This window comes from Thalassophryne amazonica, chromosome 14, assembly GCF_902500255.1.
Source record: "Thalassophryne amazonica chromosome 14, fThaAma1.1, whole genome shotgun sequence".
NCBI classification, from domain to species: domain Eukaryota; kingdom Metazoa; phylum Chordata; class Actinopteri; order Batrachoidiformes; family Batrachoididae; genus Thalassophryne; species Thalassophryne amazonica.
The window spans coordinates 93625263-93769441 of NC_047116.1; the positions used below are offsets into that span (position 1 = coordinate 93625263).

At 40.2% G+C, this 144179-nt stretch overlaps 2 protein-coding genes across 4 annotated transcripts in view; one reads left to right on the forward strand and one right to left on the reverse strand.

Moving 5' to 3' along the window:
• Positions 1 to 7843: 7843 nt before the first annotated feature.
• Positions 7844 to 67871, forward strand: LOC117524607 (alsin-like). Of its 3 annotated transcripts, none has more exons than XM_034186420.1 (41): positions 7844 to 8026; positions 8902 to 9080; positions 9444 to 9604; positions 11737 to 11964; positions 12551 to 12735; positions 14283 to 14315; positions 14453 to 14653; positions 16923 to 17044; positions 20414 to 20625; positions 22846 to 22900; positions 23773 to 23939; positions 25237 to 25405; positions 26865 to 26961; positions 27033 to 27110; positions 29606 to 29839; positions 30166 to 30337; positions 32152 to 32347; positions 32922 to 32987; positions 33130 to 33289; positions 33867 to 33998; positions 34300 to 34428; positions 35604 to 35627; positions 42645 to 42715; positions 43230 to 43296; positions 46579 to 46757; positions 46941 to 47006; positions 47610 to 47708; positions 49074 to 49238; positions 49414 to 49525; positions 51491 to 51568; positions 56652 to 56788; positions 57181 to 57336; positions 57447 to 57561; positions 59255 to 59412; positions 60344 to 60448; positions 60531 to 60713; positions 62071 to 62116; positions 62360 to 62421; positions 63826 to 63972; positions 64394 to 64490; positions 65532 to 67871. In XM_034186420.1, exons 2-41 carry the CDS (start codon positions 9061 to 9063, stop codon positions 65568 to 65570), a joined length of 4923 nt encoding a protein of 1640 aa, XP_034042311.1. In that variant the 5' UTR covers positions 7844 to 8026; positions 8902 to 9060; the 3' UTR covers positions 65571 to 67871. The 3 variants fall into 3 exon arrangements, with proteins under 3 accessions (XP_034042311.1, XP_034042312.1, XP_034042313.1); XM_034186421.1 differs by having other exon boundaries at positions 60534 to 60713; XM_034186422.1 differs by lacking the exon at positions 35604 to 35627.
• Positions 67872 to 77331: 9460 nt separating this feature from the next.
• tns1b (tensin 1b) overlaps positions 77332 to 144179 on the reverse strand; it is a 432602-nt gene continuing 365754 nt past the window's right edge. Inside the window, exons 20-34 of the mRNA XM_034186320.1 lie at positions 140979 to 141172; positions 140726 to 140864; positions 101466 to 101561; positions 95426 to 95609; positions 94067 to 95097; positions 93537 to 93623; positions 89619 to 89747; positions 89134 to 89226; positions 87057 to 87134; positions 85112 to 85180; positions 84658 to 84684; positions 84097 to 84265; positions 80796 to 80864; positions 79021 to 79050; positions 77332 to 78256 (exon numbers count right to left, since the gene is read on the reverse strand). Coding sequence (XP_034042211.1) covers positions 78118 to 78256; positions 79021 to 79050; positions 80796 to 80864; positions 84097 to 84265; positions 84658 to 84684; positions 85112 to 85180; positions 87057 to 87134; positions 89134 to 89226; positions 89619 to 89747; positions 93537 to 93623; positions 94067 to 95097; positions 95426 to 95609; positions 101466 to 101561; positions 140726 to 140864; positions 140979 to 141172 — 2534 coding nt within the window. The 3' untranslated portion in view covers positions 77332 to 78117. The remainder of the gene's footprint in view (positions 78257 to 79020; positions 79051 to 80795; positions 80865 to 84096; positions 84266 to 84657; positions 84685 to 85111; positions 85181 to 87056; positions 87135 to 89133; positions 89227 to 89618; positions 89748 to 93536; positions 93624 to 94066; positions 95098 to 95425; positions 95610 to 101465; positions 101562 to 140725; positions 140865 to 140978; positions 141173 to 144179) is intronic.

Genomic DNA, 144179 nt, shown 5'->3' on the forward strand with positions numbered 1-144179 from the left:
TCCCAAAATGATTCTCCAGCCTATCGAGTAAAATATGATGATCCATGGTGTCAAACGCAGCTCTAAGATCTAACAGCACCAAAACTGTGGTGGTGTCTGAGTCCATTGCTTGCAGAAGATCATTCACTACTTTAGTGAGTGCTGTCTCTGTGGAGTGACATTTTCTAAAAGCAGACTGCAGTGGCTGAAAAAAATTATTCTCAGTAAGGTGGTACACGAGCTGCCGTGAAACCACTTTTAACGGAATTTTAGAAGAAAATTATAGATTTGATATTGGCCTATAATTTTTCAATACACTAGGGTCAAGATTAGATTTCTTAAGTAATGGTTTAATCACTGCAGATTTAAAGCATTTAGGAACAGATCCGGAAGTTTGTGAGAGATTAACAATTTCCAGCACAGTCGGCGAAGAATGGGCCACAGGTCTTTAAACAATTTTGTTGGTATGGGATCAAATAAGCATGTTGTACTTTTTGTAGACATCATCAGTTTCGTCAGCACGCCTAGTGAGATACTATCAAATTCTGTAAATCTAGGTAACACCTCAGTGGTAGTACCCACCTCAATAGCAGAGTGCAATGGCTGGACCAAGGTGTGCTGAGATATGCCTGACCTAATATTTTCTATTTTCTTATCAAAATCATCCAGGAAGTCCTGTGCTGAAAAAGGAGAGGGACCAACAGGTGGCTGTCCATGAATGAGAAATGCTACTGTGTCAAGCAAAAACTTTGAATTATGCTTGTTTTATTAATCAAATCAGAATAATAGGCCCACTTTGTAGCCAATAGTGCATGCTTCTAATCTAAAATAGCATCACGCCAAGCAAGGTGGAACACCTCTAATTTGGAACTACACCATTTCCATTCCAAACCTCTAGCCTTGTGCCTAAGGTCATGCAAGTAACCACTGAACCAAAGCAACTGTGCCTTGGGAAGGCATGGCCTTAATAGAGGAGGTGCAATCTTATCAAATGTGGTTTTGAGAGCTGAATTTAAACTATCCACAAGACTGTCCACTGACTGAACATTCACCAAATTTGAAGTTAAAATTTCAGGCAGTCTAGCTTCGAGTTCAGTCATAGTTGAAGGTTTAATATGTCGCAGCAGTAATAGACGAGGTTGTTGCTCCACCAAACGCAGCAGCGTAAATGTAAAACCAATAAACAAGTGGTCAGAAACCGCCGATTCAAGAGGCAAGATGTCGGCAGCCACGTCAGCAAGAACCAAATCCAGGGTAACCTGCTCCAGAGCACTTTTGACCTCAGACTGGGGCGACGGTTCGTCTTTCAGCAGGACAATGACCCTAAGCACACAGCCAAGATATCAAAGGAGTGGCTTCAGGACAACTCTGTGAATGTCCTTGAGTGGCCCAGCCAGAGTCCAGACCTGAATCTGATTGAACATCTCTGGAGAGATCTGAAAATGTCTGTGCACCGATGCTGCCCATCCAACCTGATGGAGTTTGAGAGGTGCTGCAAAGAGGAATGGACAAAACTGTCCAAAGATAGGTGCACCAAGCTTGTGGCATCACATTCAAGAAGACTTGAGGCTGTAATTGCTGCCAAAGGTGCATCAACAAAGTACTGAGCAAAGAGTGTGAATACTTATGGACATGTGATTTATTACTTTTTAATTTTTAATACATTAGCAAAAAATTCAAAAAAACTTTTTTCATGTTGTCATTATGGGCTGTGGTGAGAAGACTTTTGAGGTGAATAAATGAATTTACTCTATTTTGGAATAAGGCTGTAACATAACAAAATGTAGGAAAAAATGAAGAGCTGTGAATACTTTCTGTATGTTGTGGTTTGGTGCTGTACAAGATAAATAAACTGACCTGTACTTGCCCAGACACAAAGCTTACAGGACTTGAACCTATACGAGGAGACCCCAGTGGACTTGTGGTCCACTGCTTTAACCATTTAACAACAACCACAGCTGGTTTAACTGCACTGTTTGTACATTTCATGTTTCAAAAGGAGTTTACTGTATTCTGTCAGAGCATATTTTTATTCTTCATGTACATTTTTTACTTTGATTTGAGTCTCATGGACTGAAAGCAAGTATGTGATACTGTCTGGAGACAGTGAGAGAGAATACTTACTGCAATTGCAGATGACACATTTCAGCAACTCCCTAACAACCAAATCAATACATTACAGTGATTTCATTCCCATGTTATGTGCACTTTGGTGAAACAGCGCCCCCACCTGTTGCTTGGCTAAAGAGCACTCATCTGCACTGAGACAAACACATCGTGGACGGTTGCAGAGGTGTGCACACTGTTAATGATGTTTATGACATCTTTGTTAGTTATAAACTTTCATCAACATATATGTAGATGACACAGTTTAATAGCAACCAAATAGCAGACTCGTCCAAATCAGTGATATTTGAGGAGACATAACAATTCTCTAAATATACCAGCTGTACAGTAGTGTTCAGAATAATAGTAGTGCTATGTGACTAAAAAAATTAATCCAGGTTTTGAGTATATTTCTTATTGTTACATGGGAAACAAGGTACCAGTAGATTCAGTAGATTCTCACAAATCCAACAAGACCAAGCATTCATGATATGCACACTCTTAAGGCTATGAAATTGGTCTATTAGTAAAAAAAGAAAAAGTAGAAGAGGGGGTGTTCACAATAATAGTAGTGTGGCATACAGTCAGTGAGTTCGTCAGTTTTGTGGAACAAACAGGTGTGAATCAGGTGTCCCCTATTTAAGAATGAAGCCAGCACCTGTTGAACATGCTTTTCTCTTTGAAAGCCTGAGGAAAATGGGACGTTCAAGACATGGTTCAGAAGAACAGCGTAGTTTGATTAAAAAGTTGATTGGAGAGGGGAAAACTTATACGCAGGTGCAAAAAATATAGGCTGTTCATCTACAATGATCTCCAATGCTTTAAAATGAACAAAAAAACCAGAGACACTTGGAAGAAAATGGAAAACCATCAAAATGGATAGAAGAATAACCAGAATGGCAAAGGCTCACCCATTGATCAGCTCCAGGATGATCAAAGACAGTCTGGAGTTAACTGTAAGTGCTGTGACAGTTAGAAGATGCCTGTGTGAAGCTAATTTATTTGTAAGAATCCCCCGCAAAGTCCCTCTGTTAAATAAAAGACATGTGCAGAAGAGGTTATGGAGGAATATTTTATGGACTGGTGAGAGTAAAATTGTTCTTTTTGGGTCCAAGGGCCACAGACAGTTTTGAGACGACCCCCAAACTCTGAATTCAAGCCACAGTTCACAGTGAAGACAGTGAAGCATGGTGGTGCAAGCATCATGATATGGGCATGTTTCTCCTACTATGGTGTTGGGCCTATATATCGCATACCAGGTATCATGGATCAGTTTGGATATGTCAAAATACTTGAAGAGGTCATGTTGCCTTATGCTGAAGAGGACATGCCCTTGAAATGGGTGTTTCAACAAGACAATGACCCCAAGCACACTAGTAAACCGAGCAAAATCTTGAGATGTGAAGAAATCATGAAAAACTGTGGTTATACAACTAAATACTAGTTTAGTGATTCACAGGATTGCTAAAAAAGCAGTTTGAACATAATAGGTTTGAGTTTGTAGCGTCAACAGCAGATGCTACTATTATTGTGAACACCCCCTTTTCTACTTTTTTTTACTAATAGCCCAATTTTGTAGCCTTAAGAGTGTGCATATCATCAGTCAGCCACATGGGGTGCGCAGCCAGTACATTCTGATGAGAATACTGTTGGAAAAGTACAGAGAAGGACAGAAAGAGTTACAGTGTGTTTGTGGACTTAGAAAAAGCTTATGATAGGGTGCCAAGAGAAGAGTTGTGGCATTGTATGAGGAAGTCTGGAGTGGCAGAGAAGTATGTTAGGGTAGTGCAGGACATGTACAAGAATAGTGTGACAGCGGTGAGATGTGCAGTCAGAATGACAGACTCAGTCAAGGTGGAAGTGGGATTACACCAAGGATCAGCTCTGAGTCCTTTCTTGTTTGCAGTGGTGATGGACAGGTTGACGGATGTTAGACAGGAGTCCCCATGGACTATGATGTTTGCAGATGACATTGTGATCTGTAGTGAGAGTAGAGAGCAAGTTGAGTCTAGTCTGGAGAAGTGGAGATATGCTGTGGAGAGAAGGGGAATGAAAGTCAGTAGAAGCAAGACTGAGTACATGTGTGTGATTGAGAGGGAGCCCAGTGGAATAGTGCAGTTACAAGGAGTAAGAAGTGGTGAAAGTAGATGAGTTTAAATATTTGGGGGAAACTGTTCAAAGTAATGGAGAGTGTGGTAGAGAGGTGAAGAAGAGAGTGCAGGCAGGGTGGAGTGGGTGGAAAAAGGTGGCAGGAGTGATTTGTGACCGAAGAATATCAGCAAGAGTGAAGGGGAAAGTCTACAAGACAGTAGTGAGACCAGCTATGTTGTATGGTTTAGAGACAGTGGCACTAACAAAAAGACAGGAGGCAGAGCTGGAGGTGGCAGAGCTGAAGATGTTGAGATTCTCTTTGGGAGTGACAAGAATGGACAAGATTAGGAATGAACATATCAGAGGGACAGCTCAGGTGGGACGGTTTGGAGACAAAGTCAAGAGAGGCGAGATTGAGATGGTTTGGACATGTGCAGAGGAGGGACCCAGGGTATATAGGGAGAAGGATGCTGAGGATGGAGCCACCAGGCAGGAGGAGAAGAGGGAGACCAAAGAGGAGGTTCATGGATGTGCTGAGGGAGGACATGCAGGTGGTTGGTGTGACAGAGGAAGATACAGAGGACAGGGTGAGATGGAAACGATTGATCTGCTGTGGCGACCCCTAACGGGAACAGCCGAAAGACAAAGAAGAAGAAGAAGAAGAGTGTGTATATCATGAATGCTTGGTTTTGTTGGATTTGTGAGAATCTACTGAATCTACTAGTACCTTGTTTCCCATGTAACAATAAGAAATATACTCAAAACCTGGATTAATCTTTTTAGTCACATAGCACTACTATTATTCTGAACACTACTGTATATCCAGACCTGAACAGTGACACACCTTACTGGAGTTGTAGTTGACCCTGTCACCTTATCTCTCAAACACGAGAGCCAGATTTTATGGTTTGAAGGGGGTGCAGGGAACTGAAGTCATGATGTCACTGAACAAACATGCATATTAAGTGATGTCGATTCCTCTGGAGGAAGGCAAAGACCCAAATCTTCATAGAGTCCTAGTGCTTTCAGTTTTGCCACGGTCAGACTTCACATGAGCATGTGATGATAACTAGCTCCTATATTAAAACTGTACCACCTCTGGATTTTTAAAGATTTAAGTCATAAAAAGAATTTTCTTTGGCACCACTATAATTTTAATTCTTGGCATTTAAACAAGGGACTCATAATATGACAATGACAATGTGATCAAAATTAGGCAGAAACCAAATTTTGTCCGTTTTGTGAAATTTGAGGGGCAGTGTGGCTTTAAGCCCAACAAATTGTGATATTTTGTTGCTATCTGTAACCATGATCACATCTAATGTAGACCTGCTGAAGATGTGGATACATCAAACATTTAAATCCACACAACTGCATCAACTTGTTCAAAGCACCAGGTGATGTTTTATCAGGCTTCAGTGTGCTTGTGTTAAAGTTACCAAGTGCACTAGTTCATGTATATATCACCATTAAATGATAAAACTCTATATGCTTTGGAGGTCAACAACATAAACTGCTGGACTGGATTTAGAGAATAAACTCTCAGTTGAGACTGTGTCACAATCAGATATTCGGACTGCATGTAGGCTGACAGCAGGGTCACTTTGGATGTAGATGCGGACACCACCGTCGGTACGCTGTCAGTCTTTATGTTGGATGGTGTACTCTAGAACGTCCAGTTCTTAATCCTCAACTGAAACGTTTAACCGTGTTTCTGTAACACTGATCACAGCTGTGTTTGCACACTGTATCAGGAGACAGAAATCAACCAGTTTGGGCCGGAGTCTTCGCGCATTGACACGCAAGAAGTGAAGGTCACGCTTCTTGAAGCACTGGAATTCATCATCCATGGGTTAACTTACTGTAGCTGTTCACTGGAGTTGAGGTCCACGTTTCGATAACAGTTTGTTTGTGTTTATTTGTTATTATATTTTTACTATATCAAGTATTTTCTGTGCTTAAATGGTTATTTTTAGTGAGTTTTTAGCCATCTGAGTATGTAGGTGGTCTGAAGTGGCTTTATCTGATCAGAAACAAAGGAGTTAAGTTCCACTAGGTACCAAGCAACTGTGGGTTCAAGACAAGGGGTGGAGCTTGTCTGGTGCTGCATATGACCTTCAAGCACATCACAATGGAATATTATGGAGGCCTTTTAACAGACAAGGGCATAGATGAATGTCACCACAAACCAGGAGACTGAATGTCAAAAGGTTACAATATTAAAACTAGAGCACTCATTTCCACAAATTTTTACCTTGGAAAAGATTTTAAAGGTCAAAGTCCTGTTAGAAGTGGCTTTTCGTAAGATAAAATATAATACAAAGTATAGACCAAAAGGGCTTTCCAATGTTAAAATCAAATATCCACTAAATCCACAATGCGGATCAAACTTAATCTATTCATTGAGAGTACCAGTTTGCACCTCATTGTGACAAAGGAGAGGGATTGAGGCACTTTTGATTGAAATATAATGCAAAATATACACCAAATGGGCTTTCCAATATTAACTTCAAATGTCCACAAAATCCACAATCCAGATCAGATTTGGATCAAACTTTGTCAGGTGATAGTGAGTGTCAATCTGCACCTCACTTTCAAATATGAGAGTGAATGAGGCACATTTCATTAAAATATAATGTAAATATATACATTAAATGGGCTTTTCAATGTTAAATTCAAATGTCTGCAAAAGCCACAATCCACATCAGATCTGGATTAAACTTTGTCAGGTGATAGTGTCAGTCTGCACCTCACTTTGAATATGAGTGTGAATGGGGCATGTTTCATTAAAATATAATGTAAAATATACATTAAATGGGCTTTTCAATATTAAATTCAAATGTCCACAAAACCAGTAATCTGGATTAGATCCAGATCAAACTTTGTCAGGTGATAGTGAGTGTCAATCTGCACCTCACTTTCAAATATGAGAGTGATTGGGGCACGTTTCATTAAAATATAATGTAAAATATACATTAAATGGGCTTTTCAATATTAAATTCAAATGTCCACAAAACCAGTAATCTGGATTAGATCCAGATCAAACTTTGTCAGGTGATAGTGAGTGTCAATCTGCACCTCACTTTCAAATATGAGAGTGATTGGGGCACGTTTCATTAAAATATAATGTAAAATATACATTAAATGGGCTTTTCAATATTAAATTCAAATGTCCACAAAAGCCACAATCCAAGTCAGATCTGGATCAAACTTTGTCAGGTGATAGTGAGTGTCAGTCTACACCTTACTTTCAAATATGAGTGTGAATAGGGCACATTTCATTAAAATATAATGTAAAATATACATTAAATGGGCTTTTCAATATTAAATTCAAATGTCCACAAAACCAGTAATCTGGATCAGATCCAGATCAAACTTTGTCAGGTGATAATGAGGGCCAGTCTGCACCTCACTTTCAAATATGAGAGTGATTGGGGCATGTTTCATTTAAAATATAATGTAAATATACATTAAATGATCTTTTCAAAATATGAAAGAAATTCCATCTTTTTTTTTTTTTTTTACAGATGTATTAATTCATTAAATTTTTTTTCTCTCTCATTCTCTTTTTAGATCACCTTGCCGGACTCTGGAGAAGGTGACTCTGTTCTCTGCAACAGGTGTGGTGGACGTATTTTGACCCTGCCCGGCTGCCGTTGAAGGCTGCCTCCGCAGCAACTCAAAACTCTCCGCTTCTGCTGTCATCAGTCTGTACTGATTTGGATTTCAAACACCAGGATTCAGTGATTTTGTGATGACAGTTACAAACGTCTTCCAGTATTCATTCAGATTATCCGTATCAAGATTCTGAGCGGCTTTCCTTTCGAGCTCGAAACAACATTCAAAGTTGGTAAGTTGGAACTCTTTTAGCATGTTAGCTTTAAGCTAACTAACTTCTGTTGTGTATTTTTGGATTTATTGTTAGTGTTGTTTCTTTTCTGTTGCGTACAGTTTTAAGTGTCGTTTTCTTTTGCTCGCCTCTCTCTTGTTTCACATCAGTGCTCTTTAAAAGTGATATGTGTAGTTGTGTGAGTTCCTCGAACTGTTCAGCGTTTGTGTGTTTGTGAATTCTGCACATAAACAGCTGTGTTTATTTAACGATTATATGACCATTGACCACACAAACATTTGCACATTTTATCGTCATTTGGGCAACCACATTAGTGGTTAGCACTGTTGCCTCATAGCAAGAAAGTCATGGGTTCAATTCCCACCTTTCTGTGTGGCGTTTGCATGTTCTGCCCGTGTTTGCGTGGGTTTCCAGCGACATGCAGGTTTGGTGGACTGGAAACTTTAAATTGTCCAGGTCTCCCTTGTAAAAGAGATCTTGATCTCAATGGGACCAACCTCGTTAAATAACGATTAAATTCATCATCGTCATTACTTTAATTATTGCATTTATGTAGTTGTTTCGATGTGTCAACACCAGCAGAAGTCATCAAATCTGAAACAAATTCCATGAGAACCAGAACAGAAATTCATTACTGATTGTTCAGATCTGTAATGAATAACACCAGAACTGTTTTTTTGCATGAGGATTTAAAGGGGTCATATTAGCGGTATACACCATTTTAGCAAATTAATATAGACCACCAGGTGTCTGAGGAACTGCCAAAGCCACTTAGAGAGTCTTTGCAGCGATAAGGACCAGGGTCATCCGTAAGTGTCAGCGTGTCAATTTATCAAACCCATCAAAGTTTCTAAAATGTTTTTATAAATATGTAGGTGTTTAACAGAACAAGCTGATGAATCAAAGTGGTGCCAAAGCAGAATTTGCCAGCTTTGCCTGCAGATTTACTCTTGTGAGTGAAAGGAAGATGGGAACTTTGGAAAAATGGTCACAATGATGCCTTCAGTGTCCTGTGGAATGGAAATTCCAGAGTAATGGCGAACAGAGAGCACAGGTAAACACACACGTACACACCTGAGCTGTCATTGTTGTGATGGCATATCTGCCACCCCATTTAAACTGCAAAAAGTACTTAATTATCAAAGCAAAATTCACACATATTTCAGTGACACTAACATTAGATTTGGGTTTGGCCAGTTATGGCTCTCATCCACTAAACTAACCATCTGTACAGAATGTTTTATACAGTGTAATGTACTACTGTCTGATGATGTGTGTGTGTGTGTGTGCGCGCTGTTATTCTGCATTATGTTGTTGTGTTTGTGATACAGCAGTTGCCTATCATTATGCTGTATTGTACAGCTGGTGTTGGGCTCAAAAGTCTGTCATCATAAAACATCTTTGTGTGTTTTTGCAGCTCCGTGGATGAGCAGGTCCCAGCTCCTCAGGAACGAGGTCTGCTCCACATCTGGCAGTCAGGGGGTCACAGTGAGCAGTTGTGTCCAGACAGAGTGCTGCTGCCCAAACCTGTGCTGCAGGTCACACTGGGAGATCATCATGGACTCCTGCTGACGCAGGGTGAGCGTGTGATTGAAAATGAATTAAGGACCGGATTTTACTCAACAGGTTGTTCAATAATAAAAATGATAGTGTCTGGTTTGATTTATGTTTATGTTGTTTTCCCCAAACAGTAATAGTTTATGCCCCAAGAGTCTATTTTACCATAATCATGCCAATAGAACTTATTGAATCATTCTCATTTTTCTGTTAAGGATTTACAGTTGTGCTCAAAAGTTTACATACCCTGGCAGAAGTTTAGTTTTTTTTTTTTTTTTTGTGGCTATTTTTCAGAGAAGATGAATGATAACACAAAAACTTTGTTTCACTGATGGTCAGTGGTTGTATGAAGCCATTTATTGTCAAACAACTGTTTACTCTTTTGAAATCATAATGACAACACAAACTACCCAAATGAACCTGATAAAAAGTTTACATACTCCTTTTCTTAATACCGTGTGTTGCCCCCTTTAACATCAACGATAGCGTGGAGTCTCTGATGGTGAAGCTGCCACTGAATGTCTTGGACTTTATTTACATTAATTACAAATAAATACAAACAGTATGGCACTTTATGGTAAATCTGCATGGAGTAGACAGTTCTCAAAAACTGAGTGACTGTGCAAGAAGGAGAAGAGTGAGGAAAGCCACCAAGACACCCAGACAACCCAGAAGAAGTTATGGACTTATGTGGCTGTGATTGTAGAAATTGTGCACAGTGCAAGCTTTGCATTTTGCATCACTACTCTTAGCTTCATAGTGGAGTAGAGCAGAGAAGGATTTTCTTTCACCAAAACGGATCAAATCCAGGCTTGCATCTCAGAGGTACCTTCTGGCAATTTGTAGCTAAACTTTCAGGTCTTCTCTTTAAGAAAATCCTCCTCTATACCACTTCATCATGAAGATGGATAACTGGTGATACAAAATGCAAAACTTGCACTGTGCATAATTTCTCCAATCACAGCCACGTAAGCCTATAACTTCTTCTGGGTTGTCTGGGTGTCTTGGTGGCTTTCCTCACTCTTCTACTTCTTGCACAGTCACTCAGTTTTTGAGAACTGTCTACTCCATGCAGATTTACCATAAAGTGCCATATTGTTTGTATTTCTTCATAATTGATGTAAATAAAGTCCAAGACACATTCAGTGGCAGCTTCACCATCAGAAAGCCTCGTCCACAAACTACCACAAAAGACTCCAAGCTGTCCCTGATGTTAAAGGGGGCAACACACGGTATTAAGAACAGGGGGATGTAAACTTTTGATCAGGTTCATATGGGTAGTTTCTGTTGTCATTATGATTTGAAAAGAGGAAACACTGTTGTTTGCCAATAAATGGCTTCACCCAACCACTAACCATGAGTGAAAAAAAGTTTTTGTGTTATTGTTCATATTCTCTGAAGAATGGCCAAAAATAAATAAATAAAATTAAATCTGCCAGAGTATGTAAACTTTTGAGCACAACTGTACGTAAACCACTAAAATTGGATGGAGGTTCCAGTTTTATGCCTTTTTTGTCTTCCAGTTATCAGTCAAATACCAAGTGCCAAAAAGCAATGACAAATTGTGCATAGCAGAGATAATAGTTCTGTGAAAATTATCTGAAAAAGAATTCAGAAACCAAAAAAGTTGAAAAAAGAAAACAAACCCTGACAACACCACATAAAAATTTTGATTCAAGTGCATGAACTAAATAGATAGTCTTGACATTTGATCACATCTAATTTAGCTTATTGAAAAGTCACTTTTAACAGGACTTCGACCTTGAAAATGTTTTGCAAGGTAAAAATTTGTGGATTGGAAATTAGTGTTGGTGGAGGTTTCGCTCTACGATCGCAGTGCTCCAGTTCCTTCTGCTGTTGTTTTATACTCATTGAATTACTTGCATTGCTGTGGCCTTTTATTTCTGCTTCTGTGACAAAAAAAATGATTCAAATTCAGCACATGGGTATTAAGATATGTTTTTTATAATATTTTTATTTACATTTTATCTTTTTAAGCCAAATAAACCCTTCTGTGTGTATGGTTGTTGACTTCAAAAATCTCATACAGTTCTCACCTGGTCAATCTGTCAGCCATAATTTTTAAAATCACCAGGAACTTTTCATTCTAGGATATTGTCACTTCCGGTGTCATATTGTATTTTATCTTCCAGGTGGTCTGGTGTACTCTTTTGGGATGCAGGCGTGGAGACGAGATCTGAGCATCCCCGTCACTGCTCCGTTATTGGAGGTCTCTCTGCTGGGACGGACTGTGGTCCGCGTTGCTGCAGGCAGCTTCCACTGTGGAGCAGTGAGCGAACAGGGCAGCGTCTTCATGTGGGGGGACAACTCTGCAGGACAGTGTGGGCTGACCGACAAGGGCACAGCCACACACATCGCAGGTTTGCTTGTGCAGGTCTTCTTGTCTTTCTCACTTCTATTGTCTTTCTAGTATTTCTGTATTGCACATAATGTTTTGTCTCTTGTTTCCTCCTCCTTGTCATATTTTGGTGCTTATGTTTCTCCTTCTTACTGAGCCCTACCTTGCTTCTTCCTTTAATCCAGACATCCATCCATCTGCACAGATCTTCATTCTCTTAAAGCATCGATCACCAGTTTGCTTTTTCTCTAACAGTACGGTTCTTCCTTGTTGAACAATTTTTTCCACCCCTCTAACTAGGTTAACAATAAATTTATTGACTGAGGCAAAGCTGGATAACTTTGAGGTGTGTTGCAGCATTACAGTGTATGTAGCAATCAGCTAGCCTTCTAAATTGGATTAATTAATTAGTCAGTCAATAGACAGCTGTCCACTGCTTTGATAAATAATGTATCATTTAAATTAGATATCCAGATGATGCCTAATATGAGTGTATTGCTGTTTTGATTTGTATTTCCACACTAAATAAGGAGACGTATTGGTGAGATTAAATCATAACATTTTACCCTGAAGAGAGGAGGCTAACAGAGGCCTTATGTTTGTTGCAGAGCCACATGTTGTCAGCGTGGTGGACAACGAAGTTGTGCCTCCAGCTGTGGTTCGAGTCCTGGATCTGGCCTGTGGATGTGAGCATAGTCTGGCTCTCTCAGCCCAGAATGAGCTGTGGGCCTGGGGCACTGGTTGCCAGCTTGGCCTGGTCACCAGCACCTTCCCAATATGGAAACCACAGAAGGTATCTTAATATAACCTCGAGTGAATTTAAGCTTTCAAATTTTAAATTGTCAGATGACGTCTGAATGACTTTGACTCCAAGTCTGCCTCATAGTACGTCAACCAAAGCTGTTATTTTCTACTGTGGCCTTTTATTTCAGCACAATTTTTATGTTAGTACATGTGCTTTGAATTTTTCTTTGACAAAATAAAAAAATTGTAATTCAACACATACTAGTTAAGATATGCATTCATTTTTCATTCTTTTCATCTGCTCATCTGAGTCATTGCAGCAGACTAACCATACTTCCCTATCCTCAGCCAAGTTACAAAGCTATGATTTTTGCGTTATTGATTATATTATTATTATGATTTTGTGTTATGATTATTTTTATATTTTTTGAGCCTTCAAATAAAACCTTGCCTCAGAATGGAGAAATGATTTTGAGAAACCAGAAATGGAAACAATTCGTGTTGTGATTCAACTCTTTCAACTGAACCTGAACAGATGTACTTTCAAATATACATTATTAATCTAAAACCACTTTTCATTTTTTCTGTTGTTGTTTTAAAATACACTGTTTCTTTTAGATGGTCTCCCACAGTTTATAAAAAATAATTGGTTTATATTTCATCGTGTGTTTACAGTGCTTTTGTTACAGAATTATCATCAACAGGTCATTTTATTGTCATTTTTTTGCTTTTATTCGAAAATGCGTTTATTTATTTTTAATCATTTAAAATTTTTGGAAATAACTGCATTATATGCATTTGAATTGAAATACAAATATTTGGACATTTCAAGTTAGATTTTCTGTTTACTTACCGATTTAAAAAAAAAAAAAAAAAAAAAAAAAAAAAAAAAAAATCAAATATTACATTATCAAAACTGTAAGTATCTTAAAGGTTTTATGTAATACTGTATATGTTGTCATGAAGTTCACCTGAAATTGATCCAAGTCACTCAGTTAATATCCTAATGTATGTATTGATCTGGTGAGAGGAAAAATAAGATTGTGCTTTTGTCATCTGGTAAGGATGCCTCCTGGGCGCCTCCCTGGGGAGGTGTTCCAGGCACATCCATCTGGGAGACCTCGGGGAAGACCCAGGACTAAGTGGAGAGATTATATCTCCACACTGGCCTGGGAATGCCTCGGGATCCCCCAGTCAGAGGTGGTCAATGTGGCATGGGAAAGGGAAGTCTGGGATCGCCTGCTGGAGCTGTTGCCCCTGCAGCCCAAACCCGGAAAAGCTGTTGAAGATGAGTGTTGAGTGCTGAGTGCTTTTGTCATATTATTGAGCTTGCTATTTGTACTGTGTGTATCTTCTTTGTTGTGAAATAATGACCGAGTCAAATGCATCTAGCCATGAAAGGGTAAAGAGATTCGGTGTCCCTTTACTGTTGGCACTTCAAAAAAAAAGGTTGAGACGATGTATAAAATGTGTTGTCATAATTGTGCCTTTAACTCGATTTTGTGTGAAAAGACTGACATTATTGCTGAAATCTAAAAATGAATTTTTTACATGTATCTTGTTGTACATGATTTTATTTTTCTGTCTTTGGTCCAGGTTGAACACTTGGCAGGTCGAAATGTGATCCAAGTAGGTTTTTATTTATTTATTTTGAAAATTGCTTTCTTCTAAAACACTATAAATGCTAATTATAAAAATAAATAATCCAGTGTTTAATCCTGTATTACATTCCTTACTGTACTTTCTGCTAATGTCCTGTACTATAGGTGGCATGTGGTGCTTATCACAGTCTGGCTCTGGTTCAGAGTTTGCATCCTCAGAATGGCAACATCCAGAATCCCTCTGAGCAGAAGGTTCCAGGCCCGGTGCCACTTTTCTCAATAACTCAGAATGGCGAGCCATTTGCAGCTGAGGATTCTCACTACTGTCCACTGGGAGTGGAGCTAACAGACGGGACATCCACGGAGGTACAGGCTTTAGTTTAGTCTTGGTTTAATTTACAGTTTATTAGGAGTCCAAGCCCAGCGGGGCTGTTGTAAAGCATCTAGTCACCTCCCCAAATTAATGCAATACTGCATCCTAGACCACAGAACCTGGAGAGGTGCCATTTTCAGAACTGGTACAAACCACTGTATGTACCTCAGATACAAAAAAAAGAGAAATAAATCCACCTGTCTCTAGTGACACAGAAAAACGAACAAAAAGCTGAATGCCAAATTTGTAGTAGTCGGTCAGAAGTTGGTGCCACAAGTGAGGAAGAAAAGATTTGAAATTGGATGCATATAAAAGCATGAAATTCAAATCTCAACAACTTATCCATCAAAGACCAGCAATAGTCAGAAGAATTTTCTATAATTTTCAGTTTAGCTTTAAATTACACAGACTAAGCACTGCAGATACAATGTTTGCTCTGAGAGTGCTGATGGAGAAGTGGAGAGAAGGCCAAAATGAGTTGCATTGTTTGTAGACTTGAAGCACCAAGAGAAGAGTTGTGGTATTGTACGGGGAAGTCTGGTGTAGCAGAGAAGTATATGAAGGAGGTACAGGATATGTGCAAGGACAGTCACCACACTAAGTCTGGTGTGGTTGAGGTTCCTTGCTATAATCAAAATTCCTGAGAAGCCTTTTTTTTCTGAACACTATTCCCAATGTACAACCCCTGGCAAAAATTATGGAATCACCGGCCTCGGAGGACGTTCATTCAGTTGTTTAATTTTGTAGAAAAAAAGCAGATCACACACATGACACAAAACTAAAGTCATTTCAAATGGCAACTTTCTGGTTTTAAGAAACACTATAAGAAATCAAGAAAAAAAAGATTGTGGCAGTCAGTAATGGTTACTTTTTTAGACCAAGCAGAGGAAAAAAATATGGACTCACTCAATTCTGAGGAAAAAATTATGGAATCACCCTGTAAATTTTCATTCCCAAAACTAACACCTGCATCATATCAGATCTGCTCATTAGTCTGCATCTAAAAAGGAGTGATCACACCTTGGAGAGCTGTTGCACCAAGTGGACTGACATGAATCATGGCTCCAACACGAGAGATGTCAGTTGAAACAAAGGAGAGGATTATCAAACTCTTAAAAGAGAGTAAATCATCACGCAATGTTGCAAAAGATGTTGGTTGTTCACAGTCAGCTGTGTCTAAACTCAGGACCAAATACAAAAAACATGGGAAGGTTGTTAAAGGCAAACATACTGGTAGACCAAGGAAGACATCAAAGCGTCAAGACAGAAAACTTAAAGCAATATGTCTCAAAAATCCAAAAATGCACAACAAAACAAATGAGGAACGAATGGGAGGAAACTGGAGTCAATGTCTATGACTGAACTGTAAGAAACCGCCTAAAGGAAATGGGATTTACATACAGAAAAGCTAAACGAAAGGCATCATTAACACCTAAACAGAATAAACAAGGTTACAATGGGCTAAGGAAAAGCAATCGTGGACTGTGGATGACTGGATGAAAGTCATATTCAGTGATGAATCTCAAATCTGCATTGGGCAAGGTGATGATGCTGGAACTTTTGTTTGGTGCTGTTCCAATGAGATTTATAAAGATGATTGCCTGAAGAGAACGTAAATTTCCACAGTCATTGATGATATGGGGCTGCATGTCAGGTAAAGGCACTGGGGAGATGGCTGTCATTACATCATCAATAAATGCACAAGTTTACGTTGCTATTTTGGACAATTGAAAGGATGTTTGGGGATGATGAAATCATTTTTCAAGATGATAATGCATTTGCCATAGAGCAAAAACTGTGAAAACGTTCCTTGCAAAAAGACACATAGGATCAATGTCATGGCACAGGGTCAATGTCAACGAGCAGATCTGATTTGATGCAGGTGTTAATTTGGGGGATGGAAATTTACAGGGTGATTCCAGGGTGAACATCATCCGAGGCCGGTGATTCCATAATTTTTGCCAGGAGTTGTAGTTGCTCAGGGGATATGTCAGGTTAAACCATATTCACAAGAAGCACCTTTAAGTGACATTGTGATTGTCATATAAAAAAAAATATTCAACTCAATCCAATGTCCAATCATCTAACCTTTGCATTCTTGCTTGCATTCATTCACATTTGGTTTAAGCAACTCATAAAAGTGTAGTTGTCACATGCCTGCAGGTGACATTTAATTACACTCCATAACTGCAGTTGTCTGTGTTCCCCGAGGAGAATCAGTTACTATATTTAGCTCCACATTTTCTTGGTTTCTACTTTCAGGCCAGTCCCAGCAGAAGAGGATCCAGACAGAGTCTTCAGGCTGGCAGAAGGTTAACCGCCAGCAGCAGCCCTGGTTCTGGAGCCGGTCTATGTTGTCAAGATAACAGAACTAGTACTAAAAGGTGCAGTATTACGACACTCTGGGAAAAATATTGTCTCACACACATTTATACTTAAAGACAGTCAAAACACAGTGGTCAAAGTGGCAAATTAAAATGTTAATATACCGTATTTGACAGTCGGCGGGCCGAGGGCCAGGCATCAGCCTGCATTATTTATTTTTTATTTTGGAAGAAAATTGGCTAAACATGCACCTTAAATTCTCTGTGTTTTATCTTTTTATTGTGCTTTTCTTGCTTTTAATTTTGATTTTAGATTAATTTGTGCTGTTGTGAATTGTGTGAAGCACCTTGGGGCGACTTTGTCGTGAGTTGGCGCTATATAAATTAATAAATTGAAATTAAATTACATGGAATATGTTTAATGAATGAGAAAAGGACATAATCAGGTAAGTTATTTGTGATATATTTTTTATTTGTGATGAAATTAGACATTTTATTGAAATTGGCATTCCGATTACATGATATTGGTCATGCTTGTGCATTGACACACCCCCAGTTTTGCGTGTAGAGCCCTGGGCCCTCTGATCGGAGAACGGGGTTCTTTCTACGCTGAAAAAAGAAACAACTTAAAAAAGTGTTACAATTGTTAAAACCTGAATGAATTAAGTAGTTTGTAAGTTACAAACTTAAAGGCCCTGACACACCTTGACGATTTAGCCAGCGTATGTCTACCTTATTTAAAAAAAAAAAAATGGCTTAAGTCTGATAGGTTAAGGGTAAGTTTTTCATACGTTGACGCATGGTGAAGCTCGTTCAAACACGCCGACGCTTGTTGATGTACGTTCTGATAAGCTGAGCTCCTCAAAAAATTTTGGGCATGCTGAAAATTTTCAACGAGTGCCAGCATGTGACTCACATGTTCCACACATGCTGGACATCAGTTGTAAGTAAGTTACATGATTATTGGCAGATGTTTCTTGTAATTTACTCATCCGTCCATTAACGCTGGCCACTGATTGGCTGAAAGCTGCAGTCCGTATGCAGAACAACTGTTTGATTCACACACGGAGTATCTGACTTGTTCATTTCAGTCCAATTCACCATCACAGATGGATATGAATCCACATAAAGCTCCTTATTTTTTTAAAATTACCTTGGAAAATCCTTTAATTCGTGGCTGGAAACTTAGCATTTTAAGGTGTTTTTTCCTGCTGCAGGTGCATTTCTCATGCTGGTGTCGTGCTCTGAACACACAGAAGCGCTGTGGTTATTTAACTTTGCTCGCTGTCATTGTGGTGTGACCATCAGACGACCTGATCGATTGATCAGGGTGATCACGCCTGATTAATGCGCTGTTTAAACATTTACATTGCCGTGGCTGTCGGTGATCACCACACTGACAGATAACACAGCACATCATTCTGATCACGGTCGAGTGGCGCTTTAAAAGTTTAATTCATCATGTTTCATTACTCAGGTCTGTGATGACCTGATCAGCGGCGCTGTGGCTGCTTTGAGCTCTGCTGATCAGGGAGCAGCCAGTGTTTAAAGAGTCACAGCTCTCCATTCATTCATGACAGAACTTTCCACAACCAGTACACTCATCAGCATTCTGTACACACTGAAAATGGTCCACCAAGATAAAAATAGACGTACGACAGCGTGCGCCAGAGTTTTTAAAACGGCCGGCATATGTAGGCTAAATTGTCAAGGTGTGTGTGACAGGGCCTTAAGTTCATTAACTTCATTCAGGTTTTACCAATTGTGATGCTTTTTTTTAAGTTGGTTCAATTATTCTCTTTTTCATTGTATCAGTAAAAGTGCTTTCAAATATTATTTATAGGACTGTATTGAGGACAACAGCAGTTAAATGTCAGCACTTCTGCTTTTTTTCTGTGGATGGTGATTGATGTCCCCTTTATAGACCATGGTATTACTTTTTTCAAATACGCACATGCGTTATGTACAATAAGATTTAACATTGTAAGACCTGTAAAAATCCACAATGACTTTTGTTAGTTTTTATTTCCTTTGTGCCACAAGTAACACTAACTCAAAGAAATCAAAAAATTGATAGGATGACATCAGGGGGATAACAACAAGGTTTAACGTTCACCTGTCAGCAACTTTACGTATCCAGGATTGTCATCGGGTTACCTGAAGGGTGGAGGATCAGTCACGATTGAGGGCATAGAGGGTGAAACCCACCAGGCATCACCACCATAATGTCTTGCATGTTTGCAATCGCTTCCAGACAGCTGAAGCAACTGGTCGTGGCGCTGTTAGCTTGAGGTGAAGACAGATTAGTGCCAAAACAGTGTGTGAGACATGTTGCAGTTGTGAACATGTTGGCAATTAGACCGTCACAGTGTGACACGTGTCACGGAGTCAACAGATGGACAAATATAATTTTCGCTAATAAATTATGTTCAGTGCCCTTTCATCCACCTTCATTCATTCAGGCATTCAGATACCAAAACAGACCTCGCGTGCAATGATCAGTGAACAAACCTCACACGTACCTGATGTAACAGGTATTAAAGGATGCAGCAGTATTCACTTGTTAATCCAGCTGGCAGTCAAGGTGAATGTTATGATGGACCGTTCGTCACAGACAGATCATTTTAGTGGAAATAGTGTTATAGCTTGCGATGGAATCTGTTCCATGTGATCTGTGACATCACAGCATCTGATGCCTTGAATTTCAACACATTGGGGGTAAAAATTCTAAATTATAGTGGTGCTAAAGAAAATTACTTTTATGACGTGAATCATAAAAAACCCCAGAGGCGGACAGCTTTAAGGAAATCTAAAGCAGCAGTGCTACACGGAGGTCATGCAGTCAGTTCTGTTGAGATGATGTGATGATAACAACAGACTGTTTCAGCATGACAGAATTTCCTTTGCAGCTACAATGTGGAGGCGTTATGGTGCATCTCTAGATCACCTGACATGAATCCTATGTCAATGTGATCATGTCCAGTCTGTGGGATGAACTTGGTCATTGAGTTTAACAGTTGCTGACTTGGCCGTGTGTCGTCAGTAAACTTTTCCTTTTGTTTTTCAGTTCTGACATCATTCCAACATCAATTTTATTTTTTCACAATATTCGAAATTTGGGGTACAACAAAAATGATTCAATGAAGTAAATGTTATCTTTATTTACTTTCATTGATCTTTTGTGGACATATGATTTACAATTGTGCATTTATGATCTAATTTCAAATGCAGCACCATGAATTAAAGTACATGCTGGATCAAATGAATATACTGACATAATGATGGGGCACAAATAAATAATACTCTAATAATTGTCCGTTCTGCTGTCACTCTGTTGATATTACCATGATATTATTAAAAGTAATGTATCTGTTATTTATTTATTTTTTGTTTCTCTGCGTTTAACTGCTCTAAAAATCGACCACTTAGCACCCACCTCGAGCTGTGTGACCGTGCCGACTCTCAAGCTCAGACTGGCCGCGTTAAATCCCACCCACGGTCAGGCTGGAGAGCTACAAACCCAACATTCACCGATGAGACAGAACTCCAGAACCTCCTCCAGAAACTCTCTGGCTACTCGCTGGAGATGCAGCAAACCACAGGAACAGCAGACACCAGCTCACTGAGCAGTCACACTTCAGGTTGGTTTCACAGCCATTTATAGTTGCTATCATTTTAATTGATCCTTTTTACAGTGGTTCCTTAATGACGTCTGCTAAGTTGATGACATTTTTGGCTTTGGTTTCTCTGTGTGTGTGTGTGTGTGTGTGTGTGTGTGTGTGTGTGTGTGTGTGTGTGTGTGTGTGTGTGTGTGTGTGTGTGTGAGAGAGAGATTGCAAGAGTGTGCAGGTTTGTGTTTCAGCAGGAATTTGCAAGAAACAAATGATTTCCACTGAAGTTTAGTTGGGAGTTATAAAGATATCCAACTGCCAATTTTTGGCACCTGATTGTTTACCATATTGGCAAAAAAAAAAACCAGTTGTGAGGCTGAGACCCATCATGAACCACAAAATGAACAGTGTGATTATAATCTATAGATAGGGGGTGATATGTATCTGTTACTTTAATTTTATAGACTGCTTTTGATTGTATTTCAATACTGCATCTTAAAAAAATTAATTTAAAAATTACAGACTAAAATATAATTCAGGTTTGTTTCAGTTTTGGCGCTTAGTGATTTCATTGACCTGAGTGGTTAGTGATCGTGTGTAGTAAGTGGGAGATTAGCACGGCTCGGCAGGATGCACGGCGGCTCGACGGTGCCTTGCTGAAGTGCATAGCTCATTGCTCTGGCAAAACACTGTGGAGGTTTGCACATGCTCTGTACAGAGTATTTGTCACATAATGGTACTGGACCGCACACTGCATGTGTCTGTATTATTTGTACAAATGGTATTGTTAGTATTTTGTCAATGCCTCTTGTCATAGATAATGAATACAGATTGAGCAGCTCAGTTATTTTGATGATGCCAAGCGACAGTGCAGCACCCCTGTCACACCTTGACGATTTAGACGGTGTATGCCAACCGTATTAAAAACGCTGGCATACGGGGTGGATGTCTAATCAATTATGTGTAAGTTTTGTATAAGTTAAGAGCACGCTGACATACAGCGAGTACGTTAAAAATTTTTGGGCATGAACAATATTTTTGACTTATGCCAGTATGTTTCATATGCCCAGCATAGGTGGACCATAAGTTGTAGGTAAGTTATGCGATTGTTGACACACGTTTCTTGTAAGTTAATCATAAGTGAAATACGTCCATTGATGATGTCCATTGATTGGGTGAAAGCTGCAGTCGTCATGCAAACAGACTTATAGATATTAAAACCATTCACACACAGAGTAAATATAAAGTCTTAATCTTACCTGTTAGTTTCAGTCGGATTCATCATCACAGCCTGATGAAAATGTATCCACATAAAACATCCTGATTTTGGAAAACAATGTCTGAAAATACTTTAGTTCCTTGGCGTGGCTGAAGAAAAAAGTTTAAAAAGTTGAAAGAGTCACAACGCGTCATTCATTCACATCAAAATAAAATAATGTTAATTTACTCTGTTTTGGCTGCATGTGGAGGGGGTGAGGCCACGTGACGGTGCACGCGCACTCAATGACGTGCTTGTCAATATTCAAGTGTTCCACTTGCAAAAAAGGGCTCTTCTGGCAGTAGAAACACAAACCAAGCCAGATTTAACTGTATCATACCGTGCCATACCGACCCGAACCACTCAGTGGAAACAGAGCTGTCAGCATACGCTGGCTAAACCGTCAAGGTGTGGCAGGGCCCTAACAAATTAAAATACATCCATAATCCCATGAAAGGCATGCTGCACTCCTTAGAAGAACACAACAGATACTTTATAGCTTTGTATCATGTTGTTATAACCACAGACATTAGCGTAATTGCACACTTTGAGCACATGGTAGTGCGCTCATTGCTGCTTGCAATTGACAGTGGTCATTCCACTTGGTTGAAATGGCCGATTACCTCGTATTTGAACTCTGGATGTCAGTCAAGGCCAAAACCAGCAATGGGAGACCAGCCTTAGTTTTAGTTTTGTTTTGTTTTTTCTCCCATATTTTTATAATCTCTTCCATTTATTTCCGTGTTATTAACTCTGCTAATGTTTCCGTAGCTGTGCTGTTTCTGTGACATACAAATTATAAGGAAATCAAATGAGTTGGCTATACATAAGATTATTAAGCCAGAGGTCTGGTGCTGTAGCTTCCTCTAGTTTTGTTTACATGAATGCTTTTTTTTTTTTTAACTGCACAAACAGAGTTAAACTAATTTCCCTCTTCCTTTCTAGTTAAAGGTATCTTCTCTGCTCTTCACTTTCTACAATTTTCTCTCCAGATGACAGTTTTGTGTCTTCAGTACCAGAATCCTCCATGGATCTGTTTGAATCCAGGTACAGAATAAATTTACAGTTTGATATCAAATGACTAGCAGTAACAAGTTGGGGAGATATCTGGTCAATAACAAATAAACTAGTGTAAGTAAGAAAAATGTTTGCTGACACAGTGACTGATGAAAACACTTTATGTGGAGGGGACTAAGTGCTTTGGGAATGCATTAAATAGATGGTTTATGGAATTTCAGTAAGTTATTGAAGCATCAGACGGGTAGTTTGCTTGAATTTTTCCTTTTATTCAGCTAATTTCACCACCATCCAGTTAATTGGTTATTAGTTCTTTAATTGGTGTGATTGTCAGTCCATGTATAGGTTCTTGTTTGTGTGGTATATCATGGTAATAGTAATAAGCTTTTGCTTCTGCCTTCACCCTTTCAGCCGCACAAAACTGTGAAATTGTTTATGCGTTTTTGTTTTACAAGATTTTTTGTTAAGTGTGTGTGTGTGTGTGTGTGCCAGATGAATTCATTCATTCATAATATTTTGTTTTCAACAGCACAGAAAGACTCATTGATTCTTTAGATGAAGTGTCTTGAAGTTATTGTTCAGTTAATTATATATTTTTAGTCTTAATGCCATTGTTATGTGGTTGCACCACGTCTTTCGTAATAACAACAAAGGGTCTCTAAAAATAACTAAAATTGCCCTCAGATGCTTTAAAGCTGGTGTCACCTGCCCTACTCCTGGAGATCACCTTCCATGCCTGTTTTCCATGTGTACCTGCTGCAACCACAGTGTATTAGTGAAGTTTGTTTTTTTTTTAACCTCTTGAATGGCTAAATTTACTTCATCACCAGATACTGTTTACTTAATGATGACTTTAAGAATTTGGCAGATCTCTAACTTCTCATTGATTTATTTCTTAATAGTGGTGCCACATCCAGCTGCTACGGCTCGCCAGCACGCGTGGACGAGGTTCGGATTTGCCTGGAGGAGAAGCAGATGGGCCAGAAGAGCTCAAGTCTAACAGATATAAACTGGAAGGAGAATAAAGCAGTTCAGAAAAGACGGTCTTTGCCTGGAACCCCCATGCATGGTAAGGATAGGAGGAGATGAAAAACTGAACTGAACTGTGACGTGGGATTATGACTGCCTGTTTTTAATGCTGATTATTTACTGTACAGCAGTTCTGTTGTCTGGGTCTGTGTGTGTATTTGTTTTTAATTGGCTCTAAAGATTACATAATCAGAAGGAGAGTATTTGATTTCTGTCTCGGCTCTGACGAGTGCTGTCTTAGGGATACTGAGAGTGGGACAGAGAGGAAAATCTAATGTGTCGGATGATTTTTATAATCCAGATTCTGTGTGTCACAGAAGAAAAGTGTTGAACAAAAAGTGATTTGTTACCACCATGTGACTTCTCTCAATTGATTGATTGCTTTTTTGTTTTGTATATTTTTCATCTCTGTAACTTCTTCCTCAGTCTGAGTCCAGTGAAAGGTGTTAATTATTTGATGTTAACCAATATAATATCAAAATGAGAGAGTTTTTCTGTCTGTTTTAGCTGAAAATAGGTGCTTAGTCTGTTTATTAAAGGGAGAGTTGACACTCACGACGTGAGACATGTCTGGGAGGCTTCACTCATGCAGGACGTGTACATACAAAGTGTAATCTGTTAACATGGCCGCCTAAAAGAATATCAACACGCAGTGGAGTTATCATTCTGATCTTGAGACCAGAAGATCCTCGGTTCAAATCCCAGCCTGATTGGAAAATCACTAAGAGCCATTGGGCAAGGTCTTTAATCCCCTGTTGCTCCCAGTGTGTAGTGAGCACCTTGTGTGGCAGCACCCTGACATCGGGGTGAATGTGAGACATTATTGTAAAGCGCTTTGAGCGTCTTACGCAGATGGAAAAGTGCTCGTACAGTCCATTTATCATGCACACACAACACAGGCAGTATGTTTCAGGCCTTAGAATGTCACACCTGCTTCTGCTCATTTTAATTCTAGCTGTTTGCACAAATGTCAGTGTGTGCATGAGTTCTCCATCATTTGGATTCTGACCCATTTACTCAGGCCTTGTTAACATCAAGTCACTTTAGGACTGGATCTCTGTGTGCAAATAGCTTTATGGCTAATCTACAGATCCTATTTGGCTTGGTCTAAACTTTTGGATGTTGTAACGTTTATACAGTCAACACATCAACCAGCTGCAATACGAACAGGTTGCTCTAATTCATTTTTTAAAACTCTCCATTTGTTCTCTTACAGTACAGGAAACGTTACCTTCCATTTCTGTCACTGATTATTTTGACACCTTTGCCCTTCAGACAGATGCTCGTGTTATTTGTACTAGTTACCCAGATTTTTCTGTTATGTGTTTCTGCTACAGGTTCTCCACAGCAGAGGCGTCTGCGTAACTGCAGGTCGTCTTCTGTTGGTCGGGCGTCGAGTGGGTCATCAGAGCAGGCTGCAGGCGGGCTGCCGTCTCTGGACACAGAGGTGTGGAGCTGGGGCCGCGGGTCCGAGGGACAGCTGGGCCACGGAGATCAGCTTGCCAGGTCTGGACTCGCAGACACCCACAACATATCCCCCATGCAGAAACATGATTAATTTGATGAGTGAATTTATATCAGGCGGCATGGTGAAATAACAGTTAGCATCACATCAGGAAGGTCTGAGGTTTGATTCTGTAGGGTTTCCATGTTCTCTCTGTGTCTATGTGTGTTTCCTCTTGGTCCTCCGCTTTCCGTCCACCATCAAAAAACATAAAATAAGATATTTAGTTATTACATATAATAATGAGAATAAGAATAGAATCAAATAATACCAAACATTCATAGATTTCAGCTTTTTGAATGTGAGGAATTGCAGGTGGGTTTTTTTAATTTTTTTTATCTACGCAATAAATGACCTTACGTGTGTGGTTGTGTGTATGTTTATGCCTCCATGTATCTGTGTCCTTTCTGTGCCACCTCACTCAATGGAAAAACAGAAGCACACACACACCTCTTGGATAATCCATTAAGCCAATTAACTGCAGAACAAAGCATGTCATTAGAACTACGTTTTTTTTTTTTGTTTTGAGAGAGGAAGATTTTTGTGTGTGTGTGTGTGTGTGTGTGTGTGTGTGTGTGTGTGTGTGTGTGTGTGTGTGTGTGTGTGTGTGTGTGTGTGTTATCCTACCCCATGCAGGGAAAAGATGTGGGAACGTCTAACCTAGTTTGTAGATTTACGAAGTAAGTAGGTAAAACTTGGCAGAATAATAACACACCACAGGAAGATGTGCTTGAATAATTGGACTTTTGTTTTTATTTGATACATCATATAATGTTGACTGCAATTTTGTTACTTCCACCTTTCATCCTCCTAAAGCCAGCAACAAATTTAAGGGTGATTCTTAGACTACGGGCATTATGTCCTTTGATCATATTGTATGAAAAACAGAAAAAAGGGGAAATTTCACACTTTTATAGTTATCTTTACAATGAAAGTGTTTTAAGAAATTTGTTCTAGTAGTCTGATGACTTTTTCACCTTTTTTCAGCATCATTATATGCAAATATTGCCATTTTGTGCTTGTCCCACACCCAGACTTTTGATCTTCAATGATAAAAATGAATGGTAAAGAAATGTTTTTTCTAATGTTTTAAAATATCTCTGAATAAAATAATCAAAACATGATTGGGGTATTCGGTGTCATACAACTGTTGTGATTTTTTTAAACAAAATGTTGTCCCACACTATTGCCGTAATTTCCATCACAACACTGTAATGTCCCTTTAAACAGTTTGTATGAAAGATTGTTTGGGTAGTTTCTATGGAGATAAACAGTGACATCAGAGCACATGTATATAGCGCCAAATCACAACAAACAGTTGCCCCAAGGCGCTTTATATTGTAAGGCAATGGTGTGGTGGAAATTACATTTACAAGGCCAATAGTGCCCGTAGTTAAAGAATCACCCACAAATGACAAATTCAGGCATGTTTTTGTCCCACGTTTCTTCTTCCCTCTCCAGACTCCAGCCTCTGTGTATTAAGTGTTTGAAAGGTGAGAAAGTGATCAAAATCACTGCAGGTTCACATCATTCTTTGGCCCTCAGTGCCAAATGTCAGGTAAGACTCTTCACTGCAAGAACACTACTACATATGTAGATGCACATACTAACTGCAGTGGTTTCTTGTAGGTGTATTCATGGGGAAGCAATGTGTGTGGACAGCTCGGCCATGTCAACAGTCCTGTTACTGTACCACAGCCCCTTCAGGTACTGAGATATCTCAGTTCACAATTTAGTAAATCAAAAGTGCACATGATTGAAAACCAATCCTATCAATTTTGTCAAAATTTCACTTTTAAAGTTAGACCAGCTTCTGGACAGTTGTAGGTTAATTGGGGAACCTTTCGCTTTATTTAAGGGCCTACCTGTGGAACCAAAATGGATTGAAAGTTGAATCAGTTCTTGCCTATCAGGATATGAATCTTCAATAAAAATTTCATAACAGTATATGAAAACGTGTGAGCTTCAGGCTGTTGACAAACAGAGAGGGGTGAAAACAACCTCCTCCAGCGAAGCCGAGGATAACTGAAGGTAGATCAGTCTGATAAGGAGTCGGACAGCCAGCATGTAGACCTAAGTTTGGTTCCTGGTCACACTACCTATTTAGGTACTGGCTGCAGAAGTAACCTGTGTTTGTCATCTACAACCCCTGGCAAAAATTATGGAATCACCGGCCTCAGAGGATGTTCATTCAGTTGTTTAATTTTGTAGAAAAAAAGCAGATCACAGACATGACACAAAACTAAAGTCATTTCAAATGGCAACTTTCTGGCTTTAAGAAACAGTATAAGAAATCAAGAAAAAAAGATTGTGGCAGTCAGTAACGGTTACTTTTTTAGACCAAGCAGAGGAAAAAAATATGGAATCACTCAATTCTGAGGAAAAAATTATGGAATCACCCTGTAAATTTTCATCCCCCAAATTAACACCTGCATCAAATCAGATCTGCTCATTGACATTGACCCTATGTGTCTTTTTGCAAGGAATGTTTTTGCAGTTTTTGCTCTATGGCAAGATGCATTATCATCTTGAAAAATTATTTCATCATCCCCAAACATCCTTTCAATTATCCAAAATATCAACATAAACTTGTGCATTTATTGATGATGTAATGACAGCCATCTCCCCAGTGCCTTTACCTGACATGCAGCCCCATATCATCAATGACTGTGGAAATTTACATGTTCTCTTCAGGCAGTCATCTTTATAAATCTCATTGGAAAGGCACCAAACAAAAGTTCCAGCATAATCACCTTGCCCAATGCAGATTCGAGATTCATCACTGAATATGACTTTCATCCAGTCATCCACAGTCCACAATTGCTTTTCCTTAGCCCATTGTAACCTTGTTTTTTTCTGTTTAGGTGTTAATGATGGCTTTTGTTTAGCTTTTCTGTATGTAAATCCCATTTCCTTTAGGCGGTTTCTTACAGTTCGGTCACAGACGTTGACTCCAGTTTCCTCCCATTCGTTCCTCATTTGTTTTGTACATTTTTCGATTTTTGAGACATGTTGCTTTAAGTTTTCTGTCTTGACGCTTTGATGTCTTCCTTGGTCTACCAGTATGTTTGCCTTTAACAATCTTCCCATGTTGTTTGTATTTGGTCCAGAGTTTAGACACAGCTGACTGTGAACAACCAACATCTTTTGCAACATTGCGTGATGATTTACTCTCTTTTAAGTTTGATAATCCTCTCCTTTGTTACAATTGACATCTCTCGTGTTGGAGCCATGATTCTTGCCAGTCCACTTGGTGCAACAGCTCTCCAAGGTGTGTTCACTCCTTTTTAGATGCAGACTAACGAGCAGATCTGATATGATGCAGGTGTTAGTTTTAGGGATGAAAATTTACAGGGTGATTCCATAATTTTTTCCTCAGAATTGAGTGATTCCATAATTTTTTCCTCTGCTTGGTCTAAAAAAGTAACCGTTACTGACTGCCACAATCTTTTTTTCTTGATTTCTTATACTGTTTCTTAAAGCCAGAAAGTTGCCATTTGAAATTACTTTAGTTTTGTGTCATGTCTGTGATCTGCTTTTTTTTCTACAAAATTAAACAACTGAATGAACATCCTCTGAGGCCGGTGATTCCATAATGTTTGCCAGGGGTTGTACTTCACACGACCGTATCTGGAGATATGCACCAGTGGACTTACTGACTTACTGAGCACGTTTGGATCTGCATGTGTCCACTTCCTCATTAGCTCCAAGTGACAGCAAGCAACAGTGACAAAGTGAAGAGCTGCAGTTGATTTTTATTGAGGACAAGGTCACAGGTCAAATTTAAAAATTGAAGTTTTAATTTTTTTAAATGCCAGGGATTTCACTGCCAGGGAGGCTGAGGGGCAGCACTGGCAGCTGCCAATATTTTCTACCATTCTGGGCATTTTGCACTGACAAGAGATGAGGGTTGCCACGCCGCCAGCTAGACAGGGCCAAAACGGTGACGTCAGCCGGATGCTCGCTCATACAAAATAATCCAAGATGGCAGAATACGCTCTGAAACAGCTGCATTTCTGGATAAACCTAATATGTTTGGCATTTTTTGTAAAAATTAGCAAGAATTAAACACTTCTAAATCTAAAAACACTGCTTTTGTAACCAGATAACACCTCTGAAGTAATTTTTCACTAAACATTGTGCACAGAAGTTAGCTTTGTCAATCTGCTGTCTGTTGATTCATGTGTCTGCCGGGTTTGTAGCTGTCTGAGGGAGTTCGGGTTTGGGACATCTCAGCTGGCCAGAGCCACTCCCTCCTCTTGGCTGATGGAGACTGTGTCCAGCCAATCCTGTTCTACTGTGGTCGGCAACAGGTGCCACGACCAGGGATGAGACAGAGTGAGAGCTCACGCCAAGGTCAAAAGTCATGTCAGAGGTCACCCAAAAGGACAGAGAGTTATACAGTCAGAGCCATGCTGCTCCCCGTTTGCATGGAGGTTAGTACGTCCTCACCACAGCTGACTGTGAGACACTGACAGAACTTTTACTTTTACCTTACATCATTTCCACAAATCCACTCCTAACTGGTAACCAGAAGGCATTGGGGGTAAACATGGCTGCCAGTGTTTGGCACGTCGTTGTGTAAACCACAGTTAAATTCCTCTGGATTAACTGTATGTTTATCATGACTTTTGTTTTTAGGATGTCCATCAGTTTTAAAAATGGTTATATAGTTATACTGAAGCGAACCCCAGAGTGTCTGAGCGCCCATTTTTTCCTGTGAAATCACTTGTTGGTGTTGGTCTTTCTTTATGTTGTGTAGATGGGATATATTAGCAGCGTGTGCAGTGGCGGTGAAACCTGTGCAGTGCTGGCAGACCAGAACGTTCAGGGTTTTATCTCGGCGATCCACGAGCTGGCTTCCAGAGAAAGACTCTTCTACTGCTGGTTGAGCAGCACCAAGAAACTCCTTCTCACTCCACTAAGCAGCAGAGGTGAGATGGTTGTTAGGTCACCTCCTGCTCTGCCACCTTACTGGTAACTGGCCTCTTCTGTGCTGCACTTGTTACTGTAAAATGTCTTATTAGAATTGTTTCAATTTCTTTTCACATTGCTCATGTTTTCAGTGTTTTTGGACCTTAATGCCCAAAGACACTGATGATTAAGGACATACTTCTGAGGGTTTGATTGAAGAATGTAAAGTCTCTGGTCTTTTAGTTTTTTCTTTTTTTTATAGAATATTCATGTACCCAGAAAAAAGAAAATATGATTTAAATATGGACATCAGTGGACATGAAAATTCAGTAAGGTATGTCTTCTATAATACGTTCCAATTCTAAGGTGGAACTCTACTAGTGTATACTAAGGTATATCTAAAAAAAGAAGAGTAGAACAGAGTAGAGTAAAGCCACTTAGGTGCCTGGTCTTGAGAACCAGGGATGGTAGGTTGAAAAGCTTTTTTTTTTTTTTTTTAATCCCATGGGAACTCTTATGGGAACATGATTAAAATGTGTCCAAATAACATAATTTTCCTATGTTTCTAGAAAATGTCTTATGTTTCTAGAATATTGTTATAGTCAATGTTCATATTTAAATCATGTAACAGAAATGAAGGTTGTAATTAGTTTACAAGCACAATGCAGTCTAATTTAAGTGTTTATTTTCATCTAAACACACTGAAGCTATTTTGAGAATGTGAAAGCCAAATTAAATATCCAGAATGTAAGTTGCTGTTTCTTTTTTAATTGTTTTTGTATTTATTTATTTATTTCCAAGTTTGAGGGCTTCTGCGACTTATACTCCAGTACAGCTTATATTTAAAAAAAAAAAAAAAATCACAAATTCATTGTTATTAATAGAGACAATAAGTACTTTTATAGAACTTTCCCAGGAACCAATGCACTTAGTAAAATAAACACCAGTCCATGTTCAGTTCAATTTATTTTATTTATATAGAGTCAAATCACAACGATGCTCCCTCAAGGTGCTTCACACGAGTAAGGTCTGACCTTACCAACCCCCCTGAGCAAACACACAGGCCACAGTGGTAAGAAAAATTCTCTCTGGTGATAATGATGAAGAAACCTCAAGCAAACCAGACTCAAAGGGGTGACCCATTGCTTAGGACATTCTAACAGTTACAAGGTTTTACAAATTTTACATGAATTTCTTAAACAGAAGAAAAGGAAAACATAAACAGAAAAAACAGAAGACCAACAAAAAAAAAAAAACAGTCCTTAATTGAACTAAAAAGCAGTCCATCTGCATCAAATAGCATCCAGTATAGTATCCCATGTACATGTATTTATCCATCCTACTTATTTTATGGAAATTAAAAGTCCTTTTGGTAAACAACACAGGCTGAGGGCTTAGTAAAAAAAAAAAAAAAAAAATCCACTGTTCATGTCTCCTTCAGTGTACAACTGACAGTTCCTTTTATTCAAATTATGTCATATAACATAAATATGTTGTCCAATTTTTTTTTGTCTATCTTGCTTATTTTTGGAATTTAAAAGTCTTTTTGTTACTGTAAGTAACAGCACATGCTATGTATGGTATGCACATGTACTACTGAGTTCCTTTCTGACTTGCCTCCAGGGAAACAGTGTGAGATTCACATACAGGAAAAAATGCAACTTACGCAACTCAGTGTGATTTATACGCCTGAAAATACAGTAAACAAAAGCATTTGTCAGCAGTGATTTTTAGTGTTCAGTGAAGTATTGGAATAACAGGATCACTGGTCTTTGTTAGGATGGTGGCAGCACTGCTGAAGGAATTAATTGCGTTTGTGGGGTTTGTTCCACAGAGAGTGTGAGTCCATCATTCGGTGAGCCGTGCTGTCATCTGTTCTCCAATCTCTGTGAGAGTTTTGGTCGCATGACTGTTCTGATTGGTCAACATTCCACATCGCTCAGCAACTTCCTGCATAATATCCAGGGCTGTGATGTCACATCCCTTCCTCTGGTGACCCACACGGAACACTTCCTGGATGTTTATAAAGAGTAAAGTTCCCACTTTCTCAGCGCGCACACACACACACACACACCCTGTATAGTACAAAAACTCACACACAGTACAGACATTCTCATGTTATCACAAATATGCATTATGTATATTTTATATTTGAATGTTATATTATGTGTTTTGGAATTAAACTAACAAACAACAAACATTTTTTTGTGAATTTCTTCCTGTTACTGTCCAAATTTGTAAAATCTGATTTGATGCTAATTTTCAAGTCTGCTTTGTTTTTTCTCTTTTTTTTTTTCTTTGAATCTACTTTCCTATAATTTAATAACTTGACATTTTAGAGAAACACGTTTTTTTTTTTTGTTTTTTTTTGAGAAATCATCTTGCACACAGCACTTCTTCAGTGCATTCTGTAGCTGTGATAATTGTGATTATGAAATAAAACATAAAAAAACCTTTAAATTTAGGCAAAGGATAAAATGTTTCTGCACTGTGGACCAGGTTCTTGCTGCCACTCGGTTGATTAAACGGTGTGACGTGTACTTTAAACAGGTGCTATAATGCAATTGCTGTGATATTATTCCTTTTTTCCTCCTGTTTCTTCAGGTATTGTTCTTCAGTGGGTAACTTTGAGGTGATGGGTGGATTTCAGTCTCTCCAAAAGGTTTCAGAGTAAGTCCCTTTGTTACCCAAACCCTTCTGACAAACTGCCTCGGAGCGTGGGGATGAAATATCGATAAATTCCAGAGAAAAGGGGCATTGATTTCGATAAAGACGCTATCATATGAGTTCATCTTTCTGCCTGTATGTCCAGTGAGGTTTTGGGTGCACAGCAGACCTGGTTAGCTCAGCTGTGTGCATCAGAGCAGCGTGGCGGCGGCGGTGATGATCTGGTTTCGTTGTTCTACTGGCCCCTGCAGCAGCTACACCAGTACAGCCGAGTCCTGCTCAAGCTGGCGGTTTGCTATGATGTGGTGAGAAGAAAACCCTGTTGTCTCTCTCATCTTAAATTTTATCACTCTTAATATAAAATGTCTGTGTTGTTCGGTTCTCAGATCAAGTAACTTGATGCCAAATGATAGATTTGTCTGTGTATTAAAAAATGCACCTTCATATGGACAATATTGGCATGCAGGGTTCTCGCCAGCGCAGCTGAGCATAGGGGCCCTGTGTTGTGATTTAACCAGCATAGGGGCTGCTTTTCCATTCCCCCCCCCCTTTTTTAAAGGGTGTGTCGCACATTCTTAACATCCCAGTTAGCAACACAAAGTGGCTCTCAAAATGCACGAAATAGTGATTCAATGAGTTATAAATTGCAAAGTTTTCCGCGGGGGGGGTTCCCCTGGACCCTCCTACAATACTCACACCTGCAATGCTCATCGCCCCGCTAAATGCCCCTGCTAAATTCCCCCCTATGCTGTGAAAAATCCTGGTGAGAACCTGGTCATGCAGTTGAAAATTAAATATTGGACAATAACACTTTGATACACAGAGTGAACGTAACCTGGCTCATTTATTCATTACGTCTCCACTTCTCTCACTGTCCTTCAGCTAACCGCAGATTACCAGTTCCTCTATCATGGGTACTGTCATTATGAGTCATTGTCTTTGTCCCTGTTGAGAAAAAAGAAGGAAGCTGAAACCACATTAATCTTCTGGAAGACCCACTCTGGAAAACATGCTGTAAGTTCTCTTGTTACATAATCCAGTGGCCCTCAAAGCTGGATCTGAGGGATCCCTGTCCAGCATGTTACCCACTGCCCCTTGTTCTACTGACGAGGGTTTGGTTAAGTGTTGGTGACAGCCATCACACCCAGTTCAAGTAACAAAATTAACTGTTGAGTAGAGTGGAGACAGATGGATAACGTGCTGAACAACCGACCCAAAGGGCCAGGACCAAAAACTGCTGTTATGGGCTCTGTTCTACTGCACTTTAAATTTTAAATTCTGCTCTTATTATTATTATTATGTATTTGTGTATCAGGAGCTCTTGCGCCTCCCAGAGCGTCGAGTGGTTTGTGAAAGCAGCAACAGATCTCTGACTCTGCAGAATGCTGGCCGGTTTTCCAACCATTGGTTCATATTGTTCAATGACTCACTGGTGCACACGCAGGTACACACACACACACACACACACACACTCTCACCACAAATCACGTGTTTGGGAGGACCGTTGCAGTGTTGTCCTCCAGGGCCACGGAAAACCTCAGAAAATAAACTCTGTTAATCAGCAGCATATAAGTGATGAATTGACTCTGCCTCACAGTGTAGGACAGTCGAGAGAAGGAGTGTGCACTTCAAGTCTGGGAGCATGCGCTGGTGCTGCACGTCAAAGCATCCATGACACCATGGAACCACCCTGCCGCTCTATCTCTACATCCCTAAAGTAGCCATCAATCCAATCTATCAACCGATCTATCCCTACATCCCTAAAGTAGCCATCAATCCGCCACAGCCAGGTGAAACATGGGCGTCCCCTTGGCCTTCTCCAGCCACTGGGGTCCTCAACACTTAGGCACCTGTATGCTGTATCATGTGTAGAGAAATGCGCCCCGTGGACAAAATGTTGAAGCTGACACTCCCTCACAATGCAGGTGATACTCCTCATCCTAGTCTGCCTAAGTAACCGCTCATTTAGACAACGCCATTCCAGCAGTATCCAACGATCCTCCAAAGAGACCTGATACCAAAGACATCCAGTCATCAACTTTAGTCACCGGTTGGCGTCCAAGCCTCACGACCATACAGCAAGGCAGGTAACATCAGAACCCAAAAGACTTGGACCCTCCTTATCCTGCAAATATATGATCTGCATCACCAAACACCTCTGTCCACATGATTGACCTCATGGCTTCATCAACTCTTCCCAGGCATCTCTTGATCTTAAAGGCTGCAGACCCAGAGACATGAATGTCACCACTGAGACACGTGAGTGTCTCTGCAGCTTCAACACGTTCATTTCTGATGGCTGAGTCCATGAACGCATTAAAAGCTGGAATCTTAGTTTTGATTCAGGACAATTGCAAAGCCAGACAGTGAGATTCTTCACTCAGCACAGTATCAGTGTGTTTATACTTTAAAGCCTTCAATTAACCTGAGAGTGTAAAATGCCCTCCACATGAGCTGTGATGCTTTTGACTTTGTAAAATCTTTGGAATAAGCAGGGTTTATGCACAATATTCTTAAATGACTTCTTGTACAGCTGTATTTCTGGACATGTTCTGTGCTTTACAGATGAAGTTTATCTTTGTACATTGTGTCTGTTTGATTTTTTTTTTTTTTACTCAGGGAACCATTCCCTCTCAGAACTTTGTAAGTATTTCAGATATCAGTTCATGCGATCTGTTCTCTGGCAAACCAGGCAGTAGTTCCAGCCTTACTAACATCCTCACTGCAGTAGCATGGGTGCGCTGGGCTGGCCTCCACTGCTTTACGCTCTTTGCAGGTTAGCAAACAGATAAATGGCACTACTAGAAATACTTTGTGGTAACACTAAAGGTATTATTCACCTAAAGTACAAATTGTATTTGTCATGTTCTACACTGAGTAGGGTTTACCATTTCAGAGATGGTAAGTATTTTGGACACTGAACTGATGCGACTGCAACAAGTCTTGAGACTGTGTGTCTTATCTGTTCTCTTGATGAAATCGGTGGATGGGATCTACTGTATCTTGTGGCTTTTTAAGTACAGCGTCACACGTGCTACTAACTGGGTGGTGTGCTGCACAAAACTGAGGCAATCACGTGATTTGTCACTACATGACAGAAAATAATTAAGATAAATTTAACATAGCTAGCAGAGGTACCCGTGTTCACCCAGGTGAAGGGTTTTTACCAAGGTGTAAGCCTTTATTATAAATAGATAAAATAAAGTTAAGCATGTTGTTGGAATCTGCACCTTAATTGGTGGTTTTAGTCCATAAATAAACTACAGCACTCAGAGTGCTCGTGTTCAGGCTTTTAAAAGTGCTGTATGACTGTGCTAAAACTATCAAACCTGCTCTTTCCCAATAGCATTAAGATATTTATTGTACATTTCTTCTCTTCATTCATTCTTTCACGTTCTGTATTGTATTGTATTGACTTAGAATAATTAATGCCACTTTTCTACACACTCAGATAGCAATAGGTGGCGTTATGTAGCGCTAAAGCTGGTTTGCAATCTGCTGATAAACACAAGAAATCTTATTTTTATTATTTTAGAGTTAATTTTATTTTGAGAATGTGACTGACAGCGTGACCAAGATGAGCGCCTTCAAACAGTGATTCACGGTGTATTTAAGTGTTCTCGTGTCCAGAAAACACCAACATTTAGTAGTAACAAGCATGATGAGCAAACGGCTCCTTTATGATTTTTTTTTTATTACAAATATCTATAATAATATGGCTTATTGTGTAGTTAATTGCGATTAATAATTACATTTGCATTCTGCAATAATCTGTATTACTTCTTTTTGCCAAATATCTGATTGTTTGTCATCAATATGCTATGATAATTTGTATTGAAAAATGATTTTGGATTTTAGATTAGCAGACATGGACGTCATTATTTTTTGGGAACAGTGTGTGCTTTTGTCTCTTTTGCACACAGGATTTGGTAAGTCTTTGGTGTGGGGTTGTGTTCTACTAACAATTTTTCATCAACCCTCTTTTTGGCTTCATGTTTAGTAAAATTTTACTCTAAGGTTGATGCTGCATTTTAAAAACCTGTTCTTTCTTTGGTAATTTATAGAAACGTGCAGTTGCAAGGTTTTAGTTTATTGACTACAAACACCATATACTCTGCTTTTTGTTGTTCTTGTTTTTTAAAGTGTGCTGTGGGTCAGTGTTCTGCCTTTCAGGCAGTCTGTGTTTTGAACATTTCAGTGTACTGTGACCTGTTTGCATTACAGTAGCTGACTGTTTTGGTCAATCATTCCTTACTATAGTATAGTGCTTATGACCAGTGGCACTTTCAGAACTGTTGATCGAGGACACTGTCATAAGGCTCAAGTGTTGGACCTTCATGCTACCCTGAAACAAATAGACACAATGGCTGTCTGGAGCACAGGCACTCAGAATATAAAATGTGTGGTGGTCTTTAGGGAATAGCAGCCAAACGTTGGTCTTGGTAATAGGCACCATGTTATTGTTTACTGCTGTAATTGTAGTTTTGCTTACTTTAATCCAGTCTTCATCTTCTTTTGCTTTCCACTAGTCACATTAGGGGATGCCACAGCAGATCAGCAGTCTCCATCTCACCCTGTTCTCTGCATTTGCTTGTCGAGCACCAACCACCTGCATGTCGCCCCTCAGCACATACATAAACCTCTTCTTAATCCTCCTTAATCTGCCTGCCTGGTGGCTCTATCATCAGCATCCTTCTCCTGATATATCATGTGGTCCTCCTCTGTATGTGCCCAACCCATTTCAGTCATGCCTCCCATACTTTGTCTCACGTGTGTATACGTGTGTTTTCCCAATGATTTGTTCTTTTCTAATCCTGTCTATAGGCATCTCTTACAAGGAAAATTGCAGGATCTTGAGCATTGCCATCTCTAGCTCCCCTTCCTGTTCTTTTATCAGCACCACAGCCTCCATGTCATTCAATATTTTGTTGCAAACTTTTTCTTTCACTCTTGTTGACACCCTTCAATCATAAATCACTCCTGCTCAGTAAATGCTCTCCGTTACTTTGAACACTGACCCAAAGCATTTAAACTGATCTGCCTTCATAACCTCTACTCCTTGTAACATCACCGTTCCATTGTGCTCCCTCTCATTCATGCACATAATTGTCTTGGTCCTCCTGACTTTCGTTCCCTTTCTTTCCTGAACGTGCCTCCACCTCTCCAGGCTCATTAAAATCTGATGCTTAATCTCACTACAGATCAGTGTCATATAAGCAAACATCACATTCCGTAGAGATTCTTTTCTCTGCATTTCTTTGTAAATACAGAGAAAATAGTAGCAACCCAAGAACAACCCCTGAGGAACCCCATGGTTAATGGCAGAGAACACTTATGACATATTACTGAAGACAGCTCATTACAGCTGAACAGAGTTAAAGGATCTTACAGGGCTATTCCACAGGGTACCGTTATACTACGATGGCCCACGATCCAAAAAGGTGCAGAAACGGGATGAAACTGCTTAATCCAGCTTGCCTCCTAATAGGCTGTTTTATAAGTGCAGAGTACAACCCGCCCAAAAACGAAAGTAAGGAGCTGTGCTGGACATGATCAAAAACCACAGCAAATGCTTCGGCATCAGAGTTTTACCCCGATGGTGCACGATCAAACAAGTTTCAAGCTGTAGTCACGTATGAATACCCCGTTTAAAGAAGTTCAAGCATGATTGAAGCCATTAAGATTAACCGCACCCTGAAGTTACCACTTACTGTCAATGATTTCCAGAGTCTGGGTAAAATTTTTGGACAGTTCAAAAATTGGATCCCAATTTTAAATCTGGTGCAGATGATGGATTTAACTACTGCGTATACTGTTTGTTCAGGATTGACAAAGTTGGATCAAGAAGATACTATGATGCTTCAAAACACGCCCTGATTTGCTGTTCAGAATTAAACGGGAAGGAACGGCGCTCTGTAGAATAGCCCCAGGAGCAACAACCGCACCTACAAGACACAAAAAATTTTAACATTTTCAAGTCTGTCAAACAGAAAACTGATCAACCATATCAAATGCAGTGTTGAGATCTAGTAACAATAACACATAATTTGAATTAATAATAAGTAATAGGTGATTCACCACTTGCAAGTGCAGTTTCAGTGGAATGTTCCATGACAAATGCTGACTGCAACAGTTCAGACTATTGTCTGGCATATAATATCTCAGCAGTTGGTTTGAAGCAGTTCTTTAGAACATTTGTTAAAAATAACAGGTTAGAAACAGGTCTATAATTTGCCATAATCACAGGGTCCATCTATAGTATCTTCAAACTAGTAGAGAACACACCTGTGGTGAGTGCTACACTTGACACATTTGAAAACACAATGTCCCAGAATGTGCCAAAGATTCTTGACAAGCCAGGCCCCCTGAGGATCAAGAGAACAAGTGGTACTCTTGGCACCCACCACTTACTTCATAAAATCTCTCAGTTCCTGTTCCAAATCAAAAAGACCGTTAATAGACCATTAGCGCTGCATAATTCAAGCTCCAGTGCACTGAAGTGTCCGATTCATAATATCAAGAATTCTGTTATTTAAAAAATGATCCTCCAACAAGCTTGACTCACTAACAGACTGATGTCCCGGAGTGAGTTTCTCCACAATATCAAACCAGTATCAAAAATTCTGCTTAAGATTATTAATTTAATTACAATTAAAAGCCACCTTAGCAAACCACATCGTTCATTGATAATCTTTCAAACATGAAATTCATAAGATGACACCTGAAGTCTTGAAAACCACAATTTGCTTTCCAGCTTCACATTTAACTGTCCAGGTCACGTGTAAAGTGCATCCAGAAAGTTTTCACAGCGCTTCACTTTTTCTACATTTTATGATGTTACAGCCTTATTCCAAAATGGGTGAAATTAATTTTTTTCCTCAATATTCTACACACAATACCCCACAATGTGGTGGTGGGCTGGTGCAGCGATGCGCTGGAGCCGGTGGTTCTGCCTTCCTGGAAGCCATGTGCCCACTTCAGGTGTCTGATTGTGTCGAACGGCAAAGAGACCGTCAGCATCACTGCTGCCATCTGGGGGCTGGTAGGCCAAGAGTTTACAGTGGTGGATGGCTGCTGTATGGCCATCCACCCCCCATTCTGGCGTTCGGTGGGAAGTGAGGCCGTTGCTGATGCATGGGCCGCGAGAAGATGGATCAGACTCCGTGGTCACCATCATGATCATGCCAGAGTGTCCTTGGAAAAACATTGAAAGACAGACGTTGGGGGTTTCCAGTGTAAAATTTGTGATTGTGTCAGGATCACCAGTGTAGAATTTATGTTTGAAGGAAACTGTGTACGCTGTTTATTCCTTTCTTTAATTCTACATGTTCATTGTCGTAGTAGTTGTCTCTTTATTCACAGAAGTTACAATATTCATACAATTCAGCCCCGCCAGATACATCACAGGAGTTCTGACAGAGAAAAAACACCACAGGAGTGTGGAGAAAAGCTTTATCGTATGTACAGCGGGAGCACATTGGCTATTACAGGAAACAGCTTTATATGCGCTGAACAGAGAACAGTTAATTGCATAACAGCATCCATGCAGGGCTCCTATCGGCAGATATCGATTTGCACATCCCGCAGGGGCACTGATGGGAAGTCACCAGTATGCATGAAAATTCAGTAAGGTATATCTTATATATTATATTCCATTTCTAAGGTGGAACTATGCCAGTATACAAAGGTATATCTAAAAAGGAAGAGTAAAATAGGACAGTAGAAAAGAGTAGAGTAGAGCCACTTAGCTGCCTGGTCTTGAGAACCATGTCTTAGCTCGTTAACACGTATGGCAGGGAGCACCGTGTGACCATAAGTGGCGACGGCTTCTTATTAGCATAGCAAGGATACAGTTTGTCAGGAAATGAGCATTGCCGACTGGCATGCAGGAGCCACGACAGGAACAACATCAAAGGGGCCAAGAACCTTTATTTGCATGGAATACACAGGAAACTCTGTATGCATGCCACGGTGTCTTAACACATGCAGGACATAGGACACACAAAAAAAAATTCCCCTAAGAAATTACATGTTGCCATGAAGTTCAAAATTGAGCTCAGGTGCATCCTGCTTCCGCTGATCATCCTTGAGATGTTTCTGCAGCTTAACTGGAGTCCAGCTGGGGTAAATTCAGTTGATTAGACATGATTTGGAAAGACACACACCTGTCTACATATAATGTCCCACAGTTGACAGTCAGAACATAAACCTAGCATGAAGTAAAAGGAATTGTCTGTAAACCTCTGAGACAGGATTGTCTGGAGGCACAAATCTGGGGAAGGGGACAGAAACATTTCTGCTGCGGTGAAGGTCCCAACGAGCACAGTGGCCTTCATCATCTGTAAATGGAAGAACTTCAGTTCCACCAGGACTCTTCCTTGAGCTGGCTGCCCGTCTAAACTGAGCAATCAGGGGAGAAGGGCCTTAGTCAGGGAGGTGACCAAGAACCTGATGGTCACTCTGTCAGAGCTCCAACATTCCTCTGTGGAGAGAGAAGAATCTTCCTGAAGGACAACCATCTCTGCAGCAATCCAGCAATCAGGCCTGTATGGTAGAGTGGCCAAACTGAAGCCACTCCTTAGTAAAAGGCACATGGCAGCCCACCTGGAGTTTGACAAAAGGCACCTGAAGGACTCTCAGACCATGAGAAACAAAATTCTCTGGTCTGATGAGACAAAGATTGAACTCTTTGGCCTCATGTTTGGAGGAAACCAGGCACCATCCCTACAGTGAAGCATGGTGGTGGCAGCATCATGCTGTGGGGTTGTTTTTCAGCAGCAGGAACTGGGAGACTAGTCAGGATTGAGGGAAAGATGAATGCAGCAATGTAGAGAGACATCCTGGATGAAAACCTGCTCCAGAGCCCTCAACCTCACACTGGGATTATGGTTCATCTTTCAGCAGGACAATGACCCTAAGCACACAGCCAAGATTTCAAAGGAGTGGCTTCAGGACAACTCTGTGAATGTCCTTGAGTGGCCCAGCCAGAGCCCAGACCTGAATCTGATTGAACATTTCTGGAGAGATCTGAAAATGTCTGTGCATCAACACTCCCCATCCAACCTGATGGAGCTTGAGAGATGCTGCAAAGAAAAATGGACCAAACTGTCCAAAGATAGGTGCACCAAGCTTGTGACATCATATTCAAGAAGACTTGAGGCTGGAACTGCTGCCAAAGGTGCATCAACAAAGTATTGAGCAAAGGCTATGAATACTTATGTACATATGGTTTCTTAGGGTTTTTTTTAGTTTTAATAAATTTGCAAAAATTTCAAAACTTCATGTTGTCATTATGGGGTATTGTGAGTAGAATTGAGGGGGAAAATGAATTTATTCAATTTTGTAATAAGGCTGTAACATAACAAATGTGGAGCTGTGAATACTTTCCAGATGTACTGTACTTCCAGTAAATGGCTTTTTTCCACTTCTCCATTTTGTCACCCTACAGAAAGTCAGGTCCAGATGCCGAATGTCACTCATCTCTCTCACACACCACCTACTTTAAGAAGGCGAAATTTGATAAAATGAGGCACTTTTCTGAAAATATTTATTTCATAATCTCTGGTAAACTGATGTTTGGGAATGTGAAGAAGATGTCAGTAACTGGAAGAAAAATGTGAAAGTGAAATAACATGTTTCTCTCTCTCTCTCTCTCTCAAGTTCTCCACACATCACGTTTATCCACTTCCCTGTCTGTGGGTGAAACCCGTCACTGAAAACAGCAGCGGACTGTGAGTTTAGTTAAAGTTACACAAAAATCTTCATGTTCACAGTGTTTGTAATTCACATTTTTAAATGTATTTACATTCTGGTATAAATGTGGATGAGATGAGCCAAATCTTGTCAACTTGGATTCAGAGTAGAGATGCAACTGAGAATAAATCTGATTCACGAATTGAATTAAACTACAGTTTTATATTGTAAATCATAAATTACTCATTAGGAGTACAGCACTGATGACGGGAGTAATATAGTCATTAAAACACACTGAAACCCTTGTCATGATCTTTTCATGGAAATGGAAATTTTCCAAGATTTTTTAAAGAAATTTTCTGTGATGTCCCTCAGCAATTTCAGTTCTGTATTTTCTTACTCTGAAAGTCATTTTCTAGCAGTCATTTTACTTTTCTTGATTTTTGCATTATGGAGGCATCCATCTAAAGCCAAATAAAGTGCAGACTTTGCAAAATTAGTTAATAAAATCTTTGTGCCGATAATAATTGTAACTGTTCCTTGTACTTTCAGCTATGCCATCAAAATTACTTGTCCAGAGGAGAGTTTCACCCTGGTGGCATCAACACCGCAGGAGAAGGTACATTTTATTGTTTTGACACGAGATGTTTCATGACATGCATCTTGGGCCTCATTCATGGGATTTTGTATGAAGTGGATTCAGTCTTTTTAATGCAAGCAAAAAAACGTAGACACACAGTTTATACTTACCTTTGGCCTGCATGCGACACTCTTCCTTGAGTGGTTTGGCCTTTTATTACAACCCCTGGTAAAAATTATGGAATCACCGGCCTCGGAGGATGTTCATTCAGTTGTTTAATTTTGTAGAAAAAAAGCAGATCACAGACATGACACAAAACTAAAGTCATTTCAAATGGCAACTTTCTAGCTTTAAGAAACACTATAAGAAATCAAGAAAAAAAATTGTGGCAGTCAGTAACGGTTACCTTTTTAGACCAAGCAGAGGGAAAAAAATATGGAATCACTCAATTCTGAGGAAAAAATTATGGAATCATGAAAAACAAACGAACGCTCCAACACATCACTAGTATTTTGTTGCACCACCTCTGGCTTTTATAACAGCTTGCAGTCTCTGAGGCATGGACTTAATGAGTGACAAACAGTACTCTTCATCAATCTGGCTCCAACTTTCTCTGATTGCTGTTGCCAGATCAGCTTTGCAGGTTGGAGCCTTGTCATGGACCATTTTCTTCAACTTCCACCAAAGATTTTTAATTGGATTAAGATCCAGACTATTTGCAGGCCATGACATTGACCCTATGTGTCTTTTTGCAAGGAATGTTTTCACAGTTTTTGCTCTATGGCAAGATGCATTATCATCTTGAAAAATGATTTCATCATCCCCAAACATCCTTTCAATATATGGGATAAGAAAAGTGTCCAAAATATCAACGTAAACTTGTGCATTTATTGATGATGTAATGACAGCCACCTCCCCAGTGCCTTTACCTGACATGCAGCCCCATATCATCAATGACTGTGGAAATTTACATGTTCTCTTCAGGCAGTCATCTTTATAAATCTCATTGGAACGGCACCAAACAAAAGTTCCAGCATCATCACCTTGCCCAATGCAGATTCCAGATTCATCACTGAATATGACTTTCATCCAGTCATCCACAGTCCACAATTGCTTTTCCTTAGCCCATTGTAACCTTGTTTTTTCTGTTTAGGTGTTAATGATGGCTTTTGTTTAGCTTTTCTGTATGTAAATCCCATTTCCTTTAGGTGGTTTCTTACAGTTCGGTCACAGACGTTGACTCCAGTTTCCTCCCATTCGTTCCTCATTTGTTTTGTTGTGCTTTTTCGATTTTTGACACATATTGCTTTAAGTTTTCTGTCTTGACGCTTTGATGTCTTCCTGGGTCTACCAGTATGTTTGCCTTTAACAACCTTCCCATGTTGTTTGTATTTGGTCCAGAGTTTACACACAGCTGACTGTGAACAACCAACATCTTTTGCAACATTGCGTGATGATTTACCCTCTTTTAAGAGTTTGATAATCCTCTCCTTTGTTTCAATTGACATCTCTCATGTTGGAGCCATGGTTCATGTCAGTCCACTTGGTGCAACAGCTCTCCAAGGTGTGATCACTCCTTTTTAGATGCAGACTAATGAGCAGATCTGATTTGATGCAGGTTTTAGTTTTGGGGATGAAAATATACAGGGTGATTCCATAATTTATTCCTCAGAATTGAGTGAGTCCATATTTTTTTCCTCTGCTTGGTCTAAAAAAGTAACCGTTACTGACTGCCACAATCTTTTTTTCTTGGTTTCTTATAGTGTTTCTTAAAGCCAGAAAGTTGCCATTTGAAATGACTTTAGTTTTGTGTCATGTCTGTGATCTGCTTTTTTTCTACAAAATTAAACAACTGAATGAACATCCTCTGAGGCCGGTGATTCCATAATTATTGCCAGGGGTTGTAGAAAAGGTAATTGCACTCCGGTGCGCTACCCAAAATGAACCTGGTTTGCTGACCCCATCCACACAGGATGTCAACAGGAACACTTTCAGAATAAAATCCAACACACCCCCTCTCAGAATATTCTGGAAAAAAAAGAATTGTCAAGCTATCTGATTTAATAAATAAATAAATATAAATACCAAAAATTTACCTCAGTCGGACAGCTTTCCAGTTTTGGTGGTGATTTAAATTTTTGCTAATTGCTCCCATATTTTCAAAGATGTCCTACCACTGGTATACAAGGTCTGTTAGAAAAGTAACCAACCTTATTTTTTTCAAAAACCATATGGATTTGAATCACGTGTGATTGCGTCAGCCAAGCTTGAACCTTCGTGCGCATGCGTGAGTTTTTTCACGCCTGTCGGTTGCTTCATTCGCCTGTGAGCAGGCTTTGAGTGAGGTGTGGTCCACCCCTCTCGTCTATTTTTTATTGCGAATAAATGTCTGAACGATTTGGATCTTTGCTGCATCAATTTTTTCCCAGAAACTGTAAGAGACCTCCAGGTGGACACCGTTCAGAAAATTAATATGGCTTTCAAGGACGAATTTATGGGGATTAAACAGATTAAGGAGTGTTACTGCCCCTTTAAGGACGGCCCACAACTGCTGAGAGCGCAGCGCGCTCCCAGCGCCGATGGACAGGCTGACACCCCGCACAGCCCCCCCCCCGGACAAGCCCCAACATGTCCTGTGAGGCTTCATCACGGCGTTTCTTTGCGCTGAGCGGCTGCACCACGATGCGCCGAACTCCTCCGCACGTCTGTCTTAATGTGCCAAAAAAGTGCTGATGTCCACGTCTTTTCACAATTCCTGTGCTAGTCAGAGGACATACCGACAGCGTCCAGTTTAGAAATGAACGGCACATTTCACTGTTACAGGAGTTTTTGTCATGGAAAGAGGAACGAAGGCGGAGGAATTCCGCGCGTCGCGGCGGAGCTGCATGGCGAAAAGAAACGCCGTGATGAAGCCTCACAGGACATGTTCTGGCATGTCCAGCTCATGCACAATCACAATCGGATATTCACACGACTGGAAAGCAACCGGAATCCATCTGAAATCCACCTTTAAGCCGTCCTGTGAGACCAACACCGAGGTGGTTTTGTCCCGCGTAATGAACGGCTCCGTGGCGCGTCCCTCGGCTTCTTTTTCCATGAAAAAAAACTCTGTATAACGCCTGGAAACAACTACATAGTGCAGCAGAACAGGTGGAATCTCTTTCTGAGCATGTTCACAGATCCCTAGTTTGTTTTGGATGACAGCTGAAGCCATCAAATAGGAGTATTTCTGTAGCTCAGTGGTTCCCAGACTTTTTCTGCAGGACCACTCTTTTGTAGATCACAATATTTTTCTCTCTTTCTCTTTTTCTGACTGTTTAGAACAAGTGGCTGCATTCTCTGAACCAGGCAGTTGACCAAGTGTTGGGCGGAGGAGGTCAGGGGTCATCACCGGGACTAACGGCGCTGTCACGCACAGCCGCCTATACGTTCACCGGAGAGGGACGATTCAAAGGTGCCCAGTACACTGGGGGCTGGCTTGCCGGACAAGTTAATGGCAGGTTAGATCATGTGTCTATATGCATGTCTTTCAAATGTCCAACTCTGAAACAGTGTTTTGCACATGCAGGACTGAGTAATTACTGCACCGTGTTGCTTGGTGTAGCACATGATACACCGATATGTGCCAAATACATATCTAGCACGCATGCGTTTCTTGTATTTGAATGCATTTGTCATTACAGAGGAACTATGAAGTGGCCGGATGGACGTAGCTACAGTGGGAATTTTAAGAATGGCTTGGAGGATGGGTCAGTACGTTAACCTGGCTTAGTCCTGAACAGCTGGTTAAAGTGTGTTCTGTGCACATTACTGTCATTACAAATGAATTGTTTCTTGCCACACCTCCCCTCCTTCAATCTCCTTCTTTCTCCCAGAAACCACTAACTGTAGGTGTGTCACACAGAGTGCAGCTCAAAGATCAACCAAGAGTCCAGAATTAGACTTCAGTTACACAAGAGGTGTAAAATGAGCCGTTTCTTGCCTAAATGTTGCTTATTGCAAGATAATTATTACAGACACAGACATAGAGAGCCGAGTAATACTAAACTGTACTTGCCTCCCTTAAACCAATTTGCATATTTGTGCAAAAGTCCATTGTCATTTGTGTGGTAACTGTAGTTTCCTTCATTAAAGCTCCAGTGTGTAGGATTTACTGTTACCTAGTGGTGAGGTTGCAGATTGCATTATGAAGGGTTTGGGGTCAGTTTTCAATCCATTTTTCCAGCTTTAATTTTCATACGACCATGCTGACATCAAATCTTTAAAAGCCATAATGAAAACATCCATTTAACTTTCTGCTAAAATAAAGCCGTTGTTTCTGAATGTGTGTTCAGTTTCTTTTCCTCTTTCAGGTATGGAGAGTGCACGATGCCTAACAAAGTCTCCAATAAGACAGAAACCTACATGGGACACTGGAGAGAAGGCAAGATCCATGGTTTCGGAAAATACAAGTCAGTACACTGTTTTTGACGGAGCTGCCAGTCAGCTGTTGGGTCGTATACTCGGTGCAAAGACCATAAATAATGAAAACCGGGTTGTTGTTTGTATTGAGGACGTGTTCATTCTGAGATCTGACGACACAGTGACGCAGAGGGTCTGTGTGACTGTGGAGTTGTGGATATGGAGTAGCATCAATTGGGCTTAAGTCAGTTCTGTTAAAATGAGTGTAAACCACAAGATTTTAAGTGCTTGATATAGAAACTCAAGCTTTTGCATTTAACTTGTGTAAAAAAAAAAACAAACAACAAAAAAATCAGATCCAGCTGTATTCTAGTTTGTCATTCTTAAATAATTATTAACTGAGTGCGAGGTCTTTACAGGAAAATATCAGACCCAAGTGTTGACAGTACGGACAGAACGTTAGCAAGGTCCGTGTGAAAAACACCTCGGTCTGATGTTCCCCTACAGACCGATCAAGCAAGGTTAATAACTCCTTTATTATATGGCTATATGTAAACATGCAAACTTATGGTGTCACCCAAATATGGAAGCTCCTGAAGGTTTTGGGCTCGTAGTCAGACCTGTTTGCTTCACCTCCATGAAGAACTTGCTAACAGATGGTCCAGCTGTTTAGCTGGTAAACTTTCAATTTGTTTTTTTTCTGATGCTGTTTAGATATTTGTGGAGTACATTCATGTCCAACTTGGTTTTTCTAATCATGTTTTTAGCTTTCTGGTTTGTAACGAATGTAATACACATTCCGGACCGACGACCATGGTAACGATGGGAAACCAGCCAATCAGAGTGCGAGTTGCGTCGCAGCCATATAATAATATTTGTTATTATTATTCGTTATTCTAACTGTATCCACTCTAAGCATTACTTACACAAACTTCAGTTTGGTAGAAACTCAAGTGACAAGTCCTTGATATTGAAATAGGAACAGAACAGAACTATGAGTCTCTTTTCACACAAATAGTCAGGTCCATAAGTATTTAGACAGTGACAGGTTTTGTAATTGTGCCTCTAAACCACCACAGTGAAGTTGGAATGAAATGGTCAAGATGTGGATGTAAAGCAGACGTTTAATTTTAATTCAAGGGGTTTCACAACAATATCACATTAACTATTTTGTGTATAGCTGCTATAATTTCTGAGGTCTTAAGTAATTGGACAAAAAAACAAAACAAGGATTACTGTTTATACAAATCATCACTTTTCCACCTAGTTTTCTTTTGAAAAATCAGGGGATGAACACATGAACATTTCCAAGTGTCTAGGACTTCATTTATGTCATTCATTATGAAATGCAAACTGTTTGTACTAGGATGCTTTCAAACACTGTGTTTATTGATGCTTGTGTCCAATCTAATAAGGTATGCTTCTGGTGAGGTCTATGAAGGCAACTTCTGCGATGGCCTGCGACATGGTTATGGCATGCTAAGCTCCGGTACGATGACCAGAACGTCCTCCAGTGTTTTCATTGGCCAGTGGGTCCAAGACAGGAAGAGCGGATATGGAATCTACGATGACATCACAAGGTTGGCTTCACTGCTGTATCACAAACACAAGTAAAGTTTTTCACAAAACAGGTGTTGATTTAACAAGTTTTATGCTGATGACCGTAATGACACAACTCCAGGTGTAGAGAGAAGGGGAATGCAGCAGCCACACAGCAAACCTTGTTTTTTTTGTCTGTTAAATGTTTTCTCTCAGAGGTGAGAAGTACATGGGACTGTGGCTGGATGACCAGCGGCACGGCAGCGCTGTGGTGGTCACACAGTATGGTGTGTACTACGAGGGCACCTTCAGAGACAACAAGATGACAGTAAGTCCACTCTGAGCTCTGTGTTCATCATAATGTCTGTCTGCCTGTGAGTCGCGTAAAAGCAAATCATAAAACACTTTATGGATTTCAGTGAACCTTGACACAACGGTAGTGCACCATGTGAAGTGCATGAGCAAAAATAAGTCTGACTTCTTGAAGAAATAATTGGAATAAATCATATCTGTCAATATGTATAAACAGACCTGTTCGTCTCTTTACTTTAGAGGTTCAGATATTTTATATTACAGAAATTTACAGCCACTTATAGATACATAATTTTTTCCACAGTAAAAGTTGCATTTTATTTAAATTACTTTGGGAGTCCTTGCAAATTATACTCAAGTGTGATTTATATGTTGAAAAAATGATGTGTTTATTATTCATAATAATAATTATAGTAACTATTTATATAAGACTTTCACGGGAATCAAAAAGCACTAAATAAGTAGAGAAGCTTGAATCTTCGACTGGACTGGGTTGCTTGACGTGAGGACGTTTCACTTCAAATCACAGAACCCTGGTTAGGTTAAAAAAACTCCAGCTTTTGTTGGCTTCTGGTTTATTCTTCTCTACAAGAGCCAAGGCCGAAGTCAGACTACCAGAGCAAGAATTGTAGCTGAGGAAGCTTCTGTGATTTGAAGCGAAACGTCCTCACGTCAAGCAACCCAGTCCAGTCGAAGATTCAAGCTTCTCTACTATGGAAACCACCTGGACAACTGAGAGCCTACACAGAAAGCACTAAATAAAATAAACTCCAATAATAAAACAATAAATGCCAATAATAAGGGGTACACAGCAACAATGCACAAAAATCACAAATGAGCTGATAATAAAGGAAAAAATGTGCAATTTATATTATATGAAGGTTTTTCCTCTTCAAATGGCATTTTTTTAACAGGTGCGACCTATTCTCCAAAAAATACAGTAATGCATTTTCAACAAGTAGTTGGGGTGGATGCGATCATTTTGTTAATGTGCTCACAGAACTGTAATTTAATATGACGTACACCATTTATATATGGTGTTTAAAAATAGCTGATATGGACTGGTGGATCTGATTTTTTTTTTTTTTTTTTTTTGACCTACTTATATGATCTTTCCAACTTCAAAGCAAATATGTGATTACGCTGCATTAATTTGCACTCCTTAAAGTTAGTGGCGCCCCTGTGAGTATCGCATATGCAAGTGAACATGCACATTTTTATAGTGATTTTTATCATTAAACTGTTTAATAAAATGTAATGGTTACTGAAATACAAGAAACAAAGAAATTTAATTAATAATAACAACAACAACAAAAAGATCTTGCATAATATATTGGAATAAGACAAACACAAAATATACCCTGGTGATAGCTATTGACACCTTTCACTAATATTTGGTTGCAGGACGTTCAGAGGTTCTGTACCAATAACCATCGTTAGCTGCTGATTGGTTCCTCTTCTTGAAGAACCTTGCAGCTGTCTGCTGGTCATATCTTCTGCTCTGTGTGGATGTTCTTTTAGGGTTGCAGGAGTCCTTTTTACAGATTTCAGTTCTCTACGAGTGTTTTCAACATGATTTAGGTCAGGGCTGGTTGCTGAACAGTTTAAAACAGGCCATCTTTTTCGTGTGGGTGTTGTTGTGTGTCTGCTTCGGGTCATTGTCCTGCTGAAAGACGCAGACTTTCACCTCAGACCTATGGTAGTGTCCTGACACTGGGCAATGCAAGTTGCTCTGAAATCTCTTGGATACAGATAACTCCTGTGCACAGGAGCACAATATGTTTGTATTTGTTAAACGTCAGTAAATAATTTTGAGTTAGTGACTGTTGGTTGTCAGTAATCAATCAACACCTCGGCATAGATTGATTAGTTATTTGCTGTGTAAATTGTTGACCCAACTTGAGTTATTATGCATTTACAGTCGGAATAATTCAACGTTCCAGTAAAGGTTTGCTGAGGAGTCCTGTGTGGTTTCTTTCAGGGTGCAGGTCTGTTGCTGTCAGATGATGACACCACATTTCACGGCGAGTTTTGTGATGACTGGACCGTGAACGGGAAGGTAGGAATCATCTTTATCTCCTCACGTGTGTGTGTGTATGTGTTTGTTTAAGGTTATTGTGTCCATGTTTAATGGTGTTATTTTTCCGCTAATGTCTGATTGTTTAGTAGAAGATGTTTTCCATCTTCACTAGGGATGGGTATCGATAAGATTTTATTTAACGATCCGATTCCTTATCGAATCCCTTATCGATACCTCCTGTGAATTTTCTCTGTACTAAAAGTAGGCTTTACAGGTTTTCTATGTCAACATTTTGAGTCTTAAAGTAAATAAATTGGTCACTTGATCCTTGATCTCTGGACATAAATAGAAATAAACAAAATCTGTAGTTTCTGTCAAAACCATTTCCTTTCAGACATTAATGGCATGAATGTCTCTCCGTACGTCTGAGCTGAGCTCAGCTGGCTGCTGCACGTCAGCACTGCACGTCTCATTTTGGGAGGGAAAAAAAACATTTTGATCAGGTGTAGTGTTGGGTATTTTCTCCTCCAAACATTTTTAAAACCTTTAACAAGACAAACAGAGTCAAGAAACACCAGTGAGACAGAAAGTCAAATATTACGCGCGGAGTGCGGCCAGGCTGTACACCAAGGCTACACTAAAGTCTGGCCTGCTTTTCCGCTCTTTTTATTAAGAGACGCCCTCATCACATAAACAAGAAACTTGTCCTAAGGGTGGGGGTAATGACGCAAGACAAGTTTCTTCCCATAACATAAACGCATACGTCAAGTGCAGCTGTAAGGAAGAACACTTCAGGTCAGCACATCTCGTTCGTCTGTTGCAGTTATCAGCTGTTTTGCATCTGCCTGGAACACTAAGCATCACAATCAGTCAAAATTCAACCTTCAGTTCTTTTACTCCCAGTCGTTAGCGGCTACGAAAACAAAGTTATGTTATAACAATAAGTACATCCAGTCCTTCATTCCCAGTTCAGATTGACCCCAGAGTGCTAAAACAAAATTGAATTCTCAGGATTGCATTAAGACAGGTGCAAAACAGCACATCTCCGTTCTCATGAGAAAGAAGACAAAGCTAAAACAAGGTTGAATAACACGTACGTTCTCAGGGTGAAGTGCAAAACAGCACAACACCGTTCTCATGAGAAAGAAGACAAATGTACAAACGTTTAACAGTGATAACATATATACAAAATCTTTAACATTCCCCTCCTGTTTATCGCCTGTTAAACATACAGTAGGCATCACTCAGCTTAGCACTTCTTTTTGAGATTTTCACTAAGAGGTTCATCATGGTATGTTTTCTCTATAGGCTTACACCCCAGAGGTGATGTCATCATTGTCACCATCATCGGTGTCTGGGTCATCATACTTCCATTGGTCTGTGTACAGGTCAGGAGAGCCATCGTCCTCCTTGTCGTCATCTGTCCCCAGAAGTGGATATGATGCTGGACCCCCTCCTGGTCCTGGACTTATTGCTGTGGTTATCATTCTATTTACAAGGCCTCGGAGACATGGAATACAACAACATCCACACAATGTTAGAATTGCAGCAAATACTGCTATAGACACTAATAGTGAAGAAATCAAAGACCTCCATTTTCCCATCCCTTCCAGCCACCAATCCCAGCCTTCGGTGTTTACTCCACTGTGCTCTTTCATCTTCCTGTTCAACGTCCTCAGCCCGTCAATGGCTTGAGTGAGACTGCCGTCTGCAGCCGTGTTGTTGGGAATGAATGTGCAGCATTGTTCTCCGAACATGGCACAAACACCTCCTTTCTCTGCCAACAACATATCCAGAGCAATACGATTCTGGAAGGCCATAAGGGACGTGGCTTCTAACTGTGAATGGACAGCCTTAAATCCTTCCTCAGTCCAATTTCCTAATTTCTGTACATTGTAGTGGATGTAGTTTATTCTGTCCACGTTTTTATTAATTGAGCACCACCAACAGATGGAAGATTCGAATCCAGCTGCTATTTGATTAACCAGTTTATACTCGTCAGGCACTCCCCTGGGGACTCCTATTGCGTCAATATATGTTGGATTTCCCACTCCTTTCCAATCTCTTTTCACTCTATGTCTGGCTATGCCTTTCTGCCAATCTTCAGGAATAAGAGAGGCTGCATATGTCGTAACGTCTTCAGGGGTCATGGGTATGGCTTCAACTGGTAACAATAATGATATTAAGGCACAATAACCTGACACATTCCGTGGCAGTCTGTCAAAGATTCTGTTATCCCCACACCACCACCATACGTCACTCCTCCCGACAGGTTTGAATGTGGGAGTACTATGGACCACATTCTTACACCAGGCGGTGTGGTTTAAGCTACCCAAAGTCTTACTTGTCCCTGTCAAGTGTACACATGTATGGTTAGCATGCCCAACTTTGGTTGAGAATAAAGGTTTGATCTTAGTCAATTTGGTCACTGGATAGATCTTGTCCCACTTAAAACATTTGTTGTTTGCCGCAATGTATGTCTGTGTCATAGCAGTCAGTAGACAGTCTTTGGGTAATGCTGCCGGTATTACCTGTAATATAGGTCTGGGTCCCATACACACAACACAGTCCTTCTTTGCTGCTAGTCCTGCTTGTTCTGCCATTAAAAGCCAATTGTTATTTTGTCCACTAAATCTGCCCCTACTTTCTGCATCTTTTTCTCATCACCTTTATGTTCCCGTTCTAACTCCTTCTTCAGCTTCTGTATACTGATCAGGTTCAGTCGTCCGTCAAAGTCATGTTTATTTATCCAGGTCTCCAATTTCTTTGTTGCTTTTGGATTTTTTGCCTCCATAAATTTCCAGTCGTCAGTTGATAAATTTTCCTTATTTTTAGACGTCTTACCCCCCATTTTTATTATCCCTTGTTATAATTTGGACTTCAGACGGGGGCACACCTAGGGTGTTCTAAATCTGAAGTTTTCACACTTTCTTTGGACGTGACAATTAATTTGCCGTCGTGTGGTTGATTCCTTTCACCTCCCCGTAGGAAGCGGAATCACTTGCCTCTGCTTCCACACGCACGGTTGTCACTAACGTTGTCCAAAGTATTACACACACACAGTTTTCACACAGTTATTTACACTTGCGCAAAACACTATTTACACATAGAAACACTCCTAATAATCGTACGCGCATTCTTATGTCAGGGGAGCTCGCCCTCCCGTGAAATTTAACTACTGTCCTGCATTAGGGGACTCCGCCGTCCCTGCCAAATTTAACTACTTTTTACAGTGCACATATTTCTACCCGGGATTTCCTTTACGTATTAAAACAGAGGAGTCCGTATCCTCCTTCCGGAATTTAACTACTTGCGTCCCTCGCAACCGTAGAGGAGTCCGCCCTCCTTACAGAGTTTAACTGTGTTTCATTAACAGACGATTCTGTATCATCGCTTACGGAGTTTAACTGTTTAATGTGATCACTTTTATCCCCTACCGGTACGCGTATATAAACAGAGGAGTCCGCACCCTCCTTACAGAGTTTAACTGCTTTGCATTAACAGACGATTCTGTATCATCGCTTGCGGAATTTAACTGTTTATGTGATCTGATCACCACTCACTCAGTACTGTTTACAAAGAAATTTTACTCACTGACTCGACTTCCTGTCTGTCTTCTTCGGGAAAATCTCGTCAACCAGACGATGCCAACGGTGGCCGACAATTGCAGACACGATCAATCGATCGGACCTTGGCCAAGGATTTACGTCTGGACTTGACGACCTCCGCTGGACACCTCCGGTATTGTTGAGATCCCGGACTGAGCCCCCAGTCAATGTTGGGTATTTTCTCCTCCAAACATTTTTAAAACCTTTAACAAGACAAACAGAGTCAAGAAACACCAGTGAGACAGAAAGTCAAATATTACGCGCGGAGTGCGGCCAGGCTGTACACCAAGGCTACACTAAAGTCTGGCCTGCTTTTCCGCTCTTTTTATTAAGAGACGCCCTCATCACATAAACAAGAAACTTGTCCTAAGGGTGGGGGTAATGACGCAAGACAAGTTTCTTCCCATAACATAAACGCATACGTCAAGTGCAGCTGTAAGGAAGAACACTTCAGGTCAGCACATCTCGTTCGTCTGTTGCAGTTATCAGCTGTTTTGCATCTGCCTGGAACACTAAGCATCACAATCAGTCAAAATTCAACCTTCAGTTCTTTTACTCCCAGTCGTTAGCGGCTACGAAAACAAAGTTATGTTATAACAATAAGTACATCCAGTCCTTCATTCCCAGTTCAGATTGACCCCAGAGTGCTAAAACAAAATTGAATTCTCAGGATTGCATTAAGACAGGTGCAAAACAGCACATCTCCGTTCTCATGAGAAAGAAGACAAAGCTAAAACAAGGTTGAATAACACGTACGTTCTCAGGGTGAAGTGCAAAACAGCACAACACCGTTCTCATGAGAAAGAAGACAAAGCTAAACAAGGTTGAATAACACATACATTCTCAGGGTGAAGTGCAAAACAGCACAACACCGTTCTCATGAGAAAGAAGACAAATGTACAAACGTTTAACAGTGATAACATATATACAAAATCTTTAACATGTAGTTTATTGTTTGTATTACAGCGTTTGGAAAGAGGTGTCATTTGATTTAAATGGTGATTCACTTCGAAGTTATTAATTCATCGCGGACTCGACTCGGCAGAGAGTGGTGCAGCGTTTGGAGCAACGGAACAGAGGACGATTCTCGTTTCTTTCTCACAACAAGACAGGAGTCCTAGTTAGTCACTTTAATCTGCACAAAAGTGATTCACAATTGACATTTTAATGGCTTTGAGAGGGGTTAAGAAGCGGAGCTGCCGCTTCTGAAGAGCCACACTGCAGAAATGGTTGATTACAGAACCACTGCAGGGTCTGTAATCAATGTAGAGAAATGATCATTTTCCCGACAAACATCCTCAAAACAGCGGCCGCTCTGAAGGACCGATAAGGGAATCGTTAAGCAAAAAGAGTATCGATGTCGGAGGATCGAATCATTTCTTAACAATATACTGAGAAGAACCGGTTCTCAATACCCAACCCTAGTCTTGACTGTGTCAGCAGCTGCACAGAAATCAGCACGTTTGACAGAGAATCTAGTCACTGCAGGACATGACACGTCTCGTGTTTCACAGGGTGCTTTGTCTCTAGCTAACGGTGACTCTTTAGAGGGCGTATTCAGTGGGGAGTGGGCGAGCGGGCTGAAGGTGATCGGAACCTACACTAAACCGAGCCTGGACGAGGTGGACAGCAAAGACACAAACGTCATGTTGTGAGTATGAAGCCGCCTGCTGTCACATAAAAGACTGAAGCTGGTGACTGTGTGTATGAAAGGTAAAGACTCATTTGGAGCAACACATCAAAGAATGAACCACATCTCACAGCCACTAAACACACAGAAGGATCTGGTTTAAATTTAACTTGCATTTTCTCCACAAACACCATTTGAATGCTGTGATGTCGTACAGCTGTTGGTAAGAGTCGCACACGTCTCATTTGTGTATTTTTGTGAATAATTCTGTGTTTTCACCAGATAATGAAGTCTCATTGTGTAATAATGCAGAGTGACACATGCTTGTCCTTTTCTTTTGTCTTTTTGGTTGAAACACCATCAGCAGTAATAGTAGTAGTTTAAATGGTATAATCCTGTGTGCGTGCATGCAGCAGGTTGGGTCAGTATCTGGTGCCTGCGGGTCAGAGATGGAGCTGTGTGTTTGAGGAGTGCTGGAGTCGACTGGGCTGCAGTGGCCCCGGGAGAGGAGAGAGGACGGTCGCCTGGGAGAAAATCGCCGTTACCATCACAGCCACACGACGACACTGGTAGATACGTAGTTAGCCAAAAGTAACTGTAAATGGTACTCTTCCATGTTTTGCTAAAGAGTGCATTTGTCAGTATAAATGTATTTGTGTGTGTGTGCGCGCACTTGCAGCCCAGAGCTCAGTCGGTCTCAGAGGAAAGTTTTGGAGAGTTTGGAGATTATTCCTCAGCACGAAGCGCCAGTTACCACATCAAACTACAACATCATACGACGATACCTCACCAAGGTACACCTGAGTATGTTGTGTGTTTTTGATTGGCTCAGTTCAGTTTATTTATAGGGCGCCATATCACAACAAAGTGGCTTCAAGGTGCTTTGCACGGGTGAAGTCTAAAATCAAATGAACTGCATTTATATAGCACTTTTCCATCTCCATCAGATGTTCAAAGTGCTTTACAATAATGCCTCACATTCACCCCAATGTGAGGGTGCTACCATACAAGGTGCTCACTACACACTGGGAGCAACTAGTGGAGTAAGGACCTTGCCCAAGGGCACTTAGTGATTTTTCCAGTCAGGCTGGGATTTGAACCGAGGATGCTCTGGTCTCAGACCCAACTCTTAACCACTAGACCAGACCTGGGCAAACTGCAGCCCGGGGGCCACATGCGGCCCTTTGCATGTCTCTGTCCGGCCCTCATGAGGTCTGTGATTATTATTACATATATTAAAAATGTCAAGCTTGTGTGTTGCAAATTATTAGAGAGGTTTATTTAGGTATATTTAAATATTTACATATTATTACAATAATAAAAATTACCTATAAAAGCTATTAAATAGGTAATTTTTTGTAAAATTTGTAATGGGAGACAGCCGAGTTATCGATGGTGTGGCCCTCAGACATCATTCAGGTTCCCTATGTGGCCCCTTGTAAAAATTAATTGCCAACCCCTGCGCTAGACCATCACCTCCCCTAACGTTATTTTAGCTCAAACAAGTTCACTCGGCTTGTTTTGCCTGAACTTTTCCAAATAGTTGTGTCCACATCTTATACTTTGTATTAAAACATCACAAACATATTTAATTCACTCCCATGTGCATTCTACACTTATGGATGCATTTTTCTAGTGTGTCTCACAAAAAGCTACTCCTTTCTGTTTTATTTTTTCCAAAGGGAAGTAATATTTTTAATATAGTTACTCAATTCCACTGAACACAGAAACTTATAATACTGACTGGATGTTTTAGTTGTTATATTATTATCTCTATCAGAGGTGGGCAACTTGTTCCAGAAAGGGCCAAGAGGGGTCAGGTTTTCTCTGCAGCCACTAACTCCACCAGGTGATTTCACTGATTAATATCATTTTGAGCAGATGGAATCAGTTAATCAGTGAAATCACCTGGTGGAGTCGGTGGCTGCAGAGAAACCCTGCCCCCTCTTGGCCCTTTCTGGAACACTTTGGACACCACTGATTTAAACACTTGGTTTGTTTTTTTAAACATGGCAGAAATGAGCAATTTCATTGGTTATATTTTTTAATCTTCTGCATTTGACATGGATACAGATTTTTATTATGAAGGTACGCAGATAAATCTTTGTAAAAGTATTTGTTTGTTGGTAAATTCTTACTTCTTCTTCTTATTCTTCTAAGTACTGTGTGTTTGGAAGAATTTAAGCACAGCAAAGCACCCGGCGCCTTAGTGCTGTGGTTTTCAGCTATCAGTAAGCTGAACCAAGGAAAAATGCTTTAAACTTGGTGACTATTCTTCATCTGGGTGAAGATGTGCATGAAATAAGTTTACCACAGTTCTCGGCTTACAAACTAACTAACGGCAGCTTATACAGCAGTTTCACGAGTGTCAGACTAACTGTAGAAGCTGAGAGTTCCTTGTATGTTTCTCTAATGATTGTTTTTGTTTTTTCCATTAACATAAGTATTTCTTTGCGTGTGTTTGTTTTGGTGTTGTTCTTACGTCAGGCGTGTGAGACACCCTTCCATCCTCTGGGCTGGCTGGTGGAGACACTGGTGACAGTCTACAGGATGACCTACGTGGGCGTAGGATCCAACCGCAGGCTACTCACACAGGCCGTCCTTGAGATCAAGGCCTACCTCACACATTTATACAGCATCGTCAGGTACCTTCAACTCTTCACACCTGTCTTTTTTCAGAACTTCACTAGCAGAGGTGCAGATCACCTGCATCCAGTAAGGAAATCTGTCAGGCTGAAGAACACCTTTTTTTGGAGCTTTTATCCTTCATCGATCAGCAGATGGTCTTCTATTTCCTGATTCATGTGCACTTGAAATTGTTCTACATGAAAATTCAGTAAGGTATATTTTATATATTATATTCCAATTCTAAGGTGGAACTATGCTAGTATATAAAGGTTTATCTAAATATCTAAAAAGGAAGAGTAAAATAGGAGAGTAGAAAAGAGTAGAGTCGAGCCACTTAGGTGCCTGGTCTTGAGAACCAGGGATGGTAGGTTGAAAAGCTTTTTTGATCCCATGGGAACCACATGTTGTAGTCCCCCCCACCACCCATAAAAACACTTTTAGGGAAGAAGATATAGTACACAAAATCAAAATTCTCAGAAAACAGACAAATATACATAAGAACCAGAAACTGCAATAACTCATCTGAAGGTTATATCGTCAAAATATTGTGCATCTTAAATCTAAAGAAATACAACCTACATTTTCTAGTTTTCAAGATATTTACATATTAAATAAAACTAAACCTGTTTGGGGGAAACAAAGCAAAATAAATATAAAAAAGTATACACACCCAGAAAAAAATTGAAGTTTGGAAGTTATTGTAAAAAAAAAAAAAAAAAAGTGATTTTCAGTTTATTCAGTGACCTTGATTGATCTTGACCTTCATATTAATGTCATACAGAGAGGTTATCAATAACAATACAAATCTGCAGTATAAATCTAACTGGCCAAGTGGTTACTGAGATATCTGCCCAGAGACAGACAGACAGACAGAGATTGTTCCATCACAAACCCCTCTGGAGGCTCAACTGATTAACATTAATATCAGTTTAACACTTTTTCCATCAGGTTTCTGTTTCCAGGGTTACCAGATGAGGGCGGTATCATTCCAGATACTCCTGTTTGTCCGTCCTCATGCACCCAAAATCTGAACGTTAACACAGCAAAACAAAGGTGTGTGTGAATACACACGCACACGTCTGATGAGCAGACGTGATCCAGTCAGAGTCTAATGGATGTCCTCCCTGTCCTCCAGCAGCATTCCTGTCATTAGCTGCTCCTCTTTGCTCCTCCCTCTGCTGCTCCCTCGACTCTATCCTCCTCTTTTCACACTGTACTGCCTGCGGGAAGAGCAGGACGAGGCGCAGTACTGGGAACACATCCTGAGGCTCAACAAGCAGCCCGATCAGTCGCTCCTCACTTTCCTGGGAGTACAGGAGTGAGTGTGTAGTTACAACACAAACACACTTTCTGCACACACAAAAATAACAATTAGCTGGTGTTGGCGTTTAAACTGCTATAGCTCAGGTGATTGTTAATTATATCTATTGTATCTATTCTATTGATACAATACTTCACATTTTTTGACAGTACAGCGTGTGCACATGTGTGAGATTATTTTTTTGTACCAGGCATGGCCAGATGTGAGAGCTGTTTAACTCTCTGTATGTTTAATTTCCTACGTTGTGCTTGTATGTTACGTTGTTTGTTGTAAAGTATCCTGTTGTAAAAGCTCCATCTTCCAACATTAAAAGAAATCTTTTTAAATGTCCTGGTTGTGCACCATCTACGGGAGGAAACACATATGCACATGTGAGGTTTTGAGATTACCTGTGATCTGATCCACTTGCTTGATGCGCGTTCCCATGCATGCTAACATCTGTAAGATGTCTTAAAATTCACTTCAGACGGGTTAGCTGGTCTCAAAAACTGCATTTTTGGATTTAGAAGTGTTTATTTCTCACTAACATTTACAAAATATATGAGAAACTTTAGATTTATTCAGAAAGAAGCTGTTTCAGAGTATTTCCTGCATTTTGGTTTATTTAGTTCAAGCAATTAGCCAGCTGATGTCACACTGCCTTTCTTTACTCTGATTGGCTGTTGCTGTGTTCTTCCCAGCATCTCTTGCGCAAGTCAGGGGAAGTCCCCACATGATGTGACGTTGCTACCAAATGTAGGTCACAGTGTCTGATCACTTGAATTTCTCCCCTTCAGGGGTTGAAATTCTAAATTGTTTCCAGACAGTGTGAATTTTGATCATATTGGTGATTATTATTTTATGAATCCCTTATTTTAATGCTAAGGAATAAAATTATAGTGGTGCCAAATAAAATTATTTTTACGACATGAACATGAATAAAAAAAAAACAGGCCGTACAGCTTTAATCGTTTCTATTGCAGGTTTGACCAAAGCTAACAATCAAACTGGACTAACTTGTAGTTTTGAAAGAGAATGTTTTCTTTTCTAAACCAGAAGCTCAAAGCATTTTACAATGATGACTCACATTCACCCGTTCTCTGTTTCTCTCGCTCTCTTACGCACACTGAAGTCAGAATGCTACCATGTATCACACTCAACTGCACCCCGGGACCAACCAGGGATTAAGGATCTTGCCCAAGGGTCCTTAGTGATCGGCTGGTCTTGGGGGGGGTTTTATTCAGTGATCCTCTGGTCTCAAACTCAACACTTAACCACTAGACTATCACCTGTCCAAAAACATTTACAAATATTTGACAGGTTTTTTGAGTTTTGTACTTTATTGTATTTGCAGTAATACTTTTTGTTGTTGTAGGAGGTTCTGGCCAGTGTCCATGTCCATTCTGGGAGAGAAAAAACAGGTTTGGTGCATTAATCAGTTTTCTCGTAGCTTTTCTCACTTTGTTTAATCCCCTTAAGTCATTTCTTCCACTGAACCTCTCATCTGTCCACCTGCCTGCCTGTCTGTTCATCTGTCCACTCTTCCTTTTATTAAGAGGTTTAATACAACAGCTACATCATTCATGTCCAACCAGTGTCTTCTCTCTTTAGTGTCTTAAATTTTGTGGTTTTAATGTCAGGTTTTCTGGTGTCTTTTGTCCCAGATTGTGTCCAGCAGTAGAGACTCCTGCTTTGCGTCTGCCGTGGAGACGCTGCAGCAGATCAGGTACCTGAACGTGAGCTGCAGGAGCTCCTGTGTTGGTTTGTTTCACCTCACAGTGCAGGTATTTGTCCACTGATTCTGTGGTCCTGAGCCATAAACAAAACACAAAGTTGGACAGAAAACTTCAGTTGATCAGTGGAAACCAACAACAACAAAAGAAGTATTATTTATTTATTTTGGATAGTTTCATTTCTGCAGATTGTTTGTCAATTTCAGCATATTTTCTTGGACATTACTTTAATCAGAGTTGCTTGTTTGGTTTTTGCTGACTGAAATGTCTTTATGTGGTCTTTAAGTGGGCAAATTCTTTCATTGGATAATTTGACCAATTTTTTTGTTGCTTTTAAATGACCTTATTGTTTAAATTAAATAACATCTTGTAATTATATACTGAAAATTAAAGATTAAAGATGAAGGAAATTTTACAATTACATGCCTGCTCAGCATTGTTGGCATTTCCATTTTTTAAAGACAGAATTTAACAGCAACAGCAGGAAAGTTTTCATGTCATTTAAAAAAACACACATGATTTACACCGGAGTATAACTCAGATTTTTTAAATGTATATTATCAGCTCTTTAATTTGGGGGTGTTTATGCATTTGACATATCTCTATCAAACGTGCCCCAATCACACTCTTATTTTAAAGTGAGGTGCAGACTGACACTCACTATCACCTGACGACGTTTGATCTGGATCTGATCCGGATTACAGGTTTTGTGGACATTTGAATTTAATATTGAAAAGCCCATTTGGTGTACATTTTCCATTATATCTCAATCAAAAGTGCCTCAATCCCTCTCATTTGTGACAGTGAGGTGCAAACTGACACTCTCAATGAACAGACTGTTTTATCCGCATCTGATCTGTATTGGGGATTTAGTGGATATTTGATTTTAACATTGAAAATGCCTTTTGATCTATATTTTGTATTATATTTTAGCTTATAAATGGTAAATGGACTGCATTTATATAGCGCTTTTCCATCTGCATCAGATGCTCAAAGCACTTTACAATAATGTCTCACATTCACCCTGATGTTAGGGTGTTGCCATACAAGGTGCTCACTACACACCGGGAGCAACTAGGGGATTAAGGACCTTGCCCAAGGGCCCTTAGTGATTTTCCAGTCAGGTGGGTATTATTAGTAATAGTACCACTAGTAGTAATGAATGCACATTTTTTAAGAATATAAGTTGCACTGGAGTATGAATCACAGGATGTTCCAAACTAGTAAAACAAAACAAAAAAAGACTTATTCTTCAGAAAATACAGAACATGTTAAATTCTGTCTTAAAATACACACTACTACATCAGTCCCTCAACCCGACCTTCTTAATAAAAACAAAGAAATGAACACGTGTCCTGAGTGCAGTTGTTAACCTGTGATGTCTGACACACACACAGTACGACCTTCACGCCGTCAGACAAACTCCTGGTCATCCAGAGAACCTTCAAGGAGTTGACACAGGAAGTGAAATGTTTGCTGGATGATATCCTGTGGAGTCTTGATGACCTGCTGCCCGTCTTCCTGTATGTGGTGCTGAGAGCGAGGTTGGTATATATATATATATATATATATACACACACACACACACACGTAATAATCAATATGTTTTTCAAACTGTCTCACATCACCAGCTGAGTGTGGTCACTGAAGACTAAAATCTAACAGCCATCAGCTGAGATGGAACAAAAGTTTGACATATATATAAACAAAATAATGATGTTTTGTTGCGGCTCTGCATAGAGTCTCATTCTGTGCACTTTAATGATCAGCGCCTTTTAAAAGAGGTCAACTCGTCCTGAAACATCAGGTTCACAGGTCCTCACCTGCATCCATCAGAACCCAACATTTTGTAAAGAGTTGCAGATATTTTGCTGAGCCACTTGACTGACTCCATTAACCCAGCGCTCGCTCTGCTGATCACAGCGATCTGTTTAATGAACACTAATGAGACGTTTTGCTGGTCAGGATCAGGAATCTGGGAGCTGAAGTGAGTCTGATTGAAGATTTGATGGATCCAAACCTTCAGCACGGAGAGCTGGGGATGATGTTCACCACACTCAAGGTCCCAGCTGACACACACACAATGCATTTTAAAATAGATTGTGTTTTACTGTTACAAGTCACTGAAAATTCATCAGAATCCAAAACTCACCAGTTCTGGAAAGTAGCTGTTTATTACAGATCCAGATGTTAAAAGTTATATGACGCCGCACTGAATTTAGATTTTTTTTTTTCTAGATTTCAGTGACTTAGTTTCCACTCTTTTATTTATTTACTTTTGTGTAAAAAAGCCTCTTTTTATTTTGACATAATCAAATTTAAAAAATGTAAAACTCAGAAAATGTCTATGCTGGTAATAGACACTGTATTATTTCTTTCATATATATACATATATAAAATAAAATTGCTGGAAATTACTTTTGACCTTGTGTGATGCGTGTACACTTAGCATGCACGCTGACATCCATAAGATATCTTTTAAATCACTTCAGCTGTGTTATCTGGTTTAAAAACAGTGTTTTTACATTTAGAAGTGTTTATTTCTCACTAACTTTAACAAAATATATGAGAAACATGTTAGATTTACAGAAATAAGCTGTTTCAAAGCATTTTCTGATGTCTTGTAGTATTTTGTTTGAGTGGGCAGCCAGCTAACATCACTGTGTATCTCTACTCTGATTGGCTGTCACCGTGTGCTTTTCAGCATCTCTTGCGTAAGTCGGGGGGAGCCCCAATGCAGTCTGTGTTGTCACTATGGTCGCAGTCATAGATTGTACGGGTCGCCACCAAACATGGTTCAAGGCTGTCCCTTTGAATGTTTTCCCTTCAGTGGAAATAATTTAGAATTTTTTCCCCAGACAACACAAATTGTGATCATATTGGCAATATCAAATTATAAATCCCTTATTTAAAGGCTAATAAATAAAATTATAGTGGTGCCAAAGAAAATTCTTGTTGTGACTTAAAGATTAAAAATTTGAAAGGCCGCACAGCTTTAATTCAGTTTATTTACGTACATGTTGAGTATTGTTTTAATTATTTGGCTGATGAAGCCCCTCCCTCCAGACTCACTGATTTTGTTTGTTTGTTTGTTTTGCTGCAGGCGTGTTACGTTCAGATCCAGCAGGAGTCGACCACGTAGCATGAAGACGTTCCACGGTCAGCGTTGGCGTGTGCTATGAAACATCACACGTGAGGTTCGGCTGCAGAAGAACCAGACAGAGTAAGTCAGCAGTTTTGTGCCGGAGCTGAGTGCAGAGCCACAAACACTCAACAGAGTGATGAGGGGCCGTGCACAGCCAGACGCCTCGTGCACGCCAGGTCTGTGCCTGTGACAACAGCAGCTCCGCTCACAGAGTCTGAAGACATCCAAAAACACTTTGTTGGATTTAAAGGTTGGTGTTTGCGTCAGCAGCAAAAGCACAAACCAAAATATTTACATCTTTTTTTGTAGAAAATCACTTCACGACTGTCAAACATTCATTTTATATTCACATCAGATGTAATTCACAGAAAATGGTTACTGTCTATGAAATAATTTGCTGACAGTGGTACACACTCACACTGAAGTATTTTCAGCTGAAGTGTGGAGTTTTTTGAGTTCTCATCCAGCGTCTGGTCAGATTTCACTCACACTGGATCTGTGACCAGTGATGATGATGATGATGATATTAATATTATTATCGTCCTATAACCACATTTTACGCTCTCACTGTTTTCACTCTCACGTCACGTGTGTTTGTGTTCACGTGTAAAAACGTCGGGATTATTGAGGTCATTGGTGGATTTCACAGCATCAGATGTATTTTTATTTCACACCTCGGCAGAGTTCATCGGAAACATTTAATGACAGTTGCATTATCCGGTGACGTTTGTGCACCGCAGTGACGGTAGTGCAGCGTTTTTATTTGTGTATATTTTAAAGGTTCTTTATAATGAATGAAACCTGTTTCTGTTCTTATATTAGTGCAGCAGGTAAATGCATAGATCATAAGAAACTTTCATTTTGTGGTACAAGCACCTAATTTGGCACACTACGTTTTTGCTAAAAAGCTGTTAGCCACTTCAATTTTCAAGATGCCGCACATTTTGTTCAAGATTTTGCCCAAGAATTTTTGTCACATTTGCAAAATCTTGGTTCATTTCTGTGTTATACCTGTTAAATATTGGACTGTGGACTATGGGGGGGGGGGGGGGGGTTGAAATTGACTTTAGCCAATATGTTAATGCTTTTTAGATGGATTTTCTATGTTTTTGATCAGTGTACGTGCATGCTGTAGAATGTGTGATGGTGTTTTGGGGTGTCAGGCTTTAGTTGTACATGAAAATTCAGTAGGGTATATCTTCTATTATACACACCAATTCTAAGGTAGAACTCTACTAGTGTAAATGTAGTACTTGTACTTTTAAAGTCAGCCACGTGCTTTGGATGGACACCAGTCCTCACTGCTTATCTAACTCTTACCTAAGGGTCCAAGTAGTTGTTTGTGTTCAGAGATGGCCACAAACCAGTAAGAAGAAGACAGAGAGGTTCTCTGGGATGGAGTTTGTTTTGCTCCCAAATCAGTGCATGAAGACTGGAAACGTCCAGAACAGACTGTTGAGCAGCTGAAACAATGACTTCAACATTATCCCCCCAAAATTAAAATTTCATGTGGCTAACAGCTTTTCAGAAGTATTTATACTGATGTTGATGGTTCTACTGTAATTTAGAGTTTAATCTTGACATCCGGTGTTAAACTTGTGCCAAATCAACATGCAGGTCCAACTCAGATCTGCTGTGGCCACCCTGAGGTGAAACAAGGGAGCAGCCAAATGGTTTCTCCACATATTATTGACACCGCAACATGATTCTACAGTACAGATGTGAAACATAAAAGTTCTTTTTTTTTTTTTTTTTTTCCCCAAACGGAGGCTCGAGAAGCCGACAGAACCAACATGTTGCACACTGGTCAAAAGACATTTTAGCACTTTAGTTGGACTCAGCAGATTAAGACAAGCACTTGCGTTACTTTAATTCAGGAAGATGTTTAACGGGAAAGTGTTCCTCAAACACTTATCAAAAACAAATCAATGTTACTTATAAAAGGAAAATTCTGCTCCTCTATCAAACTTATCAACTCAGTTGATAGTGACAGTGAGTACAGATGGTTTAAATTCTTTATTTAAATGAATTATTTATGTTTAAATCTGGAGAGGTGGGGGGCACGACTTGATGGGGAATGTTGTTGGTTTTTTGTTTTTGCATCAGTTGGTTGGGAGAAATTTGAAAGAATTTCACATTCAGCTGCATCATAATCATGTTGGGAAAAAGACCAGAGAAGGAAACGTGCATGAAATGGATAAACTGTATGTCAAACACATTAAATGCATTAACTCTGTGCAGCAGCCAAACAGACGTCAAAACTGTCCTTTAAATTAAAAAAAGTACCCCCCCCCCCCCCAAAAAAAAAACAAAAAACATACACAGACGGGCCGGTCGTCTGGCTGACAGGCTCAGTGGGCATGTTCCACAGGAGGCGGACTCAGGATGCGTATCAGATGAAACTGTTATCGCGGTGCATTCCGTTTGTACTGTTTGAATTTCCCAGTTACCCCCCCCCCCCCCCCCCCCCGAACGGCTGCTGAATTTGAAATTCCCACTCGTCACCACAATCGAACCCCACATAGCTCGAGTTCACAGTCCAAGATGGCTGCGCTGATCAACAGTAGTCAAACCATAGTTTAAAATTTTTTTAGCACTTTGTCCTTTTTTTTTCATGTCCAGTTTAATAAAACTTGCACGTTTTGTCCTACTGCAGTCCATGGACGTGTTACTGCAATGTTTTTGCATGAAATGCAGCGTAATGTGTAGTTTATCAACGTGTGGCGCTAATACTGGCTAACTCCATAGCTGTTACTAACAGCAGTGAGCGTCTACTTCGCGCTACAAACTAAGCAGTAAATTAAAACACTATCTGTCCTCTTCCATAAGGACTCTTTGGTGGACTTTTTTTTTTAAACACTGTTCTCCAAAATCTTGGAGAGTCTGCAGTTATTTTCCGACTCACGTTGCGGTGTGGAAACTAGAACACATTTAACTCAGGTGTGACGTCATTCCCAGTTCTGACTTTCAATTTCCAAAGTAAATGGAACGCAGCATAGACGTAGACTTGTTACATATGTCACAGAAGCCTAAAATGAACTTTTTAGGCCTAAATGTTGCTGAAATGTGGATTTCTGTTTGCTTACAGAATGGTAGGACTTTTTAACTGTAAAAAAGTAGCTAAAAACTGATTTTGCCTCGAAGGGCGTTTGAATGTGTGAAAAAAGATTTAAATATGAGTTGGAGCCTTTGATGCAGAAATAAAAAAAAAATCATTTGTCACAATGAAACATTTTAACACTGTGGATTGTGATACAGATGGGAACATAAATTATTAATAATTACAGAGGTCAAAACATTTAAAGATTTAAAACATTTAAACATGTAAAGTTTTGGAGGGTTTTGCAGCTTCTGAGTGCCTTTATTCTTCTAGTAATAATAAGTGGGGGGCACAGCAAATCAAAACGTAAGCTTCGATAACTGCTAATCCTCTAACTGAAAAGTTAAATTTCATAACGCTAAACCGATAAAAGCACAAAAAATGTTAGTGGAAGTTAAAGCTAAATGCTGACTGCTAGTAGTACTGTATCACAAACCCAAAAACGAACAAGCCAGAGCTTCTGTCTTACATAGTCATGGCTGACTACTAGTCGTCCTTCAGCAGATGCTAGCGGCGCGGGGTGGCTGCTGTTGGCCAGAAGGAAAAAGAAAAAGTAATTTACTTTCAACATGCAAAAAGACTGACAGTGTGGAGGAGACATGAAGTGCAACACACTTTTTACTTATGGTTGTACTCATAAACAACTAATTCCGGACAGTTTGTCGATAACTGTAACTGTGTCATTTTTACGGAGAGAAAATATCACACGACATCTTTTAAAGGAATGCTCTAAATTCTGAAGGTTTGAGCTTTAACAGACACACTTGCCGAAAGGCATTATGGGAAAAATGTATTTGTAAAAACCAACACAGAAGTTACTGTAACATGTGTGTTGTTTTTTACAATTAAATGTGTATTTGTAAATATATATATATTTTTTTCATTTGCAAAAAAACAAGGCATTTGCAAAACTGAAAATTCTGTTTGTGAAGTGTGATTCACGACCAACACAGGCCGCTTTTCACACTCCCATCCAGTACATGGCAGTGTTCGATGCATTTTGGTGGTGGTGGGGGGGCGAAGTGATTTTAAGAGACATTTGAATTTCCCATAATGCCTTTTGGCATGTCTGTTAAAAGCTCAAAACTTCAGAATTTAGTGCATTCCTTTAAAAGATATGTCATATGTGTGATATTTTCTCTGTAAAAATGACACAGGTACAGTTAATATCATGAGCTGTCCGGAATTAGTTAATTATGAGTAAAACCATGAGTGAAAAGTGCGTTGTGCTTCATGCTTCCTCCACACTGTCTTTTGCATGTTGAAAGTAAATGACTTTTCTTTTTTCTTTTTTTCTTCCTTTGGTGCAACAGCAGCCGCGGCTCACTCGGCTGTCTTCTGCTGAGGGAGGACTGAGCTCACAGCTGTCTGAGTATTGCAAAACACGCATCAGATACGTATAAAAAGGTTTATTCACTATTCCAGCAAAAAAAAAAAGTTAGCAGACTTAAAGCTAGTGGAGCTAAATTTAGTGGAAGCTAAGTGGCCCACTGATGGCTTTCAGAATTAGCTGAAAAGCTAATCCGCTAACAAAAAAGTTAGCTTTGCTAATTAGCAGTTAGCGAAACTGCCCAACACTGGTTATAATTATATTGTTTTCTGCAGATAGTTTATGATGTAAGAAAGGTTCTGCTGTGATTTTACAAACATGACCAGAGTGTAAAATTACGAATGTCAAAATAACGATTTTTTTTTGACAATTAGTCTAAAAATATCAGTCAGCTGATCCACAACTTGTTGCCATCATATCTGCATTTTCAGATCATTTTTAAACAAAAATGTACTTTTAATTAGTTTTTGTTTTGTTTTTACACAGGGTTCAAATTTTGTGGGTTTTAATATTGGAAGTGAAACTTTTTGAAACATTTTCCCATCCTGTTAGTCCTAAAAAAAAACTGCACGTTTCTCTGAACTGTCTCAGGCCCAGTTTATTTTTGTTACAGTTATGTGAGGTTTAATTGGACATTTTTGCATCGTTAAGAACAGTTATGTTGTTATGGCATCATTTCATTAATGACAAAGTAAATTAAGCTATGTAATACTAAGGAACTTTATATTGTGCAAATTATAAGACCAATGAAAATTTGTCATTGTCACGGTTTTTTTTTCTTGTCTGACCAACAGTTCAATTTGTGTACATTTGTATTTTTTTTAAGATTTGTATTTACATTCCAGCAGAACTGAGATCAGTTAAATCCGCACTAAGGAACCAACTTTAATGAACAGTTATTTAATTATTAATGTTTAGAATTTGACACTTTTCCCAGTTTTATACTGAAGCCTTTTGTGCTTTACTGTCACTTTTGTGTGTGTGGTCAGTTAGTTTCTTTTTTTTTGTAACTTAAACACACTCCTCCTGCATGTTGTAATGTCGATGTTTTAAGTTTGAAGAAGGGATCTAAGATCAGAGCAGATGGTATTTTTGCTCTTAATTTAAATCAGTTTAAAGCATGATCGAGGTGATTCCCGGCCACATGTTAGAATTTTCACATTTGATATTCAGTGTTATAAAACAAAACAACAAAAAACTAACTGAACCCAGTTTTACTATTTTGAAAAACAGACATTGATTATCGGAAGCTGAACTACTGACTGTGTATGTCTGAATTATCACAAACAGGGATGATTTTTCAACCAATTTGCACTGTTATAAGTCTGTTTTTACACTTGAGGGGAATTGATCAGTTTTGGAATGTTATGTGCTCAGATTGTAGGAGCTCAGCTTAATCTTAATAATATATTTTTCCTGGTAAGTTTTTTTTTTTTTTTTTTTTTATGATTATAAATTTATATTTTTGATTTAATGTGTAGTGTCTCATTTGGTGGTTATGATGCATGAATGTGTTTCAAAAGGAATGTGATCCAGATGTCAGAAAATTAATGATTGAGTCATTAATAAAATGATCAGTATTTGAAAATGTATCCTTGTTTCATCCTGAGTAAACTGGAGAACAAAGCAAACTGGTACACAGATTTTATTGCATCTATATTATAAAAGGGAAGTGACCTCAGTGTCTGTGTGTGTGTGTGTGTGGCTTCGATCACACAGGAACCGGGGAGCGCTGACACTTGTCGTTCGGTGTGCTTATGTATTTTGGGTTAAGGATGAACGCTGCATAAATGAAAAGTTGTTAGGACTAGTATTTTTGGAGAAATTAGGAATTTTAGCTAACTAGTAAACTTCAGCTAAATGCTCCCCAGATGCATTTACTGAAAATAGTGTGAAGGACCTAAACGACATGGTGAGGACTTTCCAGGCATGTGAGACACAAAGAAAATGCTTAAAATTGTGGGATTAAGAGGCCCATAATTGGGGGTTCTGGGCAGTGAACCCTCCCAGAAGCTGAATTTTGTTAGCCATGCTAATGCTCCCCAGAAGCATTTACTGAAAAAGTCTGAAAGATCTAAATGAGATGGTGAGATGCTGAAGAGTTTTGCTCACTCATGTCCACGACATGTACATATTAATAAGTGTGTATATGATAACAATGTTTTAAGTCAGTAAATTAACATTACATAAATAACAGGGTTTAGTTTTTCTAAAAACTGTTGAGGTCAAAGGTTCTAAAAACATTCTGGACTCACACACCATTCCAACTCATACAAACTGTATATAATTTATTACCACCCTTGAAAAATGTCAGCGACCTATTTTATAAACACGACCCAATCTAGAGCCCGTGGATCCCCACAGACAACACACTAGTTTTATTTTATTTTTCTGGCCTGAATGTGTTTGTCTATATGTGGCCCAGTGATATACTGGCACCACCTATCGACAGACAAACACACACCTACGGTTGATTTTTTTTTTTTTAATGCTTCCTCTCCAAAGTGAGTGTGTGGCGCGTATCACGACAAACTTAACACATTCTGGTTTGTACGGCTTTTAATGTGTTTCTTTTTGTTTCCATCAGATAATGGAGCAAAGCAAAAGTGACAAAGCTCGGTAGCGGAACACAGCAGCTCATTCACACGCGGTCCAAAGTCCAGACCCGGCACGGGCCGGTCCAAAAACGAGAAAATAAGGGCAACATTCCGTTTGAAAACAGAGTCCCTTTTTTCTTTGACATTTTCCAACAAAAATTCTTTCAACTCATTACAGTGTGATTTGCGATGTTAGTCGAAGCTAATTTAGTCGCTGCGCTACGTGTGGAAATGTCCAGACTAAGTTGGGTTTCGGGAACGCTGTGTACAGATTCCACTCGGAACCAGTGTAAATAAAGGATGTCAAAGCCCTTTAAGTGCTGCTTTTTCATTCTCAGAGAGAACGTTTGAGTTTATGTAGGTCACCAAACTGAGCAGTGTTTGACATTCCATCGTGTTGGAAAAAATGGTTTGGACCGAAAATAAAAATACCAAAATTATCTCCTTAGAAAAATAGCAAAGGTGTAAACATAAGTATAAAATGTCTGAATGTATTTTATCAGTCACCAAATGGTTTAATGTTGACCTTTTTGTCCAGTTTCAGCCACATCACTGAATTAGGAGAAAATAAAAAATAAACTAATTCATGTACTAACTTGATTGGCCACATGAGGGCAGCAGCTACTCTCTGAACTACTTGTGGGTGTCACATTTTTCATACTTCAACATTTTAAGTGCTAAACTTGGTCAAAGTGTTTTAAACTTTAGAATCGCTCCAATTTGGACTTTTTGTAACATACAAAGTACTTCTCTACAAAACAAAGGCTAAAAATGAATTAATGTTGTGATTAAAAACATTCAAAAACAGTGATACATTTTAAAATGCACACATATTACATACGTCGATGCACTCGAGCCAAAATAAAAAGCATTCTCATCTCCTCACTTTCAGTTATCCTGACGTATACCTATAGTACAAGTATACAAAGCAACAAAGCAAAAAAATAAATATCTTAAGTCACTGTTTGGAAGTTTCTTATATATAGCTATATATGCATATTTATAAGTGTAGCTTACTTTTCGGGTAGGTTATGAGTGTTAACAGTTTTGGCGGACTGACCGATGGAGCTTCTTTCTACAGACAGAAACTTTCAACACATACACAGAAGAGCAGGAAGACGTGTTTCTTTGCAGATCGTCCTCAAAGAACGATTCCAGGTCCTTCAGTAATGAGCAAAATAGTGTGGCTGTGTCTCGAAGTCCCACCGTCCAACGCTCAGCGACATTTAGGGGATCGCTTAAAGGATCAACAGCCTCAGTGTCTATGGAGTGTTTTCAGTTAACATTGTTTTTGAGACACTCGGTGAAAAAGTGTATAATATGACCCCTTTAACCTGCACTTTTTGGTGCCCGTTAGGCCAAAAGCATGAGCAAAAAAAAAGGCAGAATGGTGGAAATTTTGCAGACGTAAACTGCCCCTAAGGTCAGGAACATTATGTGTAAGCTGATTGCTGTCTTATTTTTAACAAAAGTTAACTTCTGTAATGAATAAAACGTGGAGACTTTGTCGCACATTTGGGCAGCTTTTGTCGCCATCTAGCGGTCGCTTTGAGCACTTCAGGGTTTCTGTTATTAGGGCCCGAGTAGGCAACGTCCTACGAGGACCCTATTGTAATTGCGCTGTTCATTATTATTATTATTATTATTATTATTCTCACTCTTGAAATGGAAATTTCGGCCTCTTCCTATGCTCAAAAACTCACCAAACTTTCCAAAGTCGTCCGGCCGGATCCAAAATTCGATATTTTGGGGGCGTCGCACATGGTCGCAGAAAAATCGCGAAATAGCGCCCCCTAGAAATTTTCTAAAACCCCTCCGCATTGGGCTTTTTTCATCGTAGCCTCACGAAATTCGGTACACATATTTACCATGCCAGGATGCACGAAAAAGTCTCCTACTGTCATGGTGAAATATCGACAGGAAGTCGGGCATTTTGATTTTAAGTTTCGATTTTGAGCAAATTTTTGCCATTTTTGGCCATTTCCACTACTTACATTTGAACTAACTCGTCCTAGGGATTTCATCCGATCGTCTTCAAATTTGGTCAAAATCATCACAACACAATGGTGATCAAAAGTTATCAAAAGATTCTAATTAAGTGAAAAGGTGTGGCTGCTAGGGGTCGTCAGACTTTGGCAAGCTTTTCGGAGCACGCCATTTCACTTCAAACGGCTGTCACGCCCACATACTTCATCGTAGATCCTTCAAACTTGCTGGACATGATGAGTGCTCTGCCGTGAACGACTACATATCTTACGTTCCCACCTGCGCCATAGCGCCCCCCGGTGGTGGTGAGAAATGTCCTGTTTTTATTTTAAGAGGTCCTGATGTCACATGCTTAACCCAATCAACTTCATTCCACTTCTAAAACATGCAGAACAAATTGGTGAACGTAGGCGATAAACGCCGTTAAGTTACGAGTAACGGCGTCACATCATCATGAAAATTGATACACAGGTCAAGCACGACAACCTCTTACAATTCATAGGGGCGTCATCCATGGGCGGGGCAAAATGCCTCAATAGCGCCCTCTTGAAACTTTCAAAAACCCCTCCACATAGGGGTTTTTTTGGAGTAGGGAGATGAAAATTGGTACACGTGTGACTTGCATAGACGTACAAAAAAGTCTCTTGCACCATGGGTCTACTCCAAACAGGAAGTCGGCCATTTTGAATTTTCTTGTCATTTTGGCGTGATTTCCACATGTTGTATTTGAATGAACTCCTCCTAGGGATTTTGTCCAATGCACTTCAAATTTCTTCCAGATCACCCAGAGATGATACTGACCAAAAGTTATCGAAAGCTTTTCTTTATGTCGAAGGGTGTGGCCGCTATGGCGCCGTCATTTTGACCCTTCGCCATGGAACATTATACTTAAACAGGTACTGATTTCACATACTTAACCCCATCAACTTCCTTCCACTTCTAGAACATGCAGAACAAGTTGTTGAACGTAGGCGATGCTCGCCGTGAACTTACGAGTAACAGCTTCTGTGTGGCGGCTTACCAAATATCGCCCCTTCGCCATGAAATTACATTCTTCCATTTGACGGCTTTAATTTTGTCATCATGAAAATTGATACACAGGTCAAGCATGACAACCTCCTACATTTAATAGGGGCCTCACCCATGGGCGGGGCAAAGTGCCTCAATAGCACCCCCTTGAAAATTTCAAAAACCCTTCCCCATAGGGGTTTTTTGGAGTAAGGAGATGAAAATTGGTACACATGTGTGACTTGCATAGATGTACAAAAAAGTCTCTTGCACCATGAGTCTACTCCAAACAGGAAGTCGGCCATTTTGAATTTTCTTCTCATTTTGAAATGATTTCCACATGTTGTATTTGAACAAACTCCTCCTAGGGATTTTGTCCAATGCACTTCAAATTTCTTTGACAGCATCCAAAGATGATACTGACCAAAAGTTATCGAAAGCTTTTCTCTATGTTGAAGGGTGTGGCCGCTATGGTGCCGCCATTTTGACCCTTTGCCATGGAACATCAAGTCATGATAACTCCTTCATGCTTTTCCTGACTGACTTGAAACTTCACATGTATGATGACGGTTGGCCCCTGAACACACCCAGCCCCTCTGTTTGTACACTGAGCGCCCCCTCGTGGATGAACAATCAACATGTCATAACTCCTTAATGCATTGTGTGATTTGTTTAAAATTTTAACTGTGTGAGTGGTTACCCCTGCATGCACATGCCCACATGTGGTCACAAGGGCACCCACTGGCCTGGGTAGGCAATTGCGTGGAACGAGGGCCCATATATGGCTGCTTGCAGTCCTAGTTTTCTACTTGAAATCCAAAACTCAGTTTAAAAAAAAAAAAAGGCCTCTGTAAATGACAGAAATGCATGTTTTGTTATTTTTTGGCAGGCAGATCTTTGATCTCCCAGTTTTAATGTGTAAAAATTAAAATTTTGAGTTTTATGGTTCTTGATTTTAAGACATGGACATTTTTGCTGTACAGATGGACAAACAGAAAGACACACACTTCTCTTGACAAGCAAAACAGAGTTGTGAACAAGCTGACATTTTCAGGATATTTCCAAAAAAAATGTGTAAAATGACAGACTAAAAGTCCCTGAAAATGCTGCCTTGTGGCTTTTTCAAAAACCCAATATGTCCATAGTTTCTTTTTCTTTCTTTTCTGCCTTTTTTTTCTTTTAAGTGCATATTTTTGCTTCTGAAAAGGTTAGAAACATGATTTAAGTGTCTAAATGTGTGCTTTAGGGCACAAGAAACTACCATGATTATCTGCACTGCATTTATTTGCACAACTTCCAGAGGAAGCGCGTTTCAGAAATTTATGTTTGACATATCAAGAACATATTTGAATCCACATGGCTGCAGGTTTTTTTTTTCATGAACTTTCAGCTCAATATGCGCAAATCAAAAAACCCCTGCAGCCATGTGGATTCATATATGGACATCGTCTAACTAGTTTCTGACATTTCCAAAGGTTGAACCTTGGCAGCTAATTTGGATTACAATACGACCACCACCATAGTTTCCAATACTTAAAACATGTAGATCATCAAAGTAAAGTTTCTCAGGTCTTAATACAGACATTTACTCACCTAAACTGGGGTTTTAACTTTTCCAGAATCAGAGATATATAGAACTCAATGAAATATGGCCATTTTGGACACCATCATGGATTCTGAAAAAGCCACAAGGGAGATTTTTGGAGACTTCTCAGCTTGTTCTGCAAAATTTCCACATTTTATGCTCAAACTAGTGACCCAACACCATCAAACAAGGAATCCACATGTGGGATTTTCAATAACTGTCATTTCAAAAACAGGGGTCTTTTAAGCCAGTTGGGACGGCGCTCTTTGTGTTTTTGTTTTTCTTTAAGAAAAAGCTCTGCGTTAAAAGTAAAGTCAGGTACCAAATGTCATCTACAACAGACCTACACTTAAAGCAACCTCCAATATTTACACAAATCCCACCAGCTACAACAATGTCCAAAAACACCCTTTGCAAGATGTTTTTTCAGAAGATGTAAGATCCGAGCGACAGTATCACGACGTACAGACACACACACATCAGTATTTTGGATTAAGCAGCCATATTTGTTTTTTACAAAGGAATACTTCAGACGCTCAGATGGTGGCGCTCTGACCACCTTATTTCATCTTTGGTTGACCAGTCAGGAAGCCCAAAAGACTTTTAGTCCAACTTTACATAAAACAACTTAACTCTGTCTTAATAACAGAAAGAAAAAGAAAAAAAAAAGTTTGTCGACACATCATCGCCACTTCCTGTCATGTGATTCCCTGCCAGAGAGATGAAACCCGCCTCCCGTCCCACTGTCACACACACGACCACACCCCATTCTGCACGTCCTCTGGTCCATTCTGGAGTCCGTCCGTGAAGAAAAGCACATGCATGTAGGCCGCGCACACACACACACGCACGCACACACGCTTACATGTGTCAGGTCTGGAAAATCAGGTGACACATAAACTCAAATGCTTAATTGTTCAGAACAGAAATGAAGCTTCTCATCGTTTTTGCGAGGAAATCATCTTGGAGACGAAGTTGACGATGGCGCCGGCGGGCTGCTCGGGGTCCATCTCAGCAAAGAGGTGGCTGATGTTGTCGGTTGTGCTTCCCTGCTTCCGGGCCACGAACCCAAACAACCTGCAAACAAAAATCACACACAGTCTCTTTAGTGAACTGCTGAAACATCAAAACTCAACAGTACGACAGCAAACAGCAGCAGCTAACTCAGGCCTGCTCCCCGTACGAGGCTTAAAAGATCCAAGATCACCTGCTCATGGCGAACCAGCTCATTCAGTAAAAGATCCAAGATCACTTGCTCACGCCGAACCAGCTCATTCAGTTCTTCAAACCCAAGTGAGGATTTCATCCGAGAAGCTGGAGTCACTCATCTGCACGCACCCGTGGTCACCATCAAGTATAGAAACCACGCCTCACGCCCTATGACTGCTGGGATAGGCTCTGCCCCCGTGACCATTAATCGTAGTAAGCAGTTGAAGGTGAGTGTTCTAGTTTTACGTCTACCATGCTGCGATAATTGGATTAGAGGAACCACGTGAAAAATGTCTTAAATTTAAAAATAAATCAAACAGAGGTATCGTCTTGTTTGAAGGCGTTTTCTTCTTCATGGCAGAGCTGTTAAATGATAATTATTCTCAATTGATTTTAAAGTGTTTTCAGTGTGTTCTGTTCAAGTTCAATATCTACAAAAGTAAAAGTACCTGCAAATACTCAATATGACATTTGGGTTATTTGGTTGAATTTGTCACGCAGCAAGTAGATTTGACCCCCAACCTGCCCATCAAGTCAAGTGACCTCTGGGGCTGAGCACACACAAAGGTCATCCACAGTTTAATGGATTGAACACGGTAATTAATCCCCAAACAGAGAGGAGGTTCACGTACTTAGCTGTGCCTCCCTCAGGCTTGCTCCATCTGCAAAGGTTAGACAAAAAAAAAAAAAAATCATATTAATTCACACATTTTTAAACAGAGGAATACAAGTAAACTTTGTATTCGGTAGTTTGCCGTTTGATAGCAAACGTACAGTCAAATAATCATAAAACGGTTGATACTTGTAGGTTCCTGGTACTGAGGCCAACTGGTTAGTTTTGAATCTGGTTTCTATACTTGTTGAAAGACATAATACTGTTGAGTGAAAACTTCACTTTCAGACTTTATTTATCTGATCTGGATCCAAACCAGGATCCAGATCTGTGTTTAGCTTCTAAATGGAATCTTTACACTTGAGAAATTTTGAATCTGCACTCTGGAATTTCTCATTCTGAAATGAAGAGTGGACCTCTGCTCACTAACGTCTACCGAACTGGATGAACCACACGGAATGATTCATATTGACGTGTTGGGCGGAGAAATGGGTTTCGGTCAGCGCAGCACCCGTTGACCGTTTATAATGACAGTCTGCAATATCTGACGGCTTGAGTTCCTGATTTTTTTTGAAGGAATTATTATTTAATTATTATTATTATTTATTTATTATTAAAGCAGAAAATAAGCTCAGTAGAGCAGCACAAACACAAGTCTGTAATCCACCGTATTTGTTTTTGCTATGTGACGTTTTGCCGCTGGGGTTAATGTTGAGGGTAGAGCAGTCGGGCTATGACATCATTGTTTCACAAAGTTGTGTATTGGTTGTACATACAAGAAAGCAAAGGTGCCGTTTTAAGTTTTATCCACTCTGGGACCCGTTTACAAAAAAGTAGCATTTTTGGGCTCCAAAATCATCAGTTCTATGTGGACAAAACGCCAATATGATACAAATGTTTTGCGGATACACTAAATGCGTCTCTGTGTGGGTCGACCCTGTAGGGCTGTGAGATTTGGCTTGTGATCTAAGGGGACGACTGGACATCTTTACTAACAGGTCTCTGGGGAACTCTCGTGTTCCATTGGACTGACTTTATGTCCAAAGAACAGTTACTTAGAAAGACTGAGGTGATGAGTGAGGGAACGACTTGCACCGTGAGGGAATGTCGACTACGACATTTTGGTCATGTGACACATTTCAGATGCCTCAGTGTCGAGGGCCCCAGCACATGGAACACTGAAAAAAGGGGCATCTAAAAAAAAAAAAAAAGACAAAAACACTAAATCTGAGGGAAATTATCTCACTACATGGACAGATCATTTCACTTGACAACAAGATGGTTAAATCTAGAAATAAGCATGTCAAACACTTAAAAGAAGAAATTAACCTTTAAACCAAGATAAATTATCTTACACTTCTGTGTGAGATACATGAGACTTTTTTTTTTATCCAAACATGAACCAAATAATTTGCAGTGTACCTAGATACACTGCAATCTGTAGCCCCTTTTTGCAGTGGCTGGTCCCCAGATTTTACCTGGCTGCAGTAAATCGATAACTACTGTTGAGAGGTGAGGATGGGCTGGTTGTTTGCCTGGGTGGTTGCCATCCAGGATCCATGACGTCTCTGTCGTGTGGTGACACGGTGACGTGCGGCACCAGCGCACTCTTCCAGACCTGACCTGACAGCACGGTATAGTACAGTAATATACAGTATTATGTTGTAGACGGGGGGGGTCACGCAGGTTTTTGTTGGACCCAGTCATCATCCTCATGAGGTTTTGCAGAGTTGTCCTTCCCTTTTTGACCGTGGTCGATTCATATATTTCATATTTCAGTTTTTGTGCACTCACTTTCTGTCCTGAGGGTCGATGTCGCAGAAGGTGACAGTGTTACTTGGGTAGTGGCGCCGGAAGAAAAGCCTAGAAAAGCAAACCAGGAAAAACACTGAGTGGCACATGATGTCCAACAAGAAATGGAAAAGAGTCTAATCTAAGACACAATAACTACTTCTATGATTTTCTAGCACTAAATTGTCTTTTGTGCATTTGTGTGTCACTGATGATGTTCTTTGAGATGAAGAGGAACCTGGGCAGAACTGATGGAGTCATGAGGTCACTGGACAGAGGTGATTTTTTTTTTTTTGTTTTTAATGCTGATATCGTTGCAGGAGAATGAAGGTCCACGTCTGTAGGGTCCTGGGCCATGTTTCATCAAGTGGTCTAATCTTTCAGTCTACTAAACTTATTTAGTCAACTACGGTTAGTTGTCAAACATTATCTGTGTAATCACTGTTTCGTAGATTGGCTGTCTTACTTTAGTTGGCGGTTTTCACGAGCATTAATGGCCTTGCGTGTGCCATTGCCAAGAGACTGTTCCAACGGGCGACAGTTTTGTTTACTTCCGGGTTGGTCGTTGTCATGAACTATCCAGCCTTTGTTTCATTAACTGGATTTATTGACTTTTACGGACCCATACGAACAGCAGAATAACGTGCTTAGCACTTAGCCTAGGAGTTTCACTCTTCAGTTTCTTCTTCTACACGACTGTCAAGCCTTTTTGTGCTCAGCATAACAGCGACACCTGGTAGTCAATGTGAGAACTGTCAAACACGTCATGACAGCCATCGTCTGCTACAACCACGGCCAAAAGCGGAGGAAGCTCTCCTTTTGGAGGAACATGAGCGACTTAGGGCTGCTCAAGGGTTCCATCAGGTGTTGGTACATGATAGATGCCATTTTTTGAGGTAAGACACTTAAGTTTTGTTGACTAAAATAAGATTAGCCTCCTCTACCAGGCTAAAAACTTCAGTCGGGTAATGCGAAACTTTAGCTGACTCAGTGCTTTGTGCAACAACTAACGTCAAAAAATTATTCAACTAACCGAGTTTATTTGACTAAACAAGATTAGACTGCTTTATGAAACCGGGCCCTGGTACCAAAGTAATTGAACCTAATATTAAAGACAGATACCGTTTAAAGGTCTTACGTCTTTGGTATCAGGTCTCTTCAGAGGTTCTTTGGGTACGACTGGAATGACTTGTGTCAAAGGTGCAGTTGCTAAGAGAGACTAAGATGAGGAGAATCAGTCGCGTCGGCTTTGACATTTTGACACTGCAGGTGCCTGAATGTTGAGGACCTCAGTACCTGGAGAAGGTCATGGAGATGCCCACGTTTCACCTGGCTATAGCAGATAGATAGTTATTTTAGAGATGTGGGAATGGACCTGTTGTCTGCCTGGGTGGTCGTCATCCAGGACCTAAGGCGGTTCTGTGATGCAGTGGATGTGGCGAAGAGCAGCACCAGCACACACGCTCACACATGACTTGACCATGTAACCCTTCCACTATTTTTAAGCCAAACTGGCTCCAAACTGTTTGAGTTAAACAATTATGGCCTTGAGTTCGACTGTCAAAGGTCATGTGACCAAAAGAAGGGTAATGTATGATTTCATATTACTATTTAATAGTAACCATAAGTGTATCTTTAACCAGCTCCCAGGAACAGACCTTGTAAATATCCCTCACATTACTATACTTATACAGTAGTGTTCAGAATAATCGTAGTGCTATGTGACTAAAAAGATTAATCCAGGTTTTGAGTATATTTCTTATTGTTACATGGGAAACAAGGTACCAGTAGATTCTCACAAATCCAACAAGACCAAGCATTCATGATATGCACACTCTTAAGGCTATGAAATTGGGCTATTAGTAAAAAAAAAAAAAAAAAAAAAGTAGAAAAGGGGGTGTTCACAATAATAGCATCTGCTGTTGACGCTACAAACTCAAAACTATTATGTTCAAACTGCTTTTTTATCAATCCTGTGAATCACTAAACTAGTATTTAGTTGTATAACCACAGTTTTTCATGATTTCTTCACATCTGCGAGGCATTAATTTTGTTGGTTTGGAACCAAGATTTTGCTGGTTTACTAGTGTTCTTGGGGTCATTGTCTTGTTGAAACACCCATTTCAAGGGCATGACCTCTTCAGCATAAGGCAACATGACCTCTTCAAGTATTTTGACATATTCAAACTGATCCATGATACCTGGTATGTGATATATAGGCCCAACACCATAGTAGGAGAAACATGCCCATATCATGATGCTTGCACCACCATGCTTCACTGTCTTCACTGTGAACTGTGGCTTGAATTCAGAGTTTGGGGGTTGTTTCACAAACTGTCTGCGGCCCTTGGACCCAAAAAGAACAATTTTACTCTCATCAGTCCACAAAATATTCCTCCATTTCTCTTTAGGCCAGTTCATGTGTTTTTTGGCAAATTGTAACCTCTTCTGCACATGTCTTTTATTTAACAGAGGGACTTTGCAGGGGATTCTTGCAAATAAATTAGCTTCACACAGGCGTCTTCTGTCACAGCACTTACAGGTAACTCCAGACTGTCTTTGATCATCCTGGAGCTGATCAATGGGTGAGCCTTTGCCATTCTGGTTATTCTTCTATCCATTTTGATGGTTGTTTTCCGTTTTCTTCCACGTGTCTGTTTTTTTTTTTTTGTCCATTTTAAAGCATTGGAGATCATTATCATTACAATTTTTTGCACCTGCGTATAGTTTTTCCCCTCTCCAATCAACTTTTTAATCAAACTACGCTGTTCTTCTGAACAATGTCTTGTCCCATTTTCCTCAGGCTTTCAAAGAGAAAAGCATGTTCAACAGGTGCTGGCTTCATCCTTAAATAGGGGACACCTGATTTACACCTGTTTGCTCCACAAAATTGACAAACTCACTGACTGAATGTCACACTACTATTATTGTGAACACCCTCTTTTCTACTTTTTTTTACTAATAGCCCAATTTCATAGCCTTAAGAGTGTGCATATCATGAATGCTTGGTCTTGTTGGATTTGGGAGAATCTACTGAATCTACTGGTACCTTGTTTCCCATGTAACAATAAGAAATATACTCAAAACCTGGATTAATCTTTTAGTCACATAGCACTACTATTATTCTGAACACTACTGTATGCATTGGGTCCAACATTTGGCCTGTGCCCTTGTCTTTTAACCTATTTTCTTCCAAATTAAATCACTTTGTCCTTGTCTGACCCAAAATCATTCCACAGACACATGGGAATAAAACCAATGCCCATGCACACGTGAGTGTTGGCGAAGGCGGTTGGACACGTACTTTCTGTGGTTGTCAGTCAGCGTGATGCCCTGTGATGACACCTTGAAGTGCACGACGGTGGCAGTGGGCGGAGACGGGGCGGCCAGAGTCTCAGCGACGGCCTTAGCGACGGCCTGGGGGCCCGTCAAGGACTCCATCTCCACAGAGTTGACGTACAACACGTTGCATGCTGGGAACACGGGGAGAAAAAAAAAATAATCCAAGTCAAATAAGAAAAGGACGCCACTGCTGCACGGGATATTTAAGAAATACACCAAAAGAAAAAGTACGCACAGATTATTAATCACAAAATGTAAGCTGAATGTTAAGGAGCTGTTGTGGTGCCTTTGAGACAACTCGGTCATGCAGAAATGCTGCTTTCTTCTCAATGGACATCATGCTGTCTGCAACGATGCAGTTTGAGGGGGAAAAAACAGTCTGTCCAAAACATTCCACATGAAAGACTGCTGGTGTTAAACACGCCAAGACGTTTCTTTGAGACGAACGTAAGTTGCACACAAACTCCAGGCACACAGGATGCACATTCCAGAGGCAAGATTCCAAAAAGCTGACAGGGTTTACCATAGGAATCAGAAGGTGTCCTCTGCACTGTGGTAAGAAGGACGTGAGGACATCAGAATGAGTGGACACAATGGCCTCAGCGTGCATCACTTATTTTTGTCATTTACCGTATTCTCTGAAGTACAAGTCACTTTTTCTTTTTTACTACTTCGGAAAGCCTTGGGACTTATATATCATGCATATGTTACTCATAATATTACTAATTATAGTAACTATTTCACAGGAATCAAAGCGCAAAACAAAATAAAATCCACTATTAGAACAGTAAACGGCAATGATAAGAATGCACATGACAACAATGTATAAAAATACCAAATTAACGAGCTGATAACACCAAAAAAAGGTGTAATTTATAGTCAGGAAACTACGGCACGTCCTCAAACCCCAAATCTACCAGCTGTGACAGTTGGACACTAACGGTGAAGACAAAAGCTGAGAGGAGCCGATGTTTTACCTGCTCCTTGTTTCAGCCGCTCAGTCAGTGGGTTTGTTGTTGTGACCTCTGGTGCGTCCTCGTTGAGGTCTACAGACACAAAAAGACAAATTCCAGTTTTGATCCCTTTGGACTTTGGATGGTTCCATTTGCGAAATCCAGAAGGAAGATTATGATTTGAGACACATGCTCAGTGTGATCACGAAGAAAGATACTGTGTGTGAGTTTATGTTCTGCAGGTATCAAAGGTGATGAGTAACACGATGAACTTGTCTGTCCAAAATCTGCCAAAGTTAGAAATAAGTCAAGTGAGTTACACAGGATTAGATATAGTTCTGGTAAACTAGAGAACTTAACTTCTAATATAAGTCTAACAAGTCTGTCTAATGTGGCAAAGTCCATAAAGAAGTTAATTCCATCCATGTGCATCAGTGAAGCAGCGACAGCAGGTCGTTTCCATTGGCGTGTGTGTTGATAAGATAATTTCAAAATGGCCACATTGATTTCCTTCAGACTTTGTGGGAATACTTCTTCCATACATAGCTAGAGGTGATTAGATTTTGGAGTTGTATGGCCAAAGGTCAAGGAAAACCTGGTCTGAAAATACAAATTTTTTGTATATCTCACCAACCAAGAAGCCTCGATGGATCAAACTTGGTGGGAATACTACTTGGACATGTCAAACGTCAAGTAAGTAAACTGCAGGACAACATGTAGTCTTACAGTCAAAAACATCATGACAGACAGATGTGTATTTATTTGTACACTGTGTTGAGGTGTGTAGAGCGTGCAGGGTGAGTATCAGCCATCTGATGAGTTTCATTTGGCTTTTAACAGGTTGTACTGGTTTGAACTTTGGGAGGTCTTCCAAAACAACCAAATAAATAAATACAAATCACAAGTAGGTTATCCATACGTTCAGGGACACAACTGTTAGTTGACAGTGGTTGAGCTAATAGGATTAATAAATGGAATAGTTTTGTCTGTTGAATGTTTGGTCTCCGAAGCAAAGGTGAAACAAGGTCGATGTCCATTGGACTCTATGACATGTGTGACCCTGTAACGTGATAACTAAACATGACACATGGTGCAAACTAGTTCTTATTACATCCCGATTAACTCAACCAATAATTTGCATCACTTATTTTTAATCAAAATTAGAGCAACTTTAACTTTTGACCCTTGTACAAACTGATTTTTACCTTTGTCACCATTCCTGCTGTTTTTACCCCATAACTCCAGAACATTCAGTCACAGATCGTCCAAACTATACCTTTTTGGAATATTTATGTTCAGGCAAATAATATGGTATAGTTTTCAATATGAGTGGAACATCTTTTAATTTTGATCCCTACCTGACCGCCTATTGAAAATTCAAGTGGCCAATTGTTGCTCCCCCCTCCAAAAAAGAGTAATGTCTAAGAGGTATTTGTGCTGAATTTGGTGCTTCTATCACCATTTGCAGAATTGTTTTGGTTATCTGCTGCACTACAACATCTCCAATGACTAAACAGTCCAAGCTTTGCTGCACATTCAAGCAGCTTTGTCACCATCTAGTGGGCAATGTGAGTATTTCAGTGCTTCTGTACATTTCTTACTTGAAACCCAAAATTCAGTATAAAAATAAAAAAAGCTTTTAGAAATGTTAGAAAAGTATGATTTTTTTTTTTTTAGTATGCAGATCTTTGACCTGTCAATATTAATGAAAAAAAGGTTGATTTTTAAGAGTTCTTTAGGGTTATTGAGTTTTAGAATGTAGAAGGTTTTGCCGTACAGATGGATGGAAGGACGCCAATTTCACTTGACAAGCACAACTGTAAGCTGTGAATAAACTGCCAATACTTTGGCTGTGTAACACACGGGTACATCTCAACATACTTGGAGACGGACATATTGTACTGCAGTGAAAGTTATCAGCTTTAACTTCAGAGCAACTACTGTGTGCTGGACGTTTGGACTCACAGACCTGTGGTCGGGATGAGCAGTTTGCAGGGCAGAGCCAGCGGTGTGATAGCATGCTGGTACACCAGAGCAGAGAGACAGCCTGTTGGACGGATACGAGACACACAAACAACCCACAGTCATTACAGTACACATGTTCATTCATTCATTCCTCTTCTTAAACTGCTTATTCCAGTTTGGGGCCATTGGGGGGGGGCGCTGAAGACTGTCCCATCAGTCATTGGATGAGAGCGGAGCTCACCCTGGACAGTCTGTCAACATACAGACAAACACGCTCACCTACCGTCAATTTAAAGTTTCTGAGTCACTAAACCTACACGTCTTTGAAAGTTGGAGGAACTCGGAGAGAACCCAGAGGGACCCCACATGAAGACGGGGACATCATGCAACATGTGTGTGCACGCATGATTTAGTGTCTCACTCAACTTGGGTTTTGCAAAGGTGTCCAAACTTTGTGGACAGTGTTTTGAGTTTGTCATCACTAATTGGCTTTCCCATTGTAGCTGTTAATAATTTGTCTCATATTTGCCCACGTGGGCATCACATTTCTCTTCACGACTATCTTAACTTGTTAGCTGATGCTTTCATGAAGGCGGATGCCCCATAGACATGTCTCTCCCCTGCTGGATAGAAAACGGAAAATTAGGAACAGCTGTGGTAGTACTTATGTGTAGTTTAATGGTGACATAGTGCGCTTGTTATCACACTGCGGAGTCAACTCACAACTTAAGCTAGCAAACACTTTCAAATGAGAATGGGCTAACAACTTAAGCTAGAAAACACTTTCAAATAAGCATGAGCTAACAAAAGTTAAGGAATGCTTTCAAATGAGCATCAGCTAGCAACTTAGGTTGCCAAACACTTTCACATGAACATCAATGAACAGCTTAAGTTAGCAACTGGTTTCACGTGAGCATCAGCGAACAAAAACTTTCAAATAAGCGTGAGGTAATAACTTAAGCTCACAAATGCTTTCAAATAAGCATGACCTAACAACTTAGCAAATTTTTTCACATGAACATCAGTGAACAACTTAAATTAGGAATTGGTTTCATGGGAGCATCAGTTAACAACTTAAGCTAACAAACACTTTCAAATAAGCATGAGATAACAACTTAAGCTAACAGTTTCAAATGAGCATGAGGTAACAACTAAAGTTAGCAAATTCTTTCAAATGAGTATCAGCTAGCAACTTAAGTTGGCAATTGGCTTCACATATCAGCAAACAACTTAAGCTAGCAAACATTTTTAAATAACCATGAGCTAACAACTTAAGTTAGCAAATGTTTTCACGTGAGCATCAGCTAACAAGTTAGCAAATGTTTTCACGTGAGCATCAGCTAACAACTTAAGTTAGCAAATGTTTCCACATGAGCATCAGCTAACACCGTAGGTTAGCAAATGTTTTCACGTGAGAATCAGCGAACTACTTAAGTTAGCAAATGTTTTCACATGAGCATCAGCAAACAACTTAAGTTAGCAAATGTTTTCACATGAGAATCGGCGAACAACTTAAGTTAGCAAATGTTTTCACATGAGAATCAGCGAACTACTTAAGTTAGCAAATGTTTTCACATGAGCATCAGCAAACAACTTAAGTTAGCAAATGTTTTCACGTGAGAATCAGCGAACAACGCAAGTTAGCAAATGTTTTCACGTGAGAATCAGCGAACAACGCAAGTTAGCAAATGTTTTCACGTGAGAATCAGCGAACAACGCAAGTTAGCAAATGTTTTCACGTGAGAATCAGCGAACAACGCAAGTTAGCAAATGTTTTCACGTGAGAATCAGCGAACAACGCAAGTTAGCAAATACTTTTACAGTTTCGTAGTGGATGTTGCTCTCTCTGAAAGTGTACACGGTGTACTACGTTCATGCAGTATAACGAGAGGGGAGTATGTGAGCTGAATGACTTTAGTCTGTGCTGTGATGATGGCAGCTTTAGACCTTATAGAAGGCGGGACGGGGTACAGATCATTGACTGACAGTCACAATGAACTCATGTCCAGGACAGAAAACAAACATTTATCAAACATGTTTTTCTGCCTTTTATCAGCTGTTACTGCGTGTGTTTGACGAACCAAAGTAAGGCTCATTGGGACAACCCTTCAGCTTCACTCCTTTAGGGCTGCTCTCAATCAGGAAGTGTCTCACCAGCTCATTGGTGACGTCACCTTCAACAGAGAGACAGAAATGAGTTAACACAGAAAACAGCTGAGTCACTGGCAGACGCAACATCACATCTTAAATATTAATATGTGAGTATTAATTTAATCTCTCTGTCCAAAATAAAGAAAAAAAACAAAGGCAAAATATAACATAAACTAAAATTTATAAGCTAAGCTAAAAATTTACAAGCATTATTTAGCATAAAGCCAAAAGACGTTTGTCTCAATTTATTAATGTAATTTATTGCTGCACCATGTTCAGGCTTCTTGCTGTTGTTACGTATCATTTTGCTGGTGAGTTTCCTTAAATTTGCATATAACTGTGATTGTAAGTGCTTTACATAATTTCTGATATTTTAAACATTATAAAAGCCTTGGCCCGTCTGTTTGTACTGTACCTTTCTTGTTCGGATGCGCTGAAGGCGGAGGAGACGCCACCTTCATCGCCAAACCGTAAGCGCCCCTGAAAGAGTGACTGTCCCGAATAACAAAGGCTCCGGGCTCCCGCTCCCTCAGCAAGTTGATTGCTGCAACACATCACAAAAAACATCAGATTAACCCACATTACAAATACAATTTATTTGTGTGGTAATGTTTTTTTTTTTAATGAACTACACTCTTCAGTTGAACAATCTACTATCTGTTCTTAAAACCCAGAAATTTGAAAGGTTAATATTTGTAGACGTGTGCTAAATGTTACATAGTGTGATGCTACAAAGTTACAAGTGCACATATTAGACATCAGTCTTATTACACTGATCAGAGGTGAGTTTAAATAAAAGCAGACTCATCAATAAGTTGTACAGCAGTGAAGTGAGATACGGCAACATGAGCAACCTGTAAGCAAAAAAGGTGCTTGGGTGATTCTTAGACTCTTCTTCTTTGTCTTTCGGCTGTTCCCGTTAGGGGTCGCCACAGCAGATCAATCGTTTCCATCTCACCCTGTCCTCTGTATCTTCCTCTGTCACACCAACCACCTGCATGTCCTCTCTCAGCACATCCATGAACCTCCTCTTTGGTCTCCCTCTTCTCCTCCTGCCTGGTGGCTCCATCCTCAGCATCCTTCTCCCTATATACCCTGGGTCCCTCCTCTGCACATGTCCAAACCATCTCAATCTCGCCTCTCTGACTTTGGGTGATTCTTAGACTACGGGCACTTATTATGTCCTTTGATCATATGTATGAAAAACAGAAAAAAGGGGAAATTTCACACTTTTATTATCTTTACAATGAAAGTGTGTTAAGAAATTTGTTCTAATAGTCTATGATGACTTTTTCACCTTTTTTCAGCATCATTATATGCAAATATTGCCGTTTTGTGCTTGTCCCACACCCAGACTTTTGATCTTCAATGATAAAAATGAATGGTAAAGAAACGTTTTTTCTAATGTTTTAAAATATCTCTGAATAAAATATCAGTAAAATAATCAAAACATAATTGGGGTATTCATTGTCATACAACTGTTGATTTTTTTTAAACAAAATGTAGTTGTCCCACACTCGTATTGCCGTAATTTCCACCACAACACTGTAATGTCCCTTTAAACAGTTTGTATGAAAGCTTGTTTGGGTAGTTTCTATGGAGATAAACAGTGACATCAGAGCACATGTATATAGCGCCAAATCACAACAAACAGTTGCCCCAAGGCGCTTTATATTGTAAGGCAATGGTGTGGTGGAAATTACATTTACAAGGCCAATAGTGCCCGTAGTTAAAGAATCACCCGCTTACGTGAAAGATTCATTCAAACTAATTTTGATCTGAGTCACATGCCACAAAAAAATTGGCAGCAATTTTCATCAACAGGGACCTTCTGTGCTGACTTTGGGTCAAAACAGCAGAGTCCATTTTAAAAGACAAAAACCTGCAAAATACTCAGCGCTTATACTTTTGTACCAAATCAGATACAAGACTTGAAAATGAGTGAAACAGAAGATCAAAGGATCAAGAAGAAGAAAAAGTTACCAAAAGAGTAAAAAGAACAAGACAAAAAAAGGGAAATTAAGAATTAAATTTAAGAATCTATGTTGTGTTGATGAGAAGATGTAAATCCTATAGAGGCCCACTGGTGTCGGTGCTTTTCTCCAGATTCCACAGCGTGAAGCAGACAAGAGTCTACGACACCAGCCGAGGCCAGTCCGTGTTTACAGCTGGACGGACTGGGACAAGGACACAGATAAGCAGTGCGACCATGAGTCAGCGGTCTACATATTGGGAGCCCAACTCCTGATCTACTGAGCTTCTTATCTGATGTGTTAAACAAAATACAGCTGCGTAAAAAAAAAAAAAAAAGTATGAAACTATGAATTTCAACATAACACTTGTCTTCAGACTCTCTGTTACGGAGTGGAAAGCACTTTCAATCCGTCATCGCACCATGCAGCTCAACGCCTGTCCATCTGTGACATTTAAGGGAGGAAGACGGATGAGATGAGCAGCACATGGAGATGCTCTCTGATTCTCTACATATGGTGTGGCTTTCCTTCACGGCGTGCACGGCACTAAGTACAGTAGTGTTAAGAATAATAGTAGTGCTTTGTGACTAAAAAGTTTAATCCAGGTTTTGGGTATATTTCTTATTGTTACATGGGAAACAAGGTACCAGTAGATTCTCACAAATCCAACAAGACCAAGAATTCATGATATGCACACTCTTAAGGATATGAAATTGGGCTATTAGTAAAAAAAAAAGTAGAAAAGGGGGTGTTCACAATAATAGTAGTGTGACATTCAGTCAGTGAGTTTGTCAATTTTGTGGAACAAACAGGTGTGAATCAGGTGTCCCCTATTTAAGGATGAAGCCAGCACCTGTTGAACATGCTTTTCTCTTTGAAAGCCTGAGGAAAATGGGACATTCAAGACATTGTTCAGAAGAACAGCGTAGTTTGATTAAAAAGTTGATTGGAGAGGGGAAAACCTGTACGCAGGTGCAAAAAATTATAGGCTAGTCATCTACAATGATCTCCAATGCTTTAAAATGGACAAAAAAAAAAAAAAAAAATAGAGACGCGTGGAAGAAAATGGAAAACAACCATCAAAATGGATAGAAGAATAACCAGAATGGCAAAGGCTCACCCATTGATCAGCTCCAGGATGATCAAAGACAGTCTGGAGTTACCTGTAAGTGCTGTGACAGTTAGAAGACGCCTGTGTGAAGCTAATTTATTTGCAAGAATCCCCTGCAAAGTCCCTCTGTTAAATAAAAGACGTGCAGAAGAGGTTACAATTTGCCAAAGAACACATCAACTGGCCTAAAGAGAAATGGAGGAATATTTTGTGGACCGATGAGAGTAAAATTGTTCTTTTTGGGTCCAAGGGCTGCAGACAGTTTGTGAGACGACCCCCAAACTCTGAATTCAAGCCACAGTTCACAGTGAAGACAGTGAAGCATGGTGGTGCAAGCATCATGATATGGGCATGTTTCTCCTACTATGGTGTTGGGCCTATATATCACATACCAGCTATCATGGATCAGTTTGGATATGTCAAAATACTTGAAGAGGTCATGTTGCCTTATGCTGAAGAGGACATGCCCTTGAAATGGGTGTTTCAACAAGACAATGACCCCAAGAACACTAGTAAACCAGCAAAATCTTGGTTCCAAACCAACAAAATTAATGCCTCACAGATGTGAAGAAATCATGAAAAACTGTGGTTATACAACTAAATACTAGTTTAGTGATTCACAGGATTGCTAAAAAAGCAGTTTGAACATCATAGTTTTGAGTTTGTAGCGTCAACAGCAGATGCTACTATTATTGTGAACACCCCCTTTTCTACTTTTTTTTTTACTAATAGGCCAATTTCATAGCCTTAAGAGTGTGCATATCATGAATGCTTGGTCTTGTTGGATTTGTGAGAATCTACTGGTACCTTGTTTCCCATGTAACAATAAGAAATATACTCAAAACCTGGATTAATCTTTTTAGTCACATAGTACTACTATTATTCTGAACACTACTGTACAAACGTGTGTGCATGCTTGTGTGATGTCACTGCAGTCGAGCATGTGCTTCTATTTAACGTCATCTAATCCACCGAGGGGCCATGAACCAATGCAGATGAGATGCACAGCAGTCACTGACCTCACAACTAAGCACACAGAAGAATATGTGTGTGCAAATGTGACAAAGCTTTAATATGACCTGATGATTCTGCAGCTGTCAGCTGGCAACAAGAAGACAAACTACAACTCACACATAAGCATAAACTTGGACAAAGATTTGATTTCACATGAAATAGTCATTAAAGTGTTTAACAGAGTGCTTTGAAGGGAACAAAAGGAAAAACAAAACACAACTTTGTTGAAATTTACCTTGATCCCTGGAAATGTCTGGCTTGTACCAGAATTTGGATGTGTCTTGGACAAACTTGACATTTAACTTGCTCTCAGGGCTTCCATCTACAATGAAAACAAAACAATACAACATGTCAGCCAATGAATGTTGTGATAATAATCAGGCGTGCACATAACTGGTGCTCAGGTGTGCTAAAAATAAATGATGCACAGCACAAGATGGAGGGAGAGATGACAACAGACTGTAGGAAAAGCACTTCCCTCCGTGTTTTTTTCTGAGCATCACTTATTTTTAGCGTGCATGAGCACCATGACCACCAGTTATGTGCACGCCTGCTAATAATTTTTGCATTTTACACAAAATGCACGTGTTGTCTCTTTTTGGTGAAGAATGTCTTACTGACTTGCAGTCTGCTGTCATAACTGACGCACAAGTTATTTAATGGTCGCAGTTCGTAGTTTTTGAAATTTTGCATAACACGTTAAAATTTCTCTCTCTGTGTCATGATGTGTTTGAAATGTCTGTTTTGGGGAGTGTATGTCCCTACCATGCATGTTGAACCTGGAGAAGTCCGAGAGGGTGTGGAAGTAACTGGGCGTGCTTCCTCCACTTGACAGTGGTGACATTGTCTTCCCATTCATGGTGCCATACGATAGTGATCCGTTTGGCCTATCACCACTAGACATGCGCCTCTTCTCAGGAAGCTGTGGCTGGAATCCAGGAGGTGGACTACCCTGCCGGAACCCAACTCCCATGCCCAACAATCCACCATCGTGGTAGCCTGCAGGAGAGATGGGGAAGGATGGCGTAGGGGGGCCCTGGTAGCCAGAGGAGCTGCTTTGTCTCGACAGGTTGCCGTGTCTCTCATCTGGGGTGGTGTACCCGCTGTGCATGGGGTGCCGGTCCAAACTGGGGCTTCTCTGAGACACTTGTGATACAGATGAGTGGCGTCCCAAAATCGGACTTCCTTGAGGTTGTCGAGCAAGAACGGGGCTGCCCTGCAGAGCCTGGACACGAGAGGTTTCTCTGCCGAGGACTGGGCTATTCTGAGACCCTTGTCCCGATGAGGCCTGTCTGCTGAGGACCGGGCTGCTCTGTGCTCCATGCACCAGACGCTGGCCAAGGATGGGACTGCCACCAAGACCTGGCTTGTGCACATCAAATCCATTAGTATGTGGTATTTGCTGGACCACGATGGAACCCTCCTGATTAGAACCTGGGTGCTCTTGGCTGACAGGACTAACCACAGAACCAAGGACATTTGTCCGGTGCAGCATTTCGGGACTTGCATGGCAAACTGTGGTCTGGGAAGGGTCTGAAGCGGATGGGCTGTGCTCTGAGGCCACACAGCTTCTCAGGACAGTGTTGGGCTCGAGACCAGTGACAGTAGGAGTTGTGGTACAGAGATACCCGGCGGTAGGGGAGTTGGAATCCAGGTATGAAGAAGTGGGTGTGACAGAGGCTTGATATGAGGGAGCAGGAGTGTGGCAGGTGCTGTCTGTTGTTTGGGAACGGAATCCTGGATCAGTAGTTGGTTGGGACGGCGTGTTAACACCAGTCTGTGTTAAGGTGAAATCACTGGAAGAGAAATGAGCAGTTTAAACTGCAGTGTTTTTAACTGGCCAGTAGGTGACTTTCTACTCACGTATAAATGATTGGTAAATATCACAGAGAAAAAATGTTTAAATTTTGCAATTTCATCCGATGGACAAAACTATTGAACTGAATGATTAAACAGTAATTCACAGGAACTTTGCTAATTAGAAACAACTGTAGCTGCAAAAAACACAACCAAACATATGATGCCCAAGTTAATTATCCTTTTTGATAATTGTTTGCCTTTTTTCAGGCGTGGGTCATTAAAATAAACTGTTTTCTGGCCTTGGACTGAAATATTCAGCTTTACCCCTCTGAGCTCTGGATGGGGCTGCTGCTGGACAACGGTGGGTTCAGGACATGGGAGGGGGGACTTGGGCTCCTGTGTTGGGCGGTCATCTTTGGCGGTGGACTCAGGCTTCGCGGTGACGTAGGTGCGTCTCCGCCTGCTGCCGCCGCCGACCTGGCCACAGACTCCACATAACTTCTTGGTGCTGCATGTGAGAAAGAAAGTGTTTCTTTTAGGTCGAGTCAGAGAAGCATTTCATATTTAATGCAATAAATCATGAAATCAAATTTATTAATTTATATAGCGCCAAATCACGACGAGTCGCCTCAAGGCACTTCACAAAGATCATTTAAAAGGCAGAATAAAATGAATTAAGAGTAAAAACACAATAAAAAAATGTAAACATAAATAAGTAAAAGGAATAAAATAAATAAAATGAATAAAAGAAGGCACACAATCGTATAAGATACTAATGATAAAACAGGGAAAAAAGTGTCTTCAATCTGGCCTTAAAAGTCTCCACAGAGTCCGACTGTCTGATCTGTGCAGGCAGATCATTCCAAGATCAGAAATCATAGATTTCTAATCTGTGTTACATGGTATGATGCTTTATTACAGTTCAAATTAAACTTTAATTATAACATATGAATGCTGAATTATGATTTATCTTTTTGCTTAAATGTGAGATGAGGTTTTTTTTTTTGGTGGTGGTGGGGGGTTCTTGCTTATTGTGTGTGGCTCAAAACGCACTGAGGACCTCGTTGTGATTGCCAGGGGTCACGTTTTGGTGCTAAGGTTTAATCTCCACATTATTCTGTTTCTGGCATCACTCTTCGTGTGTTACTATTATTCTCCGTGCTATCTCACTAATTTTCTCCCGCTGTAAATATTCTTTGACGTTTTGTCCATGTTTCTTGGAACTTAACTTCCTGTTTCTGGTCTTCGCGAGTCTCCATACTTATGCTAATTGTTTACACTTCTTTAAAATGGCTCTTAGACTATTCCCTTGTAGTCTCGTCCTGCTCTCTCACGTTATTGTTCCAGTGCTTTTTCCAGTGTTTGTGCCTTGCTCCTAAAGGCTGTTGGTCGCAGGCCCATGTTCCTGGGATTTCCCTGGTTGGTACGTTACTAACCTTTTGCCTGTTTGCAGATAACACTCTGCTGCCTCCCTCTGAAATACTGTTACCTGTTGGACTGACCACCTGTGTGCCTGACCTATTGCCTGTTTTTGACCCAGGCTGTTGGGTCTATATATTTGCATGCTGGCCAATAAACTTGCTTTTACCTTCTATCCTCTTAGTTCCCTGCATTGGGGTCCTTTTGCAAAACATTACATTAATGATTAATGGTACATCATCTACAGCACATAAGACATGTCCATCTGGGGTGTGTCCAAGTCATTGTGCACACCTGATCTCATTAGATCTCAGATATTACGCAGAGTAGCTCCTGATTACTACTTGGCTGGGAAACCACTCAGGAACATCAGGAGCTGCACATGTTTCTCCATACACAAATGGAATTCAATCAGGAAGAGCATCTGCCCTAAAACCCATACCAAAATCCTATGTGGCTCTCTCCCAAATCCAGTGAGGCATCAAAAAGAAAATAAAGAAAGATCTGAGTATAGAATCAGTCATGGGTGTGTTTTGGAAAATGAACTGCATTTATATAGCACTTTTCCATCTCCATCAGATGCTCAAAGTGCTTTACAATAATGCCTCACATTCACCCCAGTGTGAGGGTGCTGCCATACAAGGAGCCCACAACACACCGGGAGCAACTAGGGGATTAAGGACCTTGCCCAAGGGCCCTTAGTGATTTTCCGGTCAGGCTGAGATTTGAACCGAGGATCCTCTGGTCTCTAGCCCAACGCTTTAACCACTAGACCTTCACCTCCCCTCGGTCATCCTTGATGTTTAGAAAGTGGACTCAAGTGAGAGGTTTTCTGGCAAGTGAACAAATGTGTGTCATTGTGACCCAGCACACCAGTGAAAAACATCTGCCAAAGCCGCATGAGGTGAAACAGTGAAGACATAATATCATGTTTTGTATTTTTCCATGAACGCTTGCTTTTATATTCTTTAACTGCTGTTTTCACTTCAGTTTCATTGTGTGAGAAAGCAGGGTGCACCACACGTGCTCTGTCTGATTTTTGGGCACTTGATATTCTACAAATACACTCTGCTGGACTCTATAGCAGGTTTTTGGTAATCTAAAGCACAAACATGTTCTAATTCCACTGAACACCAATGGTCCATCACTGTGCCTGGATGCACAGGTGGACTCATGACCTTAAGGGCAACTGGTGCTGTGCGGGAAAACCTCACCTGCATCAGGTGGAAAAGAGGAATGATTTGTTTTACAGTGTAATTTGAAAACTATAACACAATGCTAAAATACCCTCGGCTGTATTAGCACAAAAATAGGAAACAAAACCTTTTGACCTCTTAAAATAGGTCAAGATTAGCCATCTTTGAACTTGTCCAATGTCTGTGTCCCAAAAATGTTTCCTGTGAAATTGAAGACTCTGGCAGTAACAGGACTGGATTTATGCCGAGTACAGACAGATGGACAGATGCAACGCCTTCACAATACCTGATGACCATATTTTGGCTTCGAGTAATGAAGTAATGGTCATATGGCCATAAACCAATAAACAGAAATTAGTGAAGGACAGTGAGTTGGTTTGCAGTGGCGCAATTTAACCCCGAGTAGGAAAAAAGCAGTAAATGAGGAAACTAGGGATTAACTCATGAGCAAAACAGTAATGTAACATGATAACTTGCTTCTGAACTGGATCATGAATGACAGATGGCTGTAGGCAACCTGAAAATAAGCATGACCACATGTGATATGTAGCTGGGTTATCACAGAACAGCGGTGTGGACGAGATAAAGAACTTCTCATGAATGATGTTGAAGATGTGCATCATCAGAGCAGCAATCTTACCTTCCTCACCTTCACTGCTCTCATCATCTGCGGAGCATCATTAAACATAATCCAGAAAAACCATCAAGATAAATGTAAAGGCACTAAAGAACAGCAAGGACGCAGAAACAGTATTATTACGTACGTGAGGTATGTCTGTACTGGAGTTACTATAAATTATTTGCATGCGTTTTCTAACTTTCAAAAGACTGTCCAGCATTATTTGAATGAAGATAAAGATAATCTGTCATGGACATGGACAATGAAGTGGTATAGAAGATGATTTTCTTAAAAAGAAGACCTGAAAGTTCAGCTACAATTTGCCAGATACAAGCCAAAATTTGATGTTTTGGTGACAGAAAATCCTCCTGTGTACCACTTCATCATGAAGCTGTACAACCGAGGATACAAAATTTAAAACATGCACTGTGCACAATTTGTCCAATCACAGAAGCCTGTAGCTTCTTCTGGGTGTCTTGGTGGCTTTCCTCACTCTTCGTCTTCATGCACAGTCACTCAGTCATGCAGATTTACCACAGAGTGTCATACTGTCTGTATTTCTTCATAACTGATGTACATAAAGTTCAAGACATATTCAATGACTTGGAAATGTTCATGTATCCATCCTCTGACTTGTCTGAAGAAAACTGGCAAGAAAACTGATTACAGGTGAACCTCATTAACTCACGAGTTGGGGTCCACAAAATCGTACCGTGAGTTATCTGAAACAGCAGGTTAATGAGGTTAACCACTAAAACTTAACATCAATTACAGAGGAAGTCGAGACACAGTGGATCAGAAACTTTGTTTTGTGGCAGCATAAACACATTATGCACATGTTGAGGTCATTCTATTGTGGCTTTAATCCAGCAGGTTATTGTTTATAAGGCTGTGTTATTTATGTCTCCCCAAGAGTAATTTACAGGTGTTTAAAATGTTTGATTCACTGTGCCTCAGACACTAATTCACAGGGCACAGTGAATCAACTTAGAACATAATGAAAAACACATGATTAGAAAGATTTCTACAAAATTATTAAATATGAGGTCTGTTAGAAAAGTATCGGACCTTTTTATTTTTTGCAAAAACCTGATGGATTTGAATCACGTGTGCTTGCATGAGCCAACCTTGAACCTTTGTGCGCATGCGTGAACTTTTTCACGCCTGTCGATTGCATCGTTTTCTGTTAAGCAGCCTTTGTGTGAGGACATGTTTGTGCGCTCGGTGGATTTTCATTGCAAGGAAAAAGACGGAACGACTGGAGCAGCACCGCATCAAATTTTGCCAGAAACTGGGCGACAGCCAGGTGGAAACCATTCGGATGATTCAGACGGCTTTCGGTAACTTTTTAGTCATGTGACTATCCGAGAAATTGTGGAAGAGGTGGGCATGTCACAGCATGTCCTGTGAGACTTCAACACGGAGGCACTTTTGCTCCACCATCAGCAGCAGCATGAATTTCACAGCAACTCTTTTCATGGCCAAATCTTCTGTCACAGTGGAATGTACCGAAAAAGTGCTGATGTCCACCTCTTCCACAATTTCTCGGATAGTCACACGACAGTCCCGCATCACCACAGCGTTCACTTTGGAAATTATCTTTTCATTTCAGCATGTTGACAGCCGCCCGGAGCGCGGCTCGCTCTCCACCATTGTGCGGACGTCTTTAAACCGGTTGTACCGCTCCTTAATCTGTATGATGCCCAGAGGATCGTCACCGAAAGCCGTCTGAATCTTCCGAATGGTTTCCACCTGGCTGTCGCCCAGTTTCTGGCAAAATCTGATGCAGTAGCGGTGCTCCAGTCGTTCCGTCTTTTTCCTTGAAATGAAAATCCGCCGAGCGCACAAACATGTCCTCACACAAAGGCTGTTTACCAGAAAATGACGCAATCGACAGGCGTGAAAACGTTCACGCATGCGCACGAAGGTTCAAGGTTGGCTCATGCAAGCACATGTGATTCAAATCCATCAGGTTTTTGCAAAAAATAAAAAGGTCCGATACTTTTCTAACAGACCTCGTATATGCTGATGCATATACAAACTAGAATCCAGCAAACTAGCTATGTGATGTGTGAGTGTGTTATACAGTGATATAATTCCTTTAGAAAGTATTATAAATACAACTGTCATCATTTCTGTTCAAACATGAAAACAGTTGTTTATATACACAAATTATAAAAATAATTCATGGAAAAATGAATGTATAAGCTTCAACAAGTAATATTTGTCATCCACTTGATACTGGGACTTAGTAAATCACTTTCTAGACTGATTCACTGTGCCCCGGGTGCATGTGACACACGAGTCATGCTATCAATAGCTGATAGTCTAGAGAAGACATAACACATACTCATCAGTTGGACGGGGTTGTCTTCTAACTAAGAACACGTTTTTGGGCCACCTTTCCTTTGTTATGAGAAATAAATACAAAGACACTGACATCCACAAAAATTACTTTTGGTAAGAAAAAAACTGACTTCATTTGCCACTTAGTTTTACCCTTAATGTATCCAAAAACAAAACACTAATTTATAAGGGGGATGTCTTTATGCATAAAAATATGGCATAACTGCAAATATATATGTAGTTTTGTAGATATAGCTACTGATTCACTGTGCCCCGTCAATCACCGTGCCCTGGTTTCCCCTACAGGAGTCTTAATTTTCGGGGTACACAAATCAACCGTGAGAAAAGCCTAAACAGCTCTTACGCATAAGTGAGTTAACAGGGTTTACCTGTATTTACAGGTATTACAACAAAGCATTCCATTACTTATGCAACCCATCATCTTGGCTTTTTATATTTTCAATTAATTTACATCAAGTTGAAGAGATTTGCTTTGAGTTTGAGTTTAAGGAAGATAATTTTAGAAATTTTTATATTGAGAAGCCCGATTTACTCTTTGTATTTGAAATGGCATAAACAAATTAAAACGTGTGAATTATCAAACAGCCCAATACTTTTGGAGGGCACTGTATATACTGTAGGTTTGACAAACTCAGGTTGAGGGCAAAGTCCTCTACAGTAGACTGTGTGTGCTACATCTGAAAATTTGACATTTCTAGACATACTATGATCTTGAGAAAAGAAGTACAATGAATATGAAGTACAATGAAAAGTTAAAACTGACCTGATCCTGTTTGGTTGAGAAGAATTTCTGCCGGGTTGTGGGGCTTCAGTCCCAGCGCTGACAGCGGAGTCTTGGCGAGACCCGGCGGTGAGCGACCTGAAGAAAACCGCATCCGTTACCACCACGCAGACGGTGACATCACAGCTATCTCGACAGCTGCTGCCTGTTTTATTGATGTGTTTTATGTGTCTATTTAATTGTCAGAGGAAACTAGAACCAAGATTTCACACGTATTCTCAAGAAACAAAAATAATAAATTGAAGATGCATCCAATGAAGAAAAACTATTTTGATTGCTAACTTTTTCTTTTGATCTGGGTCATTTCACAGTAATTGATCATTTTATGTCTTGCCTGACAGAACCCCCTAAAGATAAGGTTATTTATTTTTTTTTTTAAGATAAGGTTTTTTTAAGGTTATTAAATATGACGTATAAGGCATATTCTTAAGAATTAAACCAATTAAAGACCCATCTTCATGATTAACACATTTAATATGATGAACAGAAATTTAGGACTCTGTAAAAAAAGAATGATGAAGTCTGATAAAGATTTTGAACTTTTAAGAAAAAACTGAACACAAAACAAGAAATATTATTCATATTATCCACTTGGACTTTGGTGCCTTTCTAATGGTGGTCAGTTTGTTGTTTCCTTGCCGACACAAACAGGTAAAGAGCTGTCGAGATGCAGTGACACGTTCAGACAGGCTGACGCGGGTTTATGTTCAACGGGATGTGACCATGCATCATGACCTGATGAGCAAACATGCAAAATGTGACAAACCTTCGACTCTGAGTCCGTCCCAGCACAGTGACACATGCGTCAAATACGAGTAGCAACAATTCTCACCTGGCTCCCCAGTGGTGTTTAGCAGATGAAGGTTTAAGGATTTTCAACTATTATGTTTGTAATTTATAGAATTTCTAGGTCGTTTTAGCGATACCCGCCTTTATTTAACAAAAAGTCATGCTTGGAGCTACAATTATTTAATATTCTATTTTAATAGTGACTGGTGTGTTCATCTGACTGCCAACCCAAAACTCATTATTATATTATTCTAAAACCTGAAATGCTAACAGAACCTACGAACTGGAGTTCTTTTAAATGAAATGGGCCCACGATGTGACCCTACCATTAAATTGTATCTCGTCAGACTGCACTCTGTTCCATCTGAGGGAGGTATAAAGACTCAAGCGTGTCTAAATTGTCTATATTCAGTACTGCGGAAAGGTTTTAGACGTGTGAACATTTTGATTTAAGTGTAGCATTTGATGATTTTTTTTTCTTTATCAGTGGATCATCAGAAAATAAAACTTGAGAATTACAAAAATAACAGTTATTAAAGCTGTATGGCCTCTTTTTAAAAAAAAAAAAAAAAGATTTAAGTCATAAAAATAATTTTCTTTGGCCCTTATACAGTTTTTTTTTCCTTAGCCTTTAAATAAGGGATTCATAATATGATATTGCCAATATAAATCAAAATCCACGCTGCTTGGAAACAATTTAGAATTTCGACCCCTGATGGGTAGAATTTCAAATGATCAGATGCCATATATTAATTTGCTAGTGAAATCATAGATCCCGTTGAGGATTGGCCTGAGCTCTGCGGGGATGCTGGGAAACACAAGATGACAGCCAATGAGAAGAAATAAAGAAAGGCAGTGTGACGTCAGCTGGCTGCTCACTCAAACATAATAAACCAAGATGGCAGAAAACACTCCAAAACAGCTTATTGCTATATAAATCCAATATGTTTCTCATATTTTATTAAAAGTTAGCAAGAAATAAGTACTTCTAAATCTATAAATGCTGTTTTTGAAACCAAATAACACCTCTGAAGTGATTTACAAGACATCTTACAGATGTTAGCGTGCACGCTCCGGAACACACATCAAGCAAGTGGGTCAGGTTAAAGGTCATCTCAAAGCTTAATGCGTGTGCACACATGCTTCCTCCTGCAGTCCGTTTGCACGATGGCGTTTGAAGGAACAGACAATATTCTTTACAAAATTCCCCCCCAGAAAAATATGTTCTATTCATTAAAATGAGCTGTAATTTTGCAAAAATTAATGTCAAAAAATAAACCAACACTATAATGTTTGGATTTCAGCAGAAACTAAATTTTGTCAGTTTTGTGAAATTTGAAAGGCTGTACAGCTTTAAAGTAAGTAATAAAGCATCGCATTTTGAACTTCAAAACCAAAAACAACAAAAAAACTAAACTGGCTTCTTTATCAGTGTCTTGCTCAGTTCATAGACACATATTGCAGCTAATAAACTCACTCACTCATCTTCAACCACTTTCTCCAATTAAGGGTTGTTGCTAATAAACATTCAATGAAAAAAAAAAGTTCTTGCAAAAATCTGATTGATTAAATGTGACCCAGTTTTCTTATAATTTACATGAAACCACCTAAAGGACGTTTTATTACCCAAATTTCTTTTGTATAACAAAAGGGAAAATAGTCACACATTTCATTTTTCTATATTTATTATTTAGAAATATTGATATTTAGCAGCTTTATCTCTCTTTGTAAACCGTGAATACCACAATAAATATGCCTAAAATACTTGCACAGTACTGCATAAACGTAACACAGTTTTGTCATTCATAATAATTTTACTTGTCATTTTGCAGACTCATTCTTTTTATTATTATTATTATTATTATTATTATTATTATTATTATTATTATTACCAATTCCAGGTCCATACAATGCTTTATAGAAATTATTCTTGTGACAGACTCATTCTTATCAGTGCAAAAGCGTGTCCAAACGTGACCAAACACTGCGGTTCCCCTCCACTATAAACACATACACACACATGCAGAAAATAAATAAAGTCTTTCAAGCACAATTATCAATGACAAGACATAAAATGGATCAACTGTCAGGAACAGCAAGGCAGCGTGGGTGTGGAACGAGCCCAAACCTCAAACACAAATTCAACACAACACAGAGAGCAGCACCTGCTCAGACACTTAGAACTGCACGGTCCTGCACGGGTGCACCTGTGTGTGTGTGTGTGTGTGTGTGTGCTTGATTCTAATGAGTCCATTTGGTTGCTGGTGCTGCTCTCCTGTGGCTCTCATGCGCTTCAAAGTAGTGCAGGAGTGGAATAAGTGACGGCGTTGGGTCACGGGGGCAGAGGGACGGGATGGGGAGGTGAAACATGGCTGACACCGTGACACACTGGACCTCCGGCTGAGAGATCCTCCACTTACCAAAGAATCCCAAAATTCTTTGCACTTGCATCCTAGATACACCCATATTTAATGGTACTTTATATGTGGAACAAGCCACAGTGGACACTGTGGGAGTGGAATTTGGGAGTCTACTGCACAGACGTGTGTGTGTGTGTGTGTGTGTGTGTGTTCTGGAATGTGAATCTGGTGTCACATGTTGTGACCTTCAGCCACTTTATGTTTCACCTTTACAACTTCTGCCAGCAACCTCAAAAACGTGACTCCTAACTATAAACACCATGTAGCTGTCTGTAGCCCCCATGGACTCATTAACGAGACCAAATCAATGTTTTTTTTTATGTTTCTTGACCCCTGTGGGTCATATACACTCACCGCCCACTTTATTAGGCACACCTTGCTAGTACCAAGCTGGACCCCTCCTTTGGCCTTCAGAACTGCTTTATTTATCATGGCATAGATTCAACAAGGTTTTGAAAACATTCCTCAGAGATGTTGGTCCATATGGACATGGCATCACACAGTCACCCATTCAACCAGTCTACCCATTCTCTCCCCTCTGACATCAACAAGGCATTTTCACCAACATAACTGCCGCTCACTGGACATCTTCTCGTCTTTGGACCATTCTCATAAGACCTTGAGATGGTTGTGCATGAAAATCCCAGAAGATCAGCAGTTTCTGAAACACTCAGACCAGCCCGTCTGGTACCAACAACCACGCCCCGTTCAAACTCACTTAAATCTTCTTTCTTCACCATTCTGATGTTCAATTTGAACTTCAGTAAGTCATCCCCACCACATCTAGATGACTAAATGTACTGAGATGCTGCCATGTGATTGGCTGATTCACTGTTTGTGTTAACAAGCAATTGAACATGTGTACCTAATAAAGTGGCCAGTGAGTGTATAGTTCCTATCCAGCTGAGACAAAAAAAAAAACCTTCCAATTTCTTAGACAAAAAAAAAAAACACTGATCATGAGTGAAGCTTTTCCACAACAGATTCATAGACGGCTGGAGAAGCTCATGTTTGCTCAGTGAACACAATGTTCCCAGTTTGAGGGGACAGCAATGCTACACCACGGAGTGGGTGTTAAAAAATATGGTGCACTTTGACCCGATAAACCCCCAAATCAGGAATCTTTAATGTGACCCTGGTCCAACCATATCCTGAAAAACTGACATCCAGGGAAGATGTGAAAAGTAAGAAAGGGACGGACAGACAGACAGACGGTGGCAAGACAGACGGTGAACAGACAGACAGACAGATGATGGACTATAATAAAATGGTGATCTGCAGGTTAAAAAAAGGTGAGGAAATAATGAAATTTTCTTTCACTCCTTTGAATATTTGACATAAAACACAGCAGGTACAATGCAGAGATCAACAAAGTCATGTTGAAGTACTGCTTAGGCTTTGTATTATTATAGAATACACAGTTATTGTAGAATTAAACACAGACGTGACACGTGTTTAGGTGTGTCCTACAAAGGGTTCAAATCCTAAACTAATCAAATCACAAAGACGGGACAGGACAACCAAGACCTGACTGCATCGAACGCTCGCTACTTTTCAAAACTGGTCATACTGACAAAACTGAACAGAAATATGTTTTATGGTGGAACAATTCATCATGACATTGAGTTTAACAGCCAAAAAAATACGTAATCAATCCTCTAACTTTTCTAGCAATGAACAGCCGCAGTGCTGATAACATAACGGGTAAGAGCAGCTCTCAATTAATCATTACATGGTAAATATCAACTTTTAAAAGATAGATTATCAGAAGGACTGCTTTTGGGATACACATATTTGGTCCAGTTTTGAAGTACGGTGATGAGTACCACTTACAATCCAGCCTCAATGGACTTCAACTGTTACAAAAGTGTATGCCGGCCATCCCAGGGTGGCAGCTGTAGCCAGGTCGGCGTGAATGAATAGTTACAGTAGTGTTCAGAATAATAGTAGTGCCATGTGACTAAAAAGATGAATCCAGGTTTTGAGTATATTTCTTATTGTTACATGGAAAACAAGGTACCAGTAGATTCAGTAGATTCTCACAAATCCAACAAGACCAAGCATTCATGATATTCACACTCTTAAGACTATGAAATTGGGCTATTAGTAAAAAAGTAGAAAAGAGGGTGTTCACAATAATAGTAGTGTGACATTCAGTCAGTGAGTTCGTCAGTTTTGTGGAACAAACAGGTGTGAATCAGGTGTCCCCTATTTAAGGATGAAGCCAGCACCTGTTAAACATGCTTTTCTCTTTGAAAGCCTGAGGAAAATGGGACGTCAAGACATTGTTCAGAAGAACAGTGTAGTTTGATTAAAAGTTGATTGGAGAGGGGAAACTTATACGCAGGTGCAAAAAATTATAGGCTGTTCATCTACAATGATCTCCAATGCTTTAGAATGGACAAAAAACCAGAGACACGTGGAAGAAAACGGAAAACAATCATCAAAATGGATAGAAGAATAACCAGAATGGCAAAGGCTCACCCATTGATCAGCTCCAGGATGATCAAAGACAGTCTGGAGTTACCTGTAAGTGCTGTGACAGTTAGAAGACGCCTGTGTGAAGCTAATTTATTTGCAAGAATTCCCCGCAAAGTCCCTCTGTTAAATAAAAGACATGTGCAGAAGAGGTTACAATTTGCCAAAGAACACATCAACTGGCCTAAAGAGAAATGGAGGAATATTTTGCGGACTGATGAGAGTACAATTGTTCTTTTTGGGTCCAAGGGCTGCAGACAGTTTGTGAGACGACCCCCAAACTCTGAATTCAAGCCACAGTTCACAGTAAAGACAGTGAAGCATGGTGGTGCAAGCATCATGATATGGGAATGTTTCTCCTACTATGGTGTTGGGCCTATATATCGCATACCAGGTATCATGGATCAGTTTGGATATGTCAAAATACTTGAAGAGGTCATGTTGCCTTATGCTGAAGAGGACATACCCTTGAAATGGGTGTTTCAACAAGACAATGACCCCAAGCACACTAGTAAACCAGCAAAATCTTGGTTCCAAACCAACAAAATTAATGCCTCGCAGAAATCATGAAAAACTGTGGTTATACAACTAAATACTAGTTTAGTGATTCACAGGATTGCTAAAAAAGCAGTTTGAACATCATAGTTTTGAGTTTGTAATGTCAACAGCAGATGCTACTATTATTGTGAACACTCCCTTTTCTACTTTTTTTTTTTTTACTAATAGCCCAATTTCATAGCCTTAAGAGTGTGCATATCATGAATGCTTGGTCTTGTTGGATTTGTGAGAATCTACTGAATCTACTGGTACCTTGTTTCCCATGTAACAATAAGAAATATACTCAAAACCTGGATTAACCTTTTTAGTCACATAGCACTACTATTATTCTGAACACTACTATACATAGGGCCCAAAATGTAAACATTCTCCAGTCATATTGAAAACTATACCACATTATTTGTTTGATCATAAAACTTTCAGAGGTATAGTTGGACTATCTGTGACCGAAGGTTCTGGAGTTATGGGGTAAAAACAGCAGAAAAGTTGGCAAAGGCCAATTTAAAGGGGTCAAAAGTTAACATTGCTTCAATTTTGATAAAAATGTGATGCAAATTATTGTTTGAACTAGTATCATGAATAAATAGAATAGTTTGACTGTGTTGAATGTTTGGTCTCCAAAGTAAATGTCAAACAAGGATGACGTCCATTGGATTCAATGACATATGGTCCCCATAATGTGATAAGAAAGCAAAACAGAGCAAACAAGTTTCAAACTGTACTAGCTCAGCCAGCAATTTGCATCGTGTTTTACCAGAATTGGAGCAATGTTAACTTTTGACCCCTGTACAACTTGAAATTGGCCTTTGTCAACATTTTTTGCCGTTTTTGCCTCGTAACTCTGTCATATTCAGCCATAGATAGTTCAAACTATACTTATTTAGAATCATTATGATCAGACAAATAACACGGTATACTTTTCAAAATGATTGGAAGGTGGTGAAATTCAGAGCCCTGTGTAACTCTTCATTGAAGCCCTACGTGGCTACATCTGCCACCCTGGGATGACCATCATACATTTTTGTGTAGACCATAAAACACTGAGGCTGGACTGCAAGTGTATTTTTGCCACCTTAAGTGATTCCTGAAAACATGCTTACAAATACAAATCATATTTTCATATGGTTTGAATTAAAATACACACATCTACTAAAATTAAACTAAAACCATGAACAAATTATTGTAATAAATTTGAGAAATTAAAATTACCTGCTTTCAATAAATGCTTCATGCTACATAAGAATATAAACTCAAGACAACGGGAAAAGATAATATATTTGCATTCCAGTTTTGGTCCAGTAGGAGGAAGCAATAGTAAATGCAAAATGTGTGTTACTGATAATGAAGGAGTCAGATGCAGGTCTGCAAGTTTCAAAACAAACATAAAAAAATTAAATCAATTCAGTCATTGTTTGACAAAAGGGCATCCGATGTACAACTTGTGACAAATTACCAATGCGGATCTGACAGAAAAACAAAACAAACAAGAGCAGCCGAAATGACAGCAACAACAGTCATTGTTTGGTGGAGGTTTAGGTTACTGTGACCTCCAGAAGGTCTTGCTCCACCTGATGTCAGCTGCAGTGACTCGGAGGAGCTGACATTGAATTTTGCTTCATTTTTCCTCCATTTGCATTGATTTGAGCAGTCCGAGGTCCAGCTGTGCCGTCATCATCACACCGTTACTCAGCATGTTGATATGCCACACCTGCCGGGTGGATGGATTATCTTGGCAAAGGTGAAGAGCTCATGAACATGGATTTAGCAAACATGAACATCATTTGAGAGAAAGAAGCCTTTTGTATGCACAGAAGAAATCTCTGAGTTTTTACTTTAATTGTTGAAAATGGGAACAAAACAAAAGTTTCTGTGAGTGTTTCCTTTGATAGAAACGCATAAGTTAAAACACAATGTAGTGACTTTAATGCTAAGTACGTACCACCTTTTGAAATGAATGTATTTTTAAAACATATCTCAAACTATATGTATAATAATTTACACAACCTTTAAGACCTTAAGACCTTTCCCCTTTCACTCAGAAACATCTGGATGGTGATTCAAGAGGCTGATTTTTTTTCCCCCAGAGACATGTCAAAAATGATTGAATGAGTACTTCTAAATGTTTGGAACAACTTGTCAATCTCAGAACATTATTCCCACAGAGACACTGCCAAACTGCATAAGAATGCTGAAATTAAGGACACAAATAATATGTCAAGCACAACCTTGACTTGCCTCAAGATATAACTCACTTTCTTTCTAGGTGACCTCCACAGTGCCCACAGTGTGTCAGCCGGAGGGGAGACTTACACAGGTTGAAAGTAAGGGGTTTGCGGTGAGACGGGAAAGGCAGGAGTTTTGGGGGAACATCTCACCACCAGCTGTGGATGTGGGACTGATGGGCCTCCTTCAGCTCCTCGAAGGCCTCCCGGTAGCTGTGCAAGTGTCTCTGGAGGGTGGAAAGCATTGAGAACAAAATGCATGACCTCAGAAAAGTGAAAACTGCATAAAAATATAAGCACAGAAACACACGTGTAACATACGATGTGCTAGGATTTATACCTCCTTTGGCCGACCTCCAGGGTCATCGCTATGGCATGGACAAACTCTGGAGAAACACAACGAATGGGTGAACGAACTGGAACGTCTGCTGACGGATCTTCATCACCACCGCTCTGGTACTGTCCGTCACTGGCGGTGCGGCGACGGGGAGAACTGTAGGCTCATCCAGAGACGTGGCACGGGCCTGAACACCTAACAACAGGACACACAACTCATCGTTACAATCAGCACAGGTTGCTCAGGGCCGCGCTGTCGGCCATATCAATGCTGTCAGCCATTACGGATGCTCACCGAACAGGCTGCAGGCTGCCGTGTGCATTTGGTGGCAAACACAAAGCATTTGTAGTTTCTTGTTTTTTTTTTTTTTCTTTTTAAATCATGCCGTGCAGAAACAACACATTAATGAGAGGTCAGGCACTGAACAAAGAGAAGCTCACGATGATCTGCCAAACAGCTTCTTTGAAGCAGCTGATCCACAAGTGAAGACAACACAAAAAACAAACATCTGACTGTGTCTGAAAGCCCCAACAAATGATTCCACACTTTTTGGAAGTGACGACATTTGAAGGTGCCACAGTCTGTCAACTCCCAGCAACATTACTACAATGTTGTAGGATGACAAATATTTTACTGGAAACTCTTTTATAGGTTTGAGTTTTACTCATATGCATGTGAGGAAAATAACTATTTGAACACCCTGCGATTTTGCAAGTTCTCACACTTAGAAGTCATGGAGGGGTCTGAACTTCTCATCTTAGGTGCATGTCCACTGTTAGAGACATAATCTAAAAAAAAAAAAAATCCAGAAATCACAATCTATGATTTTTTAATAATTTATTTGTATGTTAATGTTGCAATAAGTATTTGAACACCAGTGAAATCAATGTTAATATTTGGTACAGTAGCCTTTGTTTGCAATTACAGAGGTCAAACATTTCCTGTAGTTTTTCATCAGGTCTGCACACTGCAGCAGGGATTTTGGTCCATTCCTCCATACAGATCTTCTCTAGATCTTTCAGGTTTGGAGTTTCAGTGCCCTCCAAGATTTTCTATTGAGTTTCAGGTCTGGAGGATGGCCAGGCCACTCCAGGACCTTGAAATGCTTCTTACAGAGCCCCTCCTTAGTTGCCTGGCTGTGTGTTTGGGGTCATTGTCATGCTGGAAGACCCAGCCATGACCCATCTTCAATGCTCTTACGAGGGAAGAAGGTTGTTTGCCAAAATCTCACAATACATGACCCCATCCATCCTCCCTTCAATACGGTTGCAGTCGTCCTGTCCCCTTTGCAGAACAGCACCCCAGAGTATGCTGTTTCCACCCCCATGCTTCACGGTTGGGATGGTTTTCTTGGGGGTTGTTTCATCCTTTAAACATGATAAGTGGAGTTGATTCCAAAAAGTTCTATTGTGGTCTCATCTGACCACATGACCTTCTCCCATGCCTCCTCTGGATCATCCAGATGGTCACTGGTGAACTTCAAACGGGCCTGGCCATGGCTGACTTGAGCAGGGGGACCTTGCTGCCCTGCAGGATTTTAAACCATGGACAGCATCATGTGTTACTAATGTAATCTTTGTGACTGTGGTCCCAGCTCTCTTCAGGTCACTGACCAGGTCCTCCTGTGTAGTTCTGAGCTTTCTCAGAATCATCCTTACCCCACAAAGTGAGATCTTGCATGGAATCCAGACCGAGGGAGATTGACAGTCATCTTGTGTTTCTTCACTTTCTAATAAATAATCATAACAGTTTGTTGTCTTCTACCAAGCTGCTTGCCTGTTGTCCTGTAGTCCATCCCAGCCTTGCGCAGGTCTACAGTTTTGTTCCTGGTGTCCTTAGACAGCTCTTTGGTCTTGGCTATGGTGGACAGGTTAGTGTGTGATTGATTGAGTGTGTGAACAGGTGTCTTTTATACAGGTAACAAGTTCAAACAGGTGCAATTAATACAGGTAAAGAGTGCAGAATAAGAGGGCTTCTTAAAGAAAATTAACAGGTCTGTGAGAGACAGAATTCATGCTGCTTGGTAGAGGATCAAATACTTATTTGCAGCAGTAACATACAAATAAATGATTTAAAAATCATACACTGTGATTTCCAGATTTTTTTTTTTAGATTATGTCTCTCACAGTGGACATGCACCTACGATGAAAATTTCAGACTCCCCCATGATTCTAAGTGGGAGAACTTGCAAAATCGCCGGCGTGTTCACATAACTTATTTTCCTCACTGTCCATTCAAAGCCACATTAGCACCCCTGAAAGTCCTGGCACATTTTCCCAAGACTATGGCTACAGTTACATCACCACCCAGGGTGAACGCAGATCTCAGTTGCTGACCTTCGACATTGTAGCAATGTTGCTGGGAGTCTGTAGCATGACGTAGTAATATTAACTGCCAACAAAATCTAATGTTGCTTTTATGTAGCGTGTTTGTTGGACACCATTAAATAATTGGTAACATTGGCTTTAAAAGGTCTTCATAACAATGATTTACTTATTTGTCTATGGTGTGATGAATAGGTTGATCACTTTGTGTTGTTTTTGGGGTGGCATGGTGCTGTGCTGTTTGAAATTTTCGTTCCAGTGATTAATTTCGATTTTTGTATTTGTATCATGGGTAATGTATACATTTAGATTTTTTTTTTTTTTTTTTTTGGTTAAAGGGTTGGGCGTTTACAATCTTACCCTTTCGGGCAGCATGGGTACGTTGTTAAATGGTTTTCTTTATGGGTTGTCCTTTATATTTGAGTCTGTGTGACAAATTCATTCATTCATTCATTCATTCATTCAACAGACCACCCTGCATATCTATCTTCCATATTCTTGCAAACTGACTAACCTTTTTTTTCTCTGACAGCCACAATGTAGACTGTAGACTACATTTGCCTCATGCTGATGCTATCATTGTTAAACAAAAATACAAGACAACCAACCAGTGTTAAAACGTCTGCAGAACATCTGCTGGATGTACAGTGTGGACGTCACAGTGATCTACAAAATGACACCCAAATGATGTCATGATTCGACATCAATTTGTGACATTTAGATGACGTCAATGACTGAATCCTGAACAAAACCTGACGTAATTTGACTGCCATGTGCACGCTGAGTTTTTACCAAAAATAAAAATAAAAAATGCTGACCTTGTAATGCACTACACAATATATACTCACTAGTACACCTGCTAGTACTGAGTAAGACCCTTATGGTTTCAGTACTACTATAAATGCTGTTTTTGAGGAATGTGTCTTGCATCTTGTTGATCTACACAGAGTTTTGTGATCCATATTGCCAATTTGGTGGGGGGCTAGGGGGGACATGTACCCCTCACCTTTTCAACCAGGGGAGACAGACTATGGTATGCCCCCCCACCTCCACCTTCTGACATATATGTGTGTACTTGAAACATGCTATGCCAGTCTATGTGCAAAACCAGTCAGTCTTATGTGCAAAACCATGTCAGAATAGTATCTTTGTTTCTAACGTTTCTGTATTTTAGCCCGCATTGACTTGTTTTCCAACACCTGTTCTTGTTTGTCCATTCGGAATTTTCTGGGACTGCATTTGCACAGATTTGAACCAAAAAATAGTTGCCTCTAGGGACTAGTGTCTACACATAAGTATCAATGGACCAGATGCTAATTTACTAAATTCTGAAAGTTAGAAAAGGAAATCAGAAAAGCTATCTGGGACCTCAGAAAGCCCATCTGCATTATGCTTGATCTCCAAAATCAGTCTAGCAAGTGAAAATATGTTCAGTATGAGTGTTGTCATTAGTGGCCACTTTGAAAATTAAATTCATGATAAGTAATTTATCCTAAACTTATGATCTGTTGTTTTTTCAAACTTATGCAAAACAAATCTGAGAAAAAAAATACAGTATGTGATAGTTAATAATTATTAAGAGCCTGTTCTTTCATATTCATGAATACATTTTACCACATTACAGTTGTTTTTAAATGAAAACTCAACCTATCATTCTTTTTGAGTTCTACACATGTGGTGATACCTATTTACACCAGGATGTTAATAAAATCAATGCTGGCTATTCTCAGAATAAAATACTTATATCCACAGTTTCAAATTGCATAAGTCAAATGGTGTCCACTTTATGGTCTTCTCAAACATTAAAATTACTGTTCTGGATGCTCAGAATGCATCTGAGCTTATCTAGAAACCGTTGGCTTCAAGTGGGTCTAAAGCGGCCTCCAGAACCCTGGCATATGGGCTTCTGCCCTGTGGGCCTCGCACTTTGCCCCCCCCCCCCATTTCTAGTTCTAAATTACACCCTTGCACCACCCTGAATTGTTGAGACAAGACAAGAGGGATCCTTGGTGTCATGTTTTTTTGACACTAATTCAAGTCCTATAATCTGTATGTTGCAGCAAAAATTGAGAATCATTAGACCAGGAAAGTTTTTTCCACTCTTCCATTGTGGAATGTTGGTGGGTTGGTGCCCACTGTGGCCTGCTTCCTGTTCTTAGCTGGCAGGAGTGGTCAGATGCCGTGGCCCATTTCATTCAAGGTTCAATGTACTGTGCATTGATGGTATTCTGCACACCTTGGTTGTAACGTGGATATTTGAGTTAGTGGTGGGTTTCTATCAGTTCAAACTAGTCTGGTCATTTTTCTCTGATCTCAGCCTTCAACAATACATTTTTGACCAGAGAACTGCTGCTTTCTTCCTTTTTTTTTTTGACCAGTCCCTGTAAATGGTAGTGCATTAAAATCCTAATACATTTGCACTTTCTGAAATATTTAAACAAACCTATCTGGCACCAATGTCCAGTCACCTAAATCAACTTCCCCCCCCCATTCTGATATGTGGCTTGAACTTCAGCGGAGCTTCTTGACTATGTCTACATACTTAAAGTTCCATTGCTGTCTGATAATACATTTTGTTTTAATAAGCTGAACATGTTGACCTAATGAGGTAGGAAAAAAAACAACACTGGTACTTTGGTGCAAACTGTATTTTAGTTATGTAATGACTCAATGCGGCCTGTTTTGGCTGAATCTTAAAGGAGCCTGTAACCTCCTTTGGGTTAATCTGGTTTGGAATAAGGGAGAGAAAGCTCGAGGCATAAAACAAACAGGATTTAAGAGTTTTAAGATAAAACATTCAGCACATTGACTGGTGGGCCGAGGTAGCAAAGGCCAGCCAAAGCTGGAAAGTACCAGCATGAAATACAATCACTGACTGCCCTGTGACCTTGGAACAAGTTTGGACCAATGAGCGCGAGATCAGAAAATACAACACAGGAGAACGTTTTTAGCTGAGTAACAACGGGTATAAATTTTACTGTGATCTTTGCGCTGAAGGTGACTTTTACCTTTAACTTTTAATCCTACCAGACTTACAATACAGTGACTTGGAAGTGTTCACGAAAAAACTGACTGATGGTTTTCTTCAGAAGGGACCGATGAATTACGTCAGCCCCGTTCAGACACGCCCAATATATCCGTTACAGAAACGATGACAAATATTCATCTCCATCTCACTCCACCTCCTTCAGAGAGCGCGATCGAACATAAACCCGGCCGTATATCTGCTGTGAACACTGACAGCATCTTAATTGGGAGACGTTGGATGTTTAAGGTTGAGGTCAACTGCTGGTCAAATTTTCTGTACATTTTTTTTTCCCATATATATCTGTTTGTCCTTGCTGTTGTTGTCTTAATAGCATGTGGATCCCAGAAAAACATCTATAATAATCAGTGCCAGTCAAATTTCAACTTTGGTCTCATGTCTACGGGGCTCAAACCCCCCCAGAAACACACCCACCAACTCAGAAGCAGATGTACCCATAGTGCACTGCTGTAAGTCAGAGTGCTGACAAACACCGTGCCGTTGCTGTAGCAACAGCTAATGGTTTCCAGCTGGGATTGTGAGCCTGGGGTGATATTTTTCAGCTCTTCCATTTTCAGTCTTTAAGCCCAGTAATCGTATGTGATAATGAAGTCTGGATAATAACAATAATAAAAAAATGACAGACGATCTGGTGTTTTCTTCTTTTAAACTCTCCATATGTGGAGCTTACTAATGACAAAACACGGCGGGGACGTCATTCCCAAGAAGATGAGCGCAGAGACGTCATGACTACACATCGCATCTCTTCAGGTTCATTATTAACTTTAACATTAGATATAATGTTGCGTCATTAAAAGTGTCAGCTCTGTCAGGTCCCAAACACCGTAGGGTCATGGACAGAACAATCCTGTCTGTGGTTTCCCAGAGGACATATGCAGTCTTATTTTGGTTTCCAACCAGGACCGTGAACTGTCTTAGATTTGGAGTCCTTTCCGCTGTACGTGTCTTTGTAAATCTTAAAAATAGTGCAGTGAAGAAAGCAGCGTTGAATGGGACCAGTGTTTTCTGGCCTTGGTATTGTTCCCTCAAGTTTGGCAAAACAGATCTTGTGACATGGACTCTCCGAGCAAAGGACAGAGCCTCTTTTGTGCCTCCTCTGTCTCATTCTTGTGAAAGTTTAGCATTATCCGGTTACAGGGGCGATTCTACCAGTTACAGCATCTATTCTAACATCTGATTTAATGAGGGCCACAACAGAAGGGGACCGGGGCAACAGTCGAGAGGACGCTAATATGGACATACAGAACTACTTACATGTTTGGGAACACTGCAGTGTTAGTATTTCTACATTTCAGCATATTTTAAGATGGGAAGTCTGTGAACAATCTCACAGAATGACAGGCCCCTCTCCCCCACCCTGAAAAAAATGTCTGCAGGTGGTATAACAACAATAATTATTAGATGAATGCTAACAGCCAACGTTTTCATCTTAAAACTAAATACTGAGGTAGCAACTTCACAGATTCCAAGGTTTTATATCAAAATACATTCAGTCAGATGTTTGAATTTATCGTTCTCTGTGTGTTACAAAACATAAACACATAGATTACATAGAAGAATTGTTTAGTTTGTGGTACAAGCATCAAATTTGGCACAATGGTACTTCCTGGTCTACTTTTTTTTTTTTTGCAAAAAAGCCATGAGCCACTTCAATTTCCAATATGGTGTCCATTTTTTCCAAGATGGTGCCTGGAAATATAGATTTTCATCATATATTTGCACAATCTTGGTTTATTTCAATGTTGTATCTGTTAAAGTCAGCCGTGTGCTTTGGATGAACACTAGTCCTCACTGCTTATCTAACTCTTACCTACAGGTCCAAGTAGTTGCTTGTGCGTGACGATGGCCGCACCCCAGCAAACTGCATTGGCTTGTGGGCTAAACTAGGTAAGAGTAGAACACAGAGATTCCCTGTGATGGAGTTTGCTTTGCTCCCTAATCAGTGCACAAAGACTGGAAACTTCCAGAACGGACTGTTGAATAGATAAAACTATGACGTCAACATTATACACCCCCCCCTCCCCCCAACTGAAAACTAAAATTTCATGTGGTTAATGGCAATTTTGAAGAAAAGAACTTCTCATAAGTATTGTACACCAAATCTGGTTCTTGTTTTATGAGCTGAACAATTCTTACATTGTCTGTGGCCTCGTTATTGTGTTGCTGCTAATTAGTTGATGTGGTGCCTACGAGTCAATGGATCTGTGGGATTCATAACGGTCCTCAACTAAAAACATCGAGCAAGGAGCCACTAGGAACCAGTCAGACATTTAGAATAGGCGATCATTCTCGTCCACCATCATCCATTTAAGCATTTTTTATTCCACAATAATGTTGGGGGTTTTAAACGGTGGCTAATGTGGTAATCCTGTCACCAACCCTGGTTGAAAGCTGAACCTAATGTGCATGTTTGGATGGTTGTACAAAACCAGATAGCCCAGAAAAAAAAAACAAAAAAACACAGACTCTTTGACAACATGCAAACTCCACAAAGAAAGTAATTGGGGGGTTTTGGTGGACTTGAACCCATCACAAAGATGTGATGCAAGAATGCTAACTGCTGCTATCATACGAGCATGAAAACTCTAAATGAAAAGCTAGCACAGTGTAAAACTGACTGCATACAAAGCTAACTGAGCATTAAACCACCTGAATACGTAAGCTAGCCAAGTCTAAAATGTTCCCCATCTGGCTGAGTGGAAAGTTTTAGCACTTAATGCTAACAAACATGCAGTGCGGTATGTTGTAAACACTCTGGCAAAGTGAAAAAACAAAAGAGTGTTACATTGATAAAAGTGTAACTGTAATAAGACAGAACAATCAGAGTGTTTCTCTGATAACAACATGAAAAAGACAGAAGTCGTTAGTTACAGACCGGACAGTACACGACACGTCGACAAAATGAGACGTGACAAATTAAAACACAGATCACTGCACTCAGAGGCAAAGCACAAAAAGAAACCTAAGAAACACACAGACAGGACGGGAGAACCAACCAGAAAGGGAGTGAAAACGGGGACGTTCAGACTGAGAAGCGGGCATGCTCGGGATGACCTTTTGGGCACGAGCCGAGTATTCTGGGTACATGGACGCATAGTGAAAGAAAAGAAAATGATGAGGACTAAAGGAAGAGGAGAAATCAGGCTGATAAAGAAGAGTCCTACTCAAGAAAAGTACAGAATAACTTACATTACACAAGGTCTGTTAGAAAAGTATCCAACCTTTTTATTTTTTTCAAAAACTATATGGATTTGAATCGTGCGCTTGCATCAGACAAGCTTGAACCTTCGTGCGCATGTGTGAGTTTTTTCACACCTGTTGGTTGCGTCATTCACCTGTGGGCAGGCTTTGAGTGAGCACTGGTCCAGCCCCCTCGGCGGATTTTTATTGTTTAGGAATGGCGGAGCGACTGCCGCTTTGTTCCATGAAAATTTTTTCAGAAACTCTGCCAGACAGCCAGATGGAAACCATTTGGAAGATTCAGGTGGCTTTTGGTGAATATTGTATCGGTATCACACGGATTAAGGACCATTAAAACTGGATTAAAAACGGCTCACAGCGCCCTGAGCGGCCATCGACAGGCTGAAACGAGCAGATCACTTCCAAATTTAAGGCTCTGTTGATGCAGGATGTCATGTGACTAGCAGAGAAGTTTCATAAGAGGTCGGGATCAGCACTTTATCGGCACATTCCACTGTTAAAGGAGATTTTGTAATGAAAGACGTGCGGACGGATTCACGCGTCGGGACGCAGCCGCTCATGGCGCTGGACAAACAACACCTCCGTGTTGGAAGTCTCACAGAACAAGCTGGAACAAGCCCAGCTGTTAAACAATTTCTCGGATACTCACTCGACTGAAAAACCATCGAAAGCCGTCTGAATCTTATGAATGGTTTCCAACACAGAGGTGATTTTTGTCCCGCCGCGCCATGAGCGGCTGCGCCCTCCGGCGCTGTGGGCCGTTTTTAATCCAGTTTTAATGGTCCTTAATCCGTGTGATACCGATACAATCTCACCGCAAGCCACCTGAATCTTCCAAATGGTTTCCAGCTGGCTGTCTGGCAGAGTTTCTGAAAAACATTTCATGGAACAAAGCGGCAGTCGCTCAGGTGTTTGGGAGAATGAAAATCCGCCGAGGGGGCTGGACCACTCCTCACTCAAAGCCTGCCCACAGGAGAATGACGCAACCGACAGGCGTGAAAAAACTCACGCATGCGCACGAAGGTTCAAGCTTGTCTGATGCAAGCGCACGTGATTCAAATCCATGTAGTTTTTGAAAAAATAAAAAGGTCAGATAGTTTTCTCACAGACCTCGTACATAACGTTATGCATAACGTATCACTTACATTATACACACCTTTATGCATAATGTATCACATTATACATAATGGTATGCATAATGTTATGCACAATGTAAAAACTTACATTATACATAACGTTATGCATAATGTATCACTTACATAACGTTGTGCATAATGTATCAATTACATTATACATAACGTTATGCACAATGTATCACTTACATTATACATAATGGTATGCATAACGTTATGCATAATATATGACTTACATTATCCATAACGTTATGCATAATGTTTTGCATAATGCACAACTTACACTATACATAATGTTATGTAAAATGTATAATTTACGTTATCATAACATTATGCATAATGCACAACTTACATTATACATATGTTATGCAAAATGTATAACTTACATTATCCATAACGTATGCATAATGTTTTGCATAATGCACAACTTACATTATACATAATGTTATGTAAAATGTATAATTTACATTATACATACCATTATGCATAATGCACAACTTACATTATACATAATGTTATACAAAATGTATAACTTACATTATGCATAATGTTATGTAAAATGTATAACTTACATTATACATAACATTATGCATAATGCCCAACTACATTATACATAATGTTATGCACAATGCATAACTTACATTATCCATAACGTTATGAACAACGTATAACTTACATTCTACATAATGTTACGCATAACATTACGCACAATGCATAACTTACATTATACATAACGTTATGCACAATGTATAACTTACATTATACATAACATGCATATGTACAACTCACATTATACATGGCATGGGTTACACGTTATGCTTAATGTTATGCATAACATTATGTATAGTGTACAGCTTACACTATACGAGGTCTATTAGAAAAGAAACCGACAGTTTTATTTAAAAAAAAACTATATGGATTTGAATCTCGTGTGATTACATCAGCCAAGCTTGAACCCTCGTGCGCATGCGTGAGTTTTTTCACGCCTGTCGGGGACGTCATTCGCCTGTGAGCACGCCTTGTGGAAGGAGTGGTCCAGCCCCCTCGTCGGATTTTCATTGTCTGAGACGTTGCTGAGAGACTGGTGCTGTGCTTGACAAAATTTTTTCAAAAACTGTGAGGCACATCCGAGTGGACACGATTCGAGAAATTCAGCTGGTTTTCTGTGAAAATTTTAACGGCTGAAGAGAGATTTTGGATTGTTCTATCGCTGTAAGGACTTTCCATGGAGCGGGACGTCGCGCAGCGCTCCGAGGCGACGTCATCATCCTGTTTCAAGCTGAAAACCTCCAAATTTAAGCCTCTGTTGACCCAGGACATCGTGAGAACAAAGAACTTTCAGAAGAGGTCGGAATCAGCAGTTTATCCGGACATTCCACTGTTAAAGGAGATTTTTTAATGAAAGACGTGCAGACGGATTGGCGCGTCGGCTCGCAGCCGGCACGGTGCGCCCACAACAGAAAAACACCTCCGTGTTGATAACCATTTTAAAATCCAGGCGGCTTTTGGTGGCTTTCAGTTGAGTGAGTATCTGAGAAATTGTTTAACAGCAGGGCATGTTCCAACTTGTCCTTCAGGCTTCCAACGGAGGTTTTTTTCCTGTGGCGGGCGTGCCGCGCCGGCTATGAGCCGACGCGCCAATCCATCCGCCCGTCTTTCATTAAAAAAAATGTCCTTTAACAGTGGAATGTCCGGATAAACTGCTGATTCCGACCTCTTCTGTAAGTTCTCTGTTCTCTCACAACGTCCTGGGTCAACAGAGGCTTAAATTTGGAGGTTTTCAGCTTGAAACAGGATGACAACGTCGCCTCGGAGCACTGCGCGACGTCCCGCTCCGTGGGAAGTCCTTACAGCGATAGAAACAATCCAAAATCTCTCATCAGCCGTTAAAATTTTCACAGAAAACCAGCTGAATTTCTCAAATGGCGTCCACTCGGATGTGCCTCACAGTTTTTGAAAAAATTTTGATCAAGCACAGCGCCAGTCTTTCAGCAACTTCTCAGACAAAGGAATTTCGACGAGGGGGCTGGACCACTCCTTCCACAAGGCGTGCTCACAGGCGAATGACGTCACCGACATGCATGAAAAAAACTCTCGCATGCACACGAGGGTTCAAGCTTGGCTGATGTAATCACACGTGATTCAAATCCATATGGTTTTTAAAAAAAATAAGGTCAGATACTTTTCTAACAGACCTCGTACATAACATTATGCATAATGTTATGTATAATTGTATTACAGTCCTGATAATACAACTTAAAGAAAAACTGAGCTAGTTTGGATGATACCCTGAACAAAGAGTGCTGACAATGTGTGTTTATTTGCCAAAGCTACAGTTTTGTTCCACAAAAACGATTAGACACAAGCCTTAATTCTCGCACAACTACTAATCCTGTTAATGTGTATCAGCACATAGTCATGTGAATGTGTGAATATGTGCTCGATTGGGCGTCTAAATCCAACCCCTTGTCCATGTGGTGACACCTGGATAACGGCTCAAGTAGGGGATTGCCTGTTGGGGTGAAATATGGTGGGGACCTTGTGTGCCCGGTGACTGCTATGGTAACCATGAAGGCTCTATTGAAAGAAGAAGTCCTCAGTGGCTGATCAGGTGGAGAATGTGATGGCTGTGAAGGTAGATGAAGGGTGAGGTCCTCAGACCCCGTCTGAGGACCTCATCTGGGATCTGTCAAGGGCCGTCTGTTTCTTGGCGTGCAATAACATTTGCACATTAAACAAACCCACGCTCAATCGACCCTGGATGTCGATATCTCATCCGGGAATCAGTCAAGAGACAATCTTTGTCACCACCAATGGATTGTCATGACGATGATGACAACTTTCTCTACTTTTACACAGTAAAGAAATTAAACTACAATATTGATTCTAGACAACCTCTTTGTGGTGTTTGTTATCTGAAGGCTGAGCTGCCGCTCTGCTCTGTTGGTTTTGTCCCATTTTGTGTTTGTTCAGGTACAGTCGGTGTGCTGCACCATCATCCAGCCTGTGTCACAGGGATGGGCCAGAAGACATTTAGGAAATCTGGAACAGTACAGACCAATGTTTTCCAAGTCAGATGTTTGCCCAGTACCTCATCCATCTGAGGCAGTACATAACAGCTTTTAGTGTACTACAAAAGTACTGTGAGAGACCACTGATTAGAGGATTTCTGCTCTGCATCTGCTCCATAAAGAAAAAACTTTAATATACTGTATTTTCTAGAGTACAGGTCATATTTTTTATTTTTTTTTACTAGTTGGGACGGGAGGTGGATTAGTGGTTAGCACTGTTCCCTCACAGCAAGAAGGTCATGGGTTCAATTCCGACCTGTGGCCTTTCTGTGTGGAGTTTGTATGTTCTAACCGTGTTTGTGTGGGTTCCCTCCCGGTGCTCCGACTTCCTCCCACATCCAAAGACACACAGGTTCAGTGGATTGAAAACTTTAAATTGTCCGGTAGGTGTGAATGTGTTTGTTTGTCTGTATGTCACCCTGTGACTGACTGGCGTCCTGTCCAGGGTAAACCCCGCCTCACACCCTATGATGCTGGGACAAGCTCCAGTGTCCCAGCGACCCTTAACTGCAGCGAGCGGTTGAAGGTGATTGAGTTAGTGTGAGAAAGGCCACAGTGCAGATTCAGTTCTGTACAAAACCCAAAAACATCACGGCCAACACGTCCTGATCAGCCTGTATCATGGTTCTGGGTCCAAAAATCCATGACTCATGCATCTCATGCACTGCTTTTTTTCTCTGTATCACTGTCTTTACACGGCTGGTCTGATTTTGCTGGAACAGCTCATATTTGTAGATGCTTTTGCCCATTTATCATCAATCAAAAAATCCTATATGTAGATACAGTAGTGTTCAGAATAATAGTAGTGCTATGCAGTGGTGGGCACAGATAACCAAAAAATTAACAGGATTGCTAAAAAAGCAGTTTGAACATAATAGTTTTGAGTTTGTAGCGTCAACATCAGATGCTATATATTGTGACACCCCCTTTTCTACTTTTTTTTTTTACTAATAGCCCAATTTCATAGCCTTAAGAGCAGGGGTGGGCAATGAGGGCCGAGACACTGCATGTTTTCTTTGTAACCAATCACCTCAGCAGTGGGTTGCTGAGAACTTCTCCCTTGAACATAAACACCTGGTTGTCAATGAAACCACCTGCTGAAACACCTGAACATTAATGAAATCACCTGCTGAGGTGATTGGTAGCAAGGAAAACCTGCAGTGCTTCGGCCCTTCATGGCACATGATTGCCCATCCCTGCTTAAGAGTGTGCATATCATGAATGCTTGGTCTCGTTGGATTTGTGAGAATCTACTGAATCTACTGGTGCCTTGTTTCCCATGTAACAAGAAATATACTCAAAACCTGGATTAATCTTTTTAGTCACATAGCACTACTATTATTCTGAACACTACTGTACAAACATGTGTGTTCATGTGTGTCTCAGTGAAAAAGAAAAACAAACACAGCAAGTAATGAGGGAGAGAGAGAACTCAGGGAGTGACGTTGATTAAAGCAGAAGGAAATACAATTTCTGGTCAAGTGTCTTTCAGGTAATGTGATGGAGCTGGAATGTAACATCTCATTTAATGGGCAAAATTTGGTGCCTGAGTCATGAGTTCAAGAGCAAACTACGACATGTTGGAGCTTATGCAACATCACAGAATAACTGTTTCTCTACTGAATATGAAAGGAGAGTTACAAGAACACAAGAATCACTTTAAGTGTGCTTTCAGGGACATAAATATCAGGTGGAGATAAAATAATGTAAATGCTTACCAGCTACACGTTGGGCAACAAGACCTTCAACATTGAAGACCTCTTCAGGTTCACTATCTCTTGGCTGAGGTGATGCAGAGGTGGGACTAGGACTTCTCTGGGGTTCAGAGGCCTCTCCAGGTTGGGATGTTATGCTACACGGTAGTTGTTGACCGCTTTGAGCTGGAGGTGACCAATTTGACTGGGGGAGACTTGAAAAGAAGAGCTGCTTCCATCTGTTTCAAATGTGTAACCCAAAGATCCATGGACAGGTGAAGGTTCTGAGGTGCTTGGCTTTCCAGGTGATATTTCAGAAGGTGACGAGTAGCTGTTCAGGCTGGCCATGGCACCAGAGAAGTGGTCAGTCGGGTAGGAGGGCCTAGCCTGACTCTGGGAAAAAGATGGCTGAGTGGTCACCACAAGACTGTTTTCCTTCAGGGGATCACTGTGGGACTTTGACAGTAATGAACAACCTGGTTCCAAGTCCAACATTAAGAGATTAAGTGTTTCAATAGACTGCTCTATCTCTTGCTGTGAAGCACTGTGACGATGAGGAAACTGTGGAAGGCTGTGGTGGCTTCGTAGTGTAGCTATGGGAGAAGGTGGGCTAAACGTGAGGCCTTCAGTCACAGGCTCCTCGGGTACACCAAACTGCTGCCAAACATTAAGGCCACGTTGGACAGCATCCCTGCTACTTGTGGTGCGGGTTGGAGCTTGAGGCATGGATTCTGGCTCAGCACCAAATGACTGAGAGCGGAACAAACTGCCATTCTGGGTGGTTATGGAGTGACCCATGGATGGGCCTGACTCAAATTGTGTCATCGTGCCTGGCTTATTGGATGTGCCGGTTTGGGTCTGGACAGTTTCTAGAGGTTTTTCTTGGATGCTACCCTCCAAATATGGGACATGGTCTTGGCCATTAGTGACCGACTCGGACTGGTAGTAGAGATCAGCTGGAGTGGCCCGGTCGTCTGTGGAGGAGAATGTCCCTAAACTGTCCACACTGTTGCCTTCTTGACTGATGGGCAGCTCATCATCTAAAATGTCAGTTTCTCGGTCAATACTACTGTGCCCATTAACGTGGACTTGAGCAGGCACCAGATGAAGCATCCTGCCTATGTTAGAGGTCGGGGTGGACCGGTAGCCCTGATGGTGCATTGGTCCCTCTAAGCCACTCAGTAGTTGTTCCAGCTCCTGTTTCTCTTGGGGACTGATGGGTTGTTGTGCAGGCGGGGTATTGTGAAGGACTGGCAGCAGTTCTTCACCCACAGGAATGTGGGGCTGGCTCACTGTGGCCGCCGGTGAGGGGGCTGCTGAATAAACTGTTTTCTGGCCTTGGACTGAAATATTCAGCTTTACCCCTCTGAGCTCTGGATGGGGCTGCTGCTGGACAACGGTGGGTTCAGGACATGGGAGGGGGGACTTGGGCTCCTGTGTTGGGCGGTCATCTTTGGCGGTGGACTCAGGCTTCGCGGTGACGTAGGTGCGTCTCCGCCTGCTGCCGCCGCCGACCTGGCCACAGACTCCACATAACTTCTTGGTGCTGCATGTGAGAAAGAAGTGTTTCTTTTAGGTCGAGTCAGAGAAGCATTTCATATTTAATGCAATAAATCATGAAATCAAATTTATTAATTTATATAGCGCCAAATCACGACGAGTCGCCTCAAGGCACTTCACAAAGATCATTTAAAAGGCAGAATAAAATGAATTAAGAGTAAAAACACAATAAAAAAATGTAAACATAAATAAGTAAAAGGAATAAAATAAATAAAATGAAAAAGAAGGCACACAATCGTATAAGATACTAATGATAAAACAGGGAAAAAAGTGTCTTCAATCTGGCCTTAAAAGTCTCCACAGAGTCCGACTGTCTGATCTGTGCAGGCAGATCATTCCAAGATCAGAAATCATAGATTTCTAATCTGTGTTACATGGTATGATGCTTTATTACAGTTCAAATTAAACTTTAATTATAACATATGAATGCTGAATTATGATTTATCTTTTTGCTTAAATGTGAGATGAGGTTTTTTTTTTTGGTGGTGGTGGGGGGTTCTTGCTTATTGTGTGTGGCTCAAAACGCACTGAGGACCTCGTTGTGATTGCCAGGGGTCACGTTTTGGTGCTAAGGTTTAATCTCCACATTATTCTGTTTCTGGCATCACTCTTCGTGTGTTACTATATTCTCCGTGCTATCTCACTAATTTTCTCCCGCTGTAAATATTCTTTGACGTTTTGTCCATGTTTCTTGGAACTTAACTTCCTGTTTCTGGTCTTCGCGAGTCTCCATACTTATGCTAATTGTTTACACTTCTTTAAAATGGCTCTTAGACTATTCCCTTGTAGTCTCGTCCTGCTCTCTCACGTTATTGTTCCAGTGCTTTTTCCAGTGTTTGTGCCTTGCTCCTAAAGGCTGTTGGTCGCAGGCCCATGTTCCTGGGATTTCCCTGGTTGGTACGTTACTAACCTTTTGCCTGTTTGCAGATAACACTCTGCTGCCTCCCTCTGAAATACTGTTACCTGTTGGACTGACCACCTGTGTGCCTGACCTATTGCCTGTTTTTGACCCAGGCTGTTGGGTCTATATATTTGCATGCTGGCCAATAAACTTGCTTTTACCTTCTATCCTCTTAGTTCCCTGCATTGGGGTCCTTTTGCAAAACATTACATTAATGATTAATGGTACATCATCTACAGCACATAAGACATGTCCATCTGGGGTGTGTCCAAGTCATTGTGCACACCTGATCTCATTAGATCTCAGATATTACGCAGAGTAGCTCCTACTACTTGGCTGGGAAACCACTCAGGAACATCAGGAGCTGCACATGTTTCTCCATACACAAATGGAATTCAATCAGGAAGAGCATCTGCCCTAAAACCCATACCAAAATCCTATGTGGCTCTCTCCCAAATCCAGTGAGGCATCAAAAAGAAAATAAAGAAAGATCTGAGTATAGAATCAGTCATGGGTGTGTTTTGGAAAATGAACTGCATTTATATAGCACTTTTCCATCTCCATCAGATGCTCAAAGTGCTTTACAATAATGCCTCACATTCACCCCAGTGTGAGGGTGCTGCCATACAAGGAGCCCACAACACACCGGGAGCAACTAGGGGATTAAGGACCTTGCCCAAGGGCCCTTAGTGATTTTCCGGTCAGGCTGAGATTTGAACCGAGGATCCTCTGGTCTCTAGCCCAACGCTTTAACCACTAGACCTTCACCTCCCCTCGGTCATCCTTGATGTTTAGAAAGTGGACTCAAGTGAGAGGTTTTCTGGCAAGTGAACAAATGTGTGTCATTGTGACCCAGCACACCAGTGAAAAACATCTGCCAAAGCCGCATGAGGTGAAACAGTGAAGACATAATATCATGTTTTGTATTTTTCCATGAACGCTTGCTTTTATATTCTTTAACTGCTGTTTTCACTTCAGTTTCATTGTGAGAAAGCAGGGTGCACCACACGTGCTCTGTCTGATTTTTGGGCACTTGATATTCTACAAATACACTCTGCTGGACTCTATAGCAGGTTTTGGTAATCTAAAGCACAAACATGTTCTAATTCCACTGAACACCAATGGTCCATCACTGTGCCTGGATGCACAGGTGGACTCATGACCTTAAGGGCAACTGGTGCTGTGCGGGAAAACCTCACCTGCATCAGGTGGAAAAGAGGAATGATTTGTTTTACAGTGTAATTTGAAAACTATAACACAATGCTAAAATACCCTCGGCTGTATTAGCACAAAAATAGGAAACAAAACCTTTTGACCTCTTAAAATAGGTCAAGATTAGCCATCTTTGAACTTGTCCAATGTCTGTGTCCCAAAAATGTTTCCTGTGAAATTGAAGACTCTGGCAGTAACAGGACTGGATTTATGCCGAGTACAGACAGATGGACAGATGCAACGCCTTCACAATACCTGATGACCATATTTTGGCTTCGAGTAATGAAGTAATGGTCATATGGCCATAAACCAATAAACAGAAATTAGTGAAGGACAGTGAGTTGGTTTGCAGTGGCGCAATTTAACCCCGAGTAGGAAAAAAGCAGTAAATGAGGAAACTAGGGATTAACTCATGAGCAAAACAGTAATGTAACATGATAACTTGCTTCTGAACTGGATCATGAATGACAGATGGCTGTAGGCAACCTGAAAATAAGCATGACCACATGTGATATGTAGCTGGGTTATCACAGAACAGCGGTGTGGACGAGATAAAGAACTTCTCATGAATGATGTTGAAGATGTGCATCATCAGAGCAGCAATCTTACCTTCCTCACCTTCACTGCTCTCATCATCTGCGGAGCATCATTAAACATAATCCAGAAAAACCATCAAGATAAATGTAAAGGCACTAAAGAACAGCAAGGACGCAGAAACAGTATTATTACGTACGTGAGGTATGTCTGTACTGGAGTTACTATAAATTATTTGCATGCGTTTTCTAACTTTCAAAAGACTGTCCAGCATTATTGAATGAAGATAAAGATAATCTGTCATGGACATGGACAATGAAGTGGTATAGAAGATGATTTTCCTTAAAAAGAAGACCTGAAAGTTCAGCTACAATTTGCCAGATACAAGCCAAAATTTGATGTTTGGTTGACAGAAAATCCTCCTGTGTACCACTTCATCATGAAGCTGTACAACCGAGGATACAAAATTTAAAACATGCACTGTGCACAATTTGTCCAATCACAGAAGCCTGTAGCTTCTTCTGGGTGTCCTTGGTGGCTTTCCTCACTCTTCGTCTTCATGCACAGTCACTCAGTCATGCAGATGTACCACAGAGTGTCATACTGTCTGTATTTCTTCATAACTGATGTACATAAAGTTCAGACATATTCAATGACTTGGAAATGTTCATGTATCCATCCCTGACTTGTCTGAAGAAAACTGGCAAGAAACTGATTACAGGTGAACCTCATAACTCACGAGTTGGGGTCCACAAAATCGTACCGTGAGTTATCTGAAACAGCAGGTTAATGAGGTTAACCACTAAAACTTAACATCAATTACAGAGGAAGTCGAGACACAGTGGATCAGAAACTTTGTTTTGTGCAGCATAAACACATTATGCACATGTTGAGGTCATTCTATTGTGGCTTTAATCCAGCAGGTTATTGTTTATAAGGCTGTGTTATTTATGTCTCCCCAAGAGGTAATTTACAGGTGTTTAAAATGTTTGATTCACTGTGCCTCAGACACTAATTCACAGGGCACAGTGGAATCACTTAGAACATAATGAAAAACACATGATTAGAAAGATTTCTACAAAATTATTAAATATGAGGTCTGTTAGAAAAGTATCGGACCTTTTATTTTTTGCAAAACCTGATGGATTGGAATCACGTGTGCTTGCATGAGCCAACCTTGAAACCTTTGTGCGCATGCGTGAACTTTTCACGCCTGTCGATTGCATCGTTTTCTGTTAAGCAGCCTTTGTGTGAGGACATGTTTGTGCGCTCGGTGGATTTTCATTGCAAGGAAAAAGACGGAACGACTGGAGCAGCACCGCATCAAATTTTGCCAGAAACTGGGCGACAGCCAGGTGGAAACCATTCGGATGATTCAGACGGCTTTCGGTAACTTTTTAGTCATGTGACTATCCGAGAAATTGTGGAAGAGGTGGGCATGTCACAGCATGTCCTGTGAGACTTCAACACGGAGGCACTTTTGCTCCACCATCAGCAGCAGCATGAATTTCACAGCAACTCTTTTCATGGCCAAATCTTCTGTCACAGGGAATGTACCGAAAAAGTGCTGATGTCCACCTCTTCCACAATTTCTCGGATAGTCACACGACAGTCCCGCATCACCACAGCGTTCACTTTGGAAATTATCTTTTCATTTCAGCATGTTGACAGCCGCCCGGAGCGCGGCTCGCTCTCCACCATTGTGCGGACGTCTTTAAAACCGGTTGTACCGCTCCTTAATCTGTATGATGCCCAGAGGATCGTCACCGAAAGCCGTCTGAATCTTCCGAATGGTTTCCACCTGGCTGTCGCCCAGTTTCTGGCAAAATCTGATGCAGTAGCGGTGCTCCAGTCGTTCCGTCTTTTTCCTTGAAATGAAAATCCGCCGAGCGCACAAACTGTCCTCACACAAAGGCTGTTTACCAGAAATGACGCAATCGACAGGCGTGAAAACGTTCACGCATGCGCACGAAGGTTCAAGGTTGGCTCATGCAAGCACATGTGATTCAAATCCATCAGGTTTTTGCAAAAATAAAAAGGTCCGATACTTTTCTAACAGACCTCGTATATGCTGATGCATATACAAACTAGAATCCAGCAAACCTAGCTATGTGATGTGTGAGTGTGTTATACAGTGATATAATTCCTTTAGAAAGTATTATAAATACAACTGTCATCATTTCTGTTCAAACATGAAAACAGTTGTTTATATACACAAATTATAAAAATAATTCATGGAAAAATGAATGTATAAGCTTCAACAAGTAATATTTGTCATCCACTTGATACTGGGACTTAGTAAATCACTTTCTAGACTGATTCACTGTGCCCCGGGTGCATGTGACACACGAGTCATGCTATCAATAGCTGATAGTCTAGAGAAGACATAACACATACTCATCAGTTGGACGGGGTTGTCTTCTAACTAAGAACACGTTTTTGGGCCACCTTTCCTTTGTTATGAGAAATAAATACAAAGACACTGACATCCACAAAAATTACTTTTGGTAAGAAAAAAACTGACTTCATTTGCCACTTAGTTTTACCCTTAATGTATCCAAAAACAAAACACTAATTTATAAGGGGGATGTCTTTATGCATAAAAATATGGCATAACTGCAAATATATATGTAGTTTTGTAGATATAGCTACTGATTCCACTGTGCCCCGTCAATCACCGTGCCCTGGTTTCCCCTACAGGAGTCTTAATTTTCGGGGTACACAAATCAACCGTGAGAAAAGCCTAAACAGCTCTTACGCATAAGTGAGTTAACAGGGTTTACCTGTATTTACAGGTATTACAACAAAGCATTCCATTACTTATGCAACCCATCATCTTGGCTTTTTATATTTTCAATTAATTTACATCAAGTTGAAGAGATTGCTTTGAGTTTGAGTTTAAGGAAGATAATTTTAGAAATTTTTATATTGAGAAGCCCGATTTACTCTTTGTATTTGAAATGGCATAAACAAATTAAAACGTGTGAATTATCAAACAGCCCAATACTTTTGGAGGGCACTGTATATACTGTAGGTTTGACAAACTCAGGTTGAGGGCAAAGTCCTCTACAGTAGACTGTGTGTGCTACATCTGAAAATTTGACATTTCTAGACATACTATGATCTTGAGAAAAGAAGTACAATGAATATGAAGTACAATGAAAAGTTAAAACTGACCTGATCCTGTTTGGTTGAGAAGAATTTCTGCCGGGTTGTGGGCTTCAGTCCCAGCGCTGACAGCGGAGTCTTGGCGAGACCCGGCGGTGAGCGACCTGAAGAAAACCGCATCCGTTACCACCCACGCAGACGGTGACATCACAGCTATCTCGACAGCTGCTGCCTGTTTTATTGATGTGTTTTATGTGTCTATTAATTGTCAGAGGAAACTAGAACCAAGATTTCACACGTATTCTCAAGAAACAAAAATAATAAATTGAAGATGCATCCAATGAAGAAAAAACTATTTGATTGCTAACTTTTCTTTTGATCTGGGTCATTTCACAGTAATTGATCATTTTATGTCTTGCCTGACAGAACCCCCTAAAGATAAGGTTATTTATTTTTTTTTTTTAAGATAAGGTTTTTTTAAGGTTATTAAATATGACGTATAAGGCATATTCTTAAGAATTAAACCAATTAAAGACCCATCTTCATGATTAACACATTAATATGATGAACAGAAATTTAGGACTCTGTAAAAAAAGAATGATGAAGTCTGATAAAGATTTGAACGTTTAAGAAAAAACTGAACACAAACAAGAAATATTATTCATATTATCCACTTGGACTTTGGTGCCTTTCTAATGGTGGTCAGTTTGTTGTTTCCTTGCCGACACAAACAGGTAAAGAGCTGTCGAGATGCAGTGACACGTTCAGACAGGCTGACGCGGGTTTATGTTCAACGGGATGTGACCATGCATCATGACCCTGATGAGCAAACATGCAAAATGTGACAAACCTTCGACTCTGAGTCCGTCCCAGCACATTGGACACATGCGTCAAATACGAGTAGCAACAATTCTCACCTGGCTCCCCAGTGGTGTTTAGCAGATGAAGGTTTAAGGATTTTCAACTATTATGTTTGTAATTTATAGAATTTCTAGGTCGTTTTAGCGATACCCGCCTTTATTTAACAAAAAGTCATGCTTGGAGCTACAATTATTTAATATTCTATTTTAATAGTGACTGGTGTGTTCATCTGACTGCCAACCCAAAACTCATTATTATATTATTCTAAAACCTGAAATGCTAACAGAACCTACGAACTGGAGTTCTTTTAATGAATGGGCCCACGATGTGACCCTACCATTAAATTGTATCTCGTCAGACTGCACTCTGTTCCATCTGAGGGAGGTATAAAGACTCAAGCGTGTCTAAATTGTCTATATTCAGTACTGCGGAAAGGTTTTAGACGTGTGAACATTTTGATTTAAGTGTAGCATTTGATGATTTTTTTTCTTTATCAGTGGATCATCAGAAAATAAAACTTGAGAATTACAAAAATAACAGTTATTAAAGCTGTATGGCCTCTTTTTAAAAAAAAAAAAAAAGATTTAAGTCATAAAAATAATTTTCTTTGGCCCTTATACAGTTTTTTTTTCCTTAGCCTTTAAATAAGGGATTCATAATATGATATTGCCAATATAAATCAAAATCCACGCTTGCTTGGAAACAATTTAGAATTTCGACCCCTGATGGGTAGAATTTCAAATGATCAGATGCCATATATTAATTTGCTAGTGAAATCATAGATCCCGTTGAGGATTGGCCTGAGCTCTGCGGGGATGCTGGGAAACACAAGATGACAGCCAATGAGAAGAAATAAAGAAAGGCAGTGTGACGTCAGCTGGCTGCTCACTCAAACATAATAAACCAAGATGGCAGAAAACACTCCAAAACAGCTTATTGCTATATAAATCCAATATGTTTCTCATATTTTATTAAAAGTTAGCAAGAAATAAGTACTTCTAAATCTATAAATGCTGTTTTTGAAACCAAATAACACCTCTGAAGTGATTTACAAGACATCTTACAGATGTTAGCGTGCACGCTCCGGAACACACATCAAGCAAGTGGGTCAGGTTAAAGGTCATCTCAAAGCTTAATGCGTGTGCACACATGCTTCCTCCTGCAGTCCGTTTGCACGATGGCGTTTGAAGGAACAGACAATATTCTTTACAAAATTCCCCCCAGAAAAATATGTTCTATTCATTAAAATGAGCTGTAATTTTGCAAAAATTAATGTCAAAAAATAAACCAACACTATAATGTTTGGATTTCAGCAGAAACTAAATTTTGTCAGTTTTGTGAAATTTGAAAGGCTGTACAGCTTTAAAGTAAGTAATAAAGCATCGCATTTTGAACTTCAAAACCAAAAACAACAAAAAAACTAAACTGGCTTCTTTATCAGTGTCTTGCTCAGTTCATAGACACATATTGCAGCTAATAAACTCACTCACTCATCTTCAACCACTTTCTCCAATTAAGGGTTGTTGCTAATAAACATTCAATGAAAAAAAAAAGTTCTTGCAAAAATCTGATTGATTAAATGTGACCCAGTTTTCTTATAATTTACATGAAACCACCTAAAGGACGTTTTATTACCCAAATTTCTTTTGTATAACAAAAGGGAAAATAGTCACACATTTCATTTTTCTATATTTATTATTTAGAAATATTGATATTTAGCAGCTTTATCTCTCTTTGTAAACCGTGAATACCACAATAAATATGCCTAAATACTTGCACAGTACTGCATAAACGTAACACAGTTTTGTCATTCATAATAATTTTACTTGTCATTTTGCAGACTCATTCTTTTTATTATTATTATTATTATTATTATTATTATTATTATTATTATTATTACCAATTCCAGGTCCATACAATGCTTTATAGAAATTATTCTTGTGACAGACTCATTCTTATCAGTGCAAAAGCGTGTCCAAACGTGACCAAACACTGCGGTTCCCCTCCACTATAAACACATACACACACATGCAGAAAATAAATAAAGTCTTTCAAGCACAATTATCAATGACAAGACATAAAATGGATCAACTGTCAGGAACAGCAAGGCAGCGTGGGTGTGGAACGAGCCCAAACCTCAAACACAAATTCAACACAACACAGAGAGCAGCACCTGCTCAGACACTTAGAACTGCACGGTCCTGCACGGGTGCACCTGTGTGTGTGTGTGTGTGTGTGTGTGCTTGATTCTAATGAGTCCATTTGGTTGCTGGTGCTGCTCTCCTGTGGCTCTCATGCGCTTCAAAGTAGTGCAGGAGTGGAATAAGTGACGGCGTTGGGTCACGGGGGCAGAGGGACGGGATGGGGAGGTGAAACATGGCTGACACCGTGACACACTGGACCTCCGGCTGAGAGATCCTCCACTTACCAAAGAATCCCAAAATTCTTTGCACTTGCATCCTAGATACACCCATATTTAATGGTACTTTATATGTGGAACAAGCCACAGTGGACACTGTGGGAGTGGAATTTGGGAGTCTACTGCACAGACGTGTGTGTGTGTGTGTGTGTGTGTGTGTGTTCTGGAATGTGAATCTGGTGTCACATGTTGTGACCTTCAGCCACTTTATGTTTCACCTTTACAACTTCTGCCAGCAACCTCAAAAACGTGACTCCTAACTATAAACACCATGTAGCTGTCTGTAGCCCCCATGGACTCATTAACGAGACCAAATCAATGTTTTTTTTTATGTTTCTTGACCCCTGTGGGTCATATACACTCACCGCCCACTTTATTAGGCACACCTTGCTAGTACCAAGCTGGACCCCTCCTTTGGCCTTCAGAACTGCTTTATTTATCATGGCATAGATTCAACAAGGTTTTGAAAACATTCCTCAGAGATGTTGGTCCATATGGACATGGCATCACACAGTCACCCATTCAACCAGTCTACCCATTCTCTCCCCTCTGACATCAACAAGGCATTTTCACCAACATAACTGCCGCTCACTGGACATCTTCTCGTCTTTGGACCATTCTCATAAGACCTTGAGATGGTTGTGCATGAAAATCCCAGAAGATCAGCAGTTTCTGAAACACTCAGACCAGCCCGTCTGGTACCAACAACCACGCCCCGTTCAAACTCACTTAAATCTTCTTTCTTCACCATTCTGATGTTCAATTTGAACTTCAGTAAGTCATCCCCACCACATCTAGATGACTAAATGTACTGAGATGCTGCCATGTGATTGGCTGATTCACTGTTTGTGTTAACAAGCAATTGAACATGTGTACCTAATAAAGTGGCCAGTGAGTGTATAGTTCCTATCCAGCTGAGACAAAAAAAAAAACCTTCCAATTTCTTAGACAAAAAAAAAAACACTGATCATGAGTGAAGCTTTTCCACAACAGATTCATAGACGGCTGGAGAAGCTCATGTTTGCTCAGTGAACACAATGTTCCCAGTTTGAGGGGACAGCAATGCTACACCACGGAGTGGGTGTTAAAAAATATGGTGCACTTTGACCCGATAAACCCCAAATCAGGAATCTTTAATGTGACCCTGGTCCAACCATATCCTGAAAAACTGACATCCAGGGAAGATGTGAAAAGTAAGAAAGGGACGGACAGACAGACAGACGGTGGCAAGACAGACGGTGAACAGACAGACAGACAGATGATGGACTATAATAAAATGGTGATCTGCAGGTTAAAAAAAGGTGAGGAAATAATGAAATTTTCTTTCACTCCTTTGAATATTTGACATAAAACACAGCAGGTACAATGCAGAGATCAACAAAGTCATGTTGAAGTACTGCTTAGGCTTTGTATTATTATAGAATACACAGTTATTGTAGAATTAAACACAGACGTGACACGTGTTTAGGTGTGTCCTACAAAGGGTTCAAATCCTAAACTAATCAAATCACAAAGACGGGACAGGACAACCAAGACCTGACTGCATCGAACGCTCGCTACTTTTCAAAACTGGTCATACTGACAAAACTGAACAGAAATATGTTTTATGGTGGAACAATTCATCATGACATTGAGTTTAACAGCCAAAAAATACGTAATCAATCCTCTAACTTTTCTAGCAATGAACAGCCGCAGTGCTGATAACATAACGGGTAAGAGCAGCTCTCAATTAATCATTACATGGTAAATATCAACTTTTAAAAGATAGATTATCAGAAGGACTGCTTTTGGGATACACATATTTGGTCCAGTTTTGAAGTACGGTGATGAGTACCACTTACAATCCAGCCTCAATGGACTTCAACTGTTACAAAGTGTATGCCGGCCATCCCAGGGTGGCAGCTGTAGCCAGGTCGGCGTGAATGAATAGTTACAGTAGTGTTCAGAATAATAGTAGTGCCATGTGACTAAAAAGATGAATCCAGGTTTTGAGTATATTTCTTATTGTTACATGGAAAACAAGGTACCAGTAGATTCAGTAGATTCTCACAAATCCAACAAGACCAAGCATTCATGATATTCACACTCTTAAGACTATGAAATTGGGCTATTAGTAAAAAAAGTAGAAAAGAGGGTGTTCACAATAATAGTAGTGTGACATTCAGTCAGTGAGTTCGTCAGTTTTGTGGAACAAACAGGTGTGAATCAGGTGTCCCCTATTTAAGGATGAAGCCAGCACCTGTTAAACATGCTTTTCTCTTTGAAAGCCTGAGGAAAATGGGACGTTCAAGACATTGTTCAGAAGAACAGTGTAGTTTGATTTAAAAGTTGATTGGAGAGGGGAAACTTATACGCAGGTGCAAAAAATTATAGGCTGTTCATCTACAATGATCTCCAATGCTTTAGAATGGACAAAAAACCAGAGACACGTGGAAGAAAACGGAAAACAATCATCAAAATGGATAGAAGAATAACCAGAATGGCAAAGGCTCACCCATTGATCAGCTCCAGGATGATCAAAGACAGTCTGGAGTTACCTGTAAGTGCTGTGACAGTTAGAAGACGCCTGTGTGAAGCTAATTTATTTGCAAGAATTCCCCGCAAAGTCCCTCTGTTAAATAAAAGACATGTGCAGAAGAGGTTACAATTTGCCAAAGAACACATCAACTGGCCTAAAGAGAAATGGAGGAATATTTTGCGGACTGATGAGAGTACAATTGTTCTTTTTGGGTCCAAGGGCTGCAGACAGTTTGTGAGACGACCCCCAAACTCTGAATTCAAGCCACAGTTCACAGTAAAGACAGTGAAGCATGGTGGTGCAAGCATCATGATATGGGAATGTTTCTCCTACTATGGTGTTGGGCCTATATATCGCATACCAGGTATCATGGATCAGTTTGGATATGTCAAAATACTTGAAGAGGTCATGTTGCCTTATGCTGAAGAGGACATACCCTTGAAATGGGTGTTTCAACAAGACAATGACCCCAAGCACACTAGTAAACCAGCAAAATCTTGGTTCCAAACCAACAAAATTAATGCCTCGCAGAAATCATGAAAAACTGTGGTTATACAACTAAATACTAGTTTAGTGATTCACAGGATTGCTAAAAAAGCAGTTTGAACATCATAGTTTTGAGTTTGTAATGTCAACAGCAGATGCTACTATTATTGTGAACACTCCCTTTTCTACTTTTTTTTTTTTTACTAATAGCCCAATTTCATAGCCTTAAGAGTGTGCATATCATGAATGCTTGGTCTTGTTGGATTTGTGAGAATCTACTGAATCTACTGGTACCTTGTTTCCCATGTAACAATAAGAAATATACTCAAAACCTGGATTAACCTTTTTAGTCACATAGCACTACTATTATTCTGAACACTACTATACATAGGGCCCAAAATGTAAACATTCTCCAGTCATATTGAAAACTATACCACATTATTTGTTTGATCATAAAACTTTCAGAGGTATAGTTTGGACTATCTGTGACCGAAGGTTCTGGAGTTATGGGGTAAAAACAGCAGAAAAGTTGGCAAAGGCCAATTTAAAGGGGTCAAAAGTTAACATTGCTTCAATTTTGATAAAAATGTGATGCAAATTATTGTTTGAACTAGTATCATGAATAAATAGAATAGTTTTGACTGTGTTGAATGTTTGGTCTCCAAAGTAAATGTCAAACAAGGATGACGTCCATTGGATTCAATGACATATGGTCCCCATAATGTGATAAGAAAGCAAAACAGAGCAAACAAGTTTCAAACTGTACTAGCTCAGCCAGCAATTTGCATCGTGTTTTACCAGAATTGGAGCAATGTTAACTTTTGACCCCTGTACAACTTGAAATTGGCCTTTGTCAACATTTTTTGCCGTTTTTTGCCTCGTAACTCTGTCATATTCAGCCATAGATAGTTCAAACTATACTTATTTAGAATCATTATGATCAGACAAATAACACGGTATACTTTTCAAAATGATTGGAAGGTGGTGAAATTCAGAGCCCTGTGTAACTCTTCATTGAAGCCCTACGTGGCTACATCTGCCACCCTGGGATGACCATCATACATTTTTGTGTAGACCATAAAACACTGAGGCTGGACTGCAAGTGTATTTTTGCCACCTTAAGTGATTCCTGAAAACATGCTTACAAATACAAATCATATTTTCATATGGTTTGAATTAAAATACACACATCTACTAAAATTAAACTAAAACCATGAACAAATTATTGTAATAAATTTGAGAAATTAAATTACCTGCTTTCAATAAATGCTTCATGCTACATAAGAATATAAACTCAAGACAACGGGAAAAGATAATATATTTGCATTCCAGTTTTGTCCAGTAGGAGGAAGCAATAGTAAATGCAAAATGTGTGTTACTGATAATGAAGGAGTCAGATGCAGGTCTGCAAGTTTCAAAACAAACATAAAAAAATTAAATCAATTCAGTCATTGTTTGACAAAAGGGCATCCGATGTACAACTTGTGACAAATTACCAATGCGGATCTGACAGAAAAAACAAAACAAAACAAGAGCAGCCGAAATGACAGCAACAACAGTCATTGTTTGGTGGAGGTTTAGGTTACTGTGACCTTCCAGAAGGTCTTGCTCCACCTGATGTCAGCTGCAGTGACTCGAGGAGCTGACATTGAATTTTGCTTCATTTTTCCTCCATTTGCATTGAATTTGAGCAGTCCGAGGTCCAGCTGTGCCGTCATCATCACACCGTTTACTCAGCATGTTGATATGCCACACCTGCCGGGTGGATGGATTATCTTGGCAAAGGTGAAGAGCTCATGAACATGGATTTTAGCAAACATGAACATCATTTGAGAGAAAGAAGCCTTTTGTATGCACAGAAGAAATCTCTGAGTTTTTACTTTAATTGTTGAAAAATGGGAACAAAACAAAAGTTTCTGTTGAGTGTTTCCTTTGATAGAAACGCATAAGTTAAAACACAATGTAGTGACTTTAATGCTAAGTACGTACCACCTTTTGAAAATGAATGTATTTTTAAAACATGATATCTCAACTATATGTATAATAATTTACACAACCTTTAAGACCTTAAGACCTTTCCCCTTTCACTCAGAAACATCTGGATGGTGATTCAAGAGGCTGATTTTTTTTTCCCCCAGAGACATGTCAAAAATGATTGAATGAGTACTTCTAAATGTTTGGAACAACTTGTCAATCTCAGAACATTATTCCCACAGAGACACTGCCAAACTGCATAAGAATGCTGAAATTAAGGACACAAATAATACTGTCAAGCACAACCTTGACTTTGCCTTCAAGATCATAACTTCACTTTTCTTTCTAGGTGACCTCCACAGTGCCCACAGTGTGTCAGCCGGAGGGGAGACTTACACAGGTTGAAGTAAGGGGTTTGCGGTGAGACGGGAAAGGCAGGAGTTTGGGGGAACATCTCACCACCAGCTGTGGATGTGGGACTGATGGGGCCTCCTTCCATCTCCTCGAAGGCCTCCCGGTAGCTGTGCAAGTGTCTCTGGAGGGGTGGAAAGCATTGAGAACAAAATGCATGACCTCAGAAAAGTGAAAACTGCATAAAAATATAAGCACAGAAACACACGTGTAACATACGATGTGCTAGGATTTATACCTCCTTTGGCCGACCTCCAGGGTTCATCGCTATGGCATGGACAAACTCTGGAGAAACACAACGAATGGGTGAACGAACTGGAACGTCTGCTGACGGATCTTCATCACCACCGCTCTGGTACTGTCCGTCACTGGCGGTGCGGCGACGGGGAAGAACTGTAGGCTCATCCAGAGACGTGGCACGGGCCTGAACACCTAACAACAGGACACACAACTCATCGTTACACATCAGCACAGGTTGCTCAGGGCCGCGCTGTCGGCCATATCAATGCTGTCAGCCATTACGGATGCTCACCGAACAGGCTGCAGGCTGCCGTGTGCATTTGGTGGCAAACACAAAGCATTTGTAGTTTCTTGTTTTTTTTTTTTTTCTTTTTAAATCATGCCGTGCAGAAACAACACATTAATGAGAGGTCAGGCACTGAACAAAGAGAAGCTCACGATGATCTGCCAAACAGCTTCTTTGAAGCAGCTGATCCACAAGTGAAGACAACACAAAAAAACAAACATCTGACTGTGTCTGAAAGCCCCAACAAATGATTCCACACTTTTTGGAAGTGACGACATTTGAAGGTGCCACAGTCTGTCAACTCCCAGCAACATTACTACAATGTTGTAGGATGACAAATATTTTACTGGAAACTATTTTATAGGTTTGAGTTTTACTCATATGCAGTGAGGAAAATAACTATTTGAACACCCTGCGATTTTGCAAGTTCTCCCACTTAGAAGTCATGGAGGGGTCTGAAATTCTCATCTTAGGTGCATGTCCACTGTTAGAGACATAATCTAAAAAAAAAAAAAAATCCAGAAATCACAATCTATGATTTTTTAATAATTTATTTGTATGTTAATGTTGCAAATAAGTATTTGAACACCAGTGAAAATCAATGTTAATATTTGGTACAGTAGCCTTTGTTTGCAATTACAGAGGTCAAACATTTCCTGTAGTTTTTCATCAGGTCTGCACACTGCAGCAGGGATTTTGGTCCATTCCTCCATACAGATCTTCTCTAGATCTTTCAGGTTTGGAGTTTCAGTGCCCTCCAAAGATTTTCTATTGAGTTCAGGTCTGGAGACTGGCCAGGCCACTCCAGGACCTTGAAATGCTTCTTACAGAGCCCCTCCTTAGTTGCCCTGGCTGTGTGTTTGGGGTCATTGTCATGCTGGAAGACCCAGCCATGACCCATCTTCAATGCTCTTACTGAGGGAAGAAGGTTGTTTGCCAAAATCTCACAATACATGACCCCATCCATCCTCCCTTCAATACGGTGCAGTCGTCCTGTCCCCTTTGCAGAACAGCACCCCCAGAGTATGATGTTTCCACCCCCATGCTTCACGGTTGGGATGGTTTTCTTGGGGTTGTTCTCATCCTTTAAACATGATAAGTGGAGTTGATTCCAAAAAGTTCTATTGTGGTCTCATCTGACCACATGACCTTCTCCCATGCCTCCTCTGGATCATCCAGATGGTCACTGGTGAACTTCAAACGGGCCTGGACATGTGCTGACTTGAGCAGGGGGACCTTGCTGCCCTGCAGGATTTTAAACCATGACAGCATCATGTGTTACTAATGTAATCTTTGTGACTGTGGTCCCAGCTCTCTTCAGGTCACTGACCAGGTCCTCCTGTGTAGTTCTGAGCTTTCTCAGAATCATCCTTACCCCACAAAGTGAGATCTTGCATGGAATCCCAGACCGAGGGAGATTGACAGTCATCTTGTGTTTCTTCCACTTTCTAATAAATAATCATAACAGTTGTTGTCTTCTACCAAGCTGCTTGCCTGTTGTCCTGTAGTCCATCCCAGCCTTGCGCAGGTCTACAGTTTTGTTCCTGGTGTCCTTAGACAGCTCTTTGGTCTTGGCTATGGTGGACAGGTTAGTGTGTGATTGATTGAGTGTGTGAACAGGTGTCTTTTATACAGGTAACAAGTTCAAACAGGTGCAATTAATACAGGTAAAGAGTGCAGAATAAGAGGACTTCTTAAAGAAAAATTAACAGGTCTGTGAGAGACAGAATTCATGCTGCTTGGTAGAGGATCAAATACTTATTTGCAGCAGTAACATACAAATAAATGATTAAAAAATCATACACTGTGATTTCCAGATTTTTTTTTTTTAGATTATGTCTCTCACAGTGGACATGCACCTAAGATGAAAATTTCAGACTCCCCCATGATTTCTAAGTGGGAGAACTTGCAAAATCGCAGGGTGTTCAAATACTTATTTTCCTCACTGTACATTCAAAGCCACATTTATGCACCCTGAAAGTCCTGGCACATTTTCCCAAGACTATGGCTACAGTTACATCACCACCCAGGGCTGAACCGCAGATCTCAGTTGCTGACCTTCGACATTGTAGCAATGTTGCTGGGAGTCTGTAGAATGACGTAGTAATATTAAACTGCCAACAAAATATAATGTTGCTTTTATGTAGCGTGTTTGTTGGACAACATTAAATAATTTGGTAACTTGGCTTTAAAAGGCTCTATAACAATGATTTAATTATTTGTTATGGTGTGATGAATTAGGTTGATCAATTTTGTGTTGTTTTTGGGGTGTGCATGGTGCTGTGCTGTTTTGAAATTTTAGTTCAGTGATTAATTTAGATTTTGTATTTGTTATCATGGGTATATGTATACATTTAGATTTTTTTTTTTTTTTTTTTGGTTAAAGGGTTGGGCGTTTACAATCTTACCCTTTCGGGCACATGGGTACGTTGTTAAATGGTTTTCTTTATGGGTTGTCCTTTATATTTTGAGTCTGTGTGACAAATTCATTCATTCATTCATTCATTCATTCAACAGACCACTGCATATCTATCTTCCATATTCTTGCAAACTGACTAACCTTTTTTTCTCCTGACAGCCACAATGTAGACTGTAGACTACATTTGCCTCATGCCTGATGCTATCATTTGTTAAAAAAAATACAAGACAACCAACCAGTGTTAAAACGTCTGCAGAACATCTGCTGGATGTACAGTGTGGACGTCACAGTGATCTACAAAATGACACCCAAATGATGTCATGATTCGACATCAATTTGTGACATTTAGATGACGTCAATGACTGAATCCTGAACAAAACCTGACGTAATTTGACTGCCATGTGCACGCTGAGTTTTTACCAAAAATAAAAATAAAAAAATGCTGACCTTGTAATGCAATACACAATATATACTCACTAGTACACCTTGCTAGT

Coding starts and splice junctions, on each gene's coding strand:
- LOC117524607 (XM_034186420.1), top strand. CDS start 9,061: ATGGCGAACAGAGAGCACAG. Junction 32,348..32,921: donor TTCCTGGATGTTTATAAAGA/GTAAAGTTCCCA, acceptor CTGTTTCTTCAG/GTATTGTTCTTCAGTGGGTA. Junction 35,628..42,644: donor CCATTCCCTCTCAGAACTTT/GTAAGTATTTCA, acceptor CTCTCTCTCAAG/TTCTCCACACATCACGTTTA.